Below are 134080 nucleotides of genomic sequence, written 5' to 3' on the forward strand. Positions count from 1 at the left end.
TGGCCATTAAGATCATGCTGAAGTTTTTGGATCTTAGGGTGGATTACTGTAGACTTCTCATTGGTTGTCCCTTTCTGAGGGGCTGCGATAAGAAACCTTGAGATTTGGACAGCTAGGGATGTGGAGAATTAAAAAGGCTTCATCCATGACTAGATGGGTCACAAAAGAGGATGAAACCAAGAAGGCAGCAGAAACACCAGAATCACAAGACTACCTGTTTTAATGTGTCTATAGGGATTTTTTTTATCTTTTGCCTCCCTCTTTAAGGGAAAAAGTGATGGATCAGAAGAAGAGAAAGGGGAAGAAGTGGTGAACAAGCCTGTAAGAACAATGCCAAAGAAGTCCAGAAACCCCTTCCTGTCTGAAAAGTATGTATAAATTCATTCACCTCTTTGCTGTTAAGCTCTAGAAGCTGATCAGGAGGATCTTGGGTTCCCAGATCCACCATGTGGTTGCAGGGAGGGGATGCTGTGCTGCCTGGGCGACGGTGGGCAGGAGCCAGCAGAGGGCACTGGCAGAGCACAAGCCTGCCCCAAATGCTCCGTTCTCATCGCATTGATCCCTGGTGACAGCTGGAGGAGGAGGACGTGGTGCTGGGCGGGCTTTGTCCTGAACTGTTTGCCTAGTCCTTCTCGGCAGATATTGCAAGGAAGGATGTATTGCAGGGTGCAGAGTTTGTCTCTAGGATGAAGGTCAAAAGACCCTAAAGCTTAAAGCTTTGGCATTCCCTACATTTTTCAGTATCTAGGATTTGCAGCTGCTTTGAGGGTACAGAGAATTGCTTAACTCCGTGGAGATGGGACAGCCCGCTGCTCAAAATTCATTTTGGTTGTTACTGCTCATTGTAGATTTGCAAGTTTTCTGCCCCCTGTCAGGATGATGCCCAGCACAGTGGCGTTCCTGTGGCTTGCTGCAGTGGGCGTACGTTCCTGGTGGGCCACACAGGGCTCTCCTCCTGTTGCTGTGGTGTCACCTTGTTCCTGCAGACTTTGGTCCTCAAACACTTCTCTCTTCCTGCCCTGCACAGGATCTCTTCTCTTACTGCCACGCTGCACATGCATAGCCAGAAAAAGAAAGGAAAGCGACCCCAACGTGGGCAAGGCCCACGCAAGAAAACACAGAAATCCAGCACGGGGCGAACCACTAAGACTCAGCGACGGAGGCTGACAGGAAAGATGGGCCGTGACCAAGATTAACGGAGAAAACTAGTGCTTGGACCAGCAGCTGGGACAGCACTCCATATCTGGACTGCAGCTCTTTGGGACCTCTTCACTGTGGGCAAGGGCCTTGTTCACTTGGCTCTCTGACCAGCAGTGAGCCTGGTTCAGCCATTCTCTCACCTCCTGAGCACTGGCCAGGATCACTAGACGCTCTATCCGTTTATTTCTGCGGTGATCTCCAACTAAGTGTCTAGGTGTCACGGACTCTCTTAAAAACCTCTGCTGGGGCTGGGATTCTCTATTCGAAGTAATCCTTCTGTTCTTGGGCCTCCCCTTCCAGAGTTGATACTTGGCTTTATCAAAGGAGAGGATCTGGGGCTGAGTGCGACAGGCATGTCATCAGGGCAACTTGTGCGACTAGGAAGAGCTCTGCTTCCACTTGTCCATCAGTGCCCGGGCATCTCTGCTGTGCAGTAAATCCTTTTTCTGTGGAGACATGGCGTCATCTTGTTTCATGTGTTTCTTCTCCAGTGCCACACCTGAATGCGGGGGTACTTTTTGTCTGGTACCTGTTGTGGGTGAAATTTGGTAACTTTGTGAATAAATCTTTATGAAGTCATTTTGCTAAGAAAAAAAAAAAAACCAACACATTTGTGACTTATTTGAAGCATAACAGCAACTGTGCTAATGCCAGTACCAGCTGGGAAGAGGGGAGATGATTCCTGTTGCTTAAAGGATATTGAAATCTGCTGGTGCTTAGAAAAGGGAGTAGCTAGGAGCTATTTCTGTGGTAACACAGAACCAGCCAGAGCAGGAATGGCTCATTCCATTGTCTGCTGAATGTGCCGATGTTAATTGTGATAGCTCAGAGGAGTACAAAATGCCCTAATGCCCTTGCTTGCATGTGTGTGGCCCTTTCTGGGATGGGAGCGGCAGAGGCTGCCCTTTACCTCAGGGCTGCTGCAGTCATCAGCAGTTAATTGCCTTTCTTCTTGGGACCTCTGTATATGTTTCTTTAGCATGGATGCCTTCAGTGGAGTGGGAAGGTTTGCATGGTTGAGGAGTGCTGGTGGCTAAACTGGCAGTGAATCCTCTGAGGAGGAGAGAGAGCCTAAGGTGGCGTGCTGGGCTCTGTCCTCCAGGATCTGTAGGAGATGGTGGCTGTTCAGCCTCTGGCAGCCAGGCCCCCTCCCTTGCCACATGTCTACTGGTGAAGAAATGACAAAGGGAGAACAGGCCTGTGTGGCCAAAACCCACACCAGAAAATTGGCAACCCAGCAATGGGCAAGTATGTAGATTCCTCATGCCAAAAATGGGAGGGGGAAGAGTAAACCAGTGCCTGAGGCTTTGTGGAGGAACATCAGAGCAAAGCTGATGGCCACCAGCTGCTAAAGCTAAGGGCACCAGCCTGATGCATATCTCACTGTTTCTTGGAGCGTGCGCATGCAAACACACAGAAATTCTTCAGAGCGTGTTGGGGAGGGATGTTTGATCTCAACACTGAGAGCAGCTACACAATTTCTGCTAGAGCGTGTTCCTTTGGAGGGAGCTGTGTGACACATGCTAGTGGTGCGGAGCGGGGGTCCTTTTGCACCTCCCTTTCTCCTCCAGAGAAGGTAAATGGCAGGGAAGTGGATACTGTTACCCCTGTACTACCAGTGCCTTGTGTGCTTGGACTATGAGTCCCACCCTGAGCTGAGACCTGGCGCTCTCAAGCATAAAATCTTAGTAACACTGGCCACATCATGAAAGTGTGTCTGGTTTCCTCACTCCAAAAAAAGCCGTGGTGATCTTCTCTTGCGCTGCCTCAAAGGCCACTCCAGAAAGCTCACGGGGTTTAATGCATGACCTTGCCCGTCTTCCTGTCTCAACTTGGGGTGGTGGGTGTTTCGGAGCTGCAGAAGCACAACTTGGTGGCAAGGCCAAAAGTCACATCCAAAGCATCCAAGTGGTGCCATGTGCAGAGCACAAATTGTTTTTTCTTCTGGTTTGGGAGTTCCATGCTCTAGAGCTGTTCTGCGGTGGTTGGGTTTGAAGGGGATGTAGGAGGGAAGGAGAGGGAAGTTCTGTTTAGAGTGGTGCACCACACCAAGGGGATTGTGGCTCAAAGCTGGAGGACAGTGTGTGACACCTTTGGTCTGGGTGGCAGGTGACTTGCGCTTGCCCCAGCCCCAGGAGTTTGCTCTGGAGCTGGAATGGCTGCTGTTAAGGAAATGTACAGTTCATGTGTTTGTGAAATCTGCTCAAGTGTGGAGTGTGAGCTGTGGGTTGGGTTGCCTTCTCCAGCCTATAGACAGCCTGGCATGGTGGCTGGGACGGTGCTGGATTACCTTTTTATAATCCTGCTGGGATGTTAAGAGTGACCTCATTAGCTCTTTAGTGTTTCATAGAATCATGGAATGGTTTGGGTTGGAAGGGACTTCAAAGATCATCAGTTCCAACCCTCCTGCCCTGGGCAGGGACACCTCCCACTGGACCAGGCTGCTCAAAGCCCCATCCAGCCTGGCCTTGAACAATTCCTGGGAAGGGGCATCCACAGCTTCTCTGGGCAACCTGTTCCAGTGTCTCACCACTCTCACAGTAAAGAATTTCTTCCTAATATCTAATCTAAATCTCTCCTCTTTCAGCTTAAAACCGTTGCCCCTCGTCCTGTCACTAGACTCCCTCATGAAGAGTCCCTCCCCATCTCTCCTGTAGGCCCTGTTTGTTATTTTGCTGCCAGGTGATTTAGAATAATCTCTTTTTTTAGTTTGTTTCCCTGGCCCTAATAACTTCTGAGCCTTTCTCAAGTGTCAGCTGAAATCTGCAACGGCCTCTGCTGTGCTCGGAAGACTTCCAGTTCCTGCTGGAAGTTGTGTTTTCACATTAAAAACAAAAAAATAAAAAAGCATATGGAAAAACTGAGAACAGAACTGTTAAACCCTATAGGGTGTTAACCATCAGGATTGTTGGCTGCGCTATTGATTTCTCTGTTTGATCGATTAAAGCTTTATGTTGTAATATAAATTACTGACTCAGCCCTAGCCTGCTGTCTTTGTTACTCACAGGGTGTGCAGTCGGGCTACCCCAGGATATATTGAATCAAGGATATGAGCTCTCAGACACAAGTTAGTGCGTTAAGCACTTGCCAGACACATCACAGTTCATACCAGGCCGTGGCTTAAAATTTTTCTGGTTCGCTGCTTCCCCTCGTCTTCAAGATGGATTTGAGCATTTTTGTTGTTTGGGTTTTTTTTCTCTCCCCCTGGCTGCTCACAAACAAGTTCCAGCTGTTCAGGAGGAAGCCGCTTCGGAGTAGAAAGTACCTGCAAAAATCAAGGTGCTGGCGCGGCTGCTGCTCTGAGAAGGAAAAGCGGAGACCAGCCGCTCCCCCTCTGCTCCCCCTTTCTGCGGCCTGTGGGGGGGGTTCGACGCTTGGCTCCGCAGCGAGGCCACCTCGGCCACCTGCGCCTTCCTCCTGCTCGCCTCGCCTGCCCGAGGGCTCGCAAGGGAGAGAGATGCGAGGCTTCTTGACGTGGGCTGCCACGCTGGGGTTTTCCATGCATGATGGCTTTCGCTGGCTAGACTGCAATTCCGCACATGTGCACGCCCAGAAATGTAATTGGGATTACAGAGGATCAAAACCAGACCGGGAGCCCGAAAGGTCAGATGTTTTGGTGGGGGGGCGGAAATAGGAGCGTGGTGCAAAGGAGACATAGCTGCAGCGGGTCCATGAGTGGTGTGGTAATCCATAAACCGTATTTATCGCACTGCAGTAGTGTATCAAGCTCAAGGCTGTTCCCAGTACGGTCCCACTGCTTGTTCCAGCACTGTATTCCAGAAATGAACCAGGGGGAAAAATGTTACTGGTAGAGCGACAAGAACTGTTGGGAACTAACAGAGCTGAATAACTGAGGTTTGCTGGGAAAGACAGGTTCGAAGAGAGGATTGCAAACTGACTTCAGTGGGTAAACAAAAAGTGAATTTAAACTTATTTTAACGCTCCCCAGGAGTGGGAAGAGGAGGAGGATGAGTTGTAGCAGGAGCAATGGAGGACAGATGTTAAGCACGTTTCACCAGGAACAGCGGGGCTCAGGCAGGGCTCGTGCTGGGCAGGTAAAAGCCCAGGCGAGACAAACCTCTCTGGGGCATGCTGCGGGTAGGGATGGCCTCCGGTTGGAGCCCTGCTGGGGACACGGTGACATTGGGCTGTCTCAGCGCTTGCAGATGAGTCCGCTGCTAAGGGTTCAGGTTAATGAATTCCTGGGGTGACGCGCGCGGCGGGAGCGCTGGGGCAGACCCTCGGCAGGCGGTGAGGGGATCCCGGGGGGGAAGGACAGGGAAGAGGCCCAGGTATGCGGGGGGCAAGGCGGGGGGGATGAGCCGCTGCCCGCTGTCCCCTCCCCAGCCCCGGGGCCACCAAGACCGGCCTGGCCCGGCCGGATCGATCGCCCGCCGGCTGATACCGGCACGTGGGTGCCATAGCCTCGCGCCTCCGCCAGCCACTCAGAGGGCGGTATTCAAATTACTGCTGGGTGGCAGCCAATGGGAGAGGAAGGGGCGGGGGCTGGCTGCCCGCAGTTCCCACGGCCAGCTTCATTGAGTGGGGAGCTCGGCGGGCGGCGAGGTGCTGGGAGCCATAGGGAAGCTGAGGTACTGGGTGTACTGGGAGGCACTGGGAGCACTGGGCATGGCTGGCTGGCTGGCTGGCTGGCTGGCTGGTTGTATGCATGCATGCATGCATGTATGTATGTATGTGTGCATGCATGCGTGCATGCGTGCCAGAGGCCCTGGGGATCACAGCGTTATCCTGGCAGTAGGCCCCCGGGGATGTGGGGAGCAATGATTTGCCCATCAGGCAGTGGGGTGCCATGGGCTGCAGCCACAGGTGGCACTCTGTGGGTGGGGGTGGGCAGCGATGTTGGGGTGTTTTGTACTGTGTCCCTGGCAGGTGAGTGCTTAGGCTCTTGTCTGGCTTTTGGCATGAAAGAGTCAAGAAAATGTGCCCCAATGTGAGGATGGAGGATGCATGGTTGGCACTAGTGCAACTTAGCAATACAGCATATTGCAAATGAGTGCACTGACAAACAAAAATTATAGCTTGGTTTTGGCATTGACAGTTGGCCCTGGTTGTTTTGAGGAGCAGCCATAGCCTTGATCAGCTGCTGTGGCTCAAGTGTCCATGTTTAGGGGAGCAGTGGCATATTCCCTGGGGAGCAGTGGCATATTCACATCAGGGATACTGGGCTTATCCCACACTGATTTCCTGTCCTTCTGTTGGTGCCTCCTCCAGATGAATTAAGTGGAGTCCTCCCAGCACAGATCACATCCTCAGATCCAAGGACTTGCTTTCAAACCCCAAGGAACAGAGGAGCTGATGGTGGGCAGGATGCTTGCAGAAAGCCAGGACAGAAGTGTGGAGCCCAGCTGTTGTGCTAGCAATGCCTGTTGCCTTTCAGTTTTGCAATCAACTGTCCTACAGGTCTCAGAAATTTTGGTGGGATCAACAAGTTTAGGAAAACTCTCAGTGGGTTTCCAAATTTCCTAAGCTTTATAAGCAACATGGTCAAGAAGAAAGGTTTCCTTTTTATGCCTTTTAAGAGAGCTTGAAGGAAGAAAACTTCCATCAAACAAAATAGCAGGATGCTATCCCTCTGTTCACAGGGACTCACAAACTGGGGCAGTGTCAGCAGTCATTCGAGGGTGCAGTGCAGTGCCCCCTTCTAAAAGAGGTCTCTGCCAGAGCATACCCTTTTATTATCTATAATTACATGGATCATACTGATGGCTTTGCACTTGGATGCCCTTTGATTCCAGTATTGCCAGCTGAGAGCAGCAAACTTCAGTCTGGGAATAACATTCCTGCTTCCACAGGAGCCTGAGGCTGGGGAACTAAAAGCTCTGGGCTGCTGCTGTTCCTTCCTCCTTTTCCTTCTGACTGCCCGCTGCCAGCAGCCTGTCAGCCAAAGAGCTTTGTCCCTGCTGTGGACAATGTCTGGTTCGGTAGATGATGTTCCCTGCATGAACTTTGAAGCCAACATATTTGCAAAGAGCCTGTGCCAGCACTGTTTCCGAGCCGCAGGGGCTCACCAGCACGCTATCCAGGTGAGCTCCTCCATCCCACCTGGAGGCTATGAATACTTCATTAAGGGTTCCTTTGTTCCACGTTGGGACTCCGTGTGCCTTTGTAGAGACGGAAATCCCTAACACAAAGGCTCAGCCGGGTTTTCTAGATGTCGCTGGGGGAAGGCTGCATGGGGGCTGAGTCTTCCCAGGCATGGGAATCCACCATTTAGCTGTGCCCAGACCTGAACTGGGAGCCACCTTAGCCAGAAAGGGCTGGACACCAGGTACAAGGGGCTCAATAGATCCTGGAAGGGAAAGCAGGGGTGTCGCAGATGCAAAGCTACGAGGAGGGAAGGGGGGCACTGGCAGGGCAGGAACGCACCCTGGATTAATTTCTGCTTCATGCCTCCTGGCATTTACAGCCTGCCTCACCTAACATGTGGTCCCAGTGGATGTCCCTGTGGCCCCTGGCTGTCATCTTAGGGCTGGGGCTGAGTCCTGTCCCTGGGCTGCTGCAGTGACCTGTTCTCGCTGAGGAAGGAAGAAGGGGGATAAATCTCATGGGATGTTGGGCTCTGGATGCCTCGATTCAACATGGTCCTTTGGCACAGGGCTGGACGCACAAGCTGCTTGGTTGCCTTTGACCGGGCAACAGCTGGTTTCATGTTCCCAGAGGGTTTCGTGTTGTTCGCCGTCCTCCAGGAGCGACTGGCCTGGGATGATGAAATAGTAATGAGCCTCCCTCTCTCTTTCTCGCCCTCTCCCTCTCTCCCCCTGGCCCCGAGCCCTCTAAGGTTACCTCAGCCCTTCACCCGCGATCTGCTCAGAGCCATTGCCTCACTCAGAGCCATTGCCTCTGAGCGAATCCCGGCATGGGCGAGAGCTGGAGGGAAGGCGGTGCGGACAGCCAGCTCCCCGGAGCCTACCCCCCTGCTGCTCATAAGCCCTGCAGGTAACGGGGCTGGGGAGGATGCTGAGACATCTACAAGCCCTGACAGAGAGAGACAGGGGCTGGGGCTACAGCCTTCTCTGCAAAAATCGCCCTCCCTCTTGGCTCCATTGCCTCTCCCCAGGCTGGTGAAGGAGAGTGGCTGCCAGCAGCATCAATGCCGACATGAGCGGGGGGGGGCAGTTTCCCTGAGCCCTCATCCACACGCGCTGTCTCTGGGATGCCTGCAGCATTCAGCATCAAATAGAAGCATGCTGGGCCTATCTGGCCTCCTGAAGTAGAAGAAAAATCTCAGTGGTGGGCTGGGAGAGGTATCAAGAGCCCCAGAGGTCAGTCTGCTCTCAGAGAAGGTAGAAGCAGCAGGCATTTCTGAAAGGCAGCCTTCCTCCTCATCCTCGACACGCTGACAGGACCATTGCATCCCCTTCTTCCTCGCAGGAGCATGCTGTGGAGGTCTCAGGGCGCAATGCCGGCAGCAACGCAGACCCAGGTGGGCCCTGGGATGCCCTCCACATTTTAGCCCCTCAGTGTGAGGTATACGTGTGCGTGGGCCCAGCGGAGGGGACGGAGCGGTGAGTACCAACCGGGAGCCACTCTGCTCCAACGGGCCCCCTCGATGGGAAGAGTGGAGGAGGGGGAGCGGGAAGCCAAGCAAGGAGAAATCAGATGCCTTGTCCCTGATGCTCTGCAGACCGGTGTCTGGGGAAAAAGGGCTGAACAACCCCCACACCGTGCCCTCTAACTAGGTTCCTCTTGGCTGTCGTAGGAGAGGTCGGGGGCCACCAAAAGAGTCTCTTTCCTCCTCACTGCCTCTACAGCAAGGCTGGTGGTCCCAGGATGGGCTCTGTCAGCCTCTGTCCATCCAGTGGAGAGAGAACCAGTGTGGCTTGGACTGCTGGCGCTGCCACCCGTCCCTGAGCTCTGCAGGCTGTGCTGACTACCAGCTGTCCTCTCTCCCTGCCCCACAGCTGGCACGAGAGCAGGGGATATCCCCCGCTTAGCCCCGGAGCTGAGGGTGAGCACAGAGAAACCGGCACCGACCCCAGCGCCTGTGCCGAAGCCAACTCCTCGCTTGCCAGGGTGAGATGGGGATCTCTTGTGGTTTGGGTTATTTTGGTCTCCCCGTCCCCTCAGCCCTTCAATGCCACTTCTGCTGGGCACATTCAGAAAGTCTTGAGATGTAAGGGGGGATCAGCTGAGACCCTTAGTCTCCACAAAGGAGGCTCTCTCCCTAAAGAGCATGTGAGATTCGCTCTTGGATCCCCCATGCAGACTTTCCTATGTTGTTTCTTGCCATGCCCATTGGTGTTGGGCTGGGGTCATCTTATCCAGCTCTTCTCCTCGTTCCTTTTTACCAGGAGCTTTGGGCTGAACAGGCTGTAACTTCTCGTATATGCTCTTACCTCCTTCCAGCCCACAAAAGCTACTGGTCCCCATTGCAGAGATCTGCCCTATCTTGTCTCCCAGGACGGGGAAATGACCCGGTTGTGGGACAACACTTTGGGATCAGGCAAACGGGATGTGATGAGCTACACGGGCCACAAAGAGGAGGTGTGGCTGCGAGCCCCGCAGGCAGACAGACCCAGGTGGGCTCAGCCCGTTCCCTCTGCATCCTGGGTGAGAACTGAGGCCCAGGGCTTTAGGAAAGAAATCTGCCCGCTGAAAGCAGGTACACTTGGTTTGCTCCTGTGTGAGATCCTGCCTCTGGTTTGCTTTTCATTTGGGGGTCTCTGAAGTTCACAGCAGATCTCTGTCTAGATTTAGCATCTCTTTACCCAGTTCTGGTCCCAGGAGGCATTCAACACCCCTGCGGGCACCAGGCAAAGGGATGAATCCCAGAGCCCATGAGATGGCATCTCTGTGTGTGCTGATCAAGAATCGTGGGTCTCACGGGTATTTTCTGTCTGCATGGTTTGGCATGGCCTTGGCTCACAGTGCTGTGTCCCAGCACTCCCACCCTTCCTAGAGGGAGTCTGGGTTTTATCTCTGCCCTCCTGGACCGTTTCTAGCTCTCCTCCGAAGACCTGCTTTGCCGTGGACGTGGTGGCATCCCGCGCTGCTCATGCCTCCCCCAGTAACGGCCTTCTCCCCGTCCCAGAGCACCGTCCTGCCAGCCAGAAGCCCGAGGAGAGCTGGCCGAAGCACCGCATAGAGAGTGGCTATTTCTCCCTGGAGCATCGGAAAACCGACCCTCCCTGGGCATCCGCCCCACCACGTGCCCCTGCTGGCTCCTCGCTGGCCCGCAGTGACCCGGTGGGCAGCGGCGGGTGCCTTGCTGGCTCCCAGGTTCGGGAGCCCCGTGGGCACCCCAGCAGTGTGGGCACGGAGGGGCGGCACGGGCTGGAGAGGCAGGAGTACACGGTGCTGGCAGACCTGCCCAAGCCCAAGCGCCTCGGCCAGCGGGATGCTGTTGACCGCTGCGGCTCCCGCACGCTCAGCCCCGGCCGGGTGGAGGTGGAGAGGATATTTGGCTGCGAGCGCAGGTGAGAAATGACAGGTCTCCACAGTGGCCAGAGGTGGGGGATAGACCCCCTGTGCTGTTGGGGGGCTCCCCATCTCCAGAATCACCATGCCATCTAGCCCTGATGGCAAAGCTCAGCTTTCAGCTGTGTTTAAATTTCCCTTAAAGCAAAGGTTGGGTTTAGGCTCGGTGGCTGCTGGCTGGGGGAGCTCCCCCATTGTGCCATGCAGGCACCTGAGGCTATTGGAAAGGTGGAGCAAAGCTGCGCTGCTGGAAGTGGAGGGAGCAGTCCAGCCTCCTCATCCTCGTGGCCACCTCCTGGAAGCTGCAGGATGTGCTCTGGAGCAGGGCAAGACACAGAAAGGGGGAAGGAAAGAGGTGGTCCCCACTCCCAGCCTCAGTGTCTCCGCAGAGATCCAGGATTCACTGTAGAAGGACAGGACGGGACAGGGGATACAAAGAAGTATCCAGTGCTGGTTGGGTTTTGGCTGGAGAAGCAAGAGAGGCACCAGTGTCGGTGGCACAGGGAAGGAGGGGATGTAAATGGGGACCAGGGAAGTGTCCTGGGCAGGTGGATGGGATGCGAAGGACCAGACAGAGGGAAGCTTAAGGAATAGCGTGATGGGTGAGGTAGCAGGACACAAAAGCTGATGTGGTTGAAGCGATGGGGAAAGGGAGAGGCTACAGTACACACAGTGTCTGGGGCAGGCAGAGGTCTGCAGGATCAGGCTTAGGTGGAGCAGGATCTGCAGGGACTCTGCCGCTGAGCTGAGCCTGGTGGCAGCCGGACAAACTGAGTGTTTCTGCAGGAAATCAGAGACCCTGGAGGCTTTCCAGGCCCTGGAGGAGGGCCGCGTGGACCGGCTCGATGGCAAGACCCCAGTGCCACCCAGCAAAGGCCGTGTAGTTCGGAGGCAGTCCAGCCCCAGCCTGCCCAAGGAGGTGAGGCTTGGCTGTGCAGCAGGACCCCATCCCAACTCCCCAAGCTGGGTTGCTTTTCCCTACCGCATTTTCCTCTGTTTCTGCCACGTGCTTCTCTCTTCTGTTGCCTTGCTCCCTCTTCCCTGTATTCCCGGCCCTCCTCTGGCAGTGGACTGGGACTCTTGGCTCTTAAATGGCAGCAGCCCTTTCGCCCTTTGGGTGCAAGGGCTTCTCTTCAGTACAGGCTGGCTCCATGCACAGGGATCCCATTGCTGTCTGTGGAATTATTTAACTAAACTGTCTCCTGGCCCTAATCCCATCTTGTTCTCACTCACTGGCATTTATTTTTTTTAAGAGGACTCTCTGCTCTCTCTCCCCCATGTCCCTAGGGTCAGCGGCTCTCCTGGCACCTCAAGCAGTGCAACAGAGACCCCAAGGAGACCCTGCGTTCCCCCAGCCCGGCTCGGCAGCCTGAGAAGGCCAGCAGGAGCCAGGGGGATCCCTCGCGCCCTGCCAGCCCTGGCTGGCTGCTGGAGAGAGGCAACCAGAGCCCGCGCTCTGCAAGCCCAGCCCGCCGGTCAGAGAGGAGGGCAGGGGAGCCCGTGAGCCCTCCCTGGTGCTCAGAGAAAAGCTGGAGGAGCCAAGGGGATCCCGTCCGTCCCCCAAGCTCGGAGAGGGTCCGAGCCTCTTGGCAGGCAGGGGGTATGGGGCAAGCCTCAGAGAGGAAGACCCGAGGGGACTCCCTGCACCCTGCAGGCCTCAGGAAGGGCTCGGATAACAGCGGGCTGAGCCGGGCAGGGCCGCCACCACGGTCGCTCAGTCCCGGGAGGCGTACAGAGAGCACATGGAGAAACCAAAAGGAGATCTCCCCTTCCGGCCCGGTGCGGGGGGCAGAGAGGCAACGGGTGAAGCCGGGGGAGCCACCACACCTCGGGGGGGCCAGGAAGCCATCTGAATGCGGCTGGCAGAGCCTCCGGGAAAAACTGCCGCCCTCCCACCCTGGGAAAGGTGCCAGCAGTGACTGGAAAGGCAGAGGCAAGCCCCTGCGCCCCACAAGCTCAACACGACCACTGGAGCAGGACTGGAGGGGCCAGGGGGATGCCCACCAAGTGCAGGCGTGGGAGAAGGGCTGGAAGCACCAAGAGAAGCCCGTGTGCCATGCAGACTTGATGCGCCAGCTGGAAAGGGACTGGAAAAGCCCTGCTAGATGTCTGGACATAGTACTACGGCCAGATGACAGCTGGAAAAGGCCTGAGAGTCCAGCACAGCGGCTGGAGGACAAGTGGAAGGCTCCCGAGCACACCCGAGACACAAACAACCCAGAGAGGCCATTAGAAAGTGACTGGGGGAACAAGAGGCTTCTCATTTACCACGTGAGTATGGCAGGAACCAGAGGTGATGGGGACCCTGTCAGGTGTAAAACTGGCAAGGACAGAGTGGGTGGGTCCCCTGGGTTGCAATTCTGGCACACCCACGCTCCCTGGATCCTCTGCTTCTCCAGGGAAGCAGCACTGCCTGTCTGGCACGGGGAGGAGGGAAGATGCTTCCCCCCCTGGCCCACACCAGCAGACAGATGCTCAGATCTGGGATACCAAGGCAAGAACTAAACCCCCATAGCTTCAGTTTCTGCTTTCTCCCCCTGCAGCCCCAGCTGGGTGGAGGTGCCTTCCCACTGCAAAGCGGCGCTGGCTCCTCAGGAAGCTCACAGCCACATTCGAATGCCAGTGAGAAGCACAACAAGGTAGGGGCCAGGCCCTGGGAATGGTGAGGAAGGGCAGCTGCTCTTCCCTGGAGGTCACTGCGGGCAGCACCTGGGTCTCCAGCACTTGATCTGAGCAGGCTCAGCGTGGTGTTGCCTTCCTGTGACCTCCTGCGCACCACGCTCACTAACACACCCCTTCCCTTCATCTTTTGCCCATTTCTCAGTGGGGAAACTGAGGCACAGAGTCTTTTTAAAGTCAGAGAGGGGCGAGCAGTAGACCTGGGACTAAAATCTCAGCGTAGCTGCTTTCTTTCCCTTTATTACTGCCCGGTGCTATGATGGCACCGAGGATTTCATGGGGATGAAGTGGGCTTTAGTGGCATGAAAGAAGATACCGTCAATTGTGTTGGCGTTCCTGGGATACCAAAAATGGTGCGAGAGCAGCTTTGGAGGGCTGCAGAAAGTGTCCTGGGAGCCCATGTCGCTGGCAGCTGTGCCCGAGTCCCTGCCTCTGTCCCCATCCGTATGTGTCAGTTGTCTTGGCCAGGTTGTCTCCTGCTGGGGCCTGGCTTTCTGCTTCATACAAGGACAAACTGCAGCCGGACAGCAGGTTCCCAAAGGCCTCCAAAACTCAAAATGGGTGACATCCCTTGCCTCAGTTTCCCTGCCCTGGGCCACAGAGGAGCCCAACGCCCTGAGATCCCCCTGCACAACTGGGGCTGGTTCACCCCACCTATTCCGTGTTTCTTCAGCGCTGAGCTCTGGGCCAGGGGCCTTCACTTTGCCCTGTGGAGCCTGGCATTTTGTGGTGTGCAGTCCCCTGCCCCCTTTCCTTTGGGACCCCCTCTAGCAATTCCCCTCACGGTGCCAGCTGGTTTTCTGGGGGCACCGGAGACACCTCTGCCAAAACTGCAAATCGCTGCTTTAGGGGTTCATTTGGGGTGGGTGGGAAGGAGCTAAAACCAAAGAGCTTCAGGAGCGAAGGTGAGAACCCCGCCGTGTGCACACACAGGACGGGACTGCTGAAAAATCCCTGTTCGTAAAAAAAAAAAAAAAAAAAAAAAAAAAAAAAAAATCCCTGCCTGAAAGAAAACCCTTCCCGGGGAAGGGCTGGGCTCCCGGCGGTCCCTTCCTGGGGCAGCAGCGGCTCAGCCCGTCCCTCCCTGGGCTTCAACTTTGCCCGGGCCGGCGGGGAGGGAAGGGGGCGCGGCTGAGCCCCAGCATCGCCCCCGTCCCGTCCCGTCCCGCCAGCCGCCCCTCACGCCGGGGCCGGCCCCCCCTTTCCGTCCGGCCCGGCGGCCTCGCCCGCCCCGGTGGCTCCATTGGCTGCGGGCGGCCGGGGCGGCGGCGGCCGGTTGCCATTGGCCTGCCCGGGCCCTCCCAGGAAGTTTGGGGGGAGGAAAGAAAAGTTTTTTTTGGGTTGGGTTTTGTTGGGTTTTTTTTTTTTCTTTCCCTCCTCCTCCTCTTCTTTCCTTTTTTTTAATTTAAAAAAAAAAAAAAAAAGGGAAAAGGCGAGCCCCGGGGAGCGCGGGGCGGGCGGCGGAGCGGGCATGGTGGGGCCGCGGAAGCCGCCCGGCCGCTGAAGCCGCCCCGCCGCCCTGGCTGCCAGCGCCCGGCCCCGCCGCGACCCCGGCGCCGGCCCCGCCGCCGGCCGCGGCGCCCCCGCCATGACGGTGAGTCGGGACCGGCCCGCGGGGGGTGCAGGGTTTGGGGAAGGGACGTGGGGGGGGGGTCCTCCACCCGGCCGTTCTCATCCCCCTCTGCCGGGCCTCGGAGGTGCCCGGCGGGACCCCGCGGGGCTGGGAAGGGGCGAGGGGTCGGCGGGGCTGTCAGCCGCCGCCTGCCCGGGGTCCCCCCCGCTCCCTGGCACGGCTGGTCCCCGGGGGGCTCTGGCCCCGCCGGGCACTCAGGGCTGCGGCTGAGGCTCGGTGCCTCTTTGCCTCCCTTCCCCACCGCCGCCGGGCTCCCCTCCCGGGCTCTCCCCGGCCACTCGGCGGAGTCCCTTCGTTAGCGTCGCTTCGTTAGCGGTGGGCGCCACCCCACCCACACAGTCAGCGCTAATGCTGTGTGTCAGCGGGCACCGGGCTGAGGCCTGCTGAGCTCGCTGCATGGATGACCGCAATCGGATGCGAAATCCACATCCCCCTCCCCCCCGGGCGTGGGGAGCTCTTTCTCCCCGTGGGAACCAGATGCGGTTTTCGGGGTAGGGAGCATCCCACCCCTGGGGCAAACCTTCCTGGCTAGGGATGTCTGCCGGCCCAGAGGGGAAGGCTGTTGAGCAGAGTAGGGTAATGGAGGTGACAGGCCGGGCTGTGCCCGCCGGCATTTCACATGGGGGCACTGGGAAAGGGAGAGCCTGTCAGTCGCTTGCTTTCGCATGCATGTATGGATTCGGGAGCTGCATTTGTGCTCCAGCCTGGCAGCGGTTTTGCTTCCACCAAGCTGAAATGGAGTGGTTTTGCTTTGTGTTTTGGCCTGAGGCCCGCGCCTTGTGGAGCGGGTTCCCTTTTTGGAGGAGAGGAGATATTGCGCTTTCCGGGAGGCTGAGAGCCCCTTGCATCATCTCTCGGAGGTGAGAGGAAGCAGCACTCCAGGACCTCCGGCCCTGAGGAGCTTTTGGGAGCGGGAAGAGCGGGAGGCACGGTGATGGCAGAGGCTGGCAATGGAAGGAGCACACCCCTCCCCTCAGACACTGAGCTTTCTCAGCCTGCCGCAGCCACTTCTCCGTCCCGGCGCCTCTGTACCACCCAGGAGCCATTCTTTCGCTCCCACCCCGTCCCCTTTCCTTCTTTGGTGTTTACATTCTTCAGATACTTGCAGGCTGTTATCACCTCCCCTGTAGCCCTTCTTCAGCCAGAGCAGGCAGCTGCCTCTCCTTAACCTGTTCTTGTAAGCCAGCCCTTCCAGACATCACCTATGTCCCCAGCTGCTTGGGACCCCCTCTGGTGTCTCTACCTGGCCAGCTGCAGGGCTCTACGTATGACTCTGGTGGGTATGGATGCAGTCAGGCAAAATTGCTGCTGCCCCATCCTGAGCCGAAGCCTCGCCATCCGCAGCCCCGAGCTGTGCTGCGGGGCCTTGTGTTTTGCCGGGGGCGCATCCTGCCGCATCCTTGCATCTTCGTCACCCGGATCTCTCCCAGCGGTTCAGCTTTCCTGCATGTTTCCTCCTCCCACTGCCGGGCCGTTTCCTTTGGATGGGCGGTTCGATTTGAACCCCGCTGTCTTCTGCTGGTATCCTGAACTCTTTACGTCGGATGAGGAAGCTGGATTTGGTTGTGGGGAGGGGGAGAAAAGTGGCATTAAGCATTTTGTGCATCAACTCATGCCTCATCCTGTGGTACCGGCCACACGATGACAAGAACAGTTCCAAGCCAATTCCAGAGCTGTGGCTCTGTGTCTGGGGGTGGCAGGGAAAACGGGAGCCCTGTGCAATTTGCCCGCTTGGGAGGAGCCCTCCAGGGGGATTTTCTGGCCCCAGTACTGCATCGGGGGCAACAGTTCTGGCAGGACTTTGTGCCAGTTGTCCCAGCAGCGTAATTAGTGTTAATCGTTTTGGCACCTAATGCTTTGGGATTGTAAATCCTCAATAAGACAAGACCCATCTGATCCATACAACCGCCACAGTCCCTTCACTCCCTCTGTCCCTATGTTGTTTTTCCACCGCCACAGACCCTGCCCAGCTCTCTTCTGCCGAGCGCACGTGTGTCCCAGGAGAGGGGGAAGGTTGTGCTTTGACGTTTTGCCTCCTTTCCTTCCCTCCCGCCGCTCCCAGTTTGGAGCCGGAGCTGAAGTCACCGGATTGGAAGGGATAACGGGAAAAAGGGTGGAGCTGCTGCCACGGGGAAGGAATTAATTTTCAGGGTGCTTTTTCAGGGCGGCAGTGGGGCCGACGGGACATCCGGGTCCGTAGGGATGGGGATGCGCATGTCCCCCTCATCTCTCAACTGCCGGCAGTGCCCGTCACCTTGGCGGGAGGTGAGGCGTGGGAGCCCCCTATGCCCTTTCGCTCTGGGTTCCCTCCCTTCCCAGGCAGCTCAGGGCCACTGTCGGACACTTCTGGCTGGGCCTGAAGCTGTAGCAGCCGGTGACCCTCCCCTTGGCGGGCTTCCCCGTGCCTGCTTGAACCAATAGCCGGAGCGCCAGGATGGGCCGGCACGTACTGGGCTCTCACCGCCCTGTAACCTTGGGTGTAACCCAAGAGCGGCAGCACGGTGAGATGAAAGCAGGGGAAGGCTCGACTCAGCTGGGCGTCCAGGGAGCTGGGCTTGCAGGGCAGCTGCAGCCAGCCACCGGACTCGTTCGCGGGGTGCAGAGTGGCCGTCAGCTTGCTGAGCCACCCCTTCTTGCCAGCTCAGTCTTGAGTGGTGATTGTGGTACGTGGGGACTGCTGGTGGCTTCCCTGGGGCTGACAGGTCCGGTGCAGACTGCTGGGAGGTCCAGCTCTGGCACTGTCACCTCCCCGGCACTGCCCCACCTGGTTCAGCTGTGGAATAAGGGGCTTCCAGGGGAGAAGAGGCGTTGGGCTGAATTATTTGGTGGTGCAACTTCTCCGGAGCCAGCAGGGGTGGGAGGAGGGACCAGCTCAAGCCTGTTTGGCTGAGGGCAAAGCCAGGGAAAGCAGTTCCCCTGAGTCAGCTCTCCAGCGCTCCACCTTGGGAAGGAGATAAACTGGTTGGGATGCCGCACCAGTGGCGTGAGGTTAGGAGGAGGCGGGGAGCCGGGGGAAGCTTCTTTCTAGCACAGGGTGATCTGGGTGAAACTGTGCTCATCCTCACCTTTGGTGGCTGGGCAGGGGGCAGGCTCTGCAGCAGGAGGGAGCAGAAAGAGCTGAGTGGTAAGAGAGGAGCCCTCAGCATCTTGGAGAGGGTCGAGTCTCAGAGAGGATCAAGCACTGGTTGTGACTCTTGATTTCATCTCTACCCTGGGGCACATCGTAAAGGCAATGTGTTTTCACAGCTGTTAAATTGCCTCCTGTATGTTTGCGGTGAGGGCCGTTTCGTACAGAGCTGCTCGAGTCTTTAATAAATGATCGGTGGTGAAGCTCTGAGGCACAGATGGCCAGGGTTTGGACAAGGCGTGTCTGGTTCTTTGTGACTTTGCCTCCATGTCCGAGCCAAGCAGTGCAGCACTCCCTTCTGCCTGCTCTCCTTGCCCTTGCCTTCCCCCTCTCTGAATAAATACCTCCGAGGCACCTTGTGGAAACCTCCCTGTTGCATGTTTTCCTTTAATTTTTTTTAAACCTCTTTCCTTATCTCCTGCTTCCTCTTACAGGAATGACTGCCTGCTGCTCAGAGCTAAAGCCAATCCTCCTTCACCACCGGGTCCTACACCCCCATGAGTTTCCTAAAAGCGATGCCAGGCTATTCCCACTTGTTCTGCTACTGGGGACTCGCCTTCCACCCCCTGGCACGAAAAGCCCTTTTGTGGGTTGCTCCCAGACAGTAACCTTCTGTTTTGTCCTTTCCTCTCCAGCCGGATCTCCTCAATTTCAAGAAGGGATGGATGTCCATCCTGGACGAGCCAGGAGAGGTAAGCCCTAGGCGGGGGTCTGCCTCTTCCCCCAGCCCCTGCTGCTAGAGATCCCCTGGCGAGCAGCCGATTTCCTTCCCCCTCCCTCGCTGAGGTCGCCTCCACTGGGAAAGGCAGCAGAAAGCCTTTGGTGGAGGTGCCTCACTCTGTGTGCGAGCACAGAGGTTCTCCCAGCCGAGGGACACGAGGGGGAGCTGGAAGGGACGTGAAGGAGGGGGAAGAGAAGGGGGAAGAGGTCGCGGTGCAGAGCGTCCCTCCCTGTTCCTACACTTCCCCCGGTAACTTCCTATTCATTTCCCTCCTGTCTTTTCCCTTCCCTCCCCCTGCCTTATCCGGCTGCAGTGGAAGAAACATTGGTTCGTGCTGACCGACTCGAGCCTGAGGTATTACCGGGACTCGAACGCGGAGGAGGTAAGCACAGCCAGCCTTTCTCCTTCCCCAGGTGTCCTTCCCCACCCTGCGCACGTGGCCAGGGGGAAGGGGAACGCAGCCCTGGCATGACCAGTGGGCTCCCGGGGGAAGCGGTAGCGTCCTCTCCTCCTGAAGAGCAGTGGAGGTGGCAAGCTCCTCTTTGCCAAGGGGTGACAAAGAGGATGGGTGTCTGAAGGTGGCAAACCCTGGGAGGGCTGTCAGTGGTGGGAGGTGAGGAGAAAGGGTGGCCCCATGCCTGGGCATCTCTGATGCTCTCTGTCCACACTGCTGGCTGCCCCTTGGCTTAACAGAGGCCACGCTGTGCCAGAGAGCTAGGCTGGAGCATGTGCCGGTGGTCTCAGCTATGGCATGTTTGGCCTCTTCTGTCCCCAGTCCATGCAGGCTGTGTGAGTGCTTTGAGCCTGCAAAGACATGAGCTGTGCTGGGACTCCTCCTCCTCCCAGAGAGCTGTGGGGTGAAGGCAGAGGTGGCCTGTGCTTTGGTTAAAGTGCCAGCAGATGACGGGCTTTTTCAAAGCTGGGCTTGCACTGACATCCTAGTGGGTGGCTGTACTTGCAGGCTGATGACCTCGATGGAGAAATCGACCTCCGCTCCTGTACGGACGTGACAGAGTTTGCAGTGCAGCGCAACTATGGCTTCCAGATACACGTGAGTGTCCAGCACCGTGTGGACATGAAGACGTGGCACCAAGGGACACTGGCTGGAAATGCGTGCTCCCTCCCAGTGCCAAGATGCTGAGACGCAAGCCATGCAAACCTTGTGCCAGGACGGTGGCCCAGCAAGGCTCGTTGGTGACACGTGGGTGGCAGTGCTTAGGGACACAAGTGCTGCCCACCTGCAAAGGAAGGAGGAGGAGGAGGCTTTGCAGGGCTGGCCGAAGGCTGTGCTGGAGGCTACGCAGGAGCCAAGCTAAATGCCAGGAGTTACTTGACCCGTTGGCCAAGGCAGCTTCTCTAGAGCTGCGGGGAGGGAGTGGTGAGCGCTGCAGATCTCGATGTAGCCTGGCTGACCGTGCTCAGAGTAACAACCTGTACCCTGGATCCAGCCCCAGAACAATCCTGTCCTTGTCTACTTGGTGTAGCAGCAGGAGACCGCAGCACAAAAGCAGCACAAAGAAATTATATTTCTGTGGGCATGCAAGTTTGGGAACTTCATGGTCTGGGTGTCCCAGTGGCCTGCTGCTGTACCCCACCGCTGGTGCCCAGCTCCCAGCACGTGAACGGCTGTATTGCACCAGCTCACATTTGGCCAATGTGCCAGCAAAGTTTCTTTTGGCTTTGCTTGGAGAGAGTCTTACGAAGGACATGTTATGGGCTTCCCCGCAAAGAGCGTGTCTCCACTCCCACCCCTCCACCTGGCCCCAAGAGCCTTTGACAGTGGGTTGCCTCTCTAGCACTGTCCGCCACTCATGCAAGTGGGTGCCTGGGGGTCTCAGGGAGTGAGTGGGAGCTGCCTGCACCTCCACCAGGCGCTGACAGAGCCACATCACTTCTCCATTGCAGACAAAGGATGCTGTCTTCACCCTGTCAGCAATGACCTCAGGCATCCGACGCAACTGGATCGAGGCCCTGAGGAAGAATGTGCGCCCGGTCAGCGCTCCGGACGTCACCAAGTAAGAGCTGCCCCGCTTCTCCTCCTCCCGGTCTCACTGCCCTTCTACACTAGCAGGCAGGGACCAGGAAGGTCCCCCTGGAAATCTGGCCACTCACAGATCAATCCTGCCCACCCACCACTCCCCCTGCCCTCCGCTCTTCCTGAACATGGCCTGGAGACACCAGCCAGTGGCAGGGGTGGAGAGCCTGATGGCTCCCACCCTTGCGCCTGCATTTTGCCTTGCCACATCAGTTTATCCCAGTTTCTTGTGCAGTTCCTCTCCTTCACCGGTCACCACTGCTGCTCTGCTTTCAGGCTCTCCGACTGCGATAAGGAGAACTCCTTCCGTAACTGCATCCCACAGAAGGGCTCGCTCCGGACAGAGGAGCAGCAGCGGCCGGGCTCAGGCTCCGAGGGGAACTCGAAGGGCAGTCACTGGAAGGCGGACGGGCAGCGCCATGCCTTTGACTACGTGGAGCTGTCTCCCTTGCCGCAGGACCCTGGGAACCAGGGGTCCCCACAGAGGACAAGAGGGAGCTCGAGGATCTCTGACCGTCCTCCCAAGCATGAGGAGCTGGAGCGGGATCTGGCTGTCCGTTCGGAGGAGAGGCGGAAATGGTTTGAGACCCCTGATGGCAGGGTCCCAAATAGTGATGGCCTGGTGGGGGACTCTTCCCGCAAGACGGGGGAGCTGGACCCCCCTGCTCCCCAACTTTCAGAGGACCAGCGGATGCGGCTGAATGAGGAGATAGAGAAGAAGTGGCTGGAGCTGGAACGCTTGCCCTTGAAGGACTCGCGGAGGGTGCCCTTGACAGCACTGCTGAACCAGAGCAAGGCAGGCCATGGAGAAACCAACGAGGCGCTGAAAAAGGAGGTAAGAGCATCCCTCCTGCCTGAAACTGGGATTCTAGTGGCTTCTTAATGTGGTCCCTGGCAGCAGGAGGCTCTGCAGAAGAGCAAGACGGAGGTGCAGGGAGATGTTCATTATTTCTGGTTCCATTTGCCACTCCTCCAATGCATGGGAGTTTTTGCAACCAGGTAGTGCGAGGCTGGAGGCCTGCTCTTGCATGCCTGGGGAAGTTCCCCAGGCCACATTTTGGTCCAGGATAAGTTAGTTGGTGGCACTGCTTGCGTAGAGTCCGTGTTTCCCAGGAGTACATCTGTCATCTGTCTTCTCTGGCTGTTCCCAAGCCTGCAAGCGTTTCACCTACCAGCCTTCGAAAGGACCCATGCATTTGTCTGTCAATACCAGCTACATGTGCAGCAGTGGTTTCCTCCAGCACGGATCCACCTCTGGAAGTTGGGATATCTTGTCCCTTCCTTGCTAGCGCTTACCAGGCTGGTGCTGGCTCTGCTGGTTTGGTCCCTTGGCAGGCTGCCATTCCTGTGGGAAGCAGACATCCCCGTTGGCCATGCATGGTCCTCCCCATCCCTAAGCCCGAGGTTCAGATGTGGCACGTCAGTCAGGTTGCGGCACTTTTCCACCCCTGGCTGAGCATCTCCCTCTCCTCTGTGGCACAGGTCCAGTCGCTGCGGGCGCAGCTGGAGTCCTGCCGGGCCCGAAACGAGAGCCTTCGGGAGGCATCAAAATCCCAGGGAGACAGCCATGTGCCCCGGGGGTACATCTCACAGGTGAGCAAGGCGCTGGACACAGGACCCTGGGGTCACTCCCAGTCCCAAACTGGGAAATGCTGGGACTCAGCTCATTGCTGAGCACGTATCGCTAATCATTGGGTTGCCATGGTGACCCTAACTGGGCTCACTTGTAATCAATGTTAATTACATAAAGGCTGGTGTGTATTGCCTGGCCTTAAAGGGGCCACACTATAAACGGGGAGGAGTGTTAGGGGAGAGTTGCAGGATTTGTGCCCTGCTTTATGTGTGGGCATGGTGCTGGCCTGGGAAGGGGGGATGAGCCGTACCTCGGCATGGGAGTGGGTCAGCAGCTTTCTGACAAGCCACCCATGTGTTCTCTGGCAATTTGCAGCTCGCCACACGTGGTTCTTGCTAACAGGGACTCCCACATCCCTCGTTAAAAACAGTCCGTCAGGCCCTGGGGAGCTTGCGTCCCTGCCAGAGCTGCCTGAGCACCGAAGGTCACTTTGACAGCACAGCCCGTTCGTTTCCTGGGACAGCACGTGGGAAAGCCTGCGAAGCAGAGTTTGCTCACGCTTCAGCCTCTCTCTTCTCTTTGTTTATTTATTTCCCCCGCTGTGGACTCATCCAAAGCAAGCGAGGTCACATCCCCCAGGGATTTCCTGGGGGGAAGCTGCCAATCCACCATGCTGTGGGGATTTCAGGATGTGCTGTACGTGTTGAAAGATACCGGGGGGAAGGAAACTGGGGCTGGCGAAACCTGTTGCAGCGGGTTGGCCATACCTAGCCCAGACAAAGAAACCCACGAGTCCTGTGGCGCCCGGCCAGTTAGCAGTCACTCTGTCATCTTGATTTAGTATTTACAGCTCACAGTCCTCTTTATGGTCAAAAAAAGCAAAAGGACTAGGGAGGAATGGTACCTTATCTGCCTAATAACTCAGCTCAAAAGGTCAGCGTTTCACATCTGAGGCCAAATTTGGCCTTTCCCAAAAGGGCTTGTTCTCTCTCAGTCTGCTGAGGTTTGCAGCCAGCCTGTGGGCAGATCACCAAATTTATCTCTCGCCTTTTCCTCTCCTTTGGTTGATCTGTGAAGCTTCCCAACTTCTCTCATCTCAGTGGGGAGGAGCAGCCAGCAAGCACTTGCATTCCAACATGTTGCAGCGCACTTTATATCAGCCTTCGCGTTAGTACTGGGGGAAGGAAAGGGACAGCAAGGGGCTGTCAGGGGGTACGATGGCTTCATGGCTCTCTGCTGATGGCTTAGATGCCCTGGCCTTTTAAAATAATACTCTGGCATGGTTTGGTGGTGGAAAAAATCCTTCCTGAGGGTCTTGTGGCGGTGCTGCCAGCACGTAGAGGGAGAGCGGAGGCGTAGCTCTGAGGTGGGAACCGCTTTGCTTTGCTGTAACACCGGTTAACCACAGCGTTTGTCGTTGAAAGAACCATCCCCCTGGTCTCAGCTGTCAGAAAGGAGGGCAAGCTGTGTGAGGAGGATCCCTAATCATTAGGCTTTCTGGAGGGTACTTTGGCAGCCTCCGTCGGGCTGCAGGGCAGTACAGGGTGTCACTTCTCAGGAGAAGAGGCTCAGTTTTCATTGATTCCAGGGGATGCTGCTTCATTTAAAAGGCAGATACCGGGATGCAGTTCCCGCTGTTGATCTCCTGCAGCCAGGTGGAAGGGTTTGGGCTGGGGTGTTGGGCATGTTATTCACAGCTCTTGGCTGAAAAGGGACATTCCTGTCTTGCTGCTTCAGTTTTAAGAAGAGCAGGAGGAGTATTTCGTCCTCTGCAAAGCACAGGTATGTTGCAAGATGTATGGCCCTGTCAAATGGTTGTGCTCAGTGACAAAAGTGCCACGTCACTTTCCCGGGATGGTCTTTTCCTTCTGAAGTGGTCTTGCGTCTCTCAAAATGGCCCTGGACTTGGGTGAGGTTCGCAAAGGCAAATGTTAGCTTGGCCGGGTGCCTGTCGTGGCCCGAGCCCCTGCATGCCTAGACCTTTGAGTCCCTCATCCCTCCTTTCCCTGGCTCGGCAGGAGGCCTGCGAGCGCAGCCTGGCTGAGATGGAGTCATCCCACCAGCAAGTGATGGAGGAGCTCCAGAGGCACCACCAGCGGGAGCTGGAGCGGCTGCGGCAGGAGAAGGAGCGGCTCCTGGCAGAGGAGGCTGCAGCGACGGCAGCAGGTAGGAGTGGACAGCAAGCCATGCCCCTGCTCGGTTGGGTCCCTCCCACCTCTCTCAAATGTCTCTTATAAAAAAACCAGTCATCCTAGCCTAGAGCCACACTGCTTACCCTACTGGTGTGATGCTGATGCTCAGCACTTTCTTGTAGGCAGACAGGACTGGCAGAGGTGGCAGGGAGCTCCCACACTGCCCTGTGTTAGTCTCCTTGGCAGCGCTTGGTGCTGCATCAGGATGATCCTGGGGCGTGGAGAAGGTGGGGGATGCCCCAAGAGCAGAAGGGATGGAGGGGGAACCTGCAAAGACAGGTCTAGGAGCCTGTAGCAGCAAGAGCTTGGGTGGTTCCCTGGCTTGGTTTCCCCAAGACATGCCAGAGCTGGCACAGTCTGATCCCCCATCTCACATTGTCCCCCTCTGCAGCCATCGAGGCACTGAAGAAAGCCCACCGGGAGGAGATGAACAAGGAGCTGGGTAGGACACGAAGCTTCCAGCAGTGTGGCTCAATCTCAGATGCCCTCCAGAAGCAGCACCAGTAAGATCCGCCTCTCCCGCTCCCCTTGCCCAATGCTTCTGCCTTATGCTGGCGTCACTGTGCCCCATCTGTGGCCGTAGCCCCCAGCTGTCCCCCCTGCCATCTCCTTAGCTCCCTCCCTGGGGGCAGTAGGTGCCCAGTGGTGACTGCCAGGGCTGCTGAAGCTGTAGGAGAAGGAGGTTTATCCCCTGCTTGGCTATTATTTTCTCTATAGCATTTCTGTTTTCTCTATAGCTTCCTCCCTCTATTTTCTTTACGGAAAGTTCTTCCTGCATGGCTTGAAGCCCCTAGAAGCACTACACTTGTGTGCAGGAGGGTAGGAACTGAAGCCTTGGTCCACAGGGGACATTATTTTGTGCCAATGACTGATGTGGGCAGAGGCTGCCCGTGGCAGGAGTGAAGGAAATGCCGTGGTCAAGGGCCAGTGAGGATTGCAGGGCAGCAATGAGCTGGTGCCTCTTTGACAGGTTGGATGTGGATTCCCTGAAGCGGGAGCTGCAGGTGCTTTCTGAGCAGTACTCCCAAAAGTGCCTGGAAATCGGGGAGCTCACCCAGAAGGCAGAGGAGCGGGAGCAGACACTGCTGCGCTGTCAGCAGGAGGGGAAGGATCTCCTCCGGAAAAACCAGGCAAGAGAATGGCTTTCCCTGCCAGCAGAGACCATGGAGCGTGTTCCTCCATCGCGTGACACACCCCCTCTGTTAAAATTCCCCTAATCGTTCGTATTTCTTCCCTGAGATTTTATCAGAATGAAAAAAAATTAAGGCCCTGTCTTAACTATGGAGTTAAATACGGTGAGTGTGTTCTTTGCGGCTGGTTGTAGGTGCCACCGTTGCCTATGGGCAGGGGGTTACAAGGAGGTTTCTAAGCTGGGGCAGGGCTGGCATGAAGATGGAGAGGTCAGGACAGAAGAAGGGCCCGTGCCATGGCTACACCCTGACTTCTTTCATCTTTTCCCGCAGGAGCTGCAGACCCGCCTGTCGGATGAGATTGGGAAGCTGCGAAGCTTTATTTCATCGCGGGGCTCTGGGGACCGCTCTCCGCACAACAACGAGCGGAGCTCCTGTGAGCTAGAGGTATGAGAGTCCCCCCCCGGGGCTGCCCCACTGCCTCCATTCCCCGCCCCCATGCCGGGGGTCTTCTCCTCACAGCGGTTTTGGCTTGGAGCGGGTGGGAGGGGGGTGCCGGATGGAACAGGGAGGCCGGTGCAGGAAGGAGGTACGCAAGCTTCCCCTCTGCCACTCTCCCGGGGCGCTCACGCCGCTTCCTGCCCCGGCCCTCCTGGCCCTTCCTTCCTTTTCTACCACCGCGCTTGCGCCGGAGCCCGCCGGCCTTTTCTAGGCGGTGGCTCTTGAGTCACCTCTGGTTCCTCTCCCCGACCCAGGTGATGCTGCGGGTGAAAGAGAACGAACTTCACTACGTAAAGAAAGAGGTGCAGTGCCTCCGGGAGGAGCTGCAGATGATGCAAAAGGTCGGTGTTTTCTGGGAGTCGTTGGGAAAGCAGCAGGGGAGGGAGGGGAGCACCAGGGCTGTATGTCAGCAGGGTTCGGCTGGGTTTGATGGGATGCTCAGGCCAAACCCTCTTGTCACCTGTGCTCTTCGTCCCTGCTCGCTCCCGAGCACATAGCAGCCACGTGCTGCGAACAGTGCGGGCTGGCATGGACTCACCCTGGACAAGAGAAATGTTACAGGAACATGTATTTACATATAAGCATGGACAAGCCAGGAACCCTTCTTTCCCAGATGAAGCCTGCCTGGTACTCCACTTCCCCAGCCACCTCTGTCCCCTCGCTGGGAGGATGTTTCCTTGGGCACCATTGCTGGGTGTGCTGCTCCCTCCGCTGGCGGCAGCTCCTTTGAAACTCCTGTCAAAGACCCCTGCCAAAGGGGAACCTGAAAGAGGCTTTGAGATTCAGTGATGCTCCAGGAGTTCATATCTTTCTCACTTAAGCTTTTTGCCATATAAGTGACTGGGACCAGCCCTTTCAGCAGCGTGCATCTCTGGTGGGGTTTATTTTTCCCATACACCTGTCCCAACTCACACGAGTCATGGTAAAGCCCACATCGCCCCCTCAATCTGATGCTGCAGATCCTTGCTACTGCGGACCAGCGACTCTGCCTTCCTCCCTGGCCCAGGGTTTGGGAAGCGCTACCTCCAGGCTCTTCTGAATGGTTTCTGTGTGGCCCAGATTGGGATGGACTTCAAACCCAGGGCTGCCTCTCCCTTCCTCACCTGCTTGCCCTTCTCCTGCTGGGCTCACCTTGCTGCCCCCCTCCCTAATATCATCCCTAAAAACTGCTGACCCCTCTCCCTTCCCTGGCAGGATAAGAGATTTGCCTCAGGGAAATACCAAGACGTCTATGCAGAGCTGAATCACATTAAGGTGCGCTCCGAGCGAGAGATTGAGCAGCTGAAGGAGCACCTGCGCCTGGCCATGGCGGCTCTGCAGGAGAAGGAGTCGCTGTGCAACAGCGTTGGCGAGTAACGGTGAGCACCGGGGATGCCATGATGTCCCCTGCAGGGGCAGGTGGCTAAGACCGGCTGCCCTGCTTTGAACAGGGGGTTGTAAGCTGCCAGTTCCTCCTGCTCCACTCAGTGCTGAAAATTTAGGCTTACAGTCTTCCTTCTCTGCTTCTTGCATCCTCTTGCCCTGCACCCCGGGCCCTCCTGTTGTCCCTGATGTTCTCACAAGGTCCCCAGCCCCCTTCTCGCCGTGCTGCCCTTGATGCTTCTGCAGACGGCACCACCAAGCGCTGCTCAACCAGGCTGGCCGCACGCTGGCCTTCGCCCTGTGGCTTGGATGACAGCGTGGGGACAGTTATGCACTACCCACATAGGTGATGTTTCTGCTGCGTTCACCTTTGAAGTGGTTCCTCTATTGCAGCACGGAAGTTTTAGGTCTGCATCAAAGCAGCCCTGACTAGTCCTAGCCCTCCTCCCACGCTCGCCTGCAGGCATCCCTGCTGCGGCTGGGGAGGGAAGCAGGCTGAAAGGAACAAGGGCATCCCATTGTCCGGACCGTTTCTGCTCCTTGCTTGGATGCCGTGGCCATCAGGATTGGGGTCACCTCGCTCTGCCAGCACTTGCTGATGGGTTCCAAGATGAGCGGGTCTATAGCAAGGAGGCAGAGAGCCATCTCCTGGGGGAGCAGAAGCGACGGCATTTCTGCGCTCAGTGGAGTCTTTCCTAAACCATTTCTGGTTTTGTCTCTCTCTAGGTCTGCTCTTCACTTGTTTATCTGTTCTTGTTTTGTATTTGCTCCATTCCTCACTTGCGGGGAGGGGGAGACGGAATCCCATCCGTTATCACCTCGGCGAGGAATCCCACCCACCCCCCAGCCTCCTCACTCCCCACCCAAAGCTTTTTTGATGAACCCCTTTTGCCTGCGTACCTGAGCACATTGTTTGGACTGGCTCCTTACATGCACCTTCTTCAGGATTTTATATGTGAAAATTATATTTTATAGAGGAATTTTTCCCCCCTGGGAAGAAGGGGGAGAGGAGGGGGAAAACTTTTACTTCGTCACCAGCGTTTTCTAACCTGAAAAAGAGAAGCTGTTTTTCACCCCTTCCCCAGCCCTGTTGCTCCCAGCCACACCGCCACCTTCGGCACATGTTCCCTCTCTTCCGAATGTCTCCACAGCCCTCCTGGGATGTACGGTGAGGAGCACGCTCCCCCCTCCCTGTGCCACCCCCAGGGAACCTGTGGAGAAGACATGCAAGCCATAGGAGGGAGCCGCCGGGGCAGTCTGCCATGGATGTGCTTGCCTGGGACTTTTGAAAGAGGAGACCTTGGCAAGAGTCTGCATGATCGAGCTCTCTCCGTGACTGTCCTTTGGCTCCTTCAAGAACCCAAATTGGCAGGAGCCCAGAGCCACAGGGTCTCTCCTTTCCGGGGAAGAGGAGCTGTGAGGCTGCTACTGCACCCGCTGGAGCCAACCTCCCTCAAGGTGGCAGCTGCTGCTGCTCTGCTGCGCCCTTCAACTTTTAACTTAATAAAATCTTCCCCTTTCGCTGAGAAAAAACGTGGTTGTCAAGGGGAACATGTGAACACGTCCCTAGCCCAGTGTGGTGGGGGGGAAGTGTCATTTTCCCAGGATCCTGTGTGATTTTGGGGTATCCCGAGCTGTCCCTTTTCTCCCTCTGGATTTGGGGAGGGGAAGCAGCGGGAGCACCCCCTCCCTGGCCAGAGAGCAAGGGGAGCCCTGCACTGCCATTATCCAGCTCTGCCTTTGGGTTTGAGGATGAAATAATCTGCTTCATCACACTGCTCCAAAAATCACACGTGGACCCTCAGCCCCTCCGGAGGAAGAGCTGAGCCTGGGCTGTGTTAGTAAATCCAGTATTTGCTGGCGGGGAGGTCGGGGGGAAGATGGCTCTGCAAATTCCTGGCAGAGTAAACAGTATATATAGATCCTGGGGGAGACCAGAGGGATCTCAAATGCCTTCATTCTCCTGTTTTTGGGTGAAGCACATTGGTTTTTTGGCAGGATAAAGTACTTTGGGGTGATTGCTCCTTGTTCAGCCCCATGCCAATGTAAACGCGAGCTGTTGCTCTGCAGGGAGGCTGCTGGCAATTACAGAAGAGCCCTAATTGCAGGCTCGTGCTGTGGCTGGAGACACCACCTGAAGAAGGGAAGACAAAAGGGTCAAGGAGGACCCTTGGATGGAGGTGACTGGGAGGGTGAAGTACTGTGAGACACGGGGATGGGGTTGGGGTGTAAGGACGTGGTGGCAGCCGCAATGAGGAGGGTTAGGGCAGCACAGCACGCCTTCGCTCAGCGTGTGATAACCTTGTGATAGCTGTGGCTCCTGGGGCAGCGGGGCTGCAGGCAAATGCGGCGACTGCTTTCCTTAGGTAAGGCAAGTCGCTTCGTAAGTCACAAATTCAGGTAAAACGGCGTTGCAGGCTTTTGTCACGCGCGTGAGGCCCTTGGGCAACCCGGTGGATGGTGCAAGAGGCCAGGCACTGAGCTCAGCAGCCGCCGCCTCCCCACTGCGCCCGTGCGGAGCCAGGGTTTGCGCATGCTGGTGCTTGGCCTCCTGCCTCCGGGCTACAAACCCTCCCATCCCCTCACTGACCAAGGTCCAGGCTTTTCCCTCCACTTCCCAGCAGGACATGGCTGTTGCCATTGAGTTTAGGATGGGGCAAGCATTTGTCATGCTGGGGGCTGGAGACGGGAAGGGAAGAGGGGATAGAGCAGTTCAGGTCTTCCAGGCTGCAGTGGATGGTGTCGCCTTGGGGACCAAGAGAGGAGGGAAAAAAGCCGGGTTCAGGGCATGATGTCAAAGGCTGGGGGGTGCATGAATGATTTTTAGAAAAAACAGCCACTGAAACAACAGTCTGTATGGTCGTACCTACCCCTGGGGAGGAAACCCCCAAAAGTGGGGCACTGGGGGCAAGCAGAGGGTGAGCAAGGGGTGAACCGCAGACTCCCGGTGCGTGCGGCTTGCCAGCCCCTTCCCTGAGGGCCTCGGTATCTCCTGTTTGTTTGGGTTGGTTTGTTGGCATGGGGTTGGTTTGTTGTTTTTTTTTTTTCCCTTCCTGACTGGGGGCTGCTGACCCCGATAAACGCGTCGCATGAGCGCGGGTGAAATGTGTGGGCGCCTGACATGCCGCCGAGCCGCCCCTCCTTGAGGCTCTGCGGCTGCAGATCAGCCGCCGGCTGGGCAGGAGCATCCCGTCATCCCTGGGATGACGGGGGACCGCCGTCTCTCAAACCGGCACGGCGTTAATCGGGCAGCCCCCGTCTCGCCTGCGGTGGGGCGATACGGTCGCCCCATCGTCTCTGCAACCCCTATCTCCCGGGTGCAGGGAAGCTGGGTGGGGGGAGGGCAGCGGGGGTGGGAGGCGACTGACATCGTGCCTGGGTGACAGGCGTGATGGCCAGCAGAGCCCAAAAAGCATCCCAAAGCAGGTGCGTGTACCCCGTCCACTTGCTTTCGGACAAGTTGTGGCTGCGAGAAATGTCCCAACCTCACACACGGGGAAAACCCGCAGCCCGTGCGGCACACTGGTTGCATGAGAGCCAGCATCCCGGCTCGCATAAGGAGCTTGCCCTTAAAAAAAAAAGCTTGTAAATCTTTTAAAACGGTGGCAATTGGTCCGGCAGGCAGAGGCAATACTCTTTTGCCTTTTATTGGCATCATTAAATCCCGCTCTGCCGTTAGCAGCAGGCTGGCTGAGCGGCTTCGTGCTGGGCTGGCCACAGTGCGTTGCACAACTGGGGGCTCAGGGCTGAAGCTCTGATGAGCACGGGAGGAAAATCAGCCAATTTCCCTGGTTTGCCACTAAAAAAGCACTGAAGCACTTGGAACTGAGCGCCAGCCAAGCCAAATTCCACTGCTGGGTGTTTTGAGCCTCTTTGGAAATGGAAACCAGGTAAAATAAAATGTTGTCGCTGGCATTAGTCACTAGAAGGGCCCCCGTGCACTTGGATACCAATGAAGAGCCGTCCTACCCCTACAAGGCAGGAGCTGTTACCCAGCGGATCCGTAGCACATCCACGATGGATGCAGTTTGACCATTTAAGATGAAATCCGCAGCTGGAAGTGCGTAAATCCCCACGGGGTCTGGTTGAACGCAGTGTGGGGAGGGAGGAGAAGGTAAATGGGATTACGGAGAGGATTCCTCTGCCAGGCTCTGTCCTCTGGGGTTCATCGGAGAAGCGGGATTTCCCAATCTCTGCCGACTAAAGCCAGAAACGGGAAGCACAGGAGGCTTGGAGCAGTTGGGTAGCTCTCCTCAAGGAGAAAATGGTGTGCAGGGAGTAATCCATCCTACTCTGGGCACGGTGGCAGGTTCCAGAGGCCAAAAATAGAGACATGAGCCTAAGCCAGGCATGGGGGAGCGGGTGGCCCATGGGAACAATTTTTCCTTCTGGATGAGCCCCCCCCGGCCATGCTTCCTGCAGTGGGGTGCTGGCAGCACCAGACCCCGCTTCCCAGAGGCAGTGGGGCCCTCATTGCCCTGCAGCATCTGCATCCCACCTCCAGCCCCGGCATCCCACCAGGAGCCGGAAAACCCCTCTCGATCCTGCCCAACTAATATTAAGGATGCATCGGTACCACAGTGCAGGGTTCAAGGGGGGGTTTTCCAGTATCAAGTGGGGCACTTAGGGGGTTACCTTGACCGGGATCCCCCCCACCATGTGCAAGGTCAGCAGCATCCTGATGAGCTGTGACCACCCGTACACCTTCCCTCCGCCAAGCCCCTTGGCGCCATGGGGTGTTCCCCTTATTTTGACTGGCTAAAAATTAGGGAGCTGGTCTGGAGGAAAGGGTCGGAACCCCTACGTATAGGGGACGAGGGTGTTTGCCCGCCGGCAGCGGCACCCTCCGGAGGAGGCTGAGCAGCCCTGGTCGGCTGCAGGAGCTGCCCAGGTGACCGGCTGAGATTAGACCCCGAATTTTCATCTGGCTAAAGTTAGCTGAAGCATCTGCCCTCCTCCCTCCCTGCCTCCCTCCACCCCGCCATCCCTTGCCTCTCCATCGCTGCGCTGCCCCGATAATGGTTTTTAAGGCTGGAGGCTCCGCGGTCAGCCCCCGGCACCGTGCCAACCCCGGGGGCTCGGGGACGACGCTGACACCCCCGCGCCTCCTCTACCCTCGGAGCCCGGCCTGCGGGCCAGCCGCGTCTGACCGTTAAAAACTTGGATGCAAATAAAAGCAGATGGTGCCTTATCTGCCCGCACCCAACTTGCCTACGTGCAGGCAGCCAGCCACGGCCGTTTATTCCCGGCTAGAAAAAACGAGCGATCCCTTCGGCCGGGATAAGCGCTGTGCAGAGGCCACCAGATCTCCCTGCCCCTGCGCTCCGTATGGGATGGAAAGCCATGCATTCATCAGGTCTTCAGGGAAAAAAAAAAAACAAAAACACAACCCCAGGGGAGGTGAAAGGGTGGTTATTCCCCTCCGCAGTTGGCTCTTTGCTTTTAATAAAACCGAGTGGTTTGCAGGTGGGGCGAACGTGTCCCGCTCCCCACGTGGAGCGGGGCAAGTGAAATAGTGGCCGTGGGGAGGGGGACCGAAAGGGATACCCTCAATGGGATGCATTCCTGCCACCCCTGGAAAAGCATCAGGGAGACGAGTGCCTCCTCCCAGGGCAGGGCGCGCTGGACCCTCACATAGTATGTGTGTGTGTCGGGGAGGGGGCATCAAATTATTTATATTCCTATTTCTATTTCTATTTCTATTTCTATTATTTCTATTTCATTTCTATTTCACTTCTATTTCTATTTATTCCTATTATTTCTATTTTTTCCTTTTCTTCTATTACTCTATTTCTTCTATTATTTCTATATTTATATTTATATTTATATATTTAGATTTAGATTTATTTCTACAGCTGTATCTATTTTTATATATGCTTCTGGGTGCCCCTGCCTGGGGGTTTTCACGCCCCCGGGCATCCAGGGTGCCTGGAGGTTACAGGAAGGTGCTCACTGCATATTTTACCTCCCTGCTGAAGAGCCGAGGGGTTTGGAGGTGCCGGGGTTCACCTCCGAGCACCCCACAGCGTCTCAGTGGGCACCAGGCAGCTGCGCCCGCGTGTTTTTAAGAAATAAGGGGGAAAACATCATCAAAATCCTACGGGCAAGATGATGATAGTGGCTACGTTTAATCTCCCAGGAACAGCCGACCACTCACACAGCTGGGGAAGGACGACCGATTGTCACTGTTACACGTCCCCACTCTGTCCCTTCACAAAGACTTACGTGTCCCCCCCCTCAAAAAGGGGACAGCCTGTTATTTGCGACCCCTGCCACACACGCGCCAGGGCTGAGCTGATGTCCCCAAAGCACCTGCTGGGGAGCAAAGAGGGCAGAGAAGGGGGGCAGAGGCGTTGGGCTGTGGGGTACTGCTGTGAGCCTGCTTCGACTCCAGTGCTCCCCCTTTTCCCTTGGTGTCCCCCCCAGTGTCCCCAGTGTCCTCCCCCATGTCCTTCCTTATCCCCTGACGTTTGTCCCTATGTCCCTCCTTATGTCCCCCTGAACATCCCTCCCTGACCCCCAGCACCGTCCCCAAGTGTCCCTCCATGTGTCCTGATATCGCTCCAAGTGTCCCTGTGCTGTCCCTCCTTGTCTCCCCAATGTCCCCAGGTGCTTCTCCTTGTCTCCTCCATGCCACCCCCAGTGTGGCTCTTTGTTCCCACCCAATGTTCCACCCAAGTGCTCCTCCTTGTCCTGCTGTTGACCCCTCCAGTGTCCTTCCTTGTCCACACCCAGTGTCCCCCAAGTGCTCCTCCTTGTTCCCCAGTGACCTCCCCAGTGTCACTTGTTGTCCACACCTAGTGTCCCCCAAGTGCTTCTCCTTGTCCTGCTGTTGTCCCCTCCAGTGTCCTTCCTTGTCCCTACCCAGTGTCCCCCAAGTGCTCCTCCTTGTTCCCCAGTGACCCCCCCAGTGCCCCTCCTTGTCCCCACCCATTGTCCCTCCTTGTCCCACCGTTATCGCCCCCGAGGTGTCCCCCCTCGTCCCCTGATGTCCCTCACTGTCCCAGCCGGCCGGGCCGCCGGGGCGGGTCGGGGCGTGGCGGGGGACACACGGGGACACCGCCGGCGGCGGGAGGGCGGGATGGCGCGCGCGGGGCAGTCCTCCCCGCGGTCCGCGCCGCGCCTTTAAATGCCGGCGGCGGCGGGCGCGGCCGCAGCGGCGGCGTCGGGAGCGGCACCGGCACCGGCACCGGGTCCGCGGCGGTCGTTCCCCACCGCTCCTCTCCTCAGCCTCTCCCCGCCCAGGGGCGGGGGTCCCGGGCCGGACCGGGCCAGGCTTCCCACCGTAAGGGGATAGCGGAACATCCCGGGAACGAAGCACCGACCATGACGGACAGCCCGATCCCAGCCCCGGCTCCGGCCGCCAAACCCAAGCGGGCCAGGTCGGCGCGGCGGCCGGCGGCCCACCCCACCTACTCGGACATGATCGCGGCGGCCATCCGGGCCGAGAAGAGCCGCGGCGGCTCCTCCCGCCAGTCCATCCAGAAGTACGTGAAGAGCCACTACAAGGTGGGCCAGAACGCCGACGTCCAGATCAGGCTCGCCATACGGCGCCTCCTCGCCGCCGGCATCCTCAAGCAGACCAAAGGCATCGGCGCCTCCGGCTCTTTCCGCTTGGCCAAGGCCAGCAAGGCGAAGAAGTCCCCGGCCAAGAAGAGGAGGAAGAAGGTGGCCAGGAAATCCACGTCGCCCCGGAAAGCAGTGAGGGCCAGGAAAGCCAAGTCACCAGCGAAGAAGCCCAAATCTGCCGCCAGGAAAGCCAGGAAGAAGTCGAGGGCCAGCCCGAAGAAAGCCAAGACGACAAAGACTTTTAAGGTCAAGTCGCTGAAGGCGTCCAAGCCCAAGAAGGCAAAGCGGTCGAAACCCAAAGCCAAATCCAGCGCCCGGAAATCACCCAAGAAGAAGTGAGAAGTCTAGGGGCGTTTCGGTACTCTCCCCTTTGGTTTCTGTAAATAGCTTTTGCCTTTATTTTTACCCCTTTCTATTGTGTTTTATAAAGAATCGATCTATTCCTGTCTGGAAATAGCTAAAACAAGGCAGTTAATGAAAGAAAAAAGGAACATCTTTGGTACGGAGAGTTCCAATTTTTAAGAGTTACTGGTCTGGGTTTTTATTTCGATGTCTCAGAAATTCCTTGTGTGTGTCTGTTGTTTTTTTTTTTTTAATACTGGGCTGCTTGTTCTGTGTTGGGGGTGATGGTGACCCTGCGTGTCTGTTGAGGCCGTACAGGATTTCAATTCCTGATCTTGCCCCAGCTCCCGGGGGGGTTGTGTATTCGCTGGGGCCAGGGAAAGCCTCTGCGTGTCTTGGGGGGGAAGCGGGGACATACAGCTGTGAGAGCCACAGCCTTCCCAGGAGGAGGAAGAGGGGCTCCCCACTCCCTCCTCCGCCACCCCGGATCCCCACCATGGGGACAAGGCGAGGTACTGGGCTGCTGGGTGTGAAGTCTGCCTGGTGCTGGAGATAACCACCCATCCGGCTGGGCGATGGGGCTGCCCACCCGCCTGTGGAGCTGCTGAGGGGACTCTTGGGGCAGGAACAGGATGGAGGAGGAGGTGGAGTGGGGCCAGGGTCTGTCCACGTTTGCTTTCAAGGAGCTGATCCCTGGGGAGGAGAGACAAACACGGCTGTGAGCAGCTTTGCTCCCCGGGGAGGAACAGCTGGAGCACGGCAGTGGGCAGCTCCGTGGCAAGGCTGGGGTGGGCAGCCAGGGCGGCCCCACTGTCATCTCAGTGCTCTGGCTTTGTGCCCAGTGGGGGCTGGCACAGCTCCAGGGCCTGCCTGTCCCCTGCCAGCGCCCCTCCCCAGGCAGGGCTGGGCGGTCCTGATGGCCTGGCCTGCCCTACTGCTCAGCAGGGTCTGAGCCTCAGGCAGGAGGTGCCTAATCCCCCTTGGCTAGAGACATCTAAGCTCCTTGGATGTCAAGATCCCCAACCACCTGGTCCAGCAGCTCTGAAATCCCAGGGGCTGTGGGTTCCCAATCCCCTCAGGCTTGCTGTGCCTAAATCTCATGGGCCCAGGGTCCTCACCCTCCTGCATGGTATCTCCCAGATCCACTGGACTGATGATCCTAAATCACTTGGGTAGATGATGCCTGAGCCTTTTAGCGTTAAGGATCCCAAATTGTGTAGTTCAGGGTACTCAAATCCTTGGCCTGGAGGCACCTAATCCCTTTGGGCTCTTGTTCCTGAGACCCTTGGATGGAAGGCTCCCAGACCACCCAGGCTGAAAACCCTAAACCCCTTTCAAGAGTCTGGTGCCTAATCCTCCTGGACACGCTGGACAGGGAGGGTCTAAACCACCCTGGCCACAGTATCCCTAATCAGCTATAGGGGAGGATGGAGATGCCTGATCCAGCTGGGCTCTTTGTGTCCAAACCTGGTGGGCCTGTGGGTCATAAACCCCTTCAGCCAAAGGTGCTTAAATTCCTGAGGCTCAGGTACCTAGTCTCCTTCAGCTGGTAAGTCCTAAACCTCTCAAACCAAAGGATTCTTGGTCAATTCAGCTTGATGTACTCAAATCCTATAAACCCTTGGTTCTTTACACTCTGTAGTGGGCACCCATAAACCAGCTAGACATGAGGGTCCAAGTCACCTGTGCTGAGGACTTGAAATCCTTTAGGTCGGGATACCTAATGCTCCAGGGATTCTCGATCATCAAGGTCCATGACGGCCTGTTGCTCCCAAATCCCTCGGGCCCTCTACTGCGCTCTCGTGAGACCCCACCTGCACTATTGTTTTAAGCTCTGGAGTCCTCAGCACAGGAAAAACATGGACCTGTTGGAGTGGGTCCAGAGGAGGGCGACAGAAATGATCAGAGGGATGGAACACCTCTCCTATGAAGAAAGGCTGGGTTGGGGCTGTTCAGCCTGGAGAAGAGAAGGCTCCGAGGAAACCTTATTGTGGCCTTTTTAGTACTTAGAGGGGGCCTACAGGAAAGACGGGGAGGGACTCTTTATCAGGGAGTGTAGCAATAGGAGAGCTAATGGTTTTGAGCTAAAGAGGGTAGATTTAGACTAAATATAAGGAAGAAATTTTTTACAATGAGGGTGGCAAAACACTGACACAGATTGCCCGGGGAGGTGGTAGATGCTCCATCCCTGGAAACATTCCAGGTCAGGTTGGACGGGGCTCTGAGCAACCTGATGTAGTTGAAGGTGTCCCTGTTCATTGCAGGGGGAGGTGGGATGACCTTTCAAGTTCCCTTCCAACCTAAATTATTCTACGATTCCATGATTCTACACGACACCTCCCCCCCCGCCGTCTCCCCGAACGGTTCCTAAATCCCCGTGGATGCGCTTGCCGCGAATCCCTCCCAGGGATCACCTGGTGTGTGTGTGTGTGTGTGTGTGTGTGTGCCTAAACCCCTTGGAATAAAAGAGGTTTCCCAAAAACAAAAACAACCCAAGGCTTGAACAACACCTGGAAGGTGCCCGACTCCATTCAAGCCACGAGCAGCTCCGGCGAGGGGGCGGAGCCAAATCGAAACCACGCCCCCGACGCCGGCGAGGGGGCGGAGCCGCGGGGGTCCATGGTCATTGGCCGGCGAGGGGGGCGGAGCCCCGGCGGCCAATGGCCATTGGCCGCCGGGGCTCCGCCCCCCTCGCCGGCGTGGGCGTGGCCAAGCGGGGATGTGGCGCGGTGGGACGGCGGCGTGGGGGCTGCTGCGGGGCGGCGGGGCCGGCAGCCCCCGGGCCGCTTCGGGAACGGCGGCGGCGGTGGTTCATCTCCGCCAGCGGTTGGAAAAGGAGCTGGAAGACATCCGAGGGGCCGGCACTTGGAAAAACGAGCGGGTCATCGCTTCCCGACAGGGTCCCCACCTCCGTTTGGCCGGCGGCGGAGCCGGTGCGTACCGGGGAGGTGGGGGCGGGGAGGGCTCCGGGCTTCATCCTCCTTTGCGACGCCCGCGCTTCTCTCTCTTTCTCTCTCTCTCTCTCTTTTTCTCTTCCAGGGATCCTCAACTTCTGCGCCAACAACTATCTGGGGCTCTCCAGCCACCCCGAGGTGATCCGGGCGGCCGTGGAGGCCCTGGAGAAGTTCGGTGCCGGGCTCAGCTCCGTCCGCTTCATCTGCGGTACCCAGGTACCGGGGCAGCATCCTCTGCTCGGCCTCCCCTCTGAGATTTCCCTCTCTGCTCAGCCTCCCCGCCAGGCACAGGGCTAAGGTACACGTGGCCAGGCGGGGAAAAAAAAATAATGAATTCCTCGCTCGCCAAAGATCTGGAAATACACCAACTTAAACCATTCACAACCCCTCAGGGAGCAAAGAAACGTAACACCCCTCCAGATTCAGAAAATGAATGTCTTTTCCCCCTCCCCTTAAGGGTCGTAATTACAGCAAGCCTGACTTGAAACGTCTCTGTCGAACCCACCCCGGTTTATCCCTGCCAGAGGCCTCTCAGAGCCCTGGCTGGTGAAGCGCAGAGAAAACTCGGAGATGCTCCCCCGTGGGTGGGGAGCTTGGTGTCTCCCTGCTGCGCTTTTGGCCCCTAAACCCATAACCGCATTTTAGGACGGCGTTTGCAAGTGCTTTCTGAGCACAGTTAACTTCTCCCACGCACACACACACACCTTTTCTAAGGATAAAACTTGGCTGTTCCCTCCCTTGCAGACAGCGTCTAACAGCAGCGGGCAAGCGAGAACTTGCGCTGCCCCACCGGTGACGCTCGCTTCTCTCTTTAGAGCATACACAAGGACCTGGAGGAGAAGATCGCGCGTTTCCACCAGCGGGAAGATGCCATTCTCTACGCCAGCTGCTTTGATGCCAACGCTGGTATCTTTGAGGTTTGTAGGGCTTTCCTTGTGCTGCACGTGGAGGAGGGAGGCGATGATGATGTGCCTGCCGTGCCTTCCAGAGGCTCTGATGTGAGCTCTGTGCTACAGAGAAGATGGCAGTGACCGGTGGTGGAGAACCCTGACTTGGTGTCCTTGGACTGGGGTTGCCACATAGAGCTGTTTAAACAGCCCTCGCCTCCTCCTTTCCCAGACGGCTCCAGCTTTTTGGGAGGGCTCCCATTTCCTGGGTCGTGTGTACTCCCCCTTGAAGTGTAGGTGAGGGGAAGGGGTGATCCCCCAGGACTCCTAGGGAAGGGAAGGGGAGGGAGGTTTTGAGCTCAGAAGCCACAGACAAGAGCCTGGCCTAAGGAGATCAAGCTATAAGGTGGCTGGTAAGGAAAATGGAAAGTTTAGCAGTGCCAGGAGAGACGTGGCAGCTGCAATGAAACACAGCCCTGTCCTCTGCTCTGAGAGACGCTGGAAGATCTCAGTGATGTGCTGCCCCGGAGCAAAGGATGATCATTTTGTTTGGCACGGCCAGGCCCTGCTGACCCCGGAGGATGCAGTGCTGTCGGATGAGCTGAACCATGCCTCCATCATCGATGGGATCCGCCTGTGCAAGGCTAACAAGTACCGCTACAAGCACATGGACATGCAGGACCTGGAGGCGAAGCTGCAGGAGGCGCAGGTACAGAGGTCTGCTCCCACCCCAACGTGAGGGTGCTCGCTTGGCTGTGCTACCTGTGCAGTAACCAGCCCCGAAGGGTGAGCTCTGCCTTTTCCCGTGCAATAGGCATCGGTTTTGCCAATAGGCACGGGTAGGCATGGATAGGCAAGGTGGGGAAGCAGCTGATTGCAGTGCAAACCCCCCATCTTGGTTAGGTATATCGATTACCTACCAGAGTTGGACCATGTTCTGGTCTCCTCCGCCAGCCTCTCTCCTCAGGGTGACATCTTCACCCCTGGGGATGCCGCTCTCCCTCCCACAGAAACATCGTCTGCGGCTGGTGGCCACCGACGGTGCCTTCTCCATGGATGGTGACATTGCACCCTTGAGGGAGATCTGCCAGCTGGCCCAGAAGTATGATGCCCTGGTCTTCATTGACGAATGCCATGCCACAGGCTTCCTGGGACCCAATGGCCGGTAAGTGGCTGTTTCTCCCCTCTGACCCTGACTACCTCTGAAGCAAGGCCAAAGGCGCTGATAACCAACGTATTTTTGTGTAGGGATTCCTGATGCCACCATTTCTTGAAGGCTTCACACCCTATCTTTGGGGCACCTGAGGGGATTGAAGGGAGGTACTTTAGCAATGACCCATCCCAACGTGACAGCCACTTCTGTGTGCGTAAGGGATGGTGCGATCATCTCATCTGCCTCTCTTGGCAAGCAGTTGGACTTCCTGACTTCCAAATCCTTCTTCTCTCAGTCATCACTTTCAAATGCTTGGTTCTTGGGGGTTTTGTGGAGTTAGCTTTGATTAGTTCCCTCGGGGCAGCTTTTTCCTCCATCCCTGGAGATCCTCCAGGTGCCAAGTAATGCACTTGTGCAGGTGTTTGCTGAGAATGGACGCTTCCCATGCTTGTTTTGTTTGGGTGGTCCTTCCTGCTGTCTCTCTATTGGAAGGTAGAGACCTGTGTGAGACAACACCTGTAGGAATGAGCAATGGGACCCTCCTCAGATGGAAGGATAGTGCAGGAGATGACAAGAGGAAAAAGGCATCTCTGAAAAAGCCAAAAGTTGCTCTATGAAGAGCTCCCTTCTAGCTCTCCCCTCGCTAGGCAGATCTCGTGTGGGAAGCTGGCAAGTCCACATTAAGGTGTGAAATGGGTGAGAAGTGGGAACTAAGCAAGAAAACTTGCCTCGTTTTCTCACTGAGGCTGTGGCAAATCTTTCATTGTGGATCAAAATGATGGTGCAAGAGGGACCTTTTAAGAGAAGGGATGCCACTCCTGGTGGCACTTCATCACTAACAAGAGAGATGGTCGTGCTGAGCTGTAGTATATTCCAGACCTTGTAGTACTGAGCTTTCTCAAATTTAAGTCTTCATAAGGAAGAAATATTAGGATGGTCTTTTAGTCTTGTAATCTTCCTTCCTTGGGGCATGCTAGCCATCCCATGAGTTGAGGTAGACCTTGTTGCTCTGTCCCAGTGGGCTCTGTGGTCCCACCAGCTGCAAAACCAACTGTTTGACTGCACTGAGGTATCTAAGCGCACAGTGGCTTGAGGAAGAGGGAATGGTCACCGAGCGCTTGGTGACTTGTGCCAGTTTCAGTGTGAACCTGGTGCAACACTGTGTTTCAGTGTGAACACTGTCTACAACACTGTTTCAAGAGATCCAACAGGTGGGTGGCCATGCCCAGTCCTGCCTTTTTGGGCTGGAGGACGTGAAGTTGCAGAGCACATTGGCTATGTCTGGTTGGTTCCACTAGTGTAGACCTGGACACGGGTGCTTTAGGCCTGTGTACATCTAGGGCAGCACATCAGTGATGTGCACAGCCCACCTCAGAGGATATTGTCTACTCTAGCCAGGCAACTGTTTTTCCCTGGAGTATGCTAATGGTGTGGCATGTCTGAGGCATGTACAAGACCTACATCGATGTCCAGTTCTCTGGACTATTAAACTTTTGTGTGGGAAGTTTGAGTGCTCTCCCATTCGTAAGAGCATGGGTTTCTTCATCCCTTATCTCGGGAGATCCCAGCTTAGCCCTTCTGCAGGAGAAGGGAAGGTCAACACTTGGGCTGAACTAGCACAGGGAGTGTTCTTCCTTTACCAGAAGGGGGTACACCAGAGACCTGTCTGGTGGCGCTTTGTTTCCCTTGAGACATCAGGTGTAGAGCAGCTTCCCTGGTGCATGCTGGCACAGCTGGTAATGTGGTATTCCTTTTTCTGCAGGGGTACCGATGAGCTCCTGGGAGTGATGGACAAAGTCACCATCATCAACTCCACCCTGGGGAAAGCTCTTGGAGGAGCTGCAGGTGAAGGCATTTCCCTGTTGAAGGACCTCCACATGCTAAAGAGCTCTACAGCATTGCTTTGATGTTTCCTTCCTCTGTCTAATGACAGAGCAACAAATGCATGTTGTCCTCTTCTGCTGGTTGCATGAGGCTCAGTTTGAGACCCTGCTGCAGGGCCAAGGGAGGTCCTGCTGTGTGCTCCTTCTGCTTTCATCTTCCCTATTCATTTGCCTTCGGGGTCAAGGTGGAAACTCTGGGTAAAAGGCATCAGCTGTGATTTTTTTTTTTTTTTTTTTAGGCTTGGTTTGTACTGAAATTCTTGTTGTAGGTGACAGGTTGGCTTTGAGGGGCTCCACTCTGAACAGGTCACCCTGTGGTGCCTTGTCCATTTCTCTGTCCTCCATCTGCAGGCGGGTACACAACTGGCCCCAAACCCCTCATCGATTTGCTCCGCCAGCGTTCCCGCCCGTACCTCTTCTCCAACAGCCTGCCCCCTGCCGTGGTGGGCTGTGCGTCCAAGGCCCTGGACCTCCTCATGGAGAGCAATGCTATTGCACAGTCCATGGCTGCCAAGACCCAACGGTGAGGGGGTCGTACTGGGGTGTGGGAACAGGGGGAGAGGTTCATTTGGAATGAGTTGTCCACGTGTGTTTGTTCACCACCACCCCCCCCCCCCCCCCCAGTGACAGCCGTGAAGGCAATTTGCAAGTCATGGCCAAGGAGGTCTCAGGGGAAATTGCAGGATATGCCTCTGTGTCAGACAGATGTGGGGGCAGATGCATCACGGCTGGATGCTCTATGAGCTGGGACACATCTGCCTCTCAAGCAGCTGCTGCCTCCCTGCCATTGAGCAGGAAACGGCAAAAGGTCACTCCAAAAAGAGAGATCTTTTCCCCTGCACAGGAGATGCAGGGACTCCCAGGGGAAAGCGGGGCAGCAGTCCCCAAGGACAGGGGTGATGAGGCTTCACTCATCCTCTTGTTCTCTCCACCAGGTTCAGAAGCAAGATGACGGCAGCTGGCTTCACCATCTCAGGGAAGGACCACCCCATCTGTCCTGTCATGCTTGGGGACGCTCGGCTGGCTGCAGTGATGGCTGAGGACATGCTGAACAGAGGTGAACTGGGGAGGGAGCTCTGGATGCAGACACATGCCTTGAGGGAAGGAACAGCCGGTGGCGGTGCCACCACCATCCCTCCTCCAGAGGATGTTCCTGCATGAAATCTGTTTTTCCTGTACTCTCCAGCTGCAAATTTCCTTGTGGTCTCCTGCAGACATTGCAGGCTTCACCTCCTTTCTCTTTGAGGGGTGGGGTGTGGGGGGGGTTTACATTAGCTCTCTTGCCCTGCCATGCTGGACTCCATCCCCATCACTGTCCCTCTCATTTCCATGCTTGGGAGCAGATGCCACTTGAAAACCCTGAAGCTTGGAAACGGTTACTGAGAGGGGAGGGAGGATCCAGAAGCCTTTCTGTCACCCAGTGCCACCTCAGCCTCCTTCCCTCCAGCCAGCTCTGACTCCCGATACGTTTCCTCCCCAGGCATTTATGTCATTGGCTTTAGCTACCCCGTGGTCCCCAAGGGAAAGGCCCGCATCCGGGTCCAGATATCAGCCGTGCACAGCGATGAAGACATTGATCGCTGTGTGGAAGCTTTCACTGAGGTGGGACGGAAACACGGAGCGCTGCCTTGAGGGGTCAGCAAACGCCTCCTCCGGCACCTTCCTTGCCCGTGATCCAAGTGCCTGTGCCGGGGGAAAGGGCTTGAGCAGCACGCTGCCGAAATCAGGACCGGTCCTCGAGACGTCGCAGCCTGTGGGAGGCTGTGGCTCTTGCAGCATCCTGGCAGCGGTGCTGGCGACCAGCTTTTGTGTCATTAAAGGTGTCCTGCAGTGCAGTGGGTATTTGTCCGGCTCTTGTTTTCTCATCCGGGAGCTGCAGCTCATCCCCATCCTCTCTTGCTGTGACCGGACACTCTGCTGTGTCTTCCTCGAAGCTTCAGTCCAGGCACTGAAGTGCCGCAGCTCCTGCTGTCTCCTTGCCGGTATGCGTGAGGTCTCCTGCTTCCTCCACGTCTCCTGTGGGTCCAGCAGCGTCACAGCGGCAGATCTGCCTGCTGAAATTCCCCACCGAGGCAGGGAGGGTTTCCCAGTCCCTTGGCAACCTGTGCCACCAGCAGCTGGTTTGGGAAAGAGGGCATGGGCTGGGCAAAGCTCTGGTCCTCCTTTCTCCCCTTCCCACTCTGGGGTGTTGGGCGTGAGGCTCGCTCGGTCCCCAGGGCTGGCTCCAAGGCTTTGTCCATCGCTGCGGCATTCCCAAACCTGCCTTGGGAGCTGCATCTCACTCCAGAGAGGCCATCGGGCATCGGGAAAGACGAGGTGGCAGAGGCCAGTAGTGTGGCAAGAGGGCCTGTGTCTGCCTGGGGCTGAGGCTGGGGGCAGAGCAGGTGACAGAAACCTGTAATTTTCCTCTGTCAGCTGCAATTTTCGCACAGCGGAGAACACACAGCAGGCTGGGATCTCTGGATTTGTTCCCCCGAGCCGTGCTGGGGTAGCAATTTAGCACTTAAGCGGGAACAAGTGGGTCGTGGGCATCTCTCAGGATTGCTTTGTTTGCATCGCTTCTGCTCTAGATGAGAAATCATGTGTCTCCTGCCGCCTGCCCACGTGCTGAACTGAGTCCCAGCTGCCTGCAGCCGGGGACAGACACACTCCAGCCGAAATGCGGCTGTGCCGAGCTTGGGTGCCGGAGCGCTGGGTCGCACCAGCAAAGACCTGCTCTGAAAAATGCTACCTGCCATTAGGGAGCAAGCTATGAGGGCGATAATGCGTCTGACCCGAACGAGAGCAACTGCTGGGGCATACAGAAGTTAATGCGGGGTTGCAGCGCTTTCTGTGCTACAGAGGGCAGGGGACAAATGCGTTTTCCATGGGTCTGCCACCAGACCTTGTCAGAGCACCTGGTAGTGTAACTGTGTGCCAATTTTATTTAATTTTCCATTTCCACAGGGTCCTGAGCTCAGCCTGCTGATAAAGTATGATGTGGAGTTCCCTCTGTGTGGTGCCAGGCCCTCAGGGTGCTGCAAACCCTCCCCCCTTGTCAACGGGCAGTATTTTGGGAATGGGGAATGTAATGGGGAAATAGCAAGGGGTCGCGCTCAGGCCCCTCTTGCAACCTGGAGGGGATGAAGCTTCAGCCTGATGGGCGCTTCTGCGGGGGGGGGTTTGGGTCCCTCTACCAAATCACTGCTGTTGGAGCCCGATGTTCCTTCACCCCTTGCTCCCCGCTACTTGCCCACCTCCATTGCCCACCCCTACCATCCTGCCTGTGTCTCTGCTGCGCTCAGGGCAGCCACCACAAGCAGTTTAACCCTGCTCGGTCTTTGAAGTCTTTCCTCAGTCATATAGAGCTCTCGCTGCTCAGCCGCAAGCAAGGGCAGCAGCAGCCTCCCTCCCCTGCAATCCACACGCTTGCTCTTGCGTGCACGTGTGCTTCCCCCCAGCTCCTCCTCCTCCTCCTTCTCCTCTCCTCCCCAGGTGCCCTGACCTCCCTCTCCCCTCCGTCTCTCCCAGGCCCCTCGGCAGCCGACCCCTGGCTCCGGTTGCCTCTCCGCCTGCTTCAAGGCCGAGCTCTGCAGCAGACTGCGGTTTGCAGGGCGGCAGAGCGAGTGCCGGGGCGCCGGGGAAGGCAGGAGGGTCAGACGATGGCAGGCTGGAAATGAATAATGCAGGCACTGTGTTAACATTGCATTCCCAGGCAAAGCCTCCAGCTCTTTTATTTCTTCAAGGCTTCCCAACCTAGGTCTGATCTGCAGCTGTTTGCAGCTTTTAGCCCAAAAAGCAGGGGACCTTTTGCTGGGTGAAATGTAGAGGCAAACACCACTTTTTGTGGACCCATTTCCCACCCTGGGCTCGACCACCCACCCCAGATCCCTATGCTGATCTGCCAGAACCCCCTGGTGCCCAGACGCTACCTTCACCACCAAGTGGGGTGTGTGTGGGAGCCCCATATCTCTCCCGTTATACCTCCAAGTAGGGAAATGTGCTGTCCCATCCTGTTTCCACAGACACCCACCCCCACGGATTCTTCCAGCCCTGAATCCCTGCTGCCCCCCACAAGTTCTTCCACCTGCCTGTCCAAATAACCCTCACCGGGCTGTCCCCTCACAGCCCCAAACCCGCCCCCACTTCCCACTGACACCCTTCATCCCCTCTCCAGGCTGTGTGTGACCCACCTCCCCCTGACCCTTCCCAGCCGGTGTCCCTCTGTCCTTTCTCTCTGCCCGCAGGGATGCCCTGGCTCAAACTGAGCCCACTGGGGCCGATGCAAATGGGGTCTGAACCTGCCATCGGGTGCCGTGATTTTCCCATCCCACGTCCTTCGCCAGAGATAAATGCCATACAAGGGCCCCCACCGGTGCAACCTCCCTGCGCTGGCAGGTGAGGGGTGAGGGGCGAAGCAGCCGTGTTCCCCTCCACCCATCCACGGACTATGACGAGAAACAGCAATGGCAGCAGCCGGTCCCCGCTTCCTTCTGGTGGTTTATTTCTCCAGTTGGGACCCCCCCCCCCCCGCCTCCACCTCGTCTTCCCAGCCTCGTGGGTGCATCCAGGCAGCCCCTCGCTTCTTCGGTCCATTTGGCTGCAGGAAAAGGCGCCAGGTCGGGAGTCCTTCCACGGGCCCCTCAACGGCAGGAGCACTTGCAGGCGGCCACGACGGGGTAGGGGATCTGCCGCCAGGCGCAGTGCTGGGGTCCGGGGCTCCGGGGCGCCCAGCAGTGCCAGGCCAGCAGCTTGATGTGGGTGAGCTGCGCCGGGCGGCAGGTCATGCCGGGGGGCCAGGAGCAGCCGGGGGGTGCGGTGTCGCAGGCTGTGTGGCGCACCCAGCGGGGCCAGAAGACGGGTCCCAGGTCGACCCAGGCGGAGGTGAGGCGGCAGGCGGCCCGCTCCACCAGCCACTGCCGCAGGCGGCGGGCCAGCACCCCCGGCAGCTCGGGGGAGAGCCCCGGGCCGGGGGGCAGCAGCGGGGGCAGTTCCAGCCCTTCCGCCTCCCGCCACAGCTTGCGGCGGTACCGCCCGGCCCCCTCCGCCAGGTCCCGGCTCAGCGCCTCCAGGTTCTCCTCCTCCGCCTCGGGGACGGTGCCGTTGCGGCCGCGGGGCTCTTCGGTCGCCATCCAGAAAGGGTCGAAAGCCGAGCCCAGCAGCCGCCGCAGCCGGCCGGGCCGGAGGTGGCGGGGCTTGGGGGAGTAGCGGTAGTCCTCGGGGGAGAGGGAGAGGCTGTAGGGCCGCACCGGGGCCGAGGGGCGGCCGCGGAGCAGGTGGGCGGCGGGGTCAGCGGTGCCGGAGGGCGGCGGCGGCGGCTCCCGGGGCTTCTCCGGGGGCGGCGGGCCCGGGGTGCCCGGTGGCGGCAGCAGGCAGAGGAGGAGGAGGAAGAGGAGGAGGAGGCAGGCACGGCGGGGTCCCTCCATGGCGAAGCGGCACTGCGGGCTCTGGCTCCGCCGCATCCCCCGGGTTATCGCCGCGTCCCGAGGCGCGGCCTTCCCCTTTTCCCTGGATACCGCGGCTGATAGCCGGCGGGGACACCCCGCTCCCTCCCGCCGGAGGGGAGGACGCAGCGTCCCTCCCGCCAGGCCGCCGACGGGGACGTCGGGGTTTCCATGGAGGGGAAGGGGCCGGCGCCTCCTCCTCCTCCTCCGCATCTTGCCCCGTCGTTGGAAGAGGCGCCCAGGACCTTCCCAGCCAAGGGAAGCTGGTGGCCTTCAGGTCTAGCTGCGCTTGGCCTCAGCGCACCTGGAAGTCTGCAGGGGACCGGTCCCATCACTCACGGGGATGGACATGGTGGCAGGGCGGTGGGGGCAGGAGGGCTGCGTGGGTCACTGTCGCCTCTCAGCACATCAGCCATCACACATGCTGTCCCAGGCAGCAGTGAGGGAGCTGAACCTCTGGAGATGGCCTCCCTTCGTGGCTTGTCCTCCCTCCCCATACTGCAGTGCCCTGGCAATGCTGGTGGGAAGCAGACCCGGGCTGGATGGAAACCAAAACCTGTTTTCCCCTTCTTCTCTGTGTCAGACATTGTGGGAGAGACTCGATCTGCTCTGTGCCATGCTACTAACAATTAATTAATAACAGCTAGTAATAGCAATTAATTGCTCGTGCTCCAGAGGGTTTAGACCCATATCCCAAGGATGAGGCCGCGTCCAGACTCACCATGGTGGGATATTCATGTTCCCCGGAGGTGCTGGGCAACACATCCTGAACACCCAGCCTTAAGGGGGGCCTGCCAGGGTCCGTGGGACCCTGTCCCCCTCCATCCTCCCACTACATAGCAGCAGACTTTTTCTTGGCTGCCCTCTCCTCGCTGGAGCAGGGAGCCTCTGAGCCTTTGGGAAGGCTGGGCAGAGAGGAGTTAACTCCAAACCCAACCGCAGAGAGAGGGGAAAAAAAAAAAACACAACAGAGATCAATGGATCAGCAGCTAGAGCAGAGGGAGGGAAAAGGGGGAGACAGCGAGAGAGGAGCTCCAGGAGGGGAGAGACGAGTGTGGGAGACGGAAGAAGAGAGAGCAGAGCTGGAAGCGGGCAGGGGTTGGCAGTGGAGCACCGGGCAGGGGTGACTGCTCGGACAAACTCTTCGGTGGCCCACATCTTCCTCAACACTGCTTTCCCAGGCTGCATCGGAGGCCTCCACTGAGCAAGCGGTGAAGCTGCAGGCCCTTCCTCGCAGAGGTGAGTGTCGGCTTCCCAAGGAAGAGGTGGCCTTGGGCTACCTGAGCAGGGACACAACAGTGCCCAGAGATGCCACACTGCCTCTCTGTGAGTGTGTGCCCACAGGACAACCAGGGTCCTCTGCTCAAGTGAGGAGATCCCATGGGGTCAGGATGGAGGAATCAGATAGTTTCCAGTAGGACAGAGGGGACCACAGAGCCAGGGAGGAAGGGACAACCTTTCAGTGCGATACAGAGAGGCTGCTGGGAAGAAGTGGTGTGAGCTGAGGGATGGGGGAGCGTGGGGCGAAGGAGCTTGCATGACCCAAAAAAGAGTTAATTGCATGTCAACAGTTGCTAGATAACAGTGTCTTTCCGTCTTGGTTGCTGCTCAGCGAAGGACAATTTGTTCTAATGATAGCACAACACAGAAAAGGCTCATTAGGAGATAGGCTGTTGGTGCTCCCCGCCTGAGCACGGCGTTACTCCAGGCTGGAGGAACTTTTGCTGCAAATTATAATACCTTGAGCTGCAGTAATAATTACACTCCTTCACAGTGATAATTGTGTTGTGTTTCAGGCAGCCCCAAGGTCTCCCCCCATCCTCTCCTAGCCACCACCGTCCAGCCCGTGACCACCTCTCAGCATCAGGAAGACCTGCCCTGAGTCACCTCTCCTCTGTGGAGTAATAACTACAGCAAAGGGAGCAAGGGGCATCCAGCTCCGGGGTGGAGGTGGTCCCAGTTTAAGGAGCTCCCTTGGGGCGGGAGTTTGGTGGGGGCTGCTGCTGTGGGGTGTCATCCAGGCGTCAGGGTCCCTGCTCCTGGAGGAAGCTCAGGCCTGGGATGAGGGTGCCAGGACCACTCGCAGCCCACGGGAGCCCCCCTCCCCATGGCCTCCCCCTTTTGAACACTGGCCAGGATCTAGACGTGCCAAAGCAAGCAATCCCAAGAGGTTTAGCGGCTTTGGGATTGTAGGAGGAATGTAGGGGAGGGCAGGTGGCAGGGCAGGGGGGTTCCTTCAGGGGGCTGGGAGCACAGGCGGTGCCATGGTGGGGCTGTGAATACAGGCAGGAGAAAGGGGCTCCTTCTCCACTCGAGCCAGGCAGATGTGGGCTGACTGATCCCAACAGCATTCTTGCCAGCGCCGTCATGAGGATCTTGATGTCATCATTTAACCAGCTGGTTGGGATTGGCATCTCTGGGAGAAATGTGGGCATCAGACAAAGGCTGGGATCAGGCACTTTAGGGCCAGATCTCTGGTGACCACTGTGGCCAACACTGAGCAGCACCCACTTGCCTATGGCCATGCACAGGTGCTGTGTCTCCGTTTGTCCCCACACAGGTTCCCACAGTCAGACGAGGAGATGCCGGGAGACTGGAACGCCTCCTCTGACAGCCTGGAACTGCGAGCCGCGGGGATTATCGTGCCCGTCATCTTCTCCCTCATCTTCCTCCTGGGCACTGTGGGGAATGGACTGGTGCTGGCCGTGCTGCTGCGGAACAGACAAATCAAGTACAATACCACCAACCTCTTCATCCTTAATCTGGCCATGGCTGATTTGTGCTTCATCGTCTGCTGCGTCCCCTTCCAGGCCACCATTTACACTCTGGATGGGTGGCTGTTTGGGGCCTTTGCCTGCAAGGCTGTGCATTTCCTGATCTACCTCACCATGTACGCCAGCAGCTTCACCCTGGCTGCCGTCTCCATTGACAGGTAAGCGTCCCCTCCCCTCTGAGTCCCTCAGCTCAGGGACAATGTGTTTTCTACCCTTGAGCTAAGTGGTGGGAGAAAGGCCAGTCCTTACCCTGTTGAAAGTCCTGTAAGAAGCATGTAGAGTCTTCCCAGAGGCACAGCCAACAAAGCCAGTCTCCCCGTCTTGCTGTGCCCTCTCCCAGAACCAAGCCAAGCTCTCGGCCTGGTTACTCAGCCCTCGCTTGGGAAGGAGGAGTGCAGGCATACACTGAGGCTTGGTGTCCACCATGTGAAACCAAGAATATCAAAGCCTCAGGGCAGCAATGCACCAGAGAAGAGGGAGCCCTCTGGGTCCTGCTCCTGTCCTTCTCTTCCCTGGATCAAGTGGCACGCTGCTTGCCCTTCCTGCGCTAGCACAGCAGCATGGGTAGTGAGTGGAGATCCCAGACCCACTGTTGGGATGACCCCGTGTGAATTAACTGTAACCTTCCATCCCATGAGGTGAGGAGAGGGAGAGATGGGTGGCTGCATGGGCAGGGTTGCACAGATGGCAGTTCCATAGGGCAGGAGAGATATCTCACACAACCTATGTTGTGTTTCATCTCTCCTTCCCCTTCCCACCAGGTACCTGGCCATTCGCTATCCTCTGAAGTCCCGGGATCTCCGCACCTCACGAAATGCAGGAGTGGCCATTGCAGCAATCTGGTTGCTGTCACTGCTCTTCGCAGGGCCTTACCTCAGTTACTACCAGATTGTCCATTACCACAAGGTGCCCATCTGCGTCCCCATCTGGGAGGACCAGCGCCGAAAGATTCTGGACATCCTCACATTTGTCTTTGGATATCTCCTGCCTGTGATCGTGGTGAGCCTGGCGTACGCCAGGACCATCAAGTTCCTGTGGACCTCCATAGACCCCATAGAAAGGATCGCAGAGTCCCGGAAGGCCAAGTGTAAGGTCACCAAGATGATTGTGGCTGTGGCCATCCTGTTCTGCCTCTGCTGGCTGCCCCACCACCTGGTCATCCTGTGCTTCTGGTTTGGCCACTTCCCCTTCAACCGAGCCACTTATGCTTGCCGCCTGGCTTCCCACTGCCTTTCGTATGCCAACTCCTGCCTCAACCCCATCGTCTACGCCCTCATCTCCAAGCATTTTCGCAAGCGTTTCAAGCAGGTCTTCACCTGCCTCTTCTTCCAGAACACGACCAGGAAGAAAAAGAAGAGAGTTGGAAAGAAAGTCCACATGGTCCATGTGGGCAAAGGTTTCACCAATAGCACCAGAGGTTTCTATGGAGGCAACACTGAGGTGACCCAGGTCCCAGAGGATAACACCGGGAAGAGGGACCCTGAAGGTGCCAGTCATGATGCCAGAGCATGGACTCACCAGCTGCAAGATGCCATGGTCTCTGTGCAGAAGGAGCTGCTGGAGGAGGAAAGTTTGGCAACAGCTGGCCATCCCCTAGCCATGACCCCTACAAGAGGAACTGAGGAGTTTCTGACTCTTCATTACAGATGTGCAAAGTGAAGAAGCCTGTGTTCCAGCCTGCGAGTAACCACTCCATTCCCAAACGGGCAGGATAATGTGGAACAGAGGGGAATGGACACAGCAGAGCCACCAAAACCTCCTGTGGCAAAGGTTAACCCGTTGTCCCCACGCACCTTCACTCCCTGGCCCACAGTATTCATATGGGAATGGCACAATCCACCCATAGAAACACAGAGTGGAGGGGTGTGTTAATGTGATGCCAAGTGATCTGGGTGGCAGTCCTGCAACAGGTTTTAATTCCTCTATTTCCCAACTTCCTAAATTGCTAATTTTGTGCGGCACCTTGAAACCCTAAGAGGGAGGCAAGCAAAATGAAAATATCCTGGTAGGAAATGCAGGCTGTTAAGAGCGTATCAGAGCATGGGTGGGAAGGGTGGAGAGAGTGTATTGGGGACCTGAGTGTCAACAGGCTGGCAGCCTCTCTCCCTGGCAGGGCTGGGGTGCTGTGCCAACCCCCGAGCACTGTCCCCTGCCCACGGGTCCTTTGCCCATGGTCCAGGGGCAGCCCTAGTCCACCTCCGTCCCTTTCCCTAGCCCCCTCATCCAGATCAGAGGGCCTTTGCCACACTGGCTCGTGTGCAAGGAAGACAGCCCTCTGTGCCAACAGCTCAGTGACGCAACCTCTGTGGCAGTCACTAGTCATACTCGAGTGATTTATGCCACAGCAAGTGGAGAAAGGAAAGGCTTGTGTGCCGACACCTCTGCGTGCCTCCCCTCCGCAGCTGTGGCATCTCTGAAGGTCAAGGAGGAAAGGACCGTCTATCCAGTCTCTTCCCTCAACCCTGCCCCACCGGAATTACTCTCTGGAAGACGTTTCCTAGAGCTCTGTCTCACCTGGCTTGAGCTCTTGCAAGCAGATCCTGCAGGACACTGTCCTACTTCCTAATGCCGCTTGCAGTTCAGAAATACTTCCTGATAGCCATCCCAAATTCTTCCTAAACAAACCTGACAACTCCTCCTTCCACCACATCGTTGTTCCACCTGATTTGCCCCTCTGCTTACTTTCTCTTTGCCTTTTGAGGATTCTGGAGGGATTGCTGCCTCCTCTTTGATTTTTCCTTGCTATGTGGAGTTTCGTCCCTTCCTTCTGGGGCTGAAGGACCTGTTGCTCTCTGGGCAGTGACATTGTTCATTGATATTAGCCCCGTGTGTGTGGTTTACTGACTTGGCCAGGCAGTGTTTTCCATGTGATGGTGATGATTGTGAGTGAATGGATGGCTGTCACCAAAGCAGAAGAAAGTAGCTAAGCTGCACAACGAGTGGCGGAGCCAGGTGACAGTTGTGGCGAGGCGGCGAAAGAAACAGACCCACGTGCACTTAGTTCAGTCCTATCTCCTCGGTGCCCCTTTCTACCTGAAGGAGAGGGTTTCTAGGAGAGTGTGAGGCTAACACCGCTCAGTGGGTTGGAACATCTTCTAAGACAGCTGCTGCTGTGGGATTGCTGTGGGATCCATGTCTGCCTCGGAGCAAAACTTCCCCCTGTTTTGTCCCCTGCTGCACCGAGCAGCCACGGAGGAGACTTTGGCTGTGGTGGCAGCTCAACGACACCTCGCAGCAGGACCAACCGTCTGCTTGGCATGACCGTGGGAAGGATGGGAAGTGCCATGGGGGTGGCGTGGTGGGACAAAAATCCCATTCACCAGAAGGTGCTGGAATTTCTCCCCACTTGACCTGAATAAACCCCAGTAATTACCTTCACCTGCCATGTTTGTTGTGTGCTGGATACAACCTCTGCCCAGCATGGGGCTCGGCAGCTCGGGCGGGAGGCAGTGGAGGCTGTATCAGCCGCCTGACCACAGCCTGGTGCTCCCAAGTCACTAAGAGGGCGTCATTTGTTTTATTTGACTTTGCAGACACTGCAGAAGTGTACGGAAGAAGCAAAGCTGAGGGTTTTAAGATGGATCCCGCACTGCTGGTGTTCAAGAGAAAGTCGTGGGAGAGGGAGACAGAAGCCGAGAGAGGGAAAAGGAGGGACGGTGAGAGGACAGGTGGAAGGGGCAATATAAATGATAAATGTGTGGGGCTGGGTGGGAGCCACCCACAGGGGCAGAAAGTGGCGGTGAGAAATCAGGGCGAAGTGAGGGGTTAGAAGCAGAGGGGTAAAGGGAGGATGAGGAGGCATGAGGGAGGTGGGAAGAAATGTGCTGGGAGAGCACCCATGTTTTGGCTGGAGCCTTCTCACCTTCTCCCCTGCCCAGCAGCGTCACGCTGCTTCAGAGCTGGGATGAGCATCACTTGGCCGCGTTGGAGACCCCAGCCCCATGGCAGCTTTCTACAGCATTTTTCTGCAACATCAGGCTGCCGGAGAAGCCCAGAAAAACATCATCCAAGTAAGGTCTTTAATCAGCCCAGCACGCGTGGGAGGGAGGGAGCCGGTGGGATTTGCATTGCTGCAATGCCGTGATTTGCCACGGTGCCTGGCAGAGCTCAGCCCGGGGAAGGTGGCTGACTTCACACAGCTCCGGTTTTCTCACGTAGTTGTGACATGAGGGGAGAGGGACTGCGCAGGGTACTCGGCTTCCCCAGTGTGCCAAGTCCCCGTGCCACAGGTAATCACAGCCACTTGAGGCCATCCTCTGCGGGGATGAGACAGCTTTGCCCTGGGGACATTAAACTCTGTGATGCCACTTGGCTTGTGTGTGAAAGCAGGACAGATCCTGCTTTGTTTGCCAGCACCTGCGCAGACCCTGAGCATCAGTCCCGTGGCTTGGGAGCTTTTGGTGATGCTGTAGGACAAGCCCAGGAAGAAGCCCTAGGAAGGGGACAAAGACAAGTCTTTTGAGAGACCGGGAGTGGGGAAAGGGCTTTTACTGGCCAGGCAAACCCTGAGGAAGGGAAAGACACCGGCCCGTGGAAGGACCTCCATGGTGAGAGGCAAGGGAGAAATCTCCATTAGCATCACACTTGCTGGCCACATCCCAGGGGCTTTGCTTTCCTCCAGGAGAGGCCAGGATCATCAGGCCCACACCTTATCCCCACCGAGATGGTTTTCTGTTGGCAGCAAAAGAGATGAGCTCACTCATTCAGACCCGTTAAACTGAGCTCAAGCCCCACAGAGTTCCTCAGCAACCTCCTCTGTAATCCTGCAGCCAGGCCTGGGATGCCTCGGCCACAAATCATTAGACCTGCCACTGTCCCGGCTCAATATTTACAGTAAACTTTACATGAATGCAACAACCTTCCTTTTCTTTTAATTACATATGGCGTTTAATTAGTGCTGTGTGGCTCCTGAGTGTGTAACTCTTAAAATGAAGCAGATCTTCACCCATAGTGTCTTAAGAGTAGATGAAAGGGAAAGCTTGGCAGAAAGTGTTCAGTGAAAGCGGTGACATTATGGGACACTCCAGACTCTCGTGATGAAGCTGGGAAACAGTTACAGATCATCATGGTGGCAGTAGGTTTCAGAGTGAACATGCTTGCCCTCAACAAGGCAGATGGTTCTCCTTCCATGGCAGTTCTCTTTCCCTGGCTTCACTGCCCACAGCCAGTGTGTGCATGGAGATTTCCCTCCCGGCAAAGCCCTACAGGCTGATTTTCCAGGCAGAGACATGAGGACTGGGTGCCACGGCAGACTCTGTAAGCTGGAAATCTGCAGGGACCACACTGCTGGCTTTCTAGCTAATTAAAATAGCCAGGGACCCAACGTGGGGGAGCCCCAGCCAGCAGAGAGGAGCTATTTACTGCCAGCCCTCTCATCGTCGGGAGCCGATTGCCAACATGAGCCTGCAGCAAACATGGAGTTGTTGGAGGCTGCACAGCCCCGTTGGTGATGTCCTGAGCCCCACAGGGGCTGTGGAAGCCGCCGGTGTTGCCGTCCCCATGCACGGTGGGACCTCGGCAAGGCAGCTGGAGGCTGCATCCAAAGCAAAGGGGTTTTGGCCCCGTCCTTGCCCTTTGACGCTCTCAGCGCTGTAGGCGTTGTACAGCGGGGATGGGGGACATCAGGCAGCAAGGGGCTTGCAGAGCTGTGGTGTGTGTGAGCAGAGCCACGAGCGCCCCCCCCCTTATTTCTCTTCTCTTTCCATCCCTTGCTTCTGCTTGGGTAAATCTTCCCTTATTGCTTTGACCTGCCCGCTCTTAAAATTCCCAGGCGATGTGGTATTTCTAACCCTCGCTGAAGCTGCTGCACACCTCGCCAGAGCTCGGCTCCGAGGACATCGCTTTCCCCGTGCTGAGGCCAGACAAAGAGCTGCACTGGGAATTATTTTTGTTTTTCCATCCAAGTGTTTGATGTTGCTCTCTGCACCTTGAGCCTCCCCCGTCTCCTATCCCTGTTTCTGATTTCTCCGTCTCCCTTCCTCTGTAGCGGCTGCTGCTCCTCTGCAGCCGATGACTTTTGGCAACGTGCCCAGCGTGCTTTGCCTACCTTCCCAGGGATGGCGAGTCCTGCAGCCGCCCTTTGCACGCAATGCTGTGGCTGGTGGCCAGCTCGCGTGGCCACCAGCAGCCTCCAGGTAATATGAATATCTGCATCATTTCTGGCAGTGAGGCCCCACTTCGCAGCCCAAAACATCGGAGGGAGAAGGGAATGGCGGTCGGGAGCAGTGATGTGGCACAGCCGGACGCTGCCTGTTCTTGCCCGATTGTGGCCAGGCTGTTGCTCCCTCTTGATCCTGCTCCTCCTCGTCCTGGCTTGCAAAAGGAGTGGATCACGCCAGGACTGACTGCTGCACGTTGGGGTGAAGACAGAGAAGACAGGGAGAAAACCTGTGGGAGAAGATGTATTTAGCACGGCAAGCGTCTGCAAGCCCCGGCTCCCATCCCTAAGCTCTGTCTGGTGCTAAGTCCCAGTTTTGGAGAACATGTGAGTGGAAAAGGCAGGTCCTGAGCTTGGCTTGGAGAGGCTCCGGAGCCAGAAGGGAATTCCTGTCTGCTCAGTAACAGCGTACAGACTCCAAACAGTTTCACAGCTTGAAGGCAGAGGTGAAGAAAAGGTGTCATGTCCTTGATATAGAGCAGAGTTTAATTAAAGCTGAAGGAGCTTGATTGCTGCTTTCCAAACAGCCTCCTCTCCAGACTGATTAGCATTCTGTGGTCTCCGCTCCCAGCTTCTTGCCTTAATTAATGACTCCTTGCTTATATTTTCTTTTTCAGTTGTCATCACTCGGGCTGATGAGCTTGGCTTTAACCCTGCAGAGGCCAGTTGGCCACACCGGGAGCTGGCAGAGGGGACAGGAGGGGCGAGGGCAGGTTGGGGCTTTGCAGCTAGTGGCCAGCACCAGCTCCCCTGCAAGCCAGGCATATGCAGACCAGCTTAGTCCTGCCAGTTGTGTGCCAGTTCTGGTGGCCGGGCACCTCCCCAGAGTGCCTGCCATGAGCCTGATGCTGCTGGGAGGTGTCAGACCCAGGTACCAAGAAACTCACGTGCAAATTAGGAAGAAATTCTTTACTGTGAGGGTGGTGAGGCACTGGCACAGGTTGCCCAGAGAGGCTGCGGATGCTCCATCCCTGGAAGTGTTCAAGGCCAGGCTGGATGGGGCTTTGAGCAGCCTGGTCCAGTGGGAGGTGTCCCTGCCCATGGCAGGGGGGCTGGAACTAGATGATCTTTAAGGTCCCTTCCAACCCGAACCATTCTGTGATTCTATGATAAATCTGGCAGCGCTGGTGGGGGTTTCCCTCTCTGCAGACACGTGGGGTGTGGGTAGGGTAAGCTGTTACAGGGACGGCTCCTAATTCCCCGGCAGAGCAAGGAGGCGGCTCAAGCGTTGCCCCTGCACTCTCGGGAACAGGACCTTGTACAGACACTCTGCAAACAGCCAGGATGGCACTGCAAATGCACCTCATGGCAAGAGCAGAGAGGGAACGGTGTGACAGGGGTGGGTCAGGGCACATAGCACTATTAGCTATAGGGAATTCTGCTTATTTGCTTTTGGGTTTAGCTGCTGGTTCCTAATTCATGGCCAGCCTTAGCAGGGTGATAGCTGATTATTTTAATTCTTCTGACAACCACGTGCTCTCTTCCCCTCTCAGAGCTTTCAGAAAATCCCAGAAGAACGCTATTTGCCATATCACCTTTATCAGCTTCCTAATCAAAACTGCTGGCTCTTCCACCTAGTCGCCCTGTGGGCCCTGAGCTGCCTTCCCACACTGGCCAGGCACAGTGCACGAAGAAGGCATTTTTTCCTCAAGTACCTTTCCATGACAGAGGAGATCTGCCTTGCTCACGGAATGAGCGGAGGAAGCAGATGAAAGTGTGGGAGGTTTGCCAGAGATGCTTTGTGGGGCTTCTTTAGCAGCGCAGATAATTACGGTGATGGATTTGGAGTCTGCTAGAAAGGCAAAGGTGGAAGAAGTAATGGAGTTCAGATGCTGGCTCAATACCCTGGAGTTTAATTATTTCAGCTGCTGAAGAGTGGAAGAGATTCTTGGTGTTTGCACATACTGCAGCGTGCACTCTGCGCTCGCGTGCATGGGTGAGTGGCCACTTCAGAGAAAGGCTTTTTGCTTAACACCCATGCAGCCTTGGTGGGGAGGCTTTGTTCAGGGCTGTTGCTTCTGCCGTGGGTCCTCGGTGAGACACAGGCAGAGCTTTCAGTCTTGGCTTGCTTGGGTGAGCCAGATCCTCAACCTGGCTGGTTTTGGTTGCGTCTTACAGCACAGCGGCGGCTGCAGAGCCAGGGAGGTTGCTGCTGGGTTCAGCGGCTGGGGATTCAGCACATCACTGCAGAGCCGTGCTCTGAATGAGGAGGGGAAATGGAGTGTGTTTGGAGGCCAGGCAGTGACGAGGGAGAAGCAGGGCCCTGGATCAAGTCCTGGTTGACATCACGGCCCTGAGGAGAGGGATGTACCTCCGCTCAGGAAAGGGACCTGGGAGGTGTGTTTGATCATGTAGCACATGGGAACTGAGGAGGTTGGACTGAGTTTAATGGCAAAATAAATAGCAGAGGGAAACCCGTGCTGTTGTTTCCATTCTCTGTTACTGCAGCAGACACCTCTGGGATAGGCAGAGAGCTGCCACCAGCCTCCCACCTATGGGTTGTACAGGGAAATCTGTGGCCTGGGATGCAAAGGCAGTGGGAAAAGCTTCTGGGAGAGGCCAAAGTCTCTAGGTGAGGAGCAGCAGAAAAAGCAAACAGCGCCAGTGAACTGTTCTTGGCACAGCGTGAAGCCACCCACACTCTCCTCCTCCCCTGGAACCTTTTCTTTCCTTCTTTCCCTCCCCAGCACCTAACTCTCTTTTGAGATAAAGCTGCTGAGCATGGCAGGGCAGCCAAGGCTTTGGCACGACCAGCTGGCACAAAGAAACCTAAAATTTTTCTCAGTCCAGTGCCAAACATGTGACATGGCTTTCAGCAGCCCAGCGCTCCAGCCCCAAGGCGGGAAAGCAGAACTGACTGCAGTGATTCCTCCATGCTGCTTTTTTCTCCCCCTGAAAACCAGATCCCCCTTTTCTCTTTCTTATCCGGTGTTATCGCTAAAGCGGCAGCAAAATTTTCTATAAGCCTGCTTGTTTTATTTGCCTCAGCTCACCGTGCCAGTCTCCCTGGGACTGCCAGGGATGTCTCATCTCCCATGGAAGGAGCAGTGCTCCAAAAGAAGCAAGCTGTTGCTGCAGCACCCCCCGCCTTTCCCCTCCAAACGTACACTCAGGAGCAGTTACGAAAAACTCCAGCACCAGGCAAGCCAAAGACCTGGAGAGCTGTGGACAACTTCATCACATGCGCTCAGGCTAAAAGCTTCGCTCTGAGTCCCAGCTAGACGTATTCCTGGTTTTGAGGGAAGCTTCCAAGCTGCGCACGGTTTGTGGACAACATCAGCAACTAAGGTAACTGCAGCGATAGAGAGCATTTCAGCCGCCTGCTCTTTGAGCATCTTAATGGTCTCCTCAGCAACAAGGCTGTTGAGTGCAGAAGCGTTGAGAGCTGGGTGTATGTGGACACCAAGACTTGGCTGTGAAGAAACAAGGTAAGTAAAGACTGCACAAGAAGATCACCCACTCCTCACACAGGGACCACCCTGGAAATTCCCCGCCCTGCCCAGATGTCTCTCCCCAGCCCCTCATCCCCTGGCTGTCTCGTCACAGCACAGCCATTTTATCTGGCATGGGGCAAGGCACGAGTTCAGCCGCCTTCTCCCCACCAGCTCCATACTTAACGCAGGAGAGCAGGCTGGGCAAGGCTGCTTTTCCTCTTTGCAAAACGGCCCATCTTCCAGCTTGAATCAATCCCCCTGAGATTCTCTTTCCTCTATTTCTATGGTTTCACAGCAACTAACTATATTTAAAGTTTGGATTTCTTGGCTGCGGGATCCAAGATCAGAAGGTGAGTCAGCAACCGCGTACTTCGATCTGCAAACAGACCGGTGTTTGAATTTAAGCGACGTTGTGTTGTCACTTCTAATTTCAGTACCGGGTATGAGAGCAGCAGTTACCGAGTCCGGTGCTGTGCCTGAGGCCTAGAACATACGTAAAGAATGAGCCACTCTGAAAAAAAGAGAGAACTTGGCTGAGGAGTCTAAAAAGGCTGACAGGATTTTATTGGAGTTCGAAATACAAAAAGGTCAGATTGTCTCCCACCCCCTCAGTATCCTTCCCACCCAACCATATCGTATTGGTATTCAGTGACAGCTCCAGCCAAACCACAAGGCCATTAGTGCCAGCCACGGCCACCAGAACCCCACCGAGGAACCCTTCTAGAAGCCATGTGTATTTCTGGTATCTCAGCTTTGAACACGGAGGTCCGCTTAGCCTTTCCCTGTACAAGAGGCCAGATATTAGAGAACATGCTGACCTGAAGGTCTCTGAAGAATGCTCCAAACTGTGTTCGTTTCATGGTTAAGCTGAATCCTAAGAATGGGCACTTCCAAACCGGCGATTCCCAAGCTGTGGGATGGGTATCGCTATCAGCATACTGTGTGGTACACAGGTGGGAACTCGGATTACTACTGGGCATGTTATTGTCACCCTGCTGCTATTTGCACCCTACCAACAAGATTTTATGGATCCTTGCTCCCAAAGCTATCTACATCTTCATTACTAACCACAGCGGTGCAGAAGCAAGAGATTAGCAAGGGCAATTCCCTGCATCCTTCATCCTGCATCACTTCAGGCTCCCAGCAGAGGTCATAACTCGTTCCTCAGGCCGCACTTAAGGTCCTGGAGCAGCATCTCTCCACGACAAGCAACAAACACAGTATGGGTCAGCTCTGGGTTTGGTGCTGCGGAGGCAGCCGTAAATCCACCTCCATCCCAGCCCAGTAATACGGCTGAGTACACACCACCTCCTATTGCAACTGGACGTCTTGCCCGAGAGCGCCAGTAACAGGAAACACAAGAGTCGGTTACGGTGGGTATTTCTGCAAGATGTAGATGTCTGCTTAAAACTGTGCTAGGATTAAATCACCCCCCAAACCTTATTCTTGCATCAGGCAGCCCTGACCCACTAGCTGTCTAACTGGGTATTTTTTGCAAGTGTTTCACTGTAATATTTAAGCACTAACTTGCAGCAGATTTAAAAACTGGGGCCAGTGAAAGCTGTTAGTCTAGTGATTAAAAGCTTTGTATCCAATTTGTAATCAGACAGATTCTCTGCCCTCTGACCACAAGCTCTGGGGAAGGTTAGGATTAAGCCTCGGTGCGTGTGTCTCAAGGCAGTGTTTGCGCAGCTGCTAACATGCAGAATTAAGCGTGTGTTCTTCTCGCAGCACAAAGCCTTCTGTTGTCCAAGGCATCCGCTTTCTTCCCCTTGCAATTAAGTACTGCAGAGGTGGCTAAAGGTGCCTGTTCCAAGCGTTTCGGTGACGTTGGCCAGCTGCTGAGTGCACTAGTCAGGGCTGGTGATTGCACATGGCATCAGCCACCACCTACATAGAGCTGAAGTGCTCAGGAGAAGGCAGAATATCTCCAGAAGCGGTATCCTATTCAGTGCCAGCTCATCTGATAAAAAGAAGAGCAGCTCTTTTTTTTCCAAAAGTCTCAGCTGCAACATTCTGTTGTCCAAAGCCTGCTGCCTCCCCATGAGGCAGGTGTGGCAGCACCCATGGGGACAGTCTGAGCACCACCGGGGAGCGGATCTGTCAGGAACAGCCGCTGGCAGCAATGTTTATTCAGCGATTTGGGAAGCAAGCTTCAGCTTCCTCTTTTTCTCTCTTAGGCTTCTTCTGCTGCATCAGGAAGATGATTTGAAAGCCCTTTACCTCTTCTCCATCTTCTGCATCTGCAGGCTGAGTGACGTGAAGCTGGCCAGGAGGTCTGTAACCTCGTCCACCTGACAGAATACAGTTGGCCATTAGGCAGAAGAATGCAGTTGTGCAGTCGCCCACCACCACAGAAGAAAACCCCACACAGCAAGGACCGCCCCTGCACCAGGACTGCGAGTAACGCCTGCACTGAGCTTATACTAGGACATGATCCCTTTGGTCCCACAACTGTGGAGAAGGGCTCCTGTTCTCATGATCAAACAAGTCCTAATCTAAAGCTTCTGCCCATTCCTCAGGAGGTCGATGCTTGACCTCCACCTCATGCGATTTAACCAGTACTTAAAACAGAAGCATGTTGCTGCATTACCCAGAATTCAACAATGGTATCAGGGCTGTTTCCTCTAAGCCTGTTTCTAAGGGCCAATCTTTTGTAGAAAAAAAACAAATAGGCCCTGCAACCCTGTGTAGTTGTGCTGATGCTGGTTTTAAAATGCTTGTGCTCTCAGCCCATCTGATCTTTGGCTTTTCTGCTGAGCTGCCAAGCAAAGTGATGTTTTCTGCATTTTGAATTCCCACCCAAAGGAGTACCACGAGTCATCACGTAACTTGCCCACTTTACCCAATGTGAGCAAGAACACTTCCATAACCATGCCTTCAATGTCACTTTGCTCATGCAGTTGCGTTCTCCTAAACGCAGAAGTCACGACACAAGAAGGTGAGTCACAGTAGCTCAATGCTGCCTACCTCCTCCTTTGTGCTAGTCATCTGTAACCTGGAGCAGAGGTCATCCAGCTGTTCCTTTTGCTCGTGCCTCCCCAGACGCTCCAGGTATTCCCGCAACATCTGGATAATCTGAAACCAACAGGCATAAGAAACAAACATCAGACAGCTGCACCAGGCTGGGATTTTTTTTACAGGAAAAATTAAATTGCAGTTAAGTTGCCAAGCACAGCCTTGACACTGCGGTACGTGGCAGAGTACGTGACACACAAAGAACACATGCAAAACAACCAGAGAGCACTAATGGCAGCATCATAGCCCAGCGCGTCACCAGAGGTGTTGATCAGCCACAGACCATTTGTGATCCCTGTGCCTTGTTGAAGAATAGGGAAGAGAGGTAGGTCCAGCTGAAGCAGCACAAGGTCTAGCCCTGAAAGCACCAAGCTTTTCTTTAGGGCTAGCTAGCTTCCCTCACTGTGAGGAGTAGGGACTTCCCGCTCCAGCAGGATGTGCTTGTGCACCAAGGATGAAAATTCTTGTGGCTCCTATACGGCTCCTGAAGCGAGGCCCACGCCTCGTGCATTTGTGATGCATCCCTGTGACTGCTTTCCTACCCCATGCCTCCACGTACCGGAGCAGGGCAGACTGCGCTAGGAATGCAGAGTCCCTGCTGGAATGCATACGCCATGGCTACAGCCCCAGGCTGCGGTCCCTCTCCTGCCAGAAGGCATCTGTCTTACACGGTGGTTGAAGAAAAGAGAGTGCTCCATACAGCCTGAGAATTAAGACATTCAATGCATCCTTGGCCTACCAGAGCCAAGAGAGGTCCTGCAAAAATTCAGAGTAGTGGATGGGAAAAAGGAAGGTCTCTGAAAATAGAAGGGAAAAGTCAAACTCTCCCCAGAAGAGCTAAGAGCCTACAGAGAGGTATTTAAATAAAGGGTGCAGGAGACTGCCAGGGGCTGCACCGCCTTACCAGATCATGGGACTGTTTCTTTTACCTGTTTCACTTCAAGGCGTACGGCCTCCAGGCTGTGGGACAGTCCTTCCTGAAGGATGTTTAGCTTTGATTTAGCGAGATGCAGCGGGGTTCTGCCAGCTCGATCCAAGGCATCAACTCTGGCCCCTGCAAGACGGATGAGCAAGGACAGAAAGTGAGGTCTGTCTTCAAGACTTGGTGTCCCTGGGGAGTATCAACAGGGGCAGGGCAGGAAAGGGACAGGCTGTAATTGTTATAGAGGAAATGTTACCTCCGCGCAGCAGTGTGGTGATGACAGGAACGTGGTTCGTGCAGGCAGCTGGGGAGGGAAAACACAGGACACACAACTCAGAGGTACTAGCAAACAACAAAGGAGTTTCTGCTCAAGCATGGAGCTTGCCGCTTCCCAAATGGCTCTCTGCCATGAGAAAGAGGAACAGCCCAACTGTTAAGGGTAACCTCAAGCTCACGCCTAGGTACTCTCTCTGGAACAGATGGCATGCTCCTTGGGGCTGGCAGAAGGAGGGAAGTGGATTTTCTCTACCTCTGACCCTTAAACCTCCACAAGGAGTGAAGCTAATGAAATGCAAAGAGTCCCTCCTAGGTTCTTAAAGCTGAGAATGCATACTGTGATGCACAGGAAAGAGAAAGGTGAAGACGAAAGAAGCAGCAAGGCAGCGTTCACCTCACCTCTCTGTATGCAAAGCTCATCTGTGTGGCACTTACCCAAGTGTAAGGGGGTGTTTCCCAGCCCATCTCTCTGGTTCGGGTCAGCCCCGTGGTCCAGAAGTAGTTGCACTGGAAACAAGGAAACACAGCCACGTCAGTCCCATCCCTTTGTCCCACAGGGCAGGCCCACACAGGCCACAGGTCCACGCGGCAGCCATCAGGCTGCCTTAGGGATGCTTCTGTTCAGCTCATCAACTTCCTCCCAGAAACAGGGGACAGAGATTTGTGCAGCAATGCAGAAGGACCCAGCACAAACCCAGGCAGCGTCACTACCCTGGGCTCCCTGAGGGGAAGAACTGGGATTAAGAACATCCTTCTGCACCAGTACAGCCTGAGAGCTGGGAGCTGCTGCTCTCCCTTCAGCAGGGGGACATGGCAAGCCCTGGAGACAGAGCTCCGCTGGCAAGGTTGCCACAAAACACATGGAAAACAGCAACCTCTGTCACACGCTGAACCAAAAGAAAGAGTATCCTTTGAAATCTCTGCCACAGAGAATTCGGATGACAAAACTCCCCCTCCCTACTCACCGATGTGATCGTTGCCATTGCAGGAGGCAAAGTGCAGGGCTGTCCGGCCTTTGTCGTCTGCAGCACAGGGGTCAGCTCCATCCTCCAAGAGTTGCTGCACTGACAGTGCCAAGGAAAGAAGAAAGCAGGTAAGCTGAAGAGGCACCTGATCAGAAAGGGGTAATGTTACCTGCTCTTCTGCGGTTAGATACACACTCTGTCAGCTGTCAAATCAACTGGACTTGAACCAGCTCCAGTGAGTATCCTGGCTCAGCAGAACCAGCCTCGGCAACATTCCCTCCACCTTCTGTTACAGCCTGCAGCAGCTTCCATGTACTGCATAAAAGATAAGCCAACAGCTGTAATGGCTAAGGCTAAGGATCTATCTAGCCAAATATTCAAGCTCCTAGGACAATCAGCAGCAAACGCCTACAGAAGAGTATAAAAAGATGGCAAGGATGTGGGGCTAATTCTCACAGCCTTTAGTCAGCTGCATCTCAGGCACTTCCCAAGCTAGAATTAGCATCCTGTGCTTACTAGCCCTCCATGGGCTTTCTCTGTAGATTTGCATGGTCATTTTCTGCATCTGTGTAAACTTTTCTCATCAACATGGATCCATGGTGAGAAGTTTCACAGTGTAACCACATGCAGTGAGAAAAGCCTCCTCTTCACACCTGTTTTGAATACGCCACTTCCTAGATTCATCTCAAACACCTAGTTTTCACCATACTAATGGTGGCTATTGATTGGGAAGCAGGGAGGCGAGTGCACCAACAACTGCTGCCAACAGCAGTGCAAACGTACCCTGAGGAGATGATGTACTGAAGCGAAGTAGTGAACAGCCCAAGTAGCCATACCATCATCTACTTGCACTTGTTCCCCCTGCTTTTCCACCCGGCTACTTCTTCAATGTCACCACTAGCACTTCTTGTAACCTGAACTACCTCCTTTTGTCAGATAAGAAGGAAAAACCTGCTCACACAGAAAGACAGAGAAACTAGTATGACTCTCCAATACTGGGTATAACAAAGGCAAAGAGACCAGTAAAGGCTGAAAAGATTAGGGGCATAAAAGTAGCACCTACAGCAACACATATAAGGGCACCTGTACGGGCTATTACTCCTGTTGTTTAGAGATTATCCTGATATAGTAATTGGTGTGTAAAATAAAGCTCGTTCCGTAGCTGTTAAAAATACTGACAGATTTGCTATATTTTGAGATCTTTAATAGCACATCCTGCAACAGTCAAGACTGACCAATATTGGAGATAAGAAACTAGATAGCTCGGACCACTGAAAGTCACCATTCGTCTCAGCTTCCAGAGATCAAATTATAGCCACATTTGAATTTCTTCCTGTATACCTGCTGCTTTAAGTGTGGTACAGAAGTGAAAGGAACACCTGAAAAGATGGAAGTGGCATTAATGGGGGACGTTTGATACTCCACAAGAAAGACAGGGAGACTGATAGTGAGAACCATTAATGGGGAAGGTTTTACCTAGTCCTTTCCTGAAGTAAGTAGGAAATAACATAACCTCTCCCACCCAGTGCCACCACAGGAAGCAGCAAACGTTTTTACTTTTGATGAAGAATAAATTCATCATCAAACACTTCCTCAAGTTGCAGAGTACACAAAACACAGCAGGACACTAAACAGGGGAACCTCTGTATCAAATACAGGTGTAAAACTCTAAGATAGACTGAAATCAAGACTTTCATAAACCCTGATTCTTTCATTCTTACTCTTGACTTGATGAACTGAAGCCGGGCCTTTCTGTACTGATAGAGCTCAAAGATTAACTTTATCCATCAGTCCACAAAAACAGCTGTGTTGTGGAGCTGAAGGGTGAAGCACGCCAGACAACCTTCCATCCTGATATACTGGGAGTTTGTACAATTCTACAACAGAATTTTTCAACTCTGTTCAAAGAATGGCCCAATGAACAGTTAAGCCAGCACAGCTGAGGGGACAATATAGTCTAAGGAGGGACAATGATAAGGGGTAGATAATATATGCCAATATTGCTGCTGAACACTTCATATCAAACGCCACCTAATCTACAGTACAGAGAGGTAAAGGGAGTCACGAATAGGCCATAAGCCTTCTCTGAAGTCGCTGTGAGAGGCAGAGTCCAGCACTGGTCCTGGTTTGATCTACTGGGTCACATTGTCTCATCACACAGGGCATGACTTAGATAATCATAACTTTTCCACCTTACCGCAACACTACTCTCTTGCTGCTTACAATTGGGCCAAAGTTACATACCAAAAAAAGGTGCAATAGTACAGTGCTGATTTAGCTCGAGGCATCTGGAAAACTAACACTATGAACCAGATGAAGTGAAAAAGCAAATATTATAACAGCCTCACTCTGCTCAGAGCATGAAACAAGGCTCCAGAAAAGCAGTTTCTAGATTTGCAACATTTAAAGCACTATGCCTGCAAACTATCTGCACCTTCCTCTTCCTCCTCTCCTAAAATAAATGTCCTCGACAAAACTGCCCTTCCAGAAAGAGGTCTTGAGTAGGATTGGCAGAAGTCTTACCTGTGTCCAAGTCGTTGCTATTGGCAGCTTCACGCAGCCTTTTCAGAGCTATGGAGAAAAGAAAGCAATCACTGGAAAACACAGAGGAAAAAGGAGTGTTTCCCTACCGAAACATCCCACCTCGGCGCTCAAGTTCGGGTGCAGGGCCCAAACCATGCTGGTGCTGGCTCAGCCCAGAGAAGGGGAAGCAGGAGATCAAGATACCGGGTAAGAAGTGCTCTCTTTGCCTCCTCCTGAGGCCGGCCACGGGCCCTCCCACTCCTGACGGACACCCTTCCCTGGCAGGGGCAAAGATGCCTCCCCAAGCCGTCCACCGAGCAGATCCGACTCGGATCCGAGCAGAGGCCTCGCACAGGGAAAGCCGAAGCTGTACCGGCTCCCCAGATCGCAGCCTCTCCACCCCACCGAGGCCTGGCCGGCAGTACGGCCGCTCCCCGTGCGAGGGATGGGCCGTCCCGGGGAGGGACGCTCCCCGCGGTCCCCCTCTCCGCTCACCGTGGCTCTCCTTCCCCGTAGGCCCCAGCCGGCGATGTAGGCGGGCGGCCCTGCGCAGGCGGCGGGCCGGGATCTTGCCCGCGGGCTCCTCCCGCTGCCACACGACGTGCAGGTAGCCGAGCGGGGCGTCCGCCGCCGGCCCCAGCGCCAGCCCGGCCTCCGGTTCTGGCTCCGGCTCCGGTCCCAGCTCCGCACCGGGCGCTGCGGCGGCCCCGCCACTGCCCTCCATCCCCTCACGGTCCGGGCCGGGCCGGGCGGGGCGGGGGGAGAGAGGGAGGGGAGGGTCGTCGCTATAGCAATGGGGCGGGCCGTATCTTCTCGACCAATCGTAGGCGCCGCGCCCCCGTGGGCGCAGCCAATGGGGAGTTCGAGGGAGCGGGGAGAAGAAAGGCGAGGAGAGAGGCGAGGCGGGCGGCGGAGGCGGTGCCCAGGCAGGGCTGACAGGCAGGCATGCTCTCCAATCAGAATGAAGGGCGGGCCGCACCAGGCCCATCACAGCTCTGCCCGCTGAAGACAGACAGTTATTTCAACCAGTGAAAGGGCGCAGTCTCTCCTCCCCACCCGGCTCCGTCGCCGCAGCCCTTTCCGCCCTTGGTCCCACCCTGCCTCTTCCGGTCCGCACCTCGCTGGTCCCGCGTTGCCTTCCGGAGCCCTTTCCCGGCCCCGCCGCCATGGCCTACCCGGGGGAGGACTACGACAATGAGGTGCGAGGTGGGGGTCTCGGGGTGGCGGGGGGGAGTCGGGGGGGCCGGGCTGTTCGGGGGTGACTGGCTGCCGCCCTCTTTCCACAGGCCGCCTACGACCCCTACGCCTACTCCAACGACTACGATATGCACACGGGTGAGTGTGGGCCTCGGCGGTGGGCCCCCGGGTGCGGAAAGGCCTGCTGGTGCCCGGCTGGGTCTTGTCGGCCCAGCCCGGGGCCTGCTGGTGCCCGGCTGGGTCTTGTCGGCCCGGGCCGCGGCCTGCTGGGTCTGTCGGCCCGGGACCGGGGCCTCCTTGTGGCCGGCTGGGTCTTGTAGACCCGGGCCGGGGTCTGCTTACCACCTCACCGCTCCTCTTTTCCGCCTCAGGAGACCCGAAGCAAGACCTGGCCTATGAGCGGCAGTACGAGCAGCAGACCTACCAGGTGATCCCCGAAGTGATCAAAAACTTCATTCAGTATTTTCACAAGACTGTGTCGGATCTCATTGACCAGAAGGTGTACGAGCTCCAGGCCAGCCGTGTTTCCAGCGATGTTATTGACCAGAAGGTGTATGAGATCCAGGACATCTATGAAAACAGGTGCCAAGGGGGTTCACTGTTTAAACTGCGATGAAAATGCACCCTGCTCTTAAAAGGAAAGGCTGACTAGCTGTTTTGTTCCCAACCTGACCTTTTTCCAAAATACAGCGTGAGGTTTGATTTGATCACTGGGGGGAAAAAACAGATATTTTTGGGCTATTAATTTAACAGAAGTCTAAGTGAGTTGTCACCTGTCGGAAAGAAGGTACCAAGCTCGTGCCTAACAGGTATGGAGGCAGCAAAAAGTGACCTTAGTAGTGCTAGTTAGGCAGTTTGCAGAAGGCTGTGAGGTGTTATTGTTGTGTCTGTTCCCTATAGATAGTCCCACTCCCGCTTGTAGCTGTGCTAGTTTACCATAAGGGGAATGTGAAAGTAACGTACACAACTGTTCCATGTTTCAGGGATAAATTAAAGACTTTTACTGATTAGGTTGCCATTCTCATTCTTTGCTTCAACACTGGACTTACTAAAAGGGGATGGTGGTGAAGGCCAGGTCCTCTATATTGTGATCTCTAACTCCAACACTGTCATGCTGAGAAATGGTTTATAATACCACATGTGTGCGTCTCTTTCAGCTGGACAAAGCTGACTGAAAGGTTTTTTAAGAATACCCCATGGCCAGAGGCTGAGGCCATCGCCCCTCAGGTTGGAAATGGTAAGTCTTTTACTTCTTTGCTTGTCAGAGAAAGAAGGAACTAAATTACTTTTGATGCATGAATGAGCAGGTGCACAGTGTTGCTGCCGCCTGAGTCAGTTATCGTTGTTCACTCTGGCAATGTCTTCAGTAGATGCCTGGCAAGAAGTCCAGACTGAAAGAAGTATCTCTTTGTGTCTCCCTTTATTACTGTGACAGGAGGAGCACCACCGGCATATCTGAGAGTTTCAGTTGCCTAGCCCCTGTGGCTTGCTAATGTCGAGTTATGCCATCTTTTCCAGATGCCGTTTTCCTCATCCTTTACAAGGAGCTGTATTATAGGCACATCTACGCCAAAGTCAGCGTGAGTGTTTGTCCTGTGTCTTCCTGTTGATTGCATGCTGGCTTCTCCGTATCATAAAACTTACCAAATTTTGCTGCTTCTCCCAGCATCAGTGGTTCCATAAGTTTTGCAAGACGGGATTGGATAGGTTTATGAGCTGTAAGTCAAGTTGCTTTTAGGGAAGCTTTATTCTTGCCTTTTGATAGTTTAGTAAGTATTCGTGAATTGCTGAAAAGCGAGAAAGACTTGATTACATTTCTGAGGCTCATTAGCTGTCTCCTCAAGCTGGGTTGTAATGAGTGTGCAGGCTTCCCTGGCACATATATGAATAAGAAAACCTGGTCTGAGTTTTCAGGTGGCTATTTTGTAAAAGTTTGTTACTGACACCGAATGTTGTGGTGAGTGCGTTAGGGAAGAAGGAGGTGTTGGGAGGGGACTGAATTTTCGTCTTAATAGAGCTGTAGTTGCAAGACTTACAGATCAGTTGGTTTAGTGTGTTTATGGCTCTTTGTTCTTCAGATTAGCAGGTGGGTAAGAGGAAGTGTTAAAAGATGAGGGTGCATTATTTGTGATTAAAGAAACACATGGGGTCAGAATGCCTTGCAGAGAGGGAAACATGGGCGCTATAAAGGATACAGGAGAAGGAAACAAAATGATTAATGGTCTGTAAACCAAAACAAACATCACTTTTTTTCTTAAGCTAATTTGAAGGCAATGAGAAAATCACAGTAGTACTTGGTTATTTCACGAAAGAAGCTGAACAAGCATGTGATGTATGGGGTAAATGAGTAATAACTGCAGTTTTGGTGTGGACCAGAGGGTGGAGAAATGGAGACTTTAAAAAGGCTGCTGTATTAATCTGAATCAGGCTTTAACAGGAGAGACCGGTTTCTTGAGTTGTGCTGTTTGTGGTTCTCAGTCTGCCCTTGGGTGTCTCCAGGTGAAACAAGGAAGATGATTGTAGGAAGAATTGATGCCCTACTGTGTTTGCTGGTCTTTCAAAGCATTTAGAAATATTGTCTGGGAGCAGAGTTGTCAGTCTATTAGGGCCTCTCATGAGGGGAGAAGGAAGGAAAGCTGTTGAAGGTAATGGGAAGCACATAAGTCTGGACAGCAGAGAGGAGGACAAGGAAGGTTAATGCATCCTGATCACAGAAGGTTTGAACGCTCAGTCATCCTGGGAGAAGCTACCCGTACAAGAAAAGTCATCCCTATTCTGTGGGACAATAGCGATACAATTTCAGGTTTTCTGGATGGTGCTGGTGGGCGTTGTGATTGAATATTGGCTCTAACATTTCGGAAATAGACCCTCTACCGCTGTGACTATTGACTGTCCTTCATACGCTGTTGCCCATAAACTCGCTCCTGCTGTGTTTGAAACTAAACAGACTGTACTGACTTCTCATTGCAGGGGGGGCCCACGCTGGAGCAGAGATTTGAATCCTATTACAACTACTGCAATCTCTTCAACTACATCCTCAGTGAGTTGCTGCCATTCGTTTCTGATTTGTAAATTTTGGCGAGGAAGAGTGGATGTAGAGGACAGAGCTGAAAAAGGGTCAGGAGAACTGGAACATGTTTGCTTATAGCTCATAGGGAGAAGTAGTCTATGAGTTTTCCATATATTTGAGTTTGTTGAATGAAGAGCACTTTACATCCATGTGTATAAACCCACAAAAAGGGCAAACAGCTTCCAGTGCTTTCTGAAATACTGTAAAGAGCAAAACTTATTTATCTTTCTGCCTTGCTGAGAACTGCTTTACCTATCCTTATTAAAAAGCAAAACGAAGCTGTAAGCTAGAGAGAACTTGCAGTGTTTCGCAGCTGTTTACTGTTCTTGACTCCCCTTGGAAAAAATTTTAGTGTTTGTGACTCCCTGCCAGATTTCTTGTGGAGAATAGATCATTTTGGATAAATACCTACAATCTGCGCAGCTTTTGAGAATCCCTGCTGCCGCACAGTCATGCTCTGGAGATTACCCCATACGCACTCATATTCTTTAAAAGTGAAGGCAGTTGAGGTAGCCAAAGCTACATATCACGGCCCTACTGGAAGCTTTATTCATCTGCTGCTGCCTCTCCCACTTCAGGGAAGTTACTGTGTTCTTTAATTCGTTTGCTCCTCCAGTTCTGCCACTCTTCTTGCTCAAGGTATTAAGCCTTTAATCTATTACTTCTGTTCTTCTGCAGATGCTGATGGCCCTGCTCCTCTGGAGCTGCCCAACCAGTGGCTCTGGGATATCATTGACGAATTCATATACCAGGTATATGACTATAAGACTGGGCCATTTTGAGGTGACCTTGCCTCTATTAGCGCTATAAATTTTCCATCTCCTCCCTCTCTGCAATTTTCATAGATAGGATACCATTGTAGGCCAAAAAGCTTGGGTGAGCACTGTTATTCCTGGGTCGCCAGGTAGATGAACTAGTTGTAAATATACAGATTTTTAACTTACAGGGAGCTTTTTGGACAGTCCTGGACTTCTGTTGATATTTCTGTTTCAGCTGCTGCTTAGGGGATTTTTTTTTTAAAAAAACTCACCTTCATTTCTGCCTGGTTTGTGCAAAGCAGCCTGACTGAAATCTGCTGTTAGCACTAAGACCTTATTAAGATACTTGTTCAAGCTAGGTTTATTGTGTATGGTCTTGCTTTAGTTTTGTGTTTCTTAGTCAGTAGGGCCTTTATGCTTCCACTGACAGATTGCTGACCTGATTTGAAATCTATGGTCTAGGATCTTGATGTTAGAAAATATTTTTCCCCTTATTGTTCTGAGTGCAGTAATACAGATCTCAAATGCTACCGGTTTTTCTGTATAGATTCTTTTTTCTGTAACTTTTCATTATAGAGCTGCCTGGAATTCCTCAAGCACAGTCTTGTCAGGCTTCAGTGAAAAAGGATGTGTGTATTTGTAGAAAAAGATGTGTGTGCATGCAGATACATGTTATGACTCGGTCGTTCTCTTTGCTACCTGTTCAGACAGCAAATTTCTGTTCAGTTGCCTGTCCTAATTGTCTAAGAGATACTTCTGTTCTTTGTTCTTTTTTCTAGCCTTTGCCTTCAGATTGTCTCAGCATTGTATCAGATTTTCCTTAGGTGCTTTACTGGTGGTTTAATTTGTTGTTTTGGTTGCCAGGTGATCTCAGATGAGACTTTTTTTCATGCGACTTGTAGCTTATTGTAATGCATTTGTGATCAACTTGTGAGCTTAATGCACTCAGCTAACATCTCCAAACTAGCTTTTCATCATTGAATCTCTACTTTTTCCTGTAGTTCCAGTCTTTCAGCCAGTACCGCTGCAAGACAGCCAAGAAGTCTGAAGAGGAAATTGATTTCCTTCGTTCCAACCCCAAGATCTGGAACGTCCACAGTGTCCTTAATGTGCTGCACTCTCTGGTGGACAAATCCAACATCAATCGACAGCTGGAGGTCTACACAAGTGGAGGTGAGCTAGCTGGGTGATGCCAGGCAATACTGATGTCTGTGCTGCCTTGCTTTGATTTGACCGATCTCTCTTAGCTTTGTTTGGGAGCTGGATCAAACCTTTAGTCATTGGACGGATTGTTTGGGGAAAGGTGCTGTTGGCCTTATGTGAGAAATGCTAGTGATTGCAGTTGAGGTTTTGCTCCTTTTGCCTCTAAACATGGAGAAGTTGAAAGCAGAGCCTGTTTCCTTGGAGGAAAGCATGTCAGTTCCTTTTTTTTCTAGGTGATCCCGAAAGCGTGGCTGGTGAATATGGTCGCCACTCCCTCTACAAGATGCTGGGCTATTTCAGCCTGGTTGGGCTGCTGCGTCTGCACTCTCTGCTGGGGGATTACTACCAAGCAATCAAGGTTCTGGAGAACATTGAGCTCAACAAGAAGGTAATACAACATGTTTTAAACCCTCCATTGCAGTTTTCCAAATGCCTCTGTTCAGACATGCTGGTGAAAGATTGCCATAGTGAATATTCCAGCTGAGGAGCTATTTGTAGCTGTTGTAGTCATCAGGAGTTTGTTTATAGGTTAGCTGGCAGAAATGTCTAGTTCCACACTTGTGTGCGTTACACATCTGGAGCTTTGGCATTAAAGCAAGCCATATGGCCATGCCTGATGCTGTTGCAGCACAAATGCCTAGTTTTTCAGGAATTTTGCCGTGTTGCGCAAGGCGGTGTTGTTACAGGGAGTATTACTTGAACTGTAAGTGGTAGCGCAGTGGTAGATAGCTGAACACACCGTTCCCACCTTGGTCAGTGACTCATTCTTTTATTTTTGACTCTTGTTCTCACTGTGCCCATTCCCACCTTGTATGTGTTTGCCCTGGACTTGGGTGCTACTTGTGGTAACAGTGGCTAACGGAAGTCCCTCTGCAACAGGGGCTTGGCCCAAGACTTGGCCCAGATTTACGTGTGTGCTGTCTGGCATAGGGTGTGGAGTGAAATAGGGGGAAAGGGAACGGAGCACAGCAATATGAGGCATAATGCAAGAGTCCTCTGCTTGCAGGAAGCTGAAACTGGAAAACATAGGAAATGGGATGATCTAGTAGACAGTGAGGAAGCTGCTGCAGGGAGGGGTGGGAGGTAGGGTATCCTGAATTAGCCCTCTCCTTTTTATATTTGGGACGGGAGCGAAGGCAGAGGTGGCTGGATTCTGAGTAACAAGGTGTTTGGATCAAAGGTGGTTGTCTCCCTACTAACATAGTGTGTTGATCATTCCTTCAAAGAGCATGTACTCCCGTGTTCCTGAGTGCCAGGTGACCACTTATTACTACGTGGGCTTCGCTTACCTTATGATGCGGCGTTACCAGGATGCCATCCGTGTCTTTGCTAACATCCTCCTCTACATCCAGAGGACCAAGAGTATGTTTCAGAGGACAACCTACAAGTACGAGATGGTAAGAGATAGAATAGGTCTAGGCTTCCCAAAAGGAAAGGCTGCTGTCTTCTTTCCTACCCCTCCTCTGTCAACTGATAACCTACATCTAATAGTTCAGCCTTATTTTCCTGGACTATGCTGCTGGTGGTGACTGGGGATCAATCCTTTGATCTCCTTTGCCCAATATTTCCTCTTCTCTATGTTACTAGTTCCTTTGGTTGTTCACTGTGTAGGTGCCCTGGCTCCATCTGCTGTCTCTCTCTAGACAGTGTTGTTAATGAATATCAGCTGCAAATTATATTCTTGTCGATACTTCTTCACACTCAGTCTTGTTCCCAGTCCAGTCCTGCATTTCAGGCTACTGCCATTATCGGATGTATTTCCATTATCAGATAATCGTTCATAGGCTATTTAACTGAGCACGGCTGAAAAAAAAGCTTATGTTTCTTTCCACCTAAGCTGTCTCTCATCCCAGTTTTACCCCCTGCTGCTGCTGTCTCCTCTTCATCCTTATGATTAATTTCTAACTCTTTGTGTAGCCAAATTCTGACGTTCTTAATTCCTTGACCCTTCAAAAATTTAGTATGCCTGTTTCAACCATACAGCTGGCTGTGTCATCCCACGCTCGGATAAATCTTCTCAGTCTTTCCTTCAGTGGCCTCCCTGATAACTGTCCCTTGTCAGGAGATGGCTGTTAAACTGTCTGCCTTCCCTTCTCCTCTACACTTTTTTGCACCAAACAGTCAAACCTGCTCTGGCCATCCAGGTTCTCTATGGCTCTGGATACATTCACTCTTTACTTTACTCTTTACTCCTGTCCAGACCTCTTTTTCATTGATGAAAGCCCTGATGTGGCATTCCTCTGCTGTGCCCAGAGGCACTGCTGCTTTGTGCTGCCCCCCTTGAGCATTAGGACTATCAGTGCTCTGGGTAAAGGGTCTTTACTTCTGAAAAACACAGCTCCAAGCTCCCTCCTGCACCATAAGGCCTGAGCATATTGACAAGCTAACAGGTTCTCCTCTCTGTCTCAGATTAACAAACAGAACGAGCAGATGCATGCACTCCTGGCCATCGCCCTCACCATGTACCCCATGCGCATAGATGAGAGTATCCACTTGCAGCTGCGAGAGAAATACGGGGATAAGATGCTGCGCATGCAGAAGGGTGACGCACAAGTCTATGAGGAGCTCTTCAGTTACGCCTGCCCCAAGTTCCTGTCACCTGTGGTGCCCAATTATGACAACGTGCACCCCAACTACCACAAGGAGCCCTTCCTGCAGCAGCTCAAGGTCTTTGCTGATGAGGTTCAGCAGCAGGCTCAGCTCTCCACCATCCGTAGCTTCCTCAAGCTCTACACCACCATGCCCGTGGCCAAGCTGGCTGGCTTCTTAGACCTCACGGAGCAGGAGTTTCGTATCCAACTGCTCGTCTTCAAGCACAAGATGAAGAACCTGGTGTGGACCAGTGGCATATCTGCCCTGGATGGGGAGTTCCAGTCTGCCTCTGAGGTTGACTTTTATATTGACAAGGTTGGTATCTGCCCCTTGCTGGTTAGGAAATTCCTTCACCCAGGAAATTCTGGAAGTGCCAACACATGGTTTTGCTCCAGTCTGTGGGAAACATCCCTTCCTCCTTTGCCATGTGAAGGGCTTGGCTGTCCACAGTGAAACTGTAGCCCTACTTAATAGAAGTGTCAGTGGATAAATGGTGATGGGATATCACAGGCAGCTTGGGCAGTCATTGTACCCAGAAAACAAAGGTTCTTAATATCTTCCCTGTTTGTCAGTGTTCTTGAGAGGTGATGGTAGGTAGTGCTGTCAGTGTGTCAGGTGGGGTTGTCAGCTTTGTAGGTCTCCCCAACATCTTTCCTTTGCTTGACAAAGCAAGGATCTTGCTTGGTCATGTTACAGGTCCATTTTTAACTGGAGCAGCATTTAGCTCTGCTCTAGGAGGAATCTAAATGCAAGGTATGATCCTGTCACCATCCTACCCCTGTAGTTCCAGGCAGCAGGAAGCATAGCAAAGAGTCTTTTAGGACTTAATTTTCAAAGACGACATGAGTAACCGTTACATTTCTTGCTAGGAAGAACAGGTTGCCCCTTGTTCTTGGTCTTTAGAGCAGACCTGTTCCTGTAAGGTCTCATACTATGTCTCAGCCTAGCGCTGCTGGTAGAGGGAAGCAGAGTATGAATTGGGGTTGGGACTGTCAAGCTGACAAAAACAGAGAGACAAAGCCAGTCAGGGTGTGCAAGAATGGGGGAAGTGAATGCATCGGAAATTTGGGACCCATCCCAGGCAAAGGTGTAGGGAAGGCAACCCACAGGGAACTGAATGGTTGCTGTGGGACTCGCACAGGTCAGGTATGCGTGATGTTGAACTGGGACTGGAGTGAAGCCCCTTTGGTTGCTCCTCCCAGTAGTCAGCACTTGCTGTCTCCCTGCTAGCACAGTCCTTTTCCTGACCTCATGCTCTTCCCTCCGCAGGACATGATCCACATCGCAGACACAAAGGTTGCTCGACGCTATGGGGACTTCTTCATCCGCCAGATCCACAAGTTTGAGGAGGTGAGGGTGGGAGATCTATGTAGCTCTGTAGGAGAAGTGGGGCAAACATTGGGCTGTGCAGGCCCTGGAGGAGGCATTCTTGGTGAGACAGTTGTGTGATGCCTTGCTGGGGTGAGTCCCAGCTCTGCGAGGCACTGGGCAAAAGCAGGTGGTTTAAGCAGCAGCTGCTGGCCTTTGAAGAATGGTATGGTTTTGTGTGAGAAGTGCTCATTTGAGCCACAGTGGGAAAAGAGGGAGGTTTTACTGTCCAAGGGCAATGACTCCCTTGTCCCTAGGCAATTGTGGTGATCCTGTCAGTAACACAACCAAAGTTATATCTCTGCCCTCATAACTATGGCTCTAGAAACTGTCCCCAAAGATTCTTGGAGCACAGATGACTTCAGCGTTGTGGTTAGCCAGGAGGTGACATTCTACCACTGCTCCAGAGGCTGCTGCACACAGGAAGCTTAGGCAGCAAAATCCTGAGACGTGGGGACTTAAGCAATACAGGGTTGCGATAGCACTGCTAGAAGTTTGCACCCTTTCTTCTCCCTACATCTTCCTCTGCTGTCTTGGAGAGGAGGAGGCAGTTTTACTAGTTCCCCTTCTACTTTGCACACTGCCTGCACTTGGCATGAGAGCTCTTTTTGTCTGAGAGTCGGAGAGGAAGGAGTAGAGACATTGGATAAAGGCTGCTGAGGGGAACAGTAGTGTATGTCAATCACTATGTGTCTTTCTGACCTTTGCTTTCTCTAATTACAGCTGAATCGAACCCTGAAGAAGATGGGCCAGAGACCCTAAAATTTCTATGGATGCGGTGATCGGCCTGAGCAGAGAAGTGGGTGGGAGAGATTATTCTCTTTGTGGCAAGGGAGGTGCCAGAATGCTCAGGATTCTGACATTTCTGGAATCTCATGTGACTCTGAAGGGTTTTTTTTGTACTTAAATAAGCAGAGTCGTTTGGCTCAAACTATCCTACAAAGGACAACTAATAAATAAGTGGAGTTTTCCTGGTGAGCATTCAGCATTTGATGTACTCATTTATTTTTCCTCTGTGGAAGAATATAGCTGCATCTGGAGACGTGGGCAGCTGCTCTTGGTTTGTGCTGTCTTTGGTCCATGCTGTTGCAGGTAACAGTGGGGAGCAGATCTCTTTCCGTGCTCTGTAAAGGCACTGTGCACAGTGAACAGGGAACGCTGCAGAACTGGTGAACAGGGGGAAAACTAGCTGTTCCACAGTGTTTCCAAAGGATATGGAAAGCGATGCAAAGTAACATTACTCCTTTTAGCTCTTGCCCCACACATTAAATAAACCTGAGCTGTAGTTGCTTTCCTAGAAGGTTGCGTTTTTGCCTTCCCACCCCTCTTTTTTTTTTTTAAGTTGCTATGAAGCAGAAATGCTCAAAAGTGGATTGACAAGTTTTTAAAGGAAGGGGAAGGATTTTTGTAAACATTCCACCAATATTAACTTCGGTCATCTGATGAGATGTCCTTGCTGGAGGTTCTGTTTTATTTCAGGACAACTGATGCCCAGGTCCTGGCCCTTAATTTAATGGAGTGCAGTTTCTCCAGAAAACTCCCTGAGGGCATTTAATATGTAAAAACCCCTTTAAATGCTAATTTTCTCAGCTGTCCAGCCGCTTTGGATTCTTAAAGGCAAACTTGCAGTGCTTTGAAAGGGAAAAAGCAGTTGAAAACTAGCCCTATAAAGGGGAATCAAGGGACCTGTAAATATTGGGGAAGAGAATGCAGAGAATGAATCCAATCTCATCTACCCTCCACACCCTCACTCCTGTCTCCTTTTGCAGACTGTCTTTAAATAGTTGGGTGTTTGAGTGGTAGAAACAGGTGCAACTGAAAAACCTGTGTGTGTAATAGGAAAGCTACACAAAGCACGCCTTATATATATATATATACCATCTGCCTCTTCATACCCCTCCCTCTCATTCCTTTCCACTGAGAGAGGGGGCCTGGCGGTACAGCTTGGCTTCGTATGTGAATCTGTTTAGAATTCAGGAATAATTAGCCTTTGTTGGATTAGACGCTCTGTTTGAAGGAGGGTCAAGTTTCTAGTGTCCTGCGTACTGCTCGAAGGTAAACTGCGTTTCCCATCAGAGTCGTGTAACTCAGGCAGGCAGGGAACAGGCAGCACCAAGTGAGATTAACTGGGCAACTCCTGCCGGCCTTCAAGCTGCTGCTGTTAGTGTTAGGTGTGCTAAGGGTTTACTACCTCCAGTTCTGAAGGGGTTTGAGGCAGCCATATCATTAAAGAAATCAAAGGACTAAGATGCCACTGCATTGCAGCAGCCTGCGGGGCCTGGGCTCGTACCAAGAGAATCTGCTCCTTTTTATTTTTAGGGCTGGCACTTTTGCTTGTGTGTATTTACCAACAGCAGCGCAGTGAGCATAGCTGTCAGCAGCAACTCTCCCTGCTTTCTTGTTATCCAACACCTAAATCTTTCACAGAACATATGTGAAGATAGATGTGATATACAACAGGAGAACCTCTGGCAAGGCAGTATTTCCGTGATCAGTTTTAGGTGATAGCATAGCAAAGGAATCCAATGTGGTACTGGGATTTGGTCCATTTTTAATCTGTGATCGGCATCTTGGAAGTACAGATTTAAGGTGATATAGATACATGTGTTAAACCCTCCAAGGGTTACAGCCTGTTCTCAGGTATGTGAATGTGCTGCTGCTTGTGTTTGTGTCTGTCAGAGCAGCTTCCAGAGGATGCAGAGACCATCCGCCGGTCTGCCTGGCTCCGCGTCTTCTCCCAGGGACCGCTGGAGGTTAACTGAGCGGGACTGGCACTTCGTGGAACCCAGCCAGGAAGAGCTTGCAGCTCTCTCAGGGGGCGGAAAGATGGGCTCAGCAAGCCGCGGTGCCTGGCACTGCCTGAAGCTCGAGGAATGCAGGGCCTTCAGCAGCATCAACAGCCCTGCTGCTGCTGGAAAAGGCCTTCTGCAGGGAGGCGGCAGGGGTGTGTTACAGCTCGAGCCTTGCCTGCCGCAGCAGGGTTGGGTTAGTGGAAGTGTTCTTGGGCAGTTCTGGTCAAAATGATTTTTATCAGAGGGAACCACAGCTCAGGGTTATCGACTCTGTCTCTCTCTCTGACCTGCAGTTGTGAGGGGGAGGAGTGTCATTGTGGACCCTGGAAAAGGCAGTCAAGAAAACATCCTGGATCCTGCTCTCCCTTAGGAGATACATCAGGAAGACGCTGTCAGGCAGTTTGGGGGGATGCTGAGCAGCCAGCTTGGTCGTTACAAAACTGAGACAGTACTTCATTTCCTTTTTTTCTACATAGCAGCTTTTCCAGTGATTTACACTGCAGCTTGTCTCAGGCACGGCAGGGGGAGGCTACGCAAACCATTTGAGGAGAATTTTTTTTCACTTGTTACAGCTCTGGGGCCGTGGGGTGATAGAATGAAGGAGTGGAATAGAGGAAGGAGGGTGCTAGGCATGAGATCTGAGCGGAGAAAGGAAGATAGAGCCCATTAATGAAAAATGGATAGAGGGGACTCCTGGTGATTTGGGACTGGCAGCAATAAGCTCAACATCTCTGTGATGAGTCGATCTTCCACAGAAGTAGCTGTTGCCTCTCCCTTGCCTAACTGGAAATTAAAAAGAAATATTAAGCAAAATAAACTAACGTTTAATAGTGTGCTTTCACCCCCTCCCTGTCAGACCATCGCACTAGGCATGCACACCAGCTCTCGTGACAACCCATCTCCTCCATGTCGTGGGTTCCTGAGATTGTATCGCAGCCTTCCTCCGCTTCTTCCAGGGCTTCCTGCGCTGTGTGTCTGTGACTCCCAAGTGTCCTTATCTTCAAAGCCCTCCCTGGCCCCATGCCTACCCTGGGAGCCACCTTCATCCTACATATACTCCTGATGTTTCCACGTCCTAGGGGTGCCGAGAACTGCTGCTGCCTATGAATAAGACTGAAGAGGATCCAGGTTGCCTGGTGTTTTTTATTTTCTTTAGCTGAAGTTAGACTTGAGTTCAGCCTCAACTGTTTTCAGTTCTTTCTTGCAGTCATCACCCCCCCTCCTTTCCTTCAGGGACTGAGCGGGGGGCGGAAAAAAAGCAGCAACTTTTGTCTGGGGCTTTTCTCTGAGAATTCGGCCTTCCCTGAGCTGCGGAGAGCCACGGGGCAGATGCGTGTCATAGAAACATAGAATTAGAATCATAGGATGTGTTGGGTTGGAAGGGACTTCTAAAGGTCATCTAGTCCAACCCCCCCTGCAGTAAGCAGGGACATCTTTGGCTAGATCAGATTGCTCGGAGCCTCATCAAGCCTGGCCTTGAATGTCTCCAGGGATGGGGCCTCCACCACCTCTCTGGGCATCCTGTTCCAGCGTCTCACCACCCTCGTTGTAAGAACTTCTTCCTAATGTTTAGTGTGTCCTTCCCCCCGGCCTGCTCCCTGGGAAAGCAGAAACCCCTGGAGACGGGCCGCCGAGGGTACCTACCGCTCGCCCACCACCTGCTTCGTGTTTCCTACCTGGCTCTGACCCAGCCACCCGCCTCCCACCTCCTCCCCGCGGTGCCCCTCCCTTGCGAGGGGAGCGGGCGGGCACCGACTCGGGGCGAGGAGCCGGGGGTGGGTGGCTCCGCCAGCCCCGGCCGCCGGTACACCGGGCCCCCACCGGGACCCTCCCAGGCCCCGCCCCCCGATGCCCCACCCCCTCACGTACCACGCCCACTTCTTTACCACGCCCCCATCCCAGGCCACGCCCCCTAGGCCTCCGCCCCGCCCCTGGGCTGGCGGCGGCGGCGGCGGCGGGCGGCGGCGGCGGCAGTCGGAGCGGCCGCCCCCATGTCGGGCCCGCGGGGCGCCCTGCAAGCCTGGTGCCGGCGGCAGTGCGAGGGGTACCGCGGCGTGGAGATCCGCGACCTCAGCGCCTCCTTCCGCGACGGCCTGGCCTTCTGCGCTATCCTCCACCGCCACCGGCCCGACCTGCTGTGAGTCTGGCGGCGGCGGCCGGGTGCAGGCCGCGCGGTCACCGGCCTCGCTTCGCCCGGCGGGGCCCGGCTCCGGCCCGCGGTCGCTGGGGGGGAGGAAGAGGGGGGGGAGGAGGAGGAGGAGGAGAAGAAGAAGGAGGAGGAGGGGGTGGCGCCGGGAGCCCGGTTTCTGGAGGGGCCGAGCCCTCTGTGCCCCTTTGCCGCCCTCCCGGGGGGTTCTCGGGGAGCTGGAGGCGCCGTAGGGAACGGCTCCCTGGCCGGCAGGGAGGGACCGGGTCTCCCGGTGCATAGACGTGGGCAAGGGCTCGTGGGGCGGGGAGCGGGGGGGGAGCTCAGAGCACAGCAGTGGCTCCATCACTTTCCAAAATACTGGGATGAAGGATGCCATGATTCCGGAGCGAGTCCAGAGAAGGGCAAGGAAGCTGGTGAGGGGTCTGGAGCACAAGTCCTACGAGGAGCAGCTGAGGGAACTGGGGTGGTTCAGCCTGGAGAAGAGGAGGCTGAGGGGAGACCTTATCATTCTCTACAACTACCTGAAAGGAGGCCGTAGCAGGGTGGGGGTCGGTCTCCCAAGTAACAGGCGATAGGACAAGAGTAAATGGCCTCAAGTTGTACCAGGGGAGGTTTAGATTGGATATTAGGAAAAAATTTTACATTGAAAGGGTTATCAAGCATTGGAAGAGTCTGCCCGGGGAAATGTGAAATCGTCATCCCTGGAGGTATTTAAAAGATGGGTAGTCGTGGTGCTGAAAGACGTGGTTTAGTGGTGGTTGTTGTCTGTATTAGGTTGATGGTTGGACTCGATGATCTGAAAAGTTCCTTCCAGCCTAGACAACTCAATAATTCTGTCATTCTGTGTTTCAGTGGGCAACCTTCTAACCTGGGCTCGCAGACCCACCAAGGTCAGGGTTAGCAGGAGTCATGTGGTTTAAGGCCGAGGAGAGCACGGAGGTGGGCTAGGTCCAGACTCGAGCTAGCGTGCTGCCGTACACCCCACTGGGAGCGGTGCCGGCCAGGGAGGAGGCACGGTGTTGGCAGCTGGGCACGGGGGTGTTTTGCCTCTGCGAGAGGTGGGCATTCCCACTTCCCCAGGCCCAGAGTCCTGCCTGGGACAGGGACATTCCTGGCTGCCAGAGGCAGCCACTTGGAAACATGCAGAGCCCTGTACCAGGTTGCTTCTTGCATTTGCTTCCAGCTTGTTTGCTGTGGATGCCGCAGTGAAAGCAGGAGGTAGCAAATACCAGCAGGAATGTCAAGCCTTGCTAGCCTCCCCCGGCAAAATGGCTTGGAGTTGAGTTTCCTCCGGCCGCCTCCCTTTGGCAGGGTGGCTCCGAGGGGGAATATGGGGTTCAAGAGGCAGACGGCGAGTTTGGGATTGCTTGGGGGCACAGTGTCAGGCTGGAGAAACTGGCTGAGCAGCTGGAAGGAATCTGCCCTGACCTGCCACCATAACTCTGCCTGCCCCGCCGCTGCTGGCAATCCACCTCCCATCTGCTCTAATCTTTGGTAGCCCTTGTGATGCAGGTAGGCATCGCCCCACCTTGCCGTGCCTCCGGCATGCACGCGCTGCTTGCCCGTCAGCAAAGCCTGGTGATTGTGTCTCCTGTCACATTCTGCTCCAGGACTGGTGGTTCTTCCTCTGAGATTGCCTGAATTGACCAAATCCTCTTTTATCGGCTGGCCCTGGGATGGCCTTTTGTCACGACAGTAACAAAAAAGGCTATCTCTAGCAGGTAGAGGGTTGGCAGTGACGCTGCGGTGGAGCTGTGGTACCCATGAGAGGGCAAAATAGCCCCATGTTCTTACAGACTAGAAACCGAACTGCTGCCTGCTGTGTTTCAGGTGGCTGCCACAAAAGCCTCAGCGTGGCTTTCGGGAGCCGCCGAGACGTACGGGGACTTTGTATTGCTCTGGGTCTGATGGAGCTGAGTGGTCATGTGTCCCAGCAGCTCCTCTGTGGTGTAGCTCGCTCTGACCAGCTGGGCCAGAGCCTCCGAAAACTCTCCTGGTTGCAAGGCTGCTGGAGGGGGAGGAGGCAAATTAAGGACAGGAACACCAGCAACTCCTGTGTTTCTGAATTTTTTAAATTTTATTTTTGGTGAGTGGCACAGCAGCTGGGAACTGCAAAGCAGAAGTTCAGCAAAAGCTTACAACCAGCACCGCTAAAACCAGCTTTCCCATTAACCATATTTACCATCCCATTAAGCAGCAGCCACTGCTCTTAAGTTGTCAGTGGGCTTAAATCTGCTCCTGGCAGATGTCCTAACTAAATGCTTCACAGTTCCTCTGCACGAGCTGTATTGTAGAGACAAAGCCCAGGGCCTTACAAGGACATGGCATGTTGTAGAAGGATTTTTTAGAGGGTGGTCAGGAGAGTAGCATCATTTCATCTGATTCCAGCTTCTTCAGCCTGTCCCAATTTGGAAGTGGGAAGATTGGATCGGTGGCAGTAAATATCCTGACGGCAGAGGGAAAAGTGGTTGCCCTTCTTTTCTTCTAAAGTGCTTTCAGTCAGCCCAGTAATGGGACTTGGCAGGGATCTGCGAGTACGTTTCTGACCTTGCGTGGTCTTCCTTTGTGCGGGGATCTCCTGGCCTGTGTGAGGCGGCCGCGCTGCTCCCCAAAGGCTGAAGTTCCTCTGTACTCGGCTGCTTCCCTGCTTCCTGCTGGCTTCCCCTTGGGCCGCAGAGGGGAGGAATGAGTGCATCCGTACAGGAGCTGAGCTGGAGCTCTCGCCTCTACCTGTGTGGCACTGCTCCTCTGGCACCATGTTCCTCCGGGCTTTCTTTTGCTGCTGTGGTGGCTGTTGGTCTGTCCTGCTTGTCAGACCCTGCCCGGATGCCCCCCTGTTGCACTGCTGTGACGGTGGGTGACACTCTGGGGGAGGCTGTCGTGAAAGGCCATAGGGGTAAGTGAGGTCGAGGACAGTTTTCTGTACGACCCTTGGTTTGAACACAATTGTCTTGCGATAAGGCAGGTGGCATCAGAGGGATGCTCCTCTGGTGAGCTTCAGAGCAGCTCCTGCAGAGCTCTTGGAAACAGTCGGGTTTTTTGTGTTTTTTTTTTTTTTTTTCTGAAAGAAGTAGACTGGAAGTGCTCAGTGTCTGCTGAATCCGGCTAAAGGTGTCTTGAACTGACCACCAAGGATGAGGTGCATATCTGCAGGACCTGTGTGTTGAACCATGAAGCTGAAAGTCCCTGACTCTAGCTCCGCTACTGTACACACCCTGCTTGGTTTCACGGCCTTTATCTCCCAATCAGGGAAATGGGAAACCTGGATTTAGCCTTTGACTACGCTGCTGGCTGTGTGATCTTGAGGCGAGACATTTAATCTCTTCTTTTCCCTTGTCAGTTAAGCTGGAAGCGTCCAGGCCAACTTGACAGTGGACCGTGGGGATTAATGAGTTTGTTTGCTCAGTGCTCTAGAAATCTAAAGCACGAAATTAGTGTTTACAAGGCATTTGCCACAGCTTAGTGAAGCAAAAAGCATCTTTCGGCGGCCCAAGCTGTACAGCCTCCCTGGAGCTCAGGGGAGGTTCTTGGCATCCTCCCTGACCCAAGAATAAGAGAGCATGGCACATGCCTTTCGAGTGCTGAGAGAGATGGAGGCTTGAGGAAAACAGGAGATGAGCGCTGTGCATTAGAAACGTTGGATTGTGTCCCCAGAGCCGTGGGTTCGGTTACAGGCAGCATCACAAATCTTGTTTGTTCCTTCCCATGTACTGCCTGCATTTCCCTGACAAGACCTGGAAAGCTGAAGGGCCTATTATGCGGCGCTGCCGTTAAAATGCTCATGATTTATATTTGAGGAATCCAGGAATTTGCTCTGGTTTTAGCTGTACGGCACACCCTTCCCCCTTCCCTGGGTCTGCTGTGCTCCCTGGCAGCTGCCCTAAACCCCGGAGCGCTTAGTGGCTCTGTATGTATCTAATTAGGTAAGCGCTTGGGATGTTATTTGCATGGAAATATTACTCCAGGATATGCTGCGACGCTGGGGCTTGCTGAGTCAAGATGGTTGTTCGACTGGGATGGCCGGAGTCTCGCCTGTTCTTACATCCGATCCCTCGGACTGGTGCGTTGTCAGGAGAGGAGCCTGAGCAGGGCTGGATGAAAGGCTGCTGAGATCAGGGCAAGGAGATAATGTGACATGTGGCCGCGTGTCACAGGGCTGCAGGATGGCAAGTTCTGGTCTTTCTGCAGAGGAGGCAGTTTATAGAGAGAAAAGGGGTGTGCCTGGGGTGGCTTTTCCCCATGCCTGAGAGGCCGTGCTCCTTGTACGTTGGTACGGGGAACGTGCCCGGAGCCGTGGGGATGCCACACAACAGAGCGGCACGTGGGATGGTGCAGACCGTCAAGGTCCTGCTTGGCTTGTTTGGAGAGGGAGCTGGAAAATGCAGTGGAGAGGAACCGAATAAACTGTGGTCATTAAATCACCGTACTGATGGACTTCAGTATCTCGGGTAAAAGCTGAGAGTCTGCAATTCTGCATTAGGGAAAAAATCTCCTTGTATTCCCTTGCTGCTTGGTAGCCCCCCTGTTACCTCTTGAGCTTCACATCCTCTCTGCTGACATCCGCTTTCCCAGGCAGATTTGCCTCGGTTTACTAAAAAGGCTTTGGTTTGCTGCGGCAGAGTGGAATGGACACGAAGTTTTGTTTGTCAAAAAATACTATCCCAGCCCGGGCCACCAAGGAGTATTCAAGCTTCCAGCTGCACCACTCCCATATCCTGAAAGTGAGGGCATTCAAAATTAAGGTCATGAATGTTTAGAGGGCAGTTGATATATAACTTTGCTGTCATCGCTCCTCCTGTGTTCCCAAGCTGGTATTTTCTTTAAAAGGAAAAGAAAAAAAAAAAGAAGTAAGGTTAAAGGAGTTCTCTAGGCCAAAAAAAAAAAAAAAAGAAAAAAAGAAAAAAAGACTTGGGGAAAAAGCATCTCCCAGTGGAAACTAGTCATAAATACAAAAAAGGCACTAGTCATCAAAATACATCAAAGCTAAGGCTGTGGCTGAAGCCTTTTCTCACCAGCGTGTAGAGAGGGAAAAGTTGCGGTATTTTGAGCAGGCCGAGCTCGTGCATGTATTTGCATGAGCCTTCGGAAATGCGCTTAAAACCTGTCTTCTCTGTGTGTGCGCCGCGTTTGCTCCCACAGCAGCGAGCGGCTGCAGTTTCATTTATCTGGGAGGAAACGGCACCAGCAGCCTCGCGCTTTTGAACGGCGGAAGCGTAATTTTATGGTGTCGCAGGCGGCTGGGAAAATCTTCCTGAGCTCGTTGCGGACTTCCTCTGCAGCATCAGGAAAGGCGCGCGAGGGGCTTCGAGAAGGAAGGGGCCGGTTGCCCTGCGGCGCGGCGCCGGGGCGAGTTGGCTCCGTGTTACAGGAAAAGGCAATAAAATCCAAAGGGGGATGGAGGAAGGGAGGGCTCACGCAGCCCCTCTCCATGGGCGCACGGCTGAGGATTCGCCTTCTCGCCCAATTCCTGCATGTCGCCTTTGTGGCTGGGGGGGACGTTCTTCGCCCCCTAATCTGAATTGTCTTTCTGGGTTGATCTCCCAAGCCTTGGCACCTCTCTCTGGGCCACTGGGGTGGCTCCACCTGACCCTAAGCCTCTCTGGGTTGTGTCCTCCTCCGTGAATCCAGCTCACAGGCACACTGAGCTGCTGCATGAGGGGGGTTTTTTTTGGTAACACAGCTGAGATCCTTGGCAGGAAGGGGCTGTAATCACTTTAGTGTGATGCTGTTTTCACACATTATACCCATGCACACATGCAAAAGGCGTAACTAACTCCTTCCTGTATTTCTCCCCCTCTATTGAAAACTTGAGGACCGCTTTTACCCTCTACCCTCTGCTCCTCTGATGAAGGCAGCTAGTCAGTCCCTGTGGCTGGGCCGATTCGATCCCCCAGAGGGATCCAGGGGAACAAGTGAAATGCCACAACGTGCCTGGATTGGGAACTTCAAGGGTTCTTCTCTGTGCTCTGAGCGCGTTGCATTCGGCAAGCTGCCTCGCTGTAAAGGCTGCGGCTGAGGACGGTTTGCTGGGTACTGTGAGTGTTGGGCGGCAAGTGAGGACAGAAGTGCAGTTTAAGATCTTCTGTGTCACCCCAAATCCCTTGAGGTGGTGCGGGGGGGTTTGTCTAAGGACCTTCGTAGGTGGGAGAGATCTAGCACAGGCCACTTTTTCTCTTGAGGTGGGGGATCTGCTTCCCTGTCCTCCTCCACTGTTGTGCTGGTGGCCTCGGAGGGACAAGTTTGGGGTGATGTGCACCCTGTCGTGCAGCAGTGTGTGGTGCTAATTGGACCATAGCCCTGGTATCTCAGCAGCCTTTAACCGTGAGGGCAGAACAAGCAGGTAACGAGACACAAGAATAACATTTTAATTTCCTGGCCACCACCCATTTGGGACTTGCGTTCTTTTTTTAATTACAGTTTCCCTTTGGTTTCTTTTGTCCCTTTTCAACCTGAAATCCGGTTTTCCAAGGTTTTGTTTATCTGTGGTCTTACACGTTGAGTTGTAATGCCCCAGGAAGGTTGGCTGTCCTGAGAACCTGCAGGTGGTGGCATTGGGGCACTCTTCCTCTGCATCTCATGTGGCTTTTTTGTGCTTTCTCTTTTCCAGAGACTTTGATTCCCTCTCCAAGGATGATGTCTATGAGAATAACCGCTTGGTAAGTCCCTATTATGCTGTACACAAAAAGAGGAAGGGACATTAGGATGACTAGATGGAGGTCATATAGTGTGGGAGGACTTCGTGACGGTGGTGAGGGGGTGAGAAAAATCTGTGTTTGTAAGTAGCAGGCATGAGCTTCTCTGGAAACATAAGGGAATCTGAAACATCAGCTTCCAGCGTGGACTGCAGAGAAGATAAGATGGTTATCCTGGTAGTTGCCAAGACAACGTCTCAGGTGAAGATTAAAATGGTGCAACATCTTCTTGACCTCAGCTGTTCTAGACTTGCAGGCAATGGAAGCAGGAAGCTAGTTTTACTCCAAGCATCAGCAGAGAGGAAGGTTGTGCTGGACCTTGTCTGGTCTGCAACGTTCCCCTCCGGCTTGGGACAGCTGGAGCCAACAGCAGAAGTAGACAGTGGAGAATGGGAAGATGGACAACACCAGGGGCTAAGTGTAGGACAGAGCAGCAATAGCCTTGTTATTTTGCTGAGAGAAAGACCTAGTTGCTGCAGGTTCTATCTGATAGTCCATGGAGAGACATGGGCCAACGCTTTCCCAAGATGAGTTGAGTTAGGTCATTTGGGTTTTTGGGATTAGGGCTCTCCAGTTGGGTCCTGGCCATGCCCTTTCCTGGACTAATTTGCCCCTTTCAGCCATTAGCAGCTATCTTTTCCCACTTGAGAGCCGTGCAACAGGTTTCTTGCCTAAGCTTGGGTCTCTCGTTGCTCCCTGCTGCTTGCAGCCTTGTGACCAGCAAGGCTCAGTCCAGAGAACCAGCTTAAGGTCGGGCTGAGCAGAGCTGGGTGTCCACAGTGGGCATTTTACACCCCCAGTTACTGCAAATAGCCATTTTCATTTACTTCTCCATTCCATTTCTTTGGATCCCACACCCTGCACAACGTCTTGCGCCCCAGAGACCCTGCACTTTCAGTCTTTACTCACACCCTATACCTGGTACCTCACTATTCAGTGCCCACACCACTCCCATCCCCTCCTGACTCGCTTTCCCTTCAGTCCCTGCCGTAGTCTTGCATCCCCTCTCCCTTGGAGATCATTGCGGTTACACTGCCCTCGGCACAGCAGCAGGATGGCTGCCGTCTAACCAGTAATCCACATACACCACCAAGTGGGAAGCTCTCAAACAGTTATTTTCTTCCTTCACTACTTCCTTTCAAGTAGTCGTGTATGTAGTTGTGGGAGCTGTGTGCTTCTAATCGCAACGTCCTTGTCGTTTCTGCTCGCTGAGACACAGAAAAGCACTGAAGTGGCTTGTGCGTGGCAGGCTGCTGGCTGTTGAACAGAGAGGGCTATGTTAATGGTGGGAGGGGACGACATGGCACCTCAGAGCATGAAAGGATGGGCAGGGTCAGTGTTTCTGTGGGGTGAGCATTTGGGGCGGCCACGGCTACTGCTCAAAAAAAGCTGGTGTTTGGCTGCGTCGCTGGAATGATCTGCCAGCCCTCGGCCCTTCGCGGTGCCGGCTCTGTGTTGGGCACTTGTGTGAAGGCATTGATGGTGTGCCTATTTCACGGGTTGAAAAAACACTGGCTATTTTTCCAGTGAAAACAAACCTCCTTGGAGTTACCCTCCCTGTCCCAGTGCAGCAGCCGAATGCCAATACCCCTCAGGTGGGAGCTGTAGGGGCACAGGCAGCTGAAATGACTTCGAGGAAAGGGCAGCTGCAGCAACTTGTTCCCTTGCTTCTGATGCCGCCTTTCCGTTCAAGTGGCATGTGTGGGAGCCACTGTCAGGGATGTTATAGGCTTACTACTTAACCTTTCCAAGGGCCTTTCCAACTTTATTTCTCTGTTATTTTTCAGAGAGCATCAGTTTTCTCTCCTTACCATCTCTCTCTGCTCTTTGTGCAGGCCTTTGAATTGGCAGAGCGGGAGCTGGGCATCCCAGCCCTGTTAGATCCCAATGACATGGTCTCCATGAAAGTCCCTGACTGCCTCAGCATCATGACTTACGTGTCTCAGTATTACAACCATTTCAACAACCCCAGTCAAGGTGAGTGTCCTCCCACCCCTCTGGCTTCCAGTTCACCCCCACTTGAGCACAGGAAACCCAGCATTATCTTGTCCTTCCCCCTTCCTATGGCAAATGGGAGCCGTGTGTGTTCACGGGGAAGGGGGGTGGAGTGGGTAGTACCTCTCTCTCCTGGATCTTGCTGGTGCTGGTGAGGGAGGCCCGTAACGCTGAGTGGAGTAGGATGAGGTTTCACAAGAGGTGGGGAATGATTTAACAGCTCAGGCTGCAGGAAGAGGAACGCCTTGTTTCTCCTCCCCCTGCGCTGCATTCCTGGTGCTTGGGTTGGGCCACCACCCCTGGTGCTCCTCAGACCCCTTTGTCATCTGCTTTCACCCAGTAACGTGGGAGAAAGCTAGATAGGCAGCCTGTCTACTGCAGCTAATTTTTATCACATCGGTAAGTGTAAAGCGACTGGAGGACAGGGAGGGGGTCCAGGGTGGAGTGTCTCAAATCAGCCCATCTATCCTTGCAACTGCAACCTGAGCTGGGCACTGCTCTGAGACAGCTCTCCCAGGACATTCCTCCTGGGTGGAGACTAGGGCTTCAGGTCTCCTCTGCTCTGCTCTCTAGCCGCAACGTCAGATAAATCTCTTCCACGTGTGTATGCTTCTCCAGGGATGCTGGCCTCCCAGCCAAGGACTCCCACTGGGGACTGGTGTGTGAGTGCCAGCCCTGACAGACAAGGGATGCTTCACAGACCTGCTGACAGCCTGGAACCCCTGGGGACCAGCGGGTCACAACAATACATCAGCAGCTACCAGGGGTGCTCTGGGCTTTACGCATTGCTTAGGGAGATGGTTACAAGGAAGCCAAGCAGCATTTCATGAGTAAATCAAATCACAGTGAGAGGCTGGTGTCCCTGGGCCACAGAAGGGGGATCCGCAGCAGGGCCAGGCTCTCTGGCAGCCTCGCAGACAACCCATTATTAGACTGTGGTTGTCTCTTCCACCTAAAATAGGCACTGAAGTGTCGGGAGCAGCAATTCCTGTCCTATGTCACAAGGGTAGATGATTTTTTTTTTTTTTTCCCCTCCCCTTCCCCCACATGGGTGGTGTGAGTCACTACTCCTCTTGGTGCCTGATCCTCCTTGACTTCTGCCTCCAGCCAGAGTCCCTCCGCCTATGAAGCGCTCAGCTTCTGCCTCCTCTCCTCCTCTGCTGTCCCACAAGAAGCCCGTGACTGCGGTCGAGAGTTCTCCGGCACCACAGGTACCGCATTTCTCAATTCAAAGCTGTCCTGAGGCAGTGATGCTCTCTGTGCTGTGGGTGAGGAGGCGGGAGAGAGTCCGTCACAGCGGGATGGATCTTTGCAGGGGGCTACCTGTGTATTTTGGAGTGGGAGGGTTGTTTGGGATTTTGGTGCCTTGCGGGTCCCAGCTGAGAGAGTGATTTCTCTTTAGGAGTCTGTGGACTGAAATTTGTCCATATCAGGCAAGATTCTGGGCGGATTGGTGCTGGATGGTTCCTTGAGCCACCCAGGGCACAAGCACCCTCCTTCCTATGGGAGGATAACCCTGTAGCTGAGGAAAGAGCAGGAATGCGGGATTAGAAGAACAGAAAAGATGCCTTTTTCTTTCTTGGCCCTTTATTTCAGGTGTTAGCAGATGTCTGGGATAGCACATTCTCCAAAGAGAGGGGGTTCCTCTTCCAGGTCCCTGCTGACTGTGGTTTAGATTAGTCCCTTCCACAGCCCTTCAGCCCTAGACAGGGGCAAGGCACCGTTGGGAGTGGCCCTTTCTAATTTGGGAAGAGGCAGCCTGCCTGTCACTGGACTCGGGCAGCTGTTCTGTGCCTTGTCAGGCCCTGAGTGTGCCACAAGCCCTCAGCAATGGCCCTTGCACAGGGAGCAGCTGCTGTGGAGGAGCCACGGGCTGGGGAGCAGCTCGTGGCCCCCATCCTGAGCTCCCCGTGCGTTGTGTCTCAGGACGATGCCCCCTCGGACCCGTCAGAGCAGTCCCAGCGCACCACGCTCAGCAGTACCTGCGCAGCCTGCCAGCAGCACGTCCATCTCGTCCAGCGCTACCTGGCCGAGGGCAAGCTCTACCACCGCCAGTGCTTTAGGTATGTGGTGGCCAGGCCTGGTGGGGTGGCAGCTCTCCTCAGCAAACTGGAGGTGTGTGGCCAGCTGCACCCTGTCTTTGTGTGTCCGTGTCCTTGGGCAACATGGAGCATCAATGGTAGTGCCTGAAATGATGCTGAAGAGGGTGCATTTGCCTGCCAGCCCCCTGTCCCAGAGGTCTGATTAACTCCTTGTTGTCCCACACTGTGCTGCTTGCCTCCCCTACTTCCTGCCTCCCCTCCTCTCTTGTGCTTTCCCACTTCACTGACTTGGGATCCTGGTCCCTTGTGCTTCTCCCACCTCCATAAACCCAGATGCTCTGCCTCTTTACCACCTGCATACTTGGAACCCTCACCACCACCTTCCAATGAGGTCTAAGCCAGGACATCATCCTGCAGACCTCCTTCCACCTACACTCCATGTCCTCAACTGGATTTACAGGCTCCCACGCTGCCTGGGGTGGTGCTGAGCTCTCAGGGGAGCATGTGGAGAGCTGCAGACTGTTACCAAACTGAGGAATGAGGGATTAGACGTCAGCAGCTCTGTGGTTACTCCCTGGATGCAGGTCCTTACCTGCAGCACCTGTGAAGTCATTTCACTTTGCTTTCCCTGCTGTGATGATGAAAGGATGAGATCTCTCCTGTGGGTCACAGGACAAGAGCTGGCAAGTGGGCAGCTGGCATCTGAGAACAGAAATAGTGAGCCACTGGGAAAGATACGGGAGGTCTCCTTCACCTGTATAAACAGTTCTTGCCTGAGCCAGCCGGGGATGTGTCATAGAAACAGTGTCGCAGGAAGAAGGCTGAGCTGGGGCACATCAAGCTTCCCATCTGCAGCTGTGGCAAAAGCAGGAGCTTTGGGCTGCAGGTGCAGCATTGCTCATGGGCTGGGAATAGGAGAGGTGCCACATCTGCCGTGGCACTTCAGAGTGATCAGTGACATCCCTGTAATTTTATCCTGAGTGTTTTGCCTCCTTATGCTTTTCTTGTCTTTTTTTTTGTTGTTGTTGTGTTTTTTCCCCCTGCTGATCCATGGGCACTGGTTGGTTGGGAATGTCCTGTGGCAGTGTTTTCTGTGGGCTGATGGGGGTAAAACCAAGACAAACCTCTTTCTCCCCTCGTCCGGTATTTCACCACACCCCTTCTCTCCAGAGCCCCTGTGTTCTCATGCTTCTGCTCTACATTTCAAAGGAAATCCCAGCCAACTGGACACCCAGAGCAGAATTCCTCACTAAAACTATCTGCTTGCAGTGTCGGGCAGCCAGCTGCTGCGAGCGCCAGGTATTCAGACAAGAAGGAACAAGCTTGGTTTTCATAGGAGTGCTTGATCAGCCTCTTGCCCTTGGCTCTCTTTCATGTATGCTATCCGCCTCCCTTCCCAGCTGGAACAGGCCTGACTTGGTTGCCAGTGCTGCGCATTACGCTTGCGCCTGGAGGGCTTCGTTAGGGCGGATTCAAAGGCTCGGTGGAAAAAGAGTGGATGATCCAAGATGTGGCAGACAGTGAAGGACGGGGAAGCTATTAGCCCAGTTTCAACAGGGCAAAGCAGAGTGTAAGAATGGCCTTACTGTGTCGTTCCAGCCAAATGCTGTGACCCTGGTGGGGGCCATGGTCAGCACCGGCGGGGGTGAGCGTGAGACCAGGGTAGGCTTGTACACTGCTTCTCCTGACTACTCTTCAAGCCTCCAACACAGGGATTTCCAGAGTCGGAAATGGCATCATTTTGTTTAATACTCAGAGGCTGGGGCGGTTGTTTTATTTTTTACCCCCCCCATAAATGTGTCTGATGGTTCTTTAACCTGCCTGGACCCTTGTCCCCCACAAGGCAGCCCGTAGCCTCCCCATGCCGGTTCTGAACCAGCAGCTCCCTAATTCCAGTTGATACTGCCTGTTTCATGTCTGTGAACAATTTATCCCTCTCCCCCTTCCAGGGCCACCTGTGATCTTGTGGCCTGCTTTTCTCTCCCCCACCAGCTGCATCTTTTCCAGGAAAACTGGGTTTCTACTTTTCCAGGTCTGGAAACCATGCTGTATCCCAATACCAGCTGTTGCCCTTCCACATTTATTAAATCCTTTCCGAGCTGAAGGAGGAATCCAAATGCACACAGTATTTGAGTTGTGAACTCCCCATGGGTTCATACAGTGGCATGGTGATGTTTCTCTGTTCCTCTCCTTTTCCGAGTGACTTACCCATGACCATGCTAGGATTTAATAGCAGGGGTGGGAACTAACTCCATGGCCCTGCAAGCGTCTGACAGCTGCATTGCCTTCCCTGAGGGGCAGGATGGCATCCGCCATCTCACAGGGCTCTCTCTTCTCATTGGCAGGTGTAAGGAGTGCTCCAGCACGCTGCTCCCAGGGTCATACAAGCCTGGATCAGAGGCAGGGACTTTTGTCTGCACTCAGCATCGTGGTAAATTGGCCATGAGTGGAAAGGCAGAGAGGAGGCCCAGCCCAGACCGACGGTCGCCAGAGCTGAGAACTGAAACTGGGGCTGGCAGCGTGGGTGAGGACACTGTCCCCGCAGGAGCGGAGGTGGGGAAGGATGATGGTGACTCCCTGGAGAGCGTGGCGGAGATGCATGTGCCCGCGGAGAGGCCAGCCAGCCCAGCGGAGAAGGACAGCCTGCCCAGCAAAGCAGAGACAGCGATGCCCCTTGCCCATGCAGGCAGTGGGGTGCCTGTCTCCCAAACTCCCCCCAGACCTCCCCTTCCCAGCAAGCCCATGGTGCTCACCCAGGACAAAGCGAGCTCACTGGACAGACGGCTCAGAGACACGCGGCCCACCCCTGCCCCAAGGAGGGCCACCGATGCATCAGCCCTCTCCCCTCCAACCTCTTACCCTGTCCCCCGGCCCAGGTCGACTCTCCAGGGCGAGGGCAGTGAATGTGGGCCTGGCATGGTGAACGGTAAGAGAGCAGGGCGGTGGCAGGGATTACCCTCCACCTCTGCAGTAGCTGAGGTGGTTGGCTGCAGGTCAGATTAGTTTTGCTCCTTCTCTGCAGCCTGATGTCCTTCTGCCTCCGAATAAATCTCAGGCTCGAACACCAAGCCTTTGATTGCCAGCCATCCCCGTAGCAGGAAGAGCAGCACTAGGTTTCTTGCCTGCCTGCTCCCTTGTAATTCTCTAGAGCTCGCAGGGGGATGCTGCCAGCATGGAGGGAAGGTGGCAGTGCTAGAGCAGTACACAGGTGTGGGGACAGAGGGGCAGGTCAGTTCTCCAGGTGCAGCTCCAGGGGTGGGGTGGGGAGAAAAAGGCAAGGGAGATGTTTGGGGCTGACCGACTGCACCAACTGTGGGAGAAACGCCATGAGGTCTTCAGAGAGTGGGAACAGCCAGCCTTCCACAGGGAGGTGCATGAGAAGTGCCTCGTGTTGATTTAACTTCTTTCTTCATGTCCTTTTGGTGTTGTGACAGTCTGACCCTGTGTCTTTCTAGGTAGGGTACCTGAACCCAGCCCCCCTGTCCCAAAACCCCGAGGGAGACCCTGCTCCTCTGATCGGTAGGTCCTTCTGTTCGCAGGTCACCTGCAATCCCCACAGCGAGGAGGGGCTGTGGGGATGGCTCAGCTGTGGTTTCTTCTCCCACCTCTATCAGCCCCTGCTCTTTGGAGGATGTAGACTATCATCAGGTCCCTTCTCTTACCTAACGGGTGCCCAGTACGGTCAGGCTGACAGTGTTTGTTCATACCTCCCAGGGTCTTTGTCGCTTAGGGTTTGTAAAGAGTTTGGGGACTTCAGAAAGGTGCTTCTGTGGCACACGCAGACTGCCAGGTGCCTTGTGAAATGGCCCTGCTTGTGGGTGCTGAGAAGGGGACACTTGTCTGCCTCATGGAGGGTTTGTCCCGGGACAGGTCCAGTGCAGGGATTTTGTGAGTGCCCATCTGCAACCTTTACACGTCCTGGGCTCTTACCCAGCTCGCTGGCGCTGGTTCATTCTTAACTGCTCTTGGGACGGAGGTTGCACAAGTGCCGCACGTGCGCAATGGCCAAGGAGCTGGTGCGTGCAGCAAGTGACAGCCGCTTTTCCGATGAACAGTGATTCACTGAGCCGTGGTGCGGGCTTGCCGTGGGCTCTGCCCCCGGAGGAGCAGTGGTGCTTTCTGCCACGGGAGTTGGTGAGGAGGAGTCTGTCCCTGGAACACTGGGACGATAAGGTGACAGGCAGCCCTCTGAAGTGTAGGAAGGGAGCGCGACCACAGAGGGCAGGTATCTGGTTTCGACTCCCCCTCCATGCACAGCCTGGGGAGCAGAGCTGGGTGTAGGAATGGTGTTGGGGAGGGAAGAACAGCTGTACCCGTAAAGCTCAGCCTTCACTGCTGTTTAGCAGATGGAGATTGTAATATTCAGAAAACAAAATGCTGGGCCCAGTGGGTGAGTAAGGCAGGCTGTGCTTCCCTCAGGCACATAGGTTTGTCCGCAGAGAACGAGACGCTTTGTGTCTGGGGAAGACTAGAGCCACCCTTGGCTGAGAAAGTTGCTTCTGCATGGGAGACATCCTCTCCATCCATCCTTTCCCCTGAGGGCAAAGTCCCTCTCCAGTGCCTCACCCTCCCAGCTTATCTCTGCTCCCTGCCACCTCTGTCTCTTTCTCTCTTCTCCCAGTGCTGGAGCTGCAGCAAGAGCCAAGGACCCACCATGGATGGCCTTAGTGCAAGCAGAGCCCAAGAAGAAGCCAGCTCCCCCTCCTCCCCCGGGCAGTGGCCACGAGACTCCAAGCAGGACTTCAGAGGAGGAGGATGGGGAGGGGGTGGGGAAAACCAAGAGCGAGGAAAACAGGTCTGATGTCACGGAGCCCAAACCATACAACCCCTTTGAGGAGGAGGATGAGGAGGAAGAGGAGAGTGCTGCCACCCAAAAGAGCACGCCTGAGCAGGAGCAGAGTGAGACTGCTGCCAAGCCTCTCCACCCCTGGTACGGCATCACCCCCACCAGCAGCCCAAAGGCAAAGAAGCGGCCAGCTCCACGAGCCCCCAGTGCTTCTCCACTAGGTGAGCTTCCCTGCACCCTCTTACCTCTCCTCCATAAACCCTGTGCAGTCCCTTGGAGGTTCCCCCTTCCCAGGATGCCTCCCCATCACCCTGGCAGGCCAGGTCTTTATGCAGGGATGGTTGTGCTGGGACTTGTGTTAGCCATGTCCTCTCTACCCACTGGAGCATAACATTTTTGCAGGCAAGACCTTTTCTCTGCAGGGTCCCATCTGTCCTCTCTGAAGAGAGACAGACGCTGGTTCCCTTTGCACTTGTGACTGCCCCCAGTGTATACCACTCTCCCCTTCTCTCCTGGCTGCCCCCCACCCCCTTCCTCCCTGAGTTCTCCCTTTGCTTTGCAGCCCACCACCCTATCTCCAGGCTGTCGCACTCCGAGCCATCATCCTCCACCCCATCTCCAGCCCTCAGCCTCGAGAGCATCAACTCTGAGAGTTCAGCCAAGGTGCTGGGCGACGCCGATGAGGCCTCGGTTCCCAAAAGCTCTTCCGAGCCCACTGTCCACACGCCGACAGCCACCAAGACCTCTAGCACTGACACGCCGCTGGCCAGCGTCTCCTCCGGCGAAAGCCCTGCTGCCCCAGCCAGCCTCTCCACCAACTCCTCCTTCTCCTCCTCCAGCGAGCTGGCCAGCTTCAGCGGGGAGGCACAGACCAGCACCCCACACGCCAGCAGGAGTGTCTCCACCGGCAGCTTAAAGACTAGCCCCAGCCGGCTGCCCCCCAGGCCTCCTGCTGGGGCTAGCCCTACACCCATCCTCTTGGCTTCAGATGGGGGTGCTGGGAGCCCTAAAACCCCGTCCTCGCCCAAGCCACAGCTGAAGGTGAGATGGTGACCTGCCTCCCATACAGATCAGGGGCTTTTCTTCCCCATCCATCACTCGGTCACAGTGGGGATCATGAGTCTGGGCTTGCCCCTTAGGTAGGTTTGGTGTCTGACCACCTGAAGCAAGCCTCAGGCATGTACTCGTTAAATGGTGGCTCTGCTTGTACTCTGCCTGCCCTGTGTGCTAGAGAAGAGGCAGGATGTTGTGTGGTCAGAGGAAATAGGAAAGGAACTGTGAAGGAAAATGTTTCAGCATGCTTGTTGGAGAGAAGCTGGGGAGCTGATGCCAAAGAGGAGCACGGCTGTTCTTTGCCCGGTGGCTAAGCTGCTGATGGAGATCAGTGCTGTGTTCCTCCTCTAGGAGGGTGTGGAGCAGGACAAACCCTAGGGCTGCCCTGTCTACTCAGTCCCAGCTGTTGGGATGCTATATCTCTTCCCTTTCCTGGACCCTCACGTTATCTTCTTTTGTCCCCCAATTCCAGTCTTCTTGCAAAGAGAACCCCTTCAATCGGAAGCCATCGCCTGCCGCCTCTCCCTCTGCAAAGAAACCTCCCAAGGGCTCCAAGCCAGTGCGTCCTCCTGCACCGGGTCACGGCTTCCCACTGATCAAACGCAAGGTAAAAGGGCCCTTAGGAGCAGGGGGGCAAAAGCCAGCTCTGTACTGTCCCCCAGGGACAGAGCTGTATATGTGCACCCTGCTGATAGAGGTGTGGGTGGGGATGGCAGCAGGTGGCTGTGGCTGGGGAGGAGGATGATGATGTCTAGGCTAGACCCCGTTGATGGCAGCACCATGGTCTCCCTTTGCTCCAGAGTGAGATGGGGATTTCGGATCCACACTTAAGTAGACTGTTGTCCCCCCTGCTTCTGTTGGTGTTCATCGGCCTTAGGGTTACCCCTGGGAACTGAGGGTTGATGGTAATGGAAGTTTCTGACTTGTGGTTTGGCAGGTGCAGACAGATCAGTACATTCCTGAGGAAGACATCTATGGGGAGATGGATGCCATCGAGCACCAGCTGGACCAGCTGGAGCACCGTGGGGTGGCCTTGGAGGAAAAACTTCGCAGCGCTGAAAATGGTACATGGGATGGGCTGTCTGTGGATGTGGGGCAAGACAGGACTCTAGGGCTGCCCTGTGTCCAGCCAAGGAGATAGCAGTGGTGACTTCCTCCCTGCTGATGCTGGAGTTAGGAGAGCACAAGGGGCTGTGCTGGGCTCCAAGAATGGTCACAGCCATTACCTTGGACATGGAGAACTCCCTAGAGTGGAAACAGGTGGGAGAAGAGAGAAGGTTTCTCTGGGGCTCAGGAACAGGCTGAGGTCAGATTTTCTCTAGCCTAGTCCCTATCTCCTGGCTTGGCAGGGCCCATTCCTGCTGCTGGGTGGTGAGATCCTGCAGGGATGGGGATGGCTCTGAATTGTCCCTTTGCTTGGCAGACAGCCCTGAGGACAGCCTGCTGGTGGACTGGTTCAAACTCATCCATGAGAAGCACATGCTGGTGCGCCACGAATCGGAGCTCATCTACATGTAAGTGTGTGCAAGTGTGTGGGGAGGCACCGATGCCTTTGCAGGGAGCCCTGTCTCAGCCCTCCTGAAATTGTGCTTCCAGGGGAGAGCCTCACATGGCCTCCTTCCCTGGAGAAGGGAAGGAAGGAGGGCAAGCAGACAAATGTATCCAAACACACTCAGAACTGACCCACGGCAAGTCACCAGAGCCCCTGCAGCATCTCCTCCAGGAGCCAGGGCTGGTCCCTGCTGGTGTTTGGCTCCCTGACCCTTTGGCTCTACGGGATAAGACTTAGTTCTTTCCAGGCTCACCCCATACCTTGGGATGGGCCCCTCTGGAGCCTTGCAGTGGTTCCTGGCAGTGTCCCCTTCCCTTGCAGCTTCAAGCAGCAGAATCTGGAGCAGCGGCAGTCGGACGTGGAGTATGAACTGCGTTGCCTCCTCAACAAGCCAGGTAAATCATTGCTCTGGGTGCAGTTACCTCCAGTTTTCCCCTGGGTCTCATCTCGTGGGCCTCAGGTGAAGAGAGGCAGACCTTTAGGGATGCCAGCTCAATCGGCTGGCTTTAAAGCTGCTGCCCCATCTCATTGCATGCCCCCACTTTGTGCAGGGATGGGCTCCTTTTTTCCCCCAAGGGATGCCACCTACAGGGCTCTCCCTCCACAGCAGCGCTAGCCCAGCTGGCCCTGCAGCATGGCAGGGTAGCAGGGGATTGTGCTAGAGGGTCTCTCTCCCAAAGCTCTGAATTTCAGAGCTCTTTCAGTCATTTAATTGCCTGTCCTTCCTTGGGGTTTGGCTGGGTAGAGAAGGACTGGACCGACGAGGACCGAGGGAGGGAGAAGGTGCTGATGCAGGAGCTGGTGACCATCATTGAGCAGAGGAACGCCATTGTGAACTGCCTGGATGAGGACCGGCAGAGGTGAGTGAAGAGTGGGGTGGGCTGGAGGAGAGAAGCGTAGCCCCTCTGACTCAACGCCACACGAGTGTCTTGTGGGGGTGTCCCAAGATGTCCCTGTTGCTGACGTCTTTCATAGCCTTCCCAGTTCTTGTCTGTTTGAATGTTTGAATGCCTTGTGTGGGAAAGACAGGGCAGGACTTGCAGCACGTGGGATTTATCCTGCTGGTAGCAAATGCGCACAAGACAGTGATGGATCTGCCCTCCGTGGCTTATAAGTAGGAGGCTCTCCAGCCTTGAACAATACAGCAGCTGTTTTCAGAGCTGAATTGCTGACCTATTTCCCATTCTTTCTTTCAGAGAAGAGGAGGAGGATAAAATGTTGGAAGCCATGATTAAAAGGAAAGGTAAGAAAAAATCGGGAAGTTTTCTGGAGTGATGTTTTCACTGCTGACCCCAGCGAGGGGCAGCATAAGCCAGTCATGAAATTCTGTGCAGAAGGAGAGACTGAATCTATTCTGTGCAGACTCTGGAGCCTTTCCTTTAGGGCCGTTAAAGTTTGGGGCACAATTGTGCCGCGCGCCCCTGTTATCGCAGAAAGAAGTGTGCATACAGTGGAGGGCTTTGATTTGTGGCTCTCGCCTTTTCCCGTTTTCATGCGTGCGTGTGTGTGTGTGTGCAGCCATCAGCATCCTGCAGTAACAACCTCCCTTTGCAACCCCAGAATTTCACAAGGAGACGGAGCCTGAGAGCAAGAAGAAAGGCAAATTCAAGCCCATGAAGGTGCTTAAGCTGCTGGGCAACAAGCATGACTCCAAGAACAAGTCGCCCAAGGAGAAAAGCTAGAGCAGGGGAACACCAGCAGCGGGAAGGATGTGCTGCCCGACTGTCCTGGCCTCTTGGCAGCTGGCTGGGACACTGCCAGGAAGGGGGGCTTGTCTCCCTCCCCTCCCCTTGCCTCTCCCCCTGCTCCCTCCCCAGGCACTGGAGCTGCCGCCCCAGGGAGACACCAGCCCTCTGCCCGGAGTGAGGGAGTCTGACCAAAGCGCTCCCCTTCCCGAGGCTGTGGAGGAGCCTGACTGTCCCCTCCGTGAAGCCTTGCTAACGAGGCGGGGAGAAAATGGATTTGCTTTACGGATACGTCGCCCCATTGCGTGTTCTTGTTATTAACTGAGAAGCAAGCCAAGGAGTTTGGTGTTGTGGGAAAACTTGCACTAACTGCCCCCCGTCCCTTCTCCCGCTCTAACTGTGACAGTTCCACGTGCCTCTGACTTCTGCCAGGAGGGGACTGGGCCTGCCTGTCCCTGCCTCCCCGCTCTCGTCCCCTTCCTGTCCTGTTTTTAACTTCAGGAGAAAACTCTGGCATTAGAATCAGTATTCTTTAGGTTTTACTGGCCTAAACTAAAATGTTAAGAAAACACTCCCGCATCACAAGGCTCTAGAGCCATAGCCAAAAAAATAACTGGTGCCCTATTTATTTTTGAGCTGTCCCCTCCCTCGAGCACCAGGGCTGGGTGGGCTCCGTTAGAGGGGTGAGAGGACCCAAGGGGACGGTGTACAGCTGCTAGGACGTAGCTTGCTCTCCCTACTCAGGACATCTTACCCCCCCCTGCTGCTAAACACCGCTGACTCTGCTGCCTTCGGGGGGGAAGGAGGAACATTCCTTTTCCAGGCAAGGGCAGAAAAGCTCAAGACTGACTCAGTGCCGGCAAGGGGCACTAAGCTTATGCCCCTGCTCACCAGTGCCACCCTTGAGCGGCTGGGGAGGGAGGCACGGTCACAACTGACAACTGACCTGTATCCAGCTTCATCTGTGTATACTTTAAAAAGTGTGCAGGGGTCGGCTGGTTATTTTTCACACCTCCTTTACTAGATGAATTCAAACCCACCCTAAAACTTTTTAAACCCCTTATTTTATTTGTCATGTGTGTGTGTGTGTGTGTGTGTACAATGGAGGAGGGAATGGGGGGGGGCGGTGTTCTTCCAACCATCCCTTCTTCCTTCCATGTTTCTTTCCTGCCTTCTCCTCCCAGGCAAGGAGCTATTTATTGAATTATTGGATCAGTCTGAATTAGCGTCTCATGAGTGTCTGGTTGGTCAGCTGTTCATCATGCCTTCTCATTAGCAAATTAGACACAACCAGCCCCGAGCAAACTGCTGCAGTCCCTTCTAAAAACCCAACAGGCTTTAGCCAAAACACTCTCAGAGCCGTGCCTTGCAAGGTGGCTGGCGTAGCATTCTGGAAAGGGATCCTCATTTCCCAAAACCTGAGGGACCCAAGCCCCTCCTCAATCCCAGCATGGCCACCGTGGCTGGTGGGTGACACATGCAGCCCCACGCTGGTGAGACCATCTTGCTCTTGCCATAGCCCAGCAGGCTGATGAGGAGCAGTGGTAGGAGAGGGGAGATCGCAAAGCACAACTTTTCTCCAAGGAGAAACAAACCCACTTCAGAGCCTGCTGTCACGACACTGTTGCCAAAGGCCATCGGGATCGCTGCAGCCTGACACCCCTTGGCCACGCGCCCGGTCAGAACTCTGATTTGTAAATTATACTGTACTAACTCCGTGACTTCCATTCACCTGAACAGAAATAAAAGAAACAATGGATTTAAAAACCTATTGCGGCTTAGGTTTCTGGTTCCTTTGTGCGCTCTTGCTGTCCTGGGGACAGGGCATGCTGCCTGCCTTTGGGGAGTGGCTGACGACTATTGCTAACAAGCAGATGATGGGATCTTAAGGAAACCAGGGTGCAGATTTTATGCTGGGATTTATGCAGGAATAGCAGGGCATCATGCCCCAGCCTGCTGGAGGGCAGAGGTGGGGCAAACAGCCATTTCCAGACTGCGGGAAGCCAATGGCTATTCTGCATACCATGCTTTCAGGAACCAAAAAACCACATGCAAGGCCGCAGCAAACAGCAGCAGGCACTGGGCTGAAATCCCCTCTTACTCCTCAGCGCAGCTGTGTTCCTGAGTGCCTGCCCAGTTCAGCTGCTGCTGAGAAGTTTGCTGATGCACGCAATCACACTGACCTGCAGCAATGCCGGAGGCTTGTCCTTATGCAAGGCCACGCGGCTGCATCTTCCTCCCCGTCTTCTGCCAGCACAGCCATTCACAGAGTCACGGGGACAGGAGCGGGTTGTAGATGTGGGTCGTAACACATGTGTTATCATCACACTGCCACAAGAAACCTCCACCTCTAGGTGGATGGAAAGGAGTGACCTTTTTATCAGTGGATTGTTGCGCTCTGAAGCGTTGTATAGGCAAAAGGAGGCTCTGCTTTGTCATGTTTTGGTGGCCGCTGCTGTGTCTTTAATATTGTTGAGGAAGAAGGGATCTAGTGCGTGGGTATGATTTTACAACAGCTTTCTTCTGTTACCAGTTACGAACAAATTGCTCCTGGCTTTAGGCAACAGGTGGGGCCGCTGTCTCTTCAGGCACAGACACAGAGCAGCCCTTGAGACTCCGATGCCAAGAGTCTGGGAAGAAGAGGTGGGAACAAATTGCACCTGTGTTTTTCCCTTGGCCTAGTCCAGGGGATCAGATTTCCCAGCAAGGAAAAAAGACTTCCCACCAGGGAAGTCTTTTGTCATAATCTCTCTCATTTCCTCACTTCTCTTCTTGTCAATGATCTCCATCTCACGCATTTTCTGCAAAGGACAAAGGGGAAGGGCTAAGTCAGGGGGAGCATGATGGCAGCTTTTTTTTTTTTCCCTTCTTTTGCCAGCCCCAAGAACAAAGGTTCTATTTCCCTCATTAAGTTACATGCAGAGATTGAAAAAAGGGCTTGAAAACCTCTATCCCCCATTCCCCAAAAATTCACTCCTTTCCCATGCCATGAAGGGGAACACTTCTCTAGAGGCAGAGGTTCTCTACCTCCTTCCCTGCTCAGGTATTGGAGGAGACTCTGCTTTAAGGTCTCTTAAGGACGCTAAGGATTCCCTCCACACACTTTACAGCTAATGCCACCAGGACCCTCACGTACCTGTGAGATTTCAGTGAGGACAATACTTTGATACTTCTTGCCCTGTCCTAGAGCTTCCATCTCTGCCAGGAACTCCTTCCTCTCCTGAACTTCATTCACCACTGACAGATAAGAGAAAAAACTGTGGAAAAAGGATTCAGACGAAAGGCAAGAAAACATATTTCTGTCTAGATCTGAACCCACAATTTCCTAGCTCTGCTCGAACACTGGTCCCGCCAAGAGAAGGGTGGTGTTTGCTGTTAACACTCATCTTGCTTATGTCAGCAAAATAAATCACTAGTCCCTTACGCCATCAGAAATGTCCCCCCTGTTCATTTTCTTACCGCTCCCCATCTTGCAGGAACGGTAACTTTCTAGTTTTCTTCGTACAGACAATTCTCTGTTGCTTCTGGGCAATTTAACCCATTTGTGGATGGAGACAGAACCTGCTTCTGCTTAAAGCCCTTGAGGTTCATTAGTTGAAATGCAGCACCCAGTGACCACATACCATCTTCCCCCACACAGGCGCAGAGCATTAGCTGCTGCTTTGCAGCACATACCTGCAGCCAGTTGGTCCAAATACTGCCACAGTACAAAGTACATGGCTATTTCAGACGTGCCAAAGACAACACTCAGCTTGCGACAAGTTTTAGAGGATACAAAGCACGTGTGAAGCCAGCCATAGCGGCTTCCCTGCAGCAGGGACCAAAGCACCCCTTCTCCACACGTTATTCTAGCATTGCGCATCCTTGTGCTGCCTTGGCTAGTGAAGGCCTGGCTGGGGTGTACACAGACACGGTGAAAATCTGAGCACAGAGAGGTATTAAGCAGGGTTTTGCCATCACAGAATACTCTGCAGGCCAAAGTCCATGACTGCATGAAATTCTGCTTGACATTTAAGCTTTGCTAGTGTCACTGCTCTGATCTTGGACCGAAAGAAAACAGCCCAAACCATGGTCAGGCTGGCAAGCATCCTAGTCTATGTTGAGTTCTGCTGGCTGGAAAAAGGACCCGCAGTACCTGGGCTTCCTGCCCAGGTCAGTCTGCTCATCCCCAGGGTATTCCCCTGCCAGCAGAGTTCATTTTGTGCGGGCAGCCCAGGGAGCTTGAGTCTGCCAGCAAACCTCTGTGAGGATGACTGGATCACAGCATCACAGCAGCACGTCCTTTCTCTTGGAAACTGGGCTTTGTGCCTCATCCGCAATGGGCTTCAGGTTTCCAGCGACACGGCCTGCCACCCCAGCCTGGCTTCCCAGGCTTCCCGCCTGTCTTCCTCCAGGGTACGTAAAGACATACATTCTTCAAACCGGTCAGGCTCAGGTATCTCCTCTTCCTTTGTCCGAACCAGCGTCTGTCTCACGTTGCACTCCACCACATCCTTCCCTGTCGCTAAGATGTTTTGGAGCCGCTGCTTCTCCTTTTCCAAATCTCCTGTGAGTGCCAAGGGGAAAACAAACTATTGTCAGCCTGTCTCTCCTCAGGGAGGAGCCTGGCCACACTGCTTCCCTGCTAATGATGCCACAGGAAGCGTTACGTTAACAACAGCCCATCCCCAGACTGAACTGCAAGCACTGCACGGGCGTACAGAGCCAACCAAACTGACATCAGAGGTTTGATTCACATTTATAAGCTACAAAATTCTGTAGCTCCCTTCTTATGCAAGGATTGTGAGTCCCTATCACCTGTCACCACCGTAGCCTGCAGGCAGAAGTCAGCGAGAACTTACAGCAGATGTTCCCTCAGAGATCCATTTTTAAATCATCTTTGAAGACTGAAAGCGTGAGGATGAAGAGCAATTAAGATATCCCCTGCAGCTGCTGAGATTGCAGGCAGGGGATGGACAGATGGGGAAGAGAGGGAGCAGTCAGTATCATTTATTCATTAGTGGTGTTTGCCGACTTACGCCTTGCCTGTGGCTTGAATTTCTCTCGCGTGTAGGCATCTCCTGCCTGGCAGACCTTGGCAGGTCGGAGATGCGGTTTAGCTGAAAGCCTGCTCGGCTGACAAACTGCTGGGGAGAAAGCAGGCGCTGCAGGCGCTGGCTTTTTGCAGGATGTGGGGTAGCACTGGAGAGGCAGGGTATCTCCTCCTGGAGAGCAATCCAAAAATAATGGTAAGTCAGACAGAGAGAAGCCTAGATGGATGACCCTGGGCTACTGCCGGCAGAAGATCTGCCTGTTGAACCACTGTAGCACCACGAGCAAAGACCCTGGGTGCCACAGATGTCTCACCCTGGGTGTTGGTACATGCTGACATGAGATAGACTGTGGTTCAAGTCATGCTATTGTGTCTTGTTCCCTGGATGACCCTCGAGGACGCCTTGCCCCATAAGTCTCCACGTGTCAGCAGGAGTGATGCTGCCGTTTCAAAGCACTTGCCCACCGAAGCAGGCTGTGGGCAATTGCCCCTGTCTCATGGTGAGCAGCAAAAGTTCCACCACAGCACAGCATTGGGCAGGAGAGCGAGAGGGCCATCACTCACGTTTCATGCAGTCCATCAGGTACCGCCTCTGGAAACGCGTCAGCTTCGTCTCCTCCATCATCACTGAAAAACACAGAATCGTAGAATAGTTTGGGTTGGAAGAGGTCTTTAAAGGTCACCTAGTCCAACTTCACATGCAATGAGCAGGAACATCTTTGACTAGATCAGGTTGCTCACAGCCCCATCCAACCTGACCTTAAATGCTTCCAGGGATGGGGCATCTAACACCTCTCTGGGCAACCTGTGCCAGTGTTTCACCACCCTCATTGTAAAAAATTTCTTCCTTAAATCTAAAAAAGGCCTTCTGACTTTTAGTTTAAAGCCATTACCCCTTGTCCTATCGCGACAGACCCTGCTAAAAAAGTTTGTCCCCGTCTTTCCTGCGGGCTCCCTTTAGGTACTGGAAGGCTGCTGTAAGGTCTTCCCGGAGCCTTCCCCTCTCCAGGCTGAACAACCCCAGCTCCCTCTGGCCTGTCCTCGCAGGAGAGCTGCTCCAGCCCACGGCGGTGGGACGCTTCACTTCGGGCGGCGGGGGACGAGGCGCCGGTGCGCGGGGTACGGGGAGGCCCGAGCAGCCCCGCCCCGCTCCGCCGTTACCTCTCAGCAGCTCCCGGGTCGCCGGGCTGTACTGGGCTACCCCCGCTGCCGAGCCCCCTCCGCGGCCCGGTGTCCCACGGGGCTCCGACGTCTCCATAGAGAGAAGCGGCGCCCGGGGAGGGCACGGAAGCGCGGAGCCGGGGGGGGCAGTGGGCAGAGCAACAGCAGTCGCCAGCAGTCGCCCTGGCAACAGCGCCGCCGGGGCACTTCCGGTGGCGTCACGGCGGGCAGCCGGAAGTGGTTCCTACTTCCGCCGGGCAGGAAGGCAGCGGGGAGGCAACATGTCTGACAACGAGGACAAGTGAGAGTGGGGTCGGCTCGGGCCGGGGTGGGAAGGGAAGGGAAGGGAAGGGAAGGGAAGGGAAGGGAAGGGAAGGGAAGGGAAGGGAAGGGAAGGGAAGGGAAGGGAAGGGAAGGGAAGGCGTCGGCGTCGTAGGCGGCGGTCGGGTCGGGTCGGGTCGGGTCGGGTCGGGTAGGAGGGAGCCCGTGGCGGGGCGGCCCAGCCAGGCCTGTCCCGGCCCGGCCCGGCCCGCGACGTGCGTGTCCCTCCCGCAGCTTTGACGGGGACGACTTCGACGATGTGGAGGAGGATGAAGGGCTGGAGGACCTGGAGAACGCGGAGGAGGTAGGTGCCCCGCGGACCACCGAGTCGTTCGGCCCGGGCAGGCTCTGCCGACAGCGCAGGCCTGTGTGGCCTGTGTGCCCGCCTGGGCAGTGGCTGGGGAGGCTGAAGGGGCTCTCCCGGCACCGCGGGGCCTCGGGAGTGGGCACAGCCGAGCTGCAGCGCCGGTGTGCTTTCCTCAGGAGGGACAGGACAACGTGGAAATCCTCCCGTCAGGAGAGCGGCAGCAGGCGAACCAGAAGCGGATCACTACCCCCTACATGACCAAATATGAGCGAGCCAGAGTCCTGGGCACTCGTGCCCTCCAGATAGCGTGAGTATTGCACTCCGTGTCTCAAGCGTTGCCACAGCTTCTCCCTTCCCAATGAAAGCTGCTTTCCTCCTTCCTTAAGAACTCCTGGATCTCATGTAATCCTTTACGTGACTGCTGAGCTTGCAGACCACCATCTTGGTCAACACTGAAGCACAGGACCATGGAGCTCTTAGTTGCATGTGAAGTCTCTGTATTGCTCCCTGGCTGAGACTGTGGTGCTTGTGCCTAGAGAGAGGGGCATTCAGTAGCTGCAATGAACTTCCCTAGGTCACAGGCAAAATGAATAGGGAATGTGTCGAGATGATCCAGGTTTCTGTCTTTCGTAAGGGAGCCAGTCTGGGCTGGAAAGCTCAGAACTGGTTTGCAAAATCCAATGTCCAGAATATCTTCAGCTGTAGGAATTGGGAATGGAGTAACCAACACAAAATCTGTTTTAAGTGCAGTTGCGTTGTGGCAAGCTGTAAGTTTTTAAAAGTATTTGGAATGGTGGGGCCTCTTTTATAATAGGTAATACCATTTAAATCCTGTTTTAAGTGCTCTGAAGGCTGGCTGCTCTCAACTTCATCCATGTATCTGTCTAGACTTGTTTTAATAATACATATCAAAAAGTTTCGTGCTTTTTGAAAAACTGCCTTATGAGCAAGATTATTAGGCTGTGGCAAGGTTTGTCTGAAAGCACGTCTCTGAGTTTCATCTTGGTTACATCCACCCTTAAAATGATGCCTCTCTTCTACATTGTTTAGAAGCTTATAGGTGGTGATCAGATCTTGCCTTAATCGTCACTTTGCCAAGCTATTTTTTTGCACAGTCTTCACTCTGTGAAGCTATTTTGCGCACATTCTTTCAACTGGTGGAAAGCCAGAAAAGTGGGGGAGGCAAGAGGAGCCTGTGCCAGGCCTTTAATCGCAAACACTGTGGCGCCTGGTTCTGCTTCACCTACAGATTCTGCCTTCGGTGCTGAACCTAGGCCAGCAGCAGCCCCCAGTGGCCTTATCCACGCATAACGTGAACTTTCTTTGCTGCTGCTGTCTAATGGGTGGATATCGTCAACCATGTTTGCTCTGCTGGTACAACCCTCTGCAAAATGCTTGATTTTTTTCTTCTTAGAGGTAAAGCATATCGTAAAGCCCCTCGATTCCCCCCAAATAAAGCCCATAACGTGTGAGCAAATGGGAATATGAGAGATGTGCTGGAGTTGTAGGAGGCATGCTCATTTTAGTGCTTTCACCCTCTTCATTGGATTAATTTTAGAACCACTCTTTTTCTCACATTTAATTACAGCAGAGGGTGACTAGAAGGATGTGGATCTGACTAGCCCTTGAGAACCAGCTGGTCAGCAGAGGCTGAGGGATGGAACAAGAACATTCCAGTAAAAGCTCAGTCTGTAACCACCTGAGGGAATTTTCTTCCCGAAGTGCATAAGACAGCAAGTTAGATTTGCCCAGGTGGGGTCCCACCCTCCTACTTTACTGGCCGTTGTCCAGGTGACATGGGTAGGCACATGCTTAGCTGTCCTTCTTCTCTCTGTGTGTTTGCTGAAATGATTGTTGATGTTCTGTTCCAGGATGTGTGCCCCTGTGATGGTGGAATTGGAAGGAGAGACAGACCCCTTGCTGATTGCCATGAAGGAACTCAAGTAAGTCCCAGACTTTCGCGGTGAGTGTATTGATTTCCGTAAAGCCAGTAGCCCTCTCCTCATCCCAGCATTTAGCAGCTTATTCAAAGACAAACTTATCTTCCCTTGATAACAGTGAGCCCTGCAGTTGCCCTCCCCTTTTTCACCGTGGGACTTCTCCACACCTGCTCCCTCCCATCCTAGCTGCTCATGCAAAGTACTGATGATGAGGAGTGCTCTGATCTCTTTTACTTCAGAGTCCGAGTGTTGTTTATTTCTGTGATGAGAACCCAAGGTCCTCATCTTTCTGGAATCACTTTAATTCCCTGAGTGGAATTGATTCGAAGCAGCCGTCTGAACAGACCTGTGTTCAAATGAAGTGCAGGCAAAAAAAAATAAAACAAGGGTAAGGCTGGTGGTGTGGACACCCTGTTAAGAATGTTCTTTTTCCACACCTTTGCACACTACTTGTGCTTGCAGGGAGGCATGTTCCCTGCTTACAGAAAGATGAATAAATTCCTTGTGACTGTAGCAGAGGCAGTTTTTGGATGACTACTGACAGGTCCACCTTTCCATAGCAGAGCTCCCTGCTGCCCCACAGTTTGTCTATGTGGTCAGTGACCTAGATCACATGCAGGTGTCCTTCAAGCAGAGCAACTGGACTCTGTTACTGATTAAGTCCCTGTTCTTGAACTGAGTTGTCCCTCTGCTACCCTAGTTTCTCAGTGCATTGCAGTTGCTCTTGCAGATTTTATGTCTCTTACAGCTCCCTTTATCAGTGCCAAAAGCTCCTTAGGTCATATTCCTGTCAGATCTCTGAGCTCACTCTGAGTCGCTTCTGGTCACTGTCTGAGCACGAGCTCTAGAAAGTAAGTCAGAGTGTGACAAAATGTAGTGGCATCCTGGCATCCATCTGCCAAAATTCAGTTGTAATTCTTGGCATGAGGGAGCTGGTTTGCTACTGGGAAAGCAATGGCCCTGAATGTGATCATTAAAGAAGTTGTATTACTTTTCAAGTCTGATATGGTTGAAACCTGATGCCCTGGTTAGATTCCAGGCTGTCTGATTACATTCTGCTGACTTAAATCTACTTCCATTAAGTTAAAGTGTGTTCAGCACTTTCTTGCTTTCTAATTGGAAGCACTGTTAGCAGATGCTGTGCTCCACCCCAGCTGTACTGGGTTTTGGTACATGAATAGTCCATATTTCATATATCCCTCTTAAAATGTAACTCATGCTCTCAGGGTGCAAAATACTCTGTAAATGCCGGTTTGAAATGAAGGTTCTCAGAATTCTGCCACTTTTTGTAGTGTCTTGTGGGGAAAAATCTTTCATCAAACAAGAAGTGGATTTGTTCTTCAAGTCCCTTGAAATTTTTTTCCCTGTATCTATTTTAGATGCTTGATGTTGTCTCATAGTGGGTTCAGATCACAGGGCCCAATTCCTGCAGTAGCAACAGAGGGCTCAACCTCTGTAGGCCTTTGGTTGTTTCACGTCTAAGGGTGCTCAGTGCTTTACACCTACAAAAGAAAGAAGGTTGTTGGGACTTCCCTTTACTATGAAATCACTGGTGCCACACGGGTGTCTCAGTTAAACCTGATGAGCTTACTGAAGCCACCAAACACCTCAGTTCCCATTGCATGCTGGAGTGGTATAGAGATGGCTCTGGCATTTCTGTTCACCTCTGTCCTCCCTTCAGAGCACGCAAGATCCCCATAATCATCCGTCGTTACCTACCAGATGGGAGCTATGAAGACTGGGGTGTGGATGAGTTAATTATCACAGACTGATCAACCTCCATCCATTGATTTGGTTCTTTCTTTTTCCAGAGATGTTTCTATTTTTGTTTATATTTGTGTAAATAAACTATAAACCTTCCCGTTTTAAGTTTAATGTGTTTGGGTTTTTTTTTCTCCCACCTTCTCTTTTATCTCAGTTTTATGTGCCCAAGAGAAGACTCTTACTTCTCCCTACCAACTTGGTCATTATTATTTCTTTTTGTGTCATGGGCTATAAGTAAGATTAGGGAGACAAGTGCCGTGGCTTTTCTTGCAGCTTTTTTTCACCTATGAAGGCCCTACCTTTTAGCTAGGCTAAAGACTGCAGTAACTACTTCCTCCTCCTCCTCCAGCAGTGCTCCTCCCTGGTTATAGCACCGACAGCCAATTAAGCTCCTGCTGTACAAAAATGCTTTTGCAGGTACTTTGGCTTCAGAAAGACTCCAGCCCTCCACCCTTGTCCCTTCTTAAAACGGGAGTGCTCAGACACCTCCATTGGTTCCCCCTAGACAGTTGAGCCTTTGTGCCCTGAGCAGGTTGCTGTGGAAACCCCCAGTTTCCTCTCTGGCCAGGGCTGGCTTTGGGGCTTCTCAGGAGTATCGTAGAGCAGCTCTCATCAAATCACCTATTGTTTCTCTGCTCCTGCTGCTTATCAGAAGTGGGGATCCCCTTTCAGTGGCACTGCCCCAGCCGGAAGCGCAGTCGCCACTTGCCATCCCACCAGCTTGGTAGTTGTAGGTTCTTGCTGCACTTGCTCCTCATACAGTCATTCTGTGACACACGGTCACAGAACTGGTGGTCCTGGGTGCGTGAGTGCTCTCAAGCCATCTCAGTTGTACATACTCTTGGTTCTTATGGTGGGACAGCAGTAGTTAAATCCTAGAGTTCCTTTAATCTGCAGTGTGATGAAAGATCAGTCACTTGTCCCCTTCAGGTAACTGCACTCTCACTTCTGATGTGCGGGGAGGTTACTGCTCAAGTCAAGAGCTGGGTGGATGCATTACAATCTGCACGGGCTTCCAGCCAGCCACTGCCTGTTTTCATTTCTCATCTTTGTGCTCCAAGGGTCTTGCTCTGCATGAGGAAGATTTGAGCTCTTGGATGGAACACACTGAGTCTTTCTCAATTATCTTACTAAAAATTGCTCTCAGAATTTTTCTTTTCTTTTTTTTAAAAGAGAAGAAAGTGGAAGGTGCACCTCAATTATGATTTCTGCTTTACATTAATTTTTCTTTTTATGCTGATCCAGGAAGAGTATTTCCAACTAGTTTGTGATACAGCTTGAGCGTTCTCCATGCTGTATGTGTGGTCAGTGCCTGCACATGAGCATCCATGTCCCAAAGGGAGTTCATATCCACCTGCCTGGGAACTCAGCTCATATAACCAGCCATGAATGTCATTCTCTTACTGCTCCCTGTAAAAGCACCAGTCCATCCTTCCTCTGTTGGCGTGCACATCAGAGGTTTTGGAGGTCGTAATGCAAGAGCTGAATGGGTCCCTCAGCAAAATGACAGGTCAAAGGGAATGTGGAAACGCTTGCAGGTGTGGGAAGGGGGTCAACTGTGAGGAACACAAATGCTTCCTGGTCCAGGCCGTCCTTACCAAGAAAAGGTTAATTTGCAGCACTGTGGCCTTCAGCCTTCTCCCCCCACCCTCCATGGAATCCTTTAATCACGTTGGTGCGGTGAAATTTCAGCCCTGAAATGGTGCCTTTGTGCAATCGTTTTGGCGTCCGCCATGGAGCGCGGGGGTCGTTTTCTTGTCTTTTTTTTTTTTTTTTTTTAAATGGATTCTTTGTTTCCTACCAGCCTCCCCTCCCCAGCCTTGCATCTGTATCAGATACGATTAAAGGGATAGGGAAGGATGCGGGCCAGCCACTGCTAGGCTGCAGGAGGAGTGGTTAACCCCTCTGTTACCAGTGGCATTTTTCAGCCCTGTCTTAGTTGTGAGGAGGCATCCCCTTCCACTAGAGAATGGTTGAGGCAGAGCCCACTTGCTTTCTTAATTTGTTTTTTGAAGAGCCGGAGAACGGCGCTTATGTGTGGCTAAGAACTTTCTTTTACTGCTCTTCCGTTCATCCACATCATGTCCATTTTCTCTCCCACCCCTGTGATCAGCTCTCCTACCCCAAACTCCGCCATGGCTTCCCTTGTTCCCCACACATGCTCCTGACCTGCTCAGCAGTGCAGGAGTTCCCTTCTGCACTCTTCCCACAGCCTGTAATTTTGGGGTAGAGATTTATCCTCCTCTCCAGTGAATGGCCACAGTCCTATTTTGCATGGAACAATTTAGCTGGCATCACCATTGTTAGATCCATTAAGCCATTCTGCTGCTGATGCTCTTGGCCCTGTAGAGGACTTCATCCAAATAGTGCTGTGAGTTTTAAAAGCTTTGAACACGTTCCACAGTTCCTAGACGTCCTGCTTACTCTACTCACACAGAAAGTATTTAGTGAACACAAACTCGCTGGAACGATCACATGCGTCAGCACTGAAACCCTTTGAAATCAATTTGTAATTGTGGAGTCTCTGTGTTAATTTAGATCCCACCTTGATACCATTGGCCTTGAGAGATGTTCTTAAGCAGACCGATATCTGCTGTACATTTTCTTTCCAAACTTCTTCATGTAGCCTCCCAGGACCTGAGTACACCCAGGATGTCTTCTTCAACAAGTAAGAAGATGTATACATCTATTCTTGAGTATACTCTCTGTGTGCGAGTGTTTGTATTTAGGTTCTTGCTTGTGGAAGGCAAAAGGCCAGGGGCAAAACTAATGGTTCTACATTCTACAGCAAAATTAATGGTTGCTTCAAAAATACACAAGTTTGTGTATGTGGGGAAATTTTTTTTTTGAAGGTACATCATCTGCCACCTGGTGATGACGTACCAAGACGAGAAACCCCACGCTTCTATTCTGGAGAGCATGAACAATCACACTAAGAAATTCTTGGGTGAAGCACATGCAAAACAGCGCTCTTAATGGCACACGCTGAATCTTAGCTGAAGAACAGAAATCAGTGTTACTACGTTTATCACTGAAGAAATGATGAGCTGGGGCGTGAACAGAAGATGAGTTTCATCTCTGTGAAGGTGTCTGGTAAAGCCAGTCAGAATTCTGCCTGTATCCTCTCCATGACAGGCAGAGGAAGGCTGTGCACAGGATCTGTGTGGTGGTGGTGGGACCCATCATGCGCTTACTGGGGGAAAAAACAGAGACTTGCAGGAAAGAGGTCAAAAAAACCCAGACACATGAAAATGAAACTCTTAAGTTTATTATTTCATATGTTTAATGCAAAGTTAATGGTGCTAGGACAGCATAGAGACTGGGGAAAGGGAGGTGGGGGAGGAAGGTGCTACTTGCATAAATAAGGGGGCAGGGCTGGAAGAGGTTACATGCGTACAAGGAGCAAACATTCTACATGATCTTTTCAGACACCACAAGGATAAGTCATCCATAGCTAAGGGAGGCAGGAAAGGCATCTGACAGTCATATCAGCAGAGGGATAGAGCGGCACCGATCACAGTCCACGTTTGGTCAAAATATTTTATCTTTCTAGACTGGAATATCCATTGGAAGGTCCCACAACATGTCTCTGCAATCAGTTGCCAGGAGTCATCATTTCCTGCAGCAACTTTTGTGCCAGTTCACTCCTTGGCATGACAAACCACCCCAGTCCTGGAGGTGACAAAGGAGAAGTAAGCAGACTGTCCTCAGGTGTTGGGCTGAAAAAAGGAGGTTGATCTGACTGTGAGAACTGGTCGCTTCCAGTTTGAAACCCAAAGAGGAAAACAAATTCCTTTGCACCTAAATAGGCTTCTTTTCTTTACGCTCATCCAAGATTGGGTGCGTATCTACCTTGCGTAAAGCCACAGGAGTATCTTTCCATCCTCAGCGTAGGTAGGAGGGAGGTGTTGATGACTGGAAGACATGATGAACAAACGAGCAGGGAGGCACACCCCATCAGCCTGAGTTTGGAGTGGGGGTTCAAAGAGAGTATTGGAATCAACTTGGGGTGTTGGCAAGTGCATAGTAGCTTTCTTGGTGCCCCTTCGTTTCAGGCAGGCACAGTCAGACATGGAAGAGCAAGGACCAAGCTTGCTCAGAGGTTGGTTGGGATACTGAAGAGATTAGAAAAGACTGAGATGCCAGAAATGCCAGACATAAATGAACGATATAGAGTAATTGCAAGAAAGGAGGATTCACCCACAGCACCTTAATGATTCACTGGTCCTTCCCCACCTCTCCTGCACCTCCATACATGAACACGCATGCACACACAGGCTGCGATATGAGTAACACTAAGACCAACAATGCGGTTCCCGAGTCCTACGCATTGTTCAGGCAAGCCTTAAAATCTCTGTGCAGGAAAGAGCGTGGGATTAAACAAAGACAGGGTGGAGAGAAGAGGCGGGGAGAAAAGCTAGGATGCAGCTGGGGAAATCAGCAGGGAAGCAAGCATAGGCTGGTCTTCCAACGGGGTTCAAGATTCATGCATGTGTGAATCGTAGGCAGGACTGCTGCACGACGCTGAGCGCAAGGAAGCCGGCCGTGCCGTCCTCCCTACTACTCCTCCCATAACATGTTCACCAAGGCTGAGCAACCACCCTTCACCCGCAGCAGGTGACAAAGTGTTGGCCATTGTGGCCTGTTGGAAATGCTTGCAACTCCCTGGAGCAGTTTGGGGAGGGGAAGGAAAGGACAGTCTCTCTCATCGTACAGTCCAGGGTGCACACAACGAAACCCACCACAGACCAGTCACTCCATGTCTAGAATCCTCCTCATCTAGAAGGCCAATAAGGTGTTGCAAGCCAGTCCCGTGGCCTGCGTGAAATTGGTAAAGGGCGAAAGGACGAAAAACCTTCCTCTAGGCCGGTGAGCCAGCGATAGCCGGGGTCAAGAAAGGCACTTCTGTATACTCAGTGGGTTCTGGTGGCTTCATGGCACTGAGTGACCTCGGAGTTCGGAGGCTCTTCTGCCTGTGCTGATTCTTCGGAGCCTTTCCGTCGCTGCTTCGGTCACCGTTCCCCATTCCCTACGGTCTGGAGAGAGTCGTATACACGGGCTGTTCCCAATGTGTGGGGCTATGGGACTGTGGCACGGAGGGTGCAGGGTCAGAGATGGCAGTGTAAAGGGGACGTTGGGAAGGTCCCATATAGGAGAAGGCAGAGTAGAGGCCAGAGGCTTGGGTGGAATGGCTGTAGTAGGGTCCCGAGGGCTGGTGGTCCGGGTAGTCAAACTGTGGCCTGGAGATGGAGGGGAAGGCCGAACCGTAGTGGGGCAGACTCAGGGATGTGTAAGCTATCTGGGAGGTGGAGGGCTGGTCGGTGTAGTGACCTCCAGGGGCAGACCCCTCCGTTTTCACCTGGGCCTTGGAGTCCACCACCGATGAAGTGGCAGTGGACAAGGAGACTCCATGCTGCTTGGAGATCCAGGCAGAGTGTCCACTGGCTGCAGCCAGGGCGCTCCCGAGGCCGTAGCCAGCAGCTGCCGCTGCTGCATAGCCCCCAACATGGCCTGGGTGGCCAGCGTGTCCGTTGGGCGGCAGGTATTGGTCAAATTCATTGACATCAAAGGTCTCCATGTTGGACATCACTTCATGGCTGATCTCCCCGATGTCCACATTGCCAAAGTCAATGTGTGGCTTTCCGCCTTCCCCCAGGGAACGCCCTTCTCTTTTGGAGTCGGCTTTGCCTGCCTGCAGCTCAGTCTTAGGGGTGGTAGGAGGTGTAGGGGGCCCGTGGCTCTGACCTGCAATGTGAAAAACATTTTGAGGAGAGAGAGAGAAGAAATGAGTTACGGCTTTATGCCTGGGCTTCATATGCATGCTGGCTCCACTCCTCCCAACATGCCAGCAGCTGGCTGCTGGAGACTTCAGTGGAGGGAGAGAGAAACCGCCAGCCAAAACCAAACCTTTTTGTGTCATATGGGAAAAGAGGGAGGGTGCAACAATACCTTGCCTGACCAGAGGACTGTAAGTTCCTGTGAAAGTCAGGCACATCCCTGTACTGCTGACTCCAGCAGAGCTGGGTCACGAGCAAGGTGTGAGCCACATCACTAAGGCTTTCGCTGTGGTGACTTTGTCTTTTTTGAGCCTCCGAGTTGGCTGTAACCTGTTGGTAGGTTCATGGAGACCAGGGACTCACCTGAGGAGTGTTCTGGATGACCATCGGACATGGGCGACCCTTCGCCGGGATGCCTGTGATCCAGGTGGGCGTTCTTGTAGTGGGCCTGAATGGCGGCAGCCCCGCCGGCCTCCCCCTCCACCTGGCCTTCGCCCTCGCCCTGCGTGGCTTTGCCGTTTTTCCGCCGGCGGGGCTGGTACTTGTAATCGGGGTGGTCCTTTTTGTGCTGCATTCTCAGCCGCTCCGCCTCTTCGATAAAGGGCCGCTTGTCGCTTTCATTCAACAGCCTGCAGAGGCCAGGGTGGTAAAGAAGAGAAGAGGGGAAGGAGAGGGGCAGGTACGTCAGAAAAAAAACCCACCTATGCACAGCATCATGCAACACGGCGTGTAAATCCAGATGTCAGGGTGTTGCCCCATTGAGGGTATTTCCCAGAACAACAGGGAGAGCTTGGAAGTGTTTCAGTGGAGACAGCAATGTTTTCCTCCTCCTCATTAATCATTAAGCCCTGATACTGGCTGCTGCCAGCGCTGGGTCCCCCTTCTCCAGCTGCCTGATGCTTCTCACCTCAGTAAGTTCAACACCCTCCCTTATCGTTGCCCAAAAGCGAAGCACAGCCTTTCATAGCCTTGTAAAATAAGGCTGGAGAAACTGCTTTCAAAGACTTTGGGCAAATTAAGGGTAGTTGGGGTCGTCCTTCAGACTAAGGTAGTGTGGCGCGCCCTTGCTACCTCTTGTGCTGCCTCCCACATGTCTTTTGCTCTTCCCCAGACTGTATTTATTCCCGTTTAACCTCCTACCCTTCCATAAGCTCTGCTCCAAGTTTGAGGCTCTACTGAGCCTTGTTGGTGCAGGCTCCACAGTACTTTTGTTGCTGCGTGAACCTTACTGGGCCTTTAAGCGTCTTGTAATATCCTAGAAGGGAATTACAGAAAATTTTGAAAGGGAGGAAACAATGTATTCTGCTATTCCTGGAGCTCCTGCTCACCTTAGGCATGGATAATGCAAAAGGCTGAAGCACAAAGGACCAGCCCTTCTTGAATTTAGCCAAGCAGTTGTGAAAAATTTAGCTGCTAGGTTGCTAGCCTTGTAGAAATAGATGAGCTTTGGTCTCCGGATGAAAGGCACTGCAGAAATGTAAGCTCCTTCTCTGTATTCTTGCCAGATCATGGGCTGCGCTAATTAAGATAGGCTCTCCGAAGAGAGTCTGGTGAAATGTGCGGGCAGGATGTCTCAGAGCGCTTGAAGATGAGATCAACATCATTGCTCAAGCCTTTAGCAGTGTCTTGGTTGGAAGCACTTCAGTGTCATTTTATGATTTTTCCCTCAAATATTCTTGTGACTCAAGGCCGTCCTGCTTCCAACCAGAAATCAGTGCTCTCAGAAGGGACCCGTCTTCCCGTGACTTGCAACTCCAACAGCCGTTAGGCATGTCAGGGCTCCCAAACGGCAAAAAATATTCCATTTATGAGATGTCCATGCCTTTTTCTCCTCAAAAAAAGAACTACCTGGGGATGGGGCTGTGCCACCACCTTGGTACCCTTGAGGCCCTTAGCACTAAAATGTGGCCAATTCTATTAAGCTTTAAGCACTGAGGAAGATACAGAGGCCAGAACTGGCCTGAAAAACTGAAGATGAAGAGGAAACATGGCCCAAGGAACACACAGATATATTTGGCAGGGCGTCAAAGGGGTCACCAGCAAGTAATGGATTGGTTCCGAAGCACCCCCTTTCCCCTGCTCCTTGTGCATCCCCTCGGCCAGCAGCCAGAAGGTGTGTGGCACGGGCTGGAGCCCGTTACAGTGCTGACCTGGGTTCACTCCAGGCAGCCTGAGCAGGTCGCGGCCACTCACCACATTCCTCCACTGCCTTAATCCCGGAGATTAAAGCAATTGAGCCTCCATGAATCCAACACCAGCTTTCCTGTCTCCCTCCTGCCACCATACACCATGCTCACACGTCCCAGAGGGGTCTAATCCCTCAGCCTGTGCTGCTCCAGGCAGCCCTCCAAGGGGTCCAAAGAGGCATCATGGCCAACCCTTGTAGGCATCGTGGACTGGGAGGCGACCTTGCCTTGGCAAAACCTTCATCTTTGCAGAGCACCCCCTTTCCACGGGAGATGGAGAAGAGAGACAAGACCTGCAGCCTCGCAACCTTGGGACTCTTCACTACAAAGCAGCCAGGCTCCGGCGTCCCTGCACTCCCAGCCCAGATGGTGCTAAAAATGCTGTGGTTGGGAATGAAAAGTCTCTTTCTATGTGGGCACCTCTCAGAGCGAGGGGGCTGTAGGCTGCACAGCCAGCTTTGATCTGCAGGGCATACCACACGGCGAGCTCAGAGCTGAGCCTCCCATGGAGACCGAAGCTCAGCCTCCCAGATTCATCTCGTGGATGGCGTGAACCAGAGCCGCTCGAGGCTGTGCAGGAGCTGTGCCCGAGGGCCTCACCTCCCCTCCCCTTGACAGCAGCCCATGGGCAGTGCCACCAGCGGGACAACGGCAAGTCCTCTCCCTGTGTCTTTGCCTTCTCCTTTCCAAGGCTGCCTGCTCCCTCCTCCCTCCCGCTGGGATCAGAGCTCAAATCGGCTTTAGCAAAGTGAAACTGGTGCGAGCAGGCAAAGGCCAGGAGATTTGGGGGGATTTGGATTTCACTTGCTTCCTGCCCTCCCCCTCCTGCCCCCCACGCTCCCCAGGCCATAATGCAAAGGAATCTTGCACGGGCAGAGAAGTTATGGATCACAGAGTAAAGCCCTTCATGGGGCTTAACTGAGCCCTTGCCACCCACCCCAACACCTCTGAGCCGAGGGGAGAGGGGCAAGCATCCAGCGCCCTGCTCCGGGAGGAGGAAGAAGGGCTAGAATCTTTCTGCCTTCCTCTTGCAGCCTCCCCTTCTGCCGCCTGGCATCGCGCCGAACTGCGTGCTAAGGGACTGGCTCAATGGCCACAGGCCTGACCCTGTGCCGGGACTCAGCTGCCGATGAGTCAGTACAGAGATGGCGTTGGGCATCGGGGCTGATGCAAGGCGAGGGCTGGCTGGGAGCAGAAAGCAGCCGGGCGGGCTCTCCGGCACGTCCGCAGTCCCGGATTTTGTGGACCCCTGTTGCCCTGGGTGCTGCCACCCCCATCCCTCCATCAGGTCCCCTCGCTCCTCCCTACCGAGCCTTCCTTCCCGTCTTCCCCTGTCTTGCTTGTTTTCAGCCCCGGAGGTGGTGCTGGCTGGCATTTTGGCTGAGAGTCATGCCGACATTTTCAGCAGCTGGCCTCCATTTGAGAGCAGCTCCCTGTCCCACCCCGGGGAAGGAAAGCAGCCAAGGCGAGATTTCACGACCGTCGAGCATGGAAAAATTCTCTTCTTTTTTAGTACATTTGGTTCGTCAACTGCACCCCTCATGCACCCTAAGTGGGCACAGACTGGGGGAGGTGGATGGGGCCATAAGCCCCCTGGCACCACACTTGGGGTGATTGGGGCATGTCCTGCAGCCCTTCCCAACAAGGGCTGGGGCCCTCGGAGGACGTAGAGGCGGCACAGAGCCAGAGTAAATAATAAAAAAAGCCCAAGCCCATTTTGCAGAGGAGCACAAGGGATGGCACTGGGGTTATCGCTCAATCTGCTAGCTGCTTTTCAAGAAGATTTCCCAACTTCTGCCGTCCCCACCCAGCGCCAAACACTGGGGACATGCTTGGTTTAATGGTGATCTGCAGGTGTGTCTGTGCTCACCAGTGCTTGTCTCTCTGCCTAACGTGCCCTTTACCTGTATAATCTCAGGGCAGCTCACATGGAAATAGAAGTAACCCACATTTTCCAGAGTGACTAGCGATGTAGGTTGTAGGGTTTGGGTGGCCACCATGTAAGGATGGGGATACGCGAACAGCCAGGGCCCTTTGCAGGGACCCTCGTCAAATGTTTGAGATTAAGCCATCCAGAGCTCACCCTGGCTGCTCACAGCTGTACGGGCGCGTAGGAGCAGGTGTAGCTCCTTGGGGACAGCATAGATGAGGGCAGTGGGAACCTCAATGGAGAAAGACCCAACTGTAATATGGCTGGAAGACGAGGCTCGGGGCTACTATCTTCGTAACCTTTGGGCCACCTCCCCTGAAGTTTTGTGGGCTGATATTTCCCCCCCAAGCCCCAGCCTCACAGAAGGACTCACGCACATGATCCTATCCAGACCAGACACCGACTGCACACGTAACCCAGCTTACTCTGCTGTATGGTCCCCATAGGGGCTGACGCAGCGTGGAGAGCCGCAGCCTGCATTAAGGACGCTGGGAGAGGAGATGTGTTCAATCAAAGCAGCCTTACGGCAAACCCAGCAGCACACAACAACCCCAGGCCTGATCCTGCAAGCCCTTCTACCTGACCCACGCTCCCTGGCCGCATGGTGCCCAAAGAAACACCCGGGGACCTTGACCTTCATCCGGCAGCAGCGTCCCCCTCCTCCGAGTCCCATGTGGCCAGCGGCGGGAGCCGTGCCTTGGGAGCAGGGAGGCAGTCGGGTGCATGAATGTGGCCACTGGCTGGGGGCTGTGTCTCCCTGCGCCCTGATTGTGACACCTGCGGAAGGTTTCACTGCTCGGCTGTATTTTCAAGGGAAATGCAGGGTCCGGAGGGAGGCTGTTGCTCTAAAACCTGGCAATGTTTTGCAATAAAGGAACGATACCTTTGAAATAACACTTTGGGAACAAAAGAGGTGAGTCGTCCCTGTCCCGTCCCCCCCCTCAAAACGCACACCCCCTTCCAGCACAGCTTCACAGTCCAGAGGCTATCAGCAGAGCCCCAGGCGGGAGCAAGTGCCGTGGTAAAGGGAAGGGAAGGCAGTGGGGAAAAAAGCGGGAAAGAGCATCAGATGAGACATCTGCAATTGCACCCTGCCTTTGACTTCCCAAAGAAATCCCTTTGCTGGTGTTACACTAGACACTGCTGGGTGAGGATAATTGGGCTGTTGTAGCAGAGGGAGAAGCTAACGCCCAAGGGCTCGGTTCCTTGCGAGCAAGGAGGTTTGAAGCCACGAGGAGACCTTGGCATCAGCTGCTGGACGGGCTGTGTTTTGTTTCTGCTCGGAAAAATATCTCTTGGCCCACCCAAGGTTGAGGGCTTCCTCCCTGAAACGCCGCTGGGGCAGGAGAGAGAATGAGAGGGCGCGTTTGCATGAGCCTTGGTTTGCGTTGGTTGGTGCAAGGCGAGGCCGGGGAGGGGACAGTATTGGGGACTTGTGGCAGAAGGTGTTTATAACAGGTTGATGGGGTTATCGGCAGAGACCATCAGATGGGAAAGACGTGGCACGGTCGGCCCGACAGACTTGGCTTGGGCATGACGGCTCTCTGCACGTCCACGGGCTGGCTGTGATCAATCGGGGCAGGCTGTCGGTCTGCCGGAGGAAGGAGGAGTGGGTCAGGGAGGGAACGTAAAGGACCCGGGGATCTGCACGAAGCCAAGATGAAAACGGGCGCAACAAACTGGTGGTGCCAGAGGGACAAGCGCGTGTGTGCCAGCAAGAAGGCAGGGCGACTCTCTGGGTGCAAAGGGAGAGGGGGATGATTTGAGCCAGCATGTTGCAAAAGCGCCTGCTAAGGCTGGGGCTGTTGCAGGTCCCTTCCTTTTTTGCTAAGTCTCAGCCCTCCTTTCTAGCAGGGTCTGTGCTTGCCCCCCCTGCTATCCTGGGGGTTGAACTAGATGACCTTTAAAGGTCCCTTCCAACCCAACACATTCTATGATTCTGTGATATCGCTGCACCCGTATGGACTGCCAAACCTGGGACCGTCCTGGGAAGGATGGGTCCGGGGCTCTAGCCGCCTGGCTCCCTTCCCCTGACCTTCCTCCTCAGCTGTAACTTGGTTTCCCGCTTGCTCTGCAGCCCTGCGTGGAAAATAACCCCTGCTGGCACTAGGGCCTGAGTTCAAACAGGCTTGAGGCAGCCACCAGTGAGTTAAGTTGGATGGGGCTCAGCCCAGTTCCTGCTAGTGCACAACTTGGCCCAACAGAGAGGGTGAGCCAAGAAAACAAGATCTGCCCTGGCAGCTGGGCAGGAGGGGACCAGGACGAGACTGTCCTAGTTGGGAACAACAGGGGAAGTTAGTGGGAAGCATGTGGAAAGGGTTGTTGCCCAGGATGGAGATGAGCTCTGCTGAGGAAGCCTTCACTACATCCGACCACCGCTCCTTCCCCAGTCACCAACTGTGCCTCCTGCGAGGTGCTCCCTGCAGGGAAGGAAGTCCCCTCAAGGGACACCCCTTCCATCCTGCTAAGTCTCCATCCTTTTGCGTGACCACACCGTCCTCTCCAGGACACCTCCGGACCTCAGCCCTCACGCTCCCCCTCCGCCCGCCTGCTCTTACCTCCAGAGCTTCCCCAAGGTCTTACTGAGCTCGGCGTTGTGGAGGTGTGGGTACTGGTCAGCCAGTTTCCTCCGGGCAGCCTGTGCCCAAACCATGAAGGCATTCATGGGCCGCTTCACGTGGGGTTTGCTCTTGTTACTTCCATTGACCCGGACGGGCATGGGTACCAGGGTCCAGTCATAGCCGCTCAGCACCTGGCTGACCGCCTCGCGGATACACACCGGGAACTTGTCGTCGTCCGCCTCCGAGTCTTGTTGTTCCTTCTTGACCTTCCCCATCTCCCCGTTGCCAGAGCCGGTGAGGTGCGGGGAGTTGTCTGACGCCATGGAGGGTCCTGGCGAGAGGCAGTGGTGATCTTCAGAGCCCACCGGGCTCATCTCCACCTCTGAAAGGTCTTGGTCGTCAGCCATCGTCGCTCTCAAGTCCTATCTCTCTTCCTTCTTGGTGTCCTTCTCACTGGGTAAGGGAGGGAGGAAGACAAAAACAAAGGAAGGAAAGGAAAGAGGGGGGGAAAAAGAGAGAAAAGGAGAAGAAACCACCAAATCTGAAAGGGACTCCAAGCTCTCCGAAGAGCTGACCACGAGACAGGGGCCGCTCAATAAAAGCGCAAGCAAAGCAATTGCCGTGCACACAGCAAAACCCGTGATCGATGGGGGTGGGGATGGGTCAGGGCCCCTGATTAATTGGGATATCGCTCCCTATCTCCGCAATCATCTGGAGCTGACATGTGCGAAGGGGCCTGCGGCAAGGGGGATAAGGGGAGCTGGGGACCTGAAAGGAGAGAGACATGGACCATCCTTCCCCAGGCGCAGCTCCCCATGGGGAGCAGGATTGGGGGCACGGCCACAAAACTTGTGTGGGGAAGTGCCCCCCTCTTTCGAAGAAGTGTGGTGAAATGCCAGCGCGGTGCCAGGGGGGAGGCGTGGGAGGGGGAGCGCCGGCACCGTATTGATAATCCAGAAGGGACCTATATCCCAGCTACCGAGGAAGCTGAGCGGGCGGCACCACCGGGCAGGGAACCAGCCCGGGCCCCGGGTCCGCACTTGAAGACCCTGATGGCTGCGGGGACACCCCATCCCTCACCCTCCTCATGCAGCTCATAAACCAAAGACTTAAAATACATCTACAATCGCATCGCCAACACACACCTGTCTGTGTGTATGTATGCATATTCACATTCACATCTACGTGTATATATATATATACAGGTACAAACACAGACCAAGTTTAACTTCAAGACACGCCAAGGCTTTGGGTTGCCTGCCCCACACACTCCTCCTCTCTCCTGTCTGCAGTCACCTCTAAAAGTCCCTGCCGCCGTGCAGCAGTTCCCCCGCCTTGGAGAAAGAAACCCTCTAAAAATAAAGGCCTCTCTATTTCCCCCATCCAGAAATAAAAAAAAAAAGAAGAAAGAAATTTAAAAAAAAAAAAAAAGAAGAAAAGAAGTGATAGAAAAGCATGCCTCTGGCTTAGCTGAAAAAGAGCCAACACAGAGCAAGGGCTGCTATCCCTCCGGCTTCAGAGGGTGACACGGACCCTCTCTGGGGAAATTGAAAAAAGTAAGGGAAAGTAGCAGGGAAAAAAGCGCGAGTGAATGTGTGGCGCGTGTGAGAGCGAGCTCAGGTAGGAAAACTTACGTGGCTGGCCGGTGTGCCGGGCAGATCCTGCGAGGGCTGTGATTTGTATCCCAATAGCCCCCCTGTTCTCCCTCCCAGCCCCGGCGGCGTCGGGGCGCGCAGCGCGGGGAGGCTCTCAGGCGAGTGCCATTCCTGGAGGGAGGCTTGGTTTTTACTAATACCCCGGCTGGATGTCTCTAGCTGGCTTTGCTGCTTAGCACCGGGGGAGGGAAGGGCGGAAGGTGGAGCCAAGCACTCCTCAGAGCCAGAATATGGTCGGCCGGGGACGGCGGGGAGGGGATGCGGGCAGCCCCCCACCCCACCTCAGCTGCTGGCACGTTCCCCACTTTCCCCCGGTGCTGGCTTCTTCACCAGAGCCGCCGGTGTTGGGCTGCTCTTGGTGATTGTGGCCACCCCAGAGATGGTGCTGGAGGATTCAGCCCCACGGGGGTTTGGGGTGGCTGGGTGCTGGAAGGGGTCTGAGGTGGTTTGGGGAGATGGGTGTGCACCCCAGCACTGGGATCCCCTTCCTTCCCCCTGCTAGCACGGTTGATCCGGCAGGGTCTGGTGCTCCCCATGTGCCCAATGAGTCCCTGGTCTCCGTCACAGGGTCTCACAGGAAGCCTCGTGTGCTGCAACAAACTGACCTGGGACCCCAGGGTCAAGATGCTGCCAGAGTGGTACCCTCATTCAGACCTGAGTTTGTGGAGTGAGGAAGGGGATGCAGGAGGTCAGGGATGTCCTCAGGATGGAAGACATCAGATCCAGGGAAAATACCGTGCTGCTGGACAGTGGATACCAGTTTGAACCTTCTTAGGACTTTTGCACCCTCAGGATGAGCTTGTCACAACATGTTCATCTCTGTGGGGTCTTGCCAAGACAAGCAGGCTCTACTTCTTCTGACATGCTGAGTTGCTTCTGAAGGCAAATGTGGGGTCTCTCACGAGGAAAGGGAGGTCTCCTAATGAGAAGGACTCTCATACTCATCCTCATTCTTGCTGCTCATGCACTGGGACATGTAAAGGACTTCAGCACTCAATGGGTTAGGATGTTCTCCATCACACCTTCCATTTTCTAGCTCGCTTTCCTTCCCAGATGCCTCTGGTAGTTGGCTTCTTCAGTTTCTTTTATCACCGGGGCCGGTATAGACAAACACCAAACCTGTAACTGTGAAAGGCCACCCATGACAAATCTGATGATCCTCCCAGGTCCTCTGCAGTTAGCAGTAAGATAAACCTAGCTTCTGCCCCAGCTCCTCGCTGGAGAGCCAACCTGCAGGCACTTCGGTGCTAAGTCGGAAAATACAGAGAGATGAATGGATATGACCCAGGGAACCAGACTTCAAGAACATTTTCAGCTCCTGCAGCAGATATTCGCTTTCCAGAATCTTTGTGTTAAAAAGATCCAGCAAAATCACTGGCTGGCACCACATGAAGCATAAGGGAACCAGTCGCAAGGATGGTGCTGAGCACCCGAGCTAAAGCCCTCAGGGCAAACCTGTGGGGTTGGCCACTGCACTTGCAGACCTGGATGACAGCATAGGGCATTTCCCTGCACATCTGCCATTGTCTGGAGTAAGTAAAGCTCTGAAACCATAAGGTGGCTGCAGGGAAAACCTCACTAGAGCCCAGTGAGAAGTCTTTACTGAACAGAGTTGTGAGGGGGAACAGCTGCGTGCCATTGGCATCATGCAGGCAGAGGTGCTAGAAGGTGCCTCTTGCATCCCTCAAAAAAACTCTCAAGGGAACATCCTCTGCCTTTCTTCTCTTCAGCATTACCTACTCCAGAAAAAAGGATGGGCTCAGCTACTCTTTTTCACATGATGCCTTTTTTCCTGTGGCTGCCTTTCTCTTGGATGCCAAGAAAATCCAATGGCGAGCCTAGCAAAACAGCATCGAGGCCCTGCTTCCTCAACCAAAGCAGTGGCTGGTGAACCTCCAGTCTTGCAGTATGGGATGAGTTGTCTCACCAAGAGAGACCCCAGTCGTGGTTGTCATGAGAAGCGGTCTTGCAGCACGGACAGGGTCAGCTTGGCAGCTCACCCTCTGTCTGGCAGGCAGATAACCAGCAAAAATGAATGGGGGAAGGTCACTTCATACAAAGTTGTCCATGGCCCCCTGAATGCAGAGTCAATGATGCTGCAGAGCTCGTGGCATCTTCCCCCAGCCAGCAAAGGTCATCCTCAAGATGCAGGGACCCTGCATATGAGGTGTGGGAGAACTGGAGGGAGGAGAGGGTTGGTCTCCTGTCCCACAGGGAGACAGCCACTGACGAAAAACACTGCCCTGCTTGTTCCCCTGTCTGCAGCCAACCTCCAACCTGGGGCAGGGAGGAAGAATGCTGCAGAAAATGGCCAGAAAAGGGTGTTTACTTGCCCTCCCTTCAGGTGGCTGATTCCTGTGGGCCCCATGGGAAAGAAGTGATGGGGCAGAGATTTCTTGTGTCCCTCCAGAGTGGGGATACAGCGTGCTTGGCACCAAGTGGTAGAGAGCAAGAGGCTGGCACTTTGATGGAGAAGATCCCAAACCAGGAGACAAAAAAGCCCCACAGGGCACTGAATGGAGCTTCACAGCCTGCTCAGCTCATACCCCAAACGCAGCAGCCTCTCGGCAGGCTTTGTGGTGAGAACGAGACGGTGCTTGACCCCAGCAAGACAGTGCGTGGTGGGGCTCACATCTTCCTGCAGGCCCACAGGGTCTGGGGGAGCAGAAGAAGGTCTGACCCACCACGTCCAACTGGGGCAAGAAAGGGATGAAACCCAGAAGGAATTTCAGTAACCCACAGGGTCGTCCCACTGCTCACCATTCCTGTCAGGGGCTGCTGCCACCTGCCAGGCAGGAACCGGGTCCCGTTTGTCCATTTGTGCCCTGTTGGAAGAGCTGTGGGTTCCTCAGCTGCAGACAGGGACGTCACCAAAGAAGCATATACCAGCCACACAGTCTCTGCAATCTGCAATCTCAATGTCTCCTCACATTTAAATGGCAGGGAAGGGTTTTCCCCCTTCATTCTGCCTTTCTCCGGTTCTTGCTTTTTACCTCCTTTGGTCCTGTCTGTTCTTTCTGAACTCTTGTTCACTGTAGCACCTTTTGCCCTGTTCCCAGCTCCCTCTCACAGCACTCAACTGCTCATATATCCTTTTCCAAGTCTCTTCTGTCCGCGTGCTGTCTCTTCTGCTACAAAGAGGTAGATGCAGGAGAGAAAGCTGTGGAAAATACACCTCTACTGCAGCAAGAAGAGGTGTGACACTTTCTCTTCAGTTGAGGTGAGAAGACAGGCAGAGGGGAAGGACAGGAGACCATCCCTGTTTCAGGAATCACCAAGGTGGCATGTCTCTTCCTCCGGTGTCCCTTGGGAGCCCTTTTTAGAGACAAGGACCCTCCAAGAGCCACTGCTGGCCACAGCAGCTAACATTGCAGAAGTAGTCTTTCTAAATGCAAGCATTCCTAATGACTGGCCCCTGGGGAAATGCTCGAATAGCAGGTTCATCACCCCTTCTTTGCAGCATGTATTTCTATGGATGAGGTGCTCCAGGTCCATAAAAAGGGACAGTCCTTTGCAGATGAAGGGTCTACCAGTGGAGGTAGTTCATGAGCTGGAGACATGACAAGTCAGTGAAATGTTTTCTTTGGGCCTCAGTCTCCAATATGTGAAGGTGGAAGGATGCCACTTCTCCACCATAAAGGCGTGTCAGGAGGGCAATGGGTAAAACTGGGTGGGAAGTGGAGACGTCCTACCATGCTAGGTGCCTTTGCACCCGCACTGCTCCCAAGGGCAACGGGAAAGATGATCTACTCCGGGCTGGGCGCTCAGCAAGCAAGGTGCATCGTCACAGGGCCACCTGCTCAGTAAGGTTTCAACGAGGGGACCATGTTGGTGGGACTCCTCCACCACCAAGGTGGGACCACTGAAATTCCTGGGGAGGAATTTTGCTAGATGACACCTATCCCCCGCACCCGTGGCAAGGGAGGAGTAAGAGGGGAGAGCTCCACAGCAGAGACGCAGCAGGATTTCCAGCAGGAGAGCTAGGGCCAGCTTTTGTCCCCTGCCCAGCTCGGGGCCACAGCACTGGTATTGTCCCAGGACTGCCTGGGAAAATGGGAGGGGTTCCCTGTGAAATCTTTCCATACAGTAAAACAGCGTCAGAGCTGGGGAGCCAGGGGGGAACGACACAGACATTCAAAAAAATACACACACACACACCCCCAGCCAAACAATACCCGCAGTGTGCTGAGGGAAAGGGAGATCCATGAATTGGGAGTTTGATAAGGATTTTCTCCCGCGCGCGCCCGCTCTCTCAACGGCCCCTTCAGTTTTCCCAACAACCCCCCTCCTTCCCTTGCCGGCTTTCTTGTTTGGGCCTTAAACAGTGCGCTGTCTTTGTTCGGGATACAGGTGAACGACAATCATGTGATTAACACACACTCACACACACACACGCGCGCACGCACATAAAAAGCTTTTTAAGAGCGTCCAGCTTGCTCCAGACCCGAAGACGGGAGAGGAGACCCAGGCTAGGAGGAGCTGAGGCGGCGGCAGTGGCCAGGATGGGGACGGCCACTGGGATGGACGAGCGGGCACCACCGCCTCTCTGCAAAATCCCCTTCCCATGGAGGTGGGCATGCGAGAAAATGAGGGGCAGGAGGGGTGGCAGGGGGTAAGGTTTGGGATTTGGGGGTGGCAGGGGTTCTTGGCCCTGCTGCCGTCTCGCTTGCACCGGGCAGGCTGGCGTGGCTTTGCACTGGCCACATGCCCCCAGGGTGCTGCGGGAAGGACAGGGGGTGACCATCCCAACATCGTGTCGGGGAGGGGTGTGCAGAAGTCTCCCCTTCTCTCCCTGCCAGGGAGGGGAGCTGGGTTTCCCACGCCAAAGCCAAGCCCTTGACCCTCCCTGGCTCCCACGTGGGATTTGCATCTTCGTCAGCATGAGGCTTGCTGGCCCCACTGTGGCTGGAGGGGAGGGTTCGGTGAGGAAGAGGAGGGGGGCAGCCCCCCTGCTGGAAAGGGGGATGTCACCCCCCCCAAGCTGTGATGCGGGGACATCTGAATGGATTTGCTCAGTCCCATAGCAGCCCAGGAGGAAGAAAGAGAAAGGGAGAGGGGCAGGCAATCCAGGCAGTCGCAGGAAGGTTGTGGATGGCAGGAGCAGTTGACCCATGCTGGAAGTCCTGCTGCCCTGGCCAGAAATAGTATATACAACTTCTTCAGTGAGGACCGCATGTCCCCTTTGGTGTGGAGATGCCATGGGGACCCATCACACCTCATGACCATGACCGTAAAATAGCTAGGAAGCTGGTTGCTCAGTGCTGGGGGAAAGTGGGTGCTAGTGAGGGGATGGCCAGGTGACCATCTGAACCATCCACAGAGGAACTAATGAAAGAATTGGAAAAAATTGCAAAGTTTCAAATGATTACTCTTTTTATTTGAAGATTGCCTGAGTATGATGCTCCAAGTGGGGAGGAGCAAAGGGAGAGGCCACCATAATGCTTGGAAAATCTATGGGTCTGCAGCTGTCTCACTCGTGAGACATCATGGGACATGACTGATGGCAGCCTGGGAGAGATCAGGACCAGGCTGTGCCCTTTGCTGGAGCACCCAAGCCCAGCCCTGTCTCCACCACTTCCTCATGCCTTTCTCTCCAAATTCCTTAATCCGATGTCACAACGGCCCTCGCAGGCTCCCAGCAAGCAGGTCATTTTCAAGGCCTTTCCATGAACAGGAAAAGCAGAGGGTCTTCAAAGACCTCCACTATTCTGTGGCGGCCGCTATTTCCAAAGAGTTCTTCAGTTTGCCTTGTGCTGTAGGTGTCCTCCCACCAGGGAGCTGGGCACAGGAACCATTCCCAGGCTCTGGTCTTCATCAGCCCTCACCGTTTTTGGCTGAAGCTCCCAATATTGATCCTAGATCTTTCCAGATGCCTCTTTGCTTCCAGCCATGGGCCAACCATCAGGAGTCTCGGTGAACTGGGCTGCCCACGAGGCAGCCTGAGGAGGAAGAAAGTGGTGTGGGTCACTCATGAAAAGCAAAGAGCTGCCTGCAGCCCTGCCTGGGTTTTGGCAGCACCACACCATGTCCGTGTGGTTACAGGACAGTCAGCTGCAGGGGGTGTGCAGTAATTTTTGTCATGGTGTACCAGGGGAAACAAAGGGCACGCAATGCCTGGAATTGTTTCCTGTGTGAACGGGCTGTTCATGTCTCTCTGCCAGACCCAGTGTCCTGCAAAAGAAACATCGTGGTGGTTGCTCTCCTTCGGGGTTATTATTCCCCACGGGCAACACAGGCTGGGTGATGCCAATTGGCACATGGCCTTGCTCTTACATCACCCCGGGATGGGAGACCTCAGGAAGATCTTTGGGCACTGGGTCTGGGACGTGGTTGCAGAGTCCCACCCAGCTCCAGAGCAGGAGAAACCCGGTTCCCCCTCCAGGGCACGGTGAGGGCTGCCACAGGTGCAGGAAACCGCGCCGCTGCTGCCGCTGGTGTGCTGCCTTGATGTGGCCCAGCAGGAGACTTTGCTCAGCGGCATTTTTTTTGCTCTAAAGACGTGGATTATAGTGGAGCTGCTCCGGAGAGGAGGTGCAGGGAAAATCTTGTGGAAAGGAAAGGGGAGAATTGCCTCTGAGCATCACAAAGACCCCAGGCATCTCCTGGCCCGTCATCTTGGCCAGCCCAATGTTTCATGGGCA

General features: G+C 54.3%; 12 protein-coding genes across 20 annotated transcripts in view; 8 read left to right on the plus strand and 4 right to left on the minus strand.

Moving 5' to 3' along the window:
- Window positions 1-4113, plus strand: part of NOL12 (nucleolar protein 12) — a 6093-nt gene extending 1980 nt beyond the window's left edge. Inside the window, exons 5-6 of the mRNA XM_063322272.1 lie at window positions 268-368; window positions 1028-4113. Coding sequence (XP_063178342.1) covers window positions 268-368; window positions 1028-1196 — 270 coding nt within the window. The 3' untranslated portion in view covers window positions 1197-4113. The remainder of the gene's footprint in view (window positions 1-267; window positions 369-1027) is intronic.
- A 10621-nt stretch (window positions 4114-14734) lies between these two features.
- TRIOBP (TRIO and F-actin binding protein) lies at window positions 14735-29118 on the plus strand. Of its 4 annotated transcripts, none has more exons than XM_063322300.1 (14): window positions 14735-14911; window positions 18713-18769; window positions 19112-19180; window positions 19760-19849; window positions 20704-20813; window positions 21110-21668; window positions 22316-22426; window positions 24425-24572; window positions 24990-25101; window positions 25569-25728; window positions 26062-26175; window positions 26484-26570; window positions 27424-27587; window positions 28318-29118. In XM_063322300.1, exons 1-13 carry the CDS (start codon window positions 14906-14908, stop codon window positions 27583-27585), a joined length of 1785 nt encoding a protein of 594 aa, XP_063178370.1. In that variant the 5' UTR covers window positions 14735-14905; the 3' UTR covers window positions 27586-27587; window positions 28318-29118. The 4 variants fall into 4 exon arrangements, with proteins under 4 accessions (XP_063178370.1, XP_063178357.1, XP_063178364.1 ...); XM_063322287.1 differs by lacking the exon at window positions 14735-14911 and adding an exon at window positions 17138-17215; XM_063322294.1 differs by lacking the exon at window positions 14735-14911 and adding an exon at window positions 17138-17215 and having other exon boundaries at window positions 28743-29118.
- Window positions 29119-34709: 5591 nt separating this feature from the next.
- On the plus strand, window positions 34710-35684 carry LOC134509703 (histone H5). Its single transcript, XM_063322309.1, has one exon. The coding sequence runs from the start codon at window positions 34918-34920 to the stop codon at window positions 35497-35499; it is 582 nt and encodes a 193-aa protein (XP_063178379.1). The 5' UTR covers window positions 34710-34917; the 3' UTR covers window positions 35500-35684.
- A 2516-nt stretch (window positions 35685-38200) lies between these two features.
- Window positions 38201-44214, plus strand: GCAT (glycine C-acetyltransferase). Its single transcript, XM_063322319.1, has 9 exons — window positions 38201-38435; window positions 38542-38672; window positions 39272-39373; window positions 39906-40052; window positions 40354-40508; window positions 42259-42341; window positions 42731-42902; window positions 43315-43436; window positions 43860-44214. The coding sequence occupies exons 1-9, from the start codon at window positions 38222-38224 to the stop codon at window positions 44009-44011; spliced, it is 1278 nt and encodes a 425-aa protein (XP_063178389.1). The 5' UTR covers window positions 38201-38221; the 3' UTR covers window positions 44012-44214.
- A 2787-nt stretch (window positions 44215-47001) lies between these two features.
- On the minus strand, window positions 47002-47905 carry LOC134510387 (noggin-like). The gene has a single exon (XM_063323632.1). It carries the CDS (start codon window positions 47818-47820, stop codon window positions 47002-47004), a length of 819 nt encoding a protein of 272 aa, XP_063179702.1. The 5' UTR covers window positions 47821-47905.
- A 2479-nt stretch (window positions 47906-50384) lies between these two features.
- GALR3 (galanin receptor 3) lies at window positions 50385-52275 on the plus strand. Its single transcript, XM_063323648.1, has 2 exons — window positions 50385-50734; window positions 51338-52275. The coding sequence occupies exons 1-2, from the start codon at window positions 50385-50387 to the stop codon at window positions 52233-52235; spliced, it is 1248 nt and encodes a 415-aa protein (XP_063179718.1). The 3' UTR covers window positions 52236-52275.
- An 8466-nt stretch (window positions 52276-60741) lies between these two features.
- On the minus strand, window positions 60742-68620 carry ANKRD54 (ankyrin repeat domain 54). The gene is made up of 8 exons (XM_063322326.1): window positions 68367-68620; window positions 67872-67919; window positions 65349-65447; window positions 64819-64890; window positions 64364-64411; window positions 64115-64239; window positions 63138-63245; window positions 60742-62461 (listed from the first exon to the last, which is right to left on the minus strand). Exons 1-8 carry the CDS (start codon window positions 68593-68595, stop codon window positions 62387-62389), a joined length of 804 nt encoding a protein of 267 aa, XP_063178396.1. The 5' UTR covers window positions 68596-68620; the 3' UTR covers window positions 60742-62386.
- A 327-nt stretch (window positions 68621-68947) lies between these two features.
- EIF3L (eukaryotic translation initiation factor 3 subunit L) lies at window positions 68948-79044 on the plus strand. The gene is made up of 13 exons (XM_063322330.1): window positions 68948-69070; window positions 69158-69206; window positions 69440-69650; window positions 70226-70305; window positions 70587-70648; window positions 72039-72108; window positions 72817-72890; window positions 73898-74069; window positions 74333-74487; window positions 75326-75496; window positions 76509-77006; window positions 77961-78041; window positions 78783-79044. The coding sequence occupies exons 1-13, from the start codon at window positions 69038-69040 to the stop codon at window positions 78819-78821; spliced, it is 1695 nt and encodes a 564-aa protein (XP_063178400.1). The 5' UTR covers window positions 68948-69037; the 3' UTR covers window positions 78822-79044.
- A 3743-nt stretch (window positions 79045-82787) lies between these two features.
- On the plus strand, window positions 82788-104576 carry MICALL1 (MICAL like 1). Of its 2 annotated transcripts, XM_063322337.1 has the most exons (16): window positions 82788-82988; window positions 89608-89656; window positions 91528-91669; window positions 92795-92898; window positions 93614-93750; window positions 96075-96655; window positions 97185-97248; window positions 98351-98736; window positions 99078-99556; window positions 100041-100175; window positions 100506-100632; window positions 100992-101082; window positions 101442-101515; window positions 101866-101980; window positions 102317-102363; window positions 102681-104576. In XM_063322337.1, the coding sequence occupies exons 1-16, from the start codon at window positions 82843-82845 to the stop codon at window positions 102800-102802; spliced, it is 2799 nt and encodes a 932-aa protein (XP_063178407.1). In that variant the 5' UTR covers window positions 82788-82842; the 3' UTR covers window positions 102803-104576. The 2 variants fall into 2 exon arrangements, with proteins under 2 accessions (XP_063178407.1, XP_063178413.1); XM_063322343.1 differs by lacking the exons at window positions 82788-82988; window positions 89608-89656 and having other exon boundaries at window positions 91530-91669; window positions 92799-92898.
- Window positions 86307-109152, minus strand: C1H22orf23 (chromosome 1 C22orf23 homolog). Of its 4 annotated transcripts, XR_010069411.1 has the most exons (7): window positions 108999-109152; window positions 108402-108464; window positions 107824-108009; window positions 107217-107351; window positions 105942-106042; window positions 104989-105606; window positions 86307-87818 (listed from the first exon to the last, which is right to left on the minus strand). XR_010069411.1 is itself a non-coding variant. In XM_063322344.1 (6 exons), the coding sequence occupies exons 1-6, from the start codon at window positions 109093-109095 to the stop codon at window positions 105484-105486; spliced, it is 705 nt and encodes a 234-aa protein (XP_063178414.1). In that variant the 5' UTR covers window positions 109096-109152; the 3' UTR covers window positions 104689-105483. The 4 variants fall into 4 exon arrangements, 3 of the variants coding, with proteins under 3 accessions (XP_063178414.1, XP_063178416.1, XP_063178417.1); XM_063322344.1 differs by lacking the exon at window positions 86307-87818 and having other exon boundaries at window positions 104689-105606; XM_063322346.1 differs by lacking the exon at window positions 86307-87818 and having other exon boundaries at window positions 104689-105606; window positions 108753-109137.
- A 66-nt stretch (window positions 109153-109218) lies between these two features.
- POLR2F (RNA polymerase II, I and III subunit F) lies at window positions 109219-113435 on the plus strand. 2 transcript variants are annotated; one of them, XM_063322356.1, is made up of 5 exons: window positions 109219-109299; window positions 109554-109623; window positions 109803-109933; window positions 111498-111569; window positions 113248-113435. In XM_063322356.1, exons 1-5 carry the CDS (start codon window positions 109280-109282, stop codon window positions 113336-113338), a joined length of 384 nt encoding a protein of 127 aa, XP_063178426.1. In that variant the 5' UTR covers window positions 109219-109279; the 3' UTR covers window positions 113339-113435. The 2 variants fall into 2 exon arrangements, with proteins under 2 accessions (XP_063178426.1, XP_063178432.1); XM_063322362.1 differs by lacking the exon at window positions 113248-113435 and adding an exon at window positions 112315-113236.
- A 3143-nt stretch (window positions 113436-116578) lies between these two features.
- SOX10 (SRY-box transcription factor 10) lies at window positions 116579-127579 on the minus strand. Its single transcript, XM_063322371.1, has 4 exons — window positions 127419-127579; window positions 125782-126237; window positions 119471-119736; window positions 116579-119075 (listed from the first exon to the last, which is right to left on the minus strand). The coding sequence occupies exons 2-4, from the start codon at window positions 126189-126191 to the stop codon at window positions 118360-118362; spliced, it is 1392 nt and encodes a 463-aa protein (XP_063178441.1). The 5' UTR covers window positions 126192-126237; window positions 127419-127579; the 3' UTR covers window positions 116579-118359.
- Between the last annotated feature and the right edge of the window lie 6501 nt (window positions 127580-134080).

This window comes from Chroicocephalus ridibundus, chromosome 1 (genome assembly GCF_963924245.1).
Source record: "Chroicocephalus ridibundus chromosome 1, bChrRid1.1, whole genome shotgun sequence".
Taxonomy (NCBI): domain Eukaryota; kingdom Metazoa; phylum Chordata; class Aves; order Charadriiformes; family Laridae; genus Chroicocephalus; species Chroicocephalus ridibundus.

Bases quoted from the DNA above. Each gene is read 5' to 3' on its own strand.
- TRIOBP (XM_063322287.1), top strand. From the start codon at position 17,153: ATGGGGATGCGCATGTCCCCCTCATCTCTCAACTGCCGGCAGTGCCCG. The intron at 20,814-21,109 runs GTAAGAGCTGCC...CTCTGCTTTCAG, and splicing joins AGCGCTCCGGACGTCACCAA to GCTCTCCGACTGCGATAAGG. The intron at 26,176-26,483 runs GTATGAGAGTCC...TCCCCGACCCAG, and splicing joins GGAGCTCCTGTGAGCTAGAG to GTGATGCTGCGGGTGAAAGA.
- LOC134509703 (XM_063322309.1), top strand. From the start codon at position 34,918: ATGACGGACAGCCCGATCCCAGCCCCGGCTCCGGCCGCCAAACCCAAG.
- GCAT (XM_063322319.1), top strand. From the start codon at position 38,222: ATGTGGCGCGGTGGGACGGCGGCGTGGGGGCTGCTGCGGGGCGGCGGG. The intron at 39,374-39,905 runs GTTTGTAGGGCT...TGGCACGGCCAG, and splicing joins CCAACGCTGGTATCTTTGAG to GCCCTGCTGACCCCGGAGGA. The intron at 42,903-43,314 runs GTGAGGGGGTCG...TCTCTCCACCAG, and splicing joins ATGGCTGCCAAGACCCAACG to GTTCAGAAGCAAGATGACGG.
- LOC134510387 (XM_063323632.1), bottom strand. From the start codon at position 47,820: ATGCGGCGGAGCCAGAGCCCGCAGTGCCGCTTCGCCATGGAGGGACCC.
- GALR3 (XM_063323648.1), top strand. From the start codon at position 50,385: ATGCCGGGAGACTGGAACGCCTCCTCTGACAGCCTGGAACTGCGAGCC. The intron at 50,735-51,337 runs GTAAGCGTCCCC...CCTTCCCACCAG, and splicing joins GCTGCCGTCTCCATTGACAG to GTACCTGGCCATTCGCTATC.
- ANKRD54 (XM_063322326.1), bottom strand. From the start codon at position 68,595: ATGGAGGGCAGTGGCGGGGCCGCCGCAGCGCCCGGTGCGGAGCTGGGA. The intron at 63,246-64,114 runs GTAAAAGAAACA...TGTTGGTTTCAG, and splicing joins TACGCCTTGAAGTGAAACAG to ATTATCCAGATGTTGCGGGA. The intron at 62,462-63,137 runs GTAGGCAGCATT...GTATTCTGTCAG, and splicing joins TGACTAGCACAAAGGAGGAG to GTGGACGAGGTTACAGACCT.
- EIF3L (XM_063322330.1), top strand. From the start codon at position 69,038: ATGGCCTACCCGGGGGAGGACTACGACAATGAG. The intron at 69,071-69,157 runs GTGCGAGGTGGG...CTCTTTCCACAG, and splicing joins GGGAGGACTACGACAATGAG to GCCGCCTACGACCCCTACGC. The intron at 75,497-76,508 runs GTAAGAGATAGA...TCTCTGTCTCAG, and splicing joins CAACCTACAAGTACGAGATG to ATTAACAAACAGAACGAGCA.
- MICALL1 (XM_063322337.1), top strand. From the start codon at position 82,843: ATGTCGGGCCCGCGGGGCGCCCTGCAAGCCTGGTGCCGGCGGCAGTGC. The intron at 99,557-100,040 runs GTGAGATGGTGA...CCCCAATTCCAG, and splicing joins CGCCCAAGCCACAGCTGAAG to TCTTCTTGCAAAGAGAACCC. The intron at 100,176-100,505 runs GTAAAAGGGCCC...GTGGTTTGGCAG, and splicing joins TCCCACTGATCAAACGCAAG to GTGCAGACAGATCAGTACAT.
- C1H22orf23 (XM_063322344.1), bottom strand. From the start codon at position 109,095: ATGGAGACGTCGGAGCCCCGTGGGACACCGGGCCGCGGAGGGGGCTCG. The intron at 107,352-107,823 runs GTAAGTCGGCAA...TGGCACTCACAG, and splicing joins ATTCAAGCCACAGGCAAGGC to GAGATTTGGAAAAGGAGAAG. The intron at 105,607-105,941 runs GTACGTGAGGGT...TGTCCTTTGCAG, and splicing joins TCCTCACTGAAATCTCACAG to AAAATGCGTGAGATGGAGAT.
- POLR2F (XM_063322362.1), top strand. From the start codon at position 109,280: ATGTCTGACAACGAGGACAA. The intron at 109,624-109,802 runs GTAGGTGCCCCG...TGCTTTCCTCAG, and splicing joins ACCTGGAGAACGCGGAGGAG to GAGGGACAGGACAACGTGGA. The intron at 109,934-111,497 runs GTGAGTATTGCA...GTTCTGTTCCAG, and splicing joins ACTCGTGCCCTCCAGATAGC to GATGTGTGCCCCTGTGATGG.
- SOX10 (XM_063322371.1), bottom strand. From the start codon at position 126,191: ATGGCTGACGACCAAGACCTTTCAGAGGTGGAGATGAGCCCGGTGGGC. The intron at 119,737-125,781 runs GTAAGAGCAGGC...TGGCCTCTGCAG, and splicing joins ACCTTGGGGAAGCTCTGGAG to GCTGTTGAATGAAAGCGACA. The intron at 119,076-119,470 runs GTGAGTCCCTGG...TTCACATTGCAG, and splicing joins TCATCCAGAACACTCCTCAG to GTCAGAGCCACGGGCCCCCT.